This window comes from Aedes albopictus, chromosome 3, assembly GCF_035046485.1.
Source record: "Aedes albopictus strain Foshan chromosome 3, AalbF5, whole genome shotgun sequence".
NCBI lineage: Eukaryota > Metazoa > Arthropoda > Insecta > Diptera > Culicidae > Aedes > Aedes albopictus.
In genome coordinates this window covers 64666425-64768930 of record NC_085138.1, presented here as the reverse complement: position 1 = coordinate 64768930, position 102506 = coordinate 64666425, and the positions used below count along the sequence as shown (strand labels likewise).

General features: G+C 38.3%; 3 protein-coding genes and 1 long non-coding RNA gene across 4 annotated transcripts; 2 read left to right on the top strand and 2 right to left on the bottom strand.

Moving 5' to 3' along the window:
- The first annotated feature begins 9648 nt into the window (after positions 1–9648).
- On the top strand, positions 9649–10644 carry LOC134289545 (uncharacterized). Its single transcript, XR_009998555.1, has 2 exons — positions 9649–9986; positions 10331–10644. It is a non-coding gene; the product is annotated as an uncharacterized LOC134289545 (long non-coding RNA).
- A 7238-nt stretch (positions 10645–17882) lies between these two features.
- On the bottom strand, positions 17883–18893 carry LOC109415665 (NADH-ubiquinone oxidoreductase subunit 8). Its single transcript, XM_019689581.3, has 3 exons — positions 18734–18893; positions 18209–18660; positions 17883–18147 (listed from the first exon to the last, which is right to left on the bottom strand). The coding sequence occupies exons 1-3, from the start codon at positions 18768–18770 to the stop codon at positions 17986–17988; spliced, it is 651 nt and encodes a 216-aa protein (XP_019545126.1). The 5' UTR covers positions 18771–18893; the 3' UTR covers positions 17883–17985.
- Positions 18894–23270: 4377 nt separating this feature from the next.
- LOC109415663 (peroxiredoxin-5, mitochondrial) lies at positions 23271–87523 on the top strand. Its single transcript, XM_019689579.3, has 2 exons — positions 23271–23606; positions 86588–87523. The coding sequence occupies exons 1-2, from the start codon at positions 23487–23489 to the stop codon at positions 87044–87046; spliced, it is 579 nt and encodes a 192-aa protein (XP_019545124.1). The 5' UTR covers positions 23271–23486; the 3' UTR covers positions 87047–87523.
- Positions 87524–87645: 122 nt separating this feature from the next.
- On the bottom strand, positions 87646–88172 carry LOC109415664 (protein PET117 homolog, mitochondrial). Its single transcript, XM_019689580.3, has 2 exons — positions 87984–88172; positions 87646–87917 (listed from the first exon to the last, which is right to left on the bottom strand). The coding sequence occupies exons 1-2, from the start codon at positions 88073–88075 to the stop codon at positions 87746–87748; spliced, it is 264 nt and encodes an 87-aa protein (XP_019545125.1). The 5' UTR covers positions 88076–88172; the 3' UTR covers positions 87646–87745.
- Positions 88173–102506: the final 14334 nt, after the last annotated feature.

Sequence of the window (102506 nt, the reverse complement as noted above, 5' to 3'; positions counted from 1 at the left end):
ATGGAATGGTGCAGATTACCATGTTCCTTTTTTCAGTGTATGCACGGTTGCGCTTCCAACGCTAGGACAATCGCGTGTGGATTGACCTTCCCTTGATTCGATCTCCAAACCAGCGGCTGAAGCTTTTCGGGCATTTCGTCGCTTCGTGATTGCTGACAACAATGAAGCTGGAGCAGAAAACAACCTTTTTACATGGCATATAGCATGAATGCATATTACGGTGTAATTAATAAATAAAATTGTTTCATTAATTCTTATTTAATTCGTTTTTGGTTTTACTCTTCGTAACTTTATGTGTGCAATATGGAATGCAGTTATTTTACTATGGAGAACTATAAATCACTAGTTACACATACAGTATTCGTTTTCGTTCAAATTTACGGTCAAACTGTTCCCCAACCATTTGCTATACAATGAGTTGTCTGAAAAAATGGATAATATATCGACCATATTCTTTACTGTATTGCGAAAAATTTGTTCGGGAAAATGAGCGATTTTTTATGGTAACCTATCTTAACCGCCTATTCCACATACTGTAATTTGGCTGCTTACCATTTGTCAAACAGGCAAATCTGTACGTGGTATGGTTATCTTACTGTTACCTCGGATAGTTTGAGAAATGGTTGATTGACAATTGCTAATAGTCATCAACAGTATGTGAAACGCTAAATTTACAGTTAGTGATTATGCGGGTCGCAAGCTAGGTTTCAGAACCGGTCAGAAAGTGGCCACTTTCCTGAGGGCACCAGGTTTCCGGAACATCCGGAGAAGTGGCCAATGTATTCAGCATCTCTAAAAATATGCTCCAATACTCTTGTTTTGCAAAATCATGAAGTTTGGAATGCCGCAAGCTAGTTTTCGAAGGCGAATTATAGGTTGCACCTCTATCTGATAAGGAGGTTACCCCAGTACCCACGGCCATAAATCCGGAACAACGGAAAAAATCGGAACCATGATACCGGTTCCATAAACTAGAAGAATTTTATGATCAACTGTCAAAATTTCACAAACTTTCGTTGAGAAACGGCTGAGAATCAGATTTTTAAAGTTTTGAAATAGGGTGCAAAATGAGGCACAGGCACATAGGTGTTAATCTCTTTTTAAATTATATTTTATTTCATGGGGATTTAAGGTGAATATATAACGAAGCCACACCTCAAATTTTCAAGAGCACAAATCTGAGGAACCGAGACGGATTGCGCTGAAAAGTTAATCGATTAGTGACCCGCTGGCGGTGACCAATCGATCAACTTTCCAGCGCAAACCAACCCTCGGTTCTTCAGATTTGTGCTTTTGAAAATTCGAAGTGTGGCCTCGTTATATATTCACCTTAACACGATTACGGTTGTGTAATTCTAAATTCAGATCCCGCTATGATCACTTATAGCCGCGTTTAAATCCCTAGTAGGTATACCGTAGGTTATAACGTATAAATGCGGATTTTTCCGGTTAGCAGAGGAAGTGTCATTCCCCCTGCCTAGAACTGAACTCGATTCCACAATCGCACATGGTTATCTTCTTTTCACAATCCAAACCTCCTTCGGATGGGATTAGATGAACATCTAACACATTGTGGAGATAGTCGAGTGACTCCGTAGCTTGAAGGAATAGAAGCGCCCGTCTAGCGAATTGGGAGTCGTGAATTCGAGTCTCACCGGAGTACGTGGATTTCTTTTCATAATTTCAAATCTCAATTTGTTCATCGAGCACATGTTCTGTTGTGCACATGGATGTCAAAGCATTTTCAACAGTGTAATTTCCCACATGGCTTGGTCAGCCAAAGCAAAATTAAGAAATTTACATTTGTAAGGTGCTACGGTCACCTTTACCGTATTCGGTCGGCCGAGGACCGACCCGTCGAGAGTCCGACTGCACACTAATACTTATGACACACATGTGATACAAGAATCACTGTACAATTGCACTTGAAATGAGTGCCATACTGAAAATTCTCTCATTTCAAGTCAGTCTTGTTAGAATTTTCTTGACAGTGCGTACCGTTGTACAGGAATCACACTCGTATCACATGTCTGTCTGGGGTATAATTGCCATACCAATAAGCAGGGTACGAAAAACGGATCACGCCGAAAAACAAACGCTTTGTTCTAAGCGGTGCATGTCGGTAACAAAGCCGCTCCGCAACAAATGCATGTCAGGCGATGAGAGCAATAAAACAAACATCGCTTGCCGTGCGTGTACCGATATTCCGGTTTTTCTGCTGAAATTTTCAACCCACATCATCGAATTCATAAGCATTTGGACGAATTATGACTCTTGCAAACCTCAGAGTCGACTTTCAGTTGTAAAACAATGCGAAAATCACGATGTGAATAGAACGAGACAAATATTCATACCGTTTTTGTTGTGAACAAACTCGGAAGCGATTTTGTCATTATCTGCTAACGAAAAAACAAAGCGTTGTTGCCGTGCCTTCTTTGTTGCCTATTTTTCGCTTGCGGTGCCACATTCTGCGTACACTGCCAATAAGTGATTGGGAGGCAGTGCCCGAAGCTCTCGACAATGGATCATTGAAGCCGACTTTTCCGCTACTCACCGCTTCAAAACAAAAGCGCCACCGTATATGGACGGTAACACAGAGACAGCAGTCGAGTTACGTCAAACACACAAGGCTACGGTGGCGCTATCTGTTCATTTCATAGCGGCCGTTTTAGTTATTTTAGTGATCCATAAAAAATAACTTCCTCTCCCGCTTTGACATACATGTGCACAACAGACAATGTGTTACATGTTCATCTAATCCCATCCGAAGAAGGTTTGGATTGTGAAAAGAAGATACATAACCATGAGCGATTAAGGAATCGAGTTCAGTTCTAGGTTCTAGGCCTACTGGCGACGGAGATAGTCGAGTGACTCCGTAGCTTGAAGGAATAGAAGCGCCCGTCTAGCGAATTGGGAGTCGTGAATTCGAGTCTCACCGGAGTACGTGGATTTCTTTTCATAATTTCAAATCTCAATTTATTCATCGAGCACATGTTCTGTTATGCACATGGATGTCAAATCATTTTCAACAGTGTTCTTTCCCACATGGCTTGGTCAGCCAAAGCAAAATCAAGAAATTTACATTTTTAAATTTACATCCCTAAAAGTGCAATTTTCATTCAGCACACGCAACACTTTGCAGATTGCGCAAAACGGATCACGTTCTGACTGACGAATGGCACTTCTTCGACATCATCGACGTCAGGACCTATCGTGGTGCTAAGATCGACTTCTACCACTACCTGGTGATGGTCAAACAGCGCCCAAAACTTTCCGTCATCAACGACCGCCGAGAGCAGGGAAGCCGAACAGCTACCAGACGAATCAAAGAAAGCGGTTATCTGTCCCATTCACAAGAAAGGCGACCAATTTAAAATGTGAGAACTTCATAGCGATCATCATTCTGAATGCTGCCTACAAAGTACTATCCCAGATCATCTTCCGTCGTCTGTTACCTAAAACGACTGAGTTTATGGGAAATTATCAAGCCGGCTTAATCGACGACCGGTCGACAACGGATCAGAGCTTCACCGTAAAGCAAATCCTCAAGAAATACCGCAAATACCAGGTCCCAACGCATCATCTGTTCATCGATTTCAAAGCGGCATACGACAATGTCGACCGCACAGAGCTATGGGAAATCATGGACTAAAACCACCGACGAACCGACGTGACAGCTAGAACAAATAAATTCAAATTTGTTGTCCGCGACGCCATGATGAAAAATAGCCAAACACTATCGCCACCTCTATAACGGCTCGTGATGATTTGATAGCTCGACACCGAACCCTACTCTTCAACATCGCTCAGCAGGTTCAACAGTCGAGCCGGAGCCGGGGTACGATTTTCTCAAAATCCGGTCAATGCGTGTGCTTTGCGGACGATATGGACTACCGAGATGCCTTCTCCCAAAATTTGAGCTGATTTGGTTGAAAGTTTGTATGGGAATTACTAGGAAAACGATGCTTTTCATTTAGTCGACCATAGCATTTCATGGGCAAAGATTTTCATTTTGGTTGAAAATCGGTAATAAATTTTAATGAGCCGTCCGATTCGAATGCGGTCTTGGGCAAAGTTGTAGCTGATAGAGCAGCCTAGGAGTATCCGGGGTCCTCTAACCCTCTAGAGCACTTGGGGAAATGCTACGGACGAACAAATGAAAAACATGGTTTTCTCATAGTAATTCCCATACAAACTTTGAAGGTCTTGTGCAGTCTGTAACCATTGGTCACAATTACTACTCTTGTTGCCTCCAACACAAGTAAAAACAAAATAACTTTTTCCCTCCGTGTAAACCAATTTGAATTGAGAGTGAGTGGCGTTACTCACAAGTCGAACTGACAGATGAGGCACTCACGTCTCCCTTTCCCAGTAACTCAGTATAAAGGTAATAATAGTCAGAGTGTTAAGCGTTGCGAAGCAAACGCTTGTCACTCCAAAGAAAAGTCACATATAGAGGTCGGTAATGTACATTTATCAAGATGATATTTATCAAGGCAGAAGGTATTAGAAATGTCAACCTCCGGGATTTGCCCGAAGTTTGCCCTTCGTATTTTGACAATTGCTTAAAACTACTCAGCCGAAAGGAAACCCCCTCTTTTCTGTTCGATCCATTGGACGAAGTAGCAGTGAGCGGCGCGTTAAAGTGTAATTTTCCAGGTTGAAACGTTTGAATATTTTATTATAATAGCTTATTAATTCAAATTTGTGTTTTTTTGTAGAAGAAGTTAAAAATTAGTACGGCAAAGTTTTAAAAGTACGGAAGTGAGCTTAAAAAGAAAAAAAATAGTACGGTTGGTGAAAAGCTAGTGAGTCAATTGTAAATAGTTCCTAATTAAAATTTCTATTGTAGTACGTGAAAACTCTTGGACAAATGATATGAGGCTGTAGTCGTAATAAAACACGTCTATATCGATTGACTAACAAATGTGGAATGAAAATTTATTCTAACTATTTATCTGACATAAACTGTTGCTAAGGCGTAGTTATTCGTCGCCTACTCGACTTCTCCTTCACTCCTCCTCGACGAGATGACTCCGGCCAATTCACGAAACTTCGTAAGCTTGGTGTTCAACAGAGGTTTAGTCATCATATCCGCAATCATATGTTCGGTTGCCAAATATTGCGGTTCAATGACGCCATCTTGTTTGAGTTGCCGGATGAAATGGTACTTAGTTTCAATATGTTTTGATCGTCTGTTGATGCTGCAGGAACTTAGTTGCTTGATACAGCTCTGATTATCCTCGTTCACTTTCACTGATAACGTGGTTTTGATTCCGAGGTCGTCAAGTATACGAAGTATCCAATTCAGTTCCTTGCAGCATTCAGCCATAGCTACATATTCCGCTTCAGTACTGCTTAGGGTAACATTGTCCTGTTTCTTGGCGTTCCATCCAATCATTCCTCCTGCATGGCGAAAAAGAAATCCAGATGTTGACTTTCGATCGTGGGCATCGCCGGTCCAATCAGCATCCACAAAAACTTCGAGCTCAGACGAATATCCTGTCCTAGAATCAGCTCATGATTGATGGTTCCTTTTAAATACCGAAGAACCCTTTTTGCTTCAACCCAGTCAGCTTGAGAGGGATTACTAGTCTTGCGTCCTAGGATGGATACAGCAACTGATATGTCTGGTCTTGTGTTAACAGATACATATAGCAATCCACCAATTAGACTTGCGAACTGGTGATTATTCGGCAACGCTTCAGTATTCTCCTCCTTTGGCTGTATGTATCCGGGATCAAGGGGTATTTTCGAGGGTTTGGCATCTTGCAATCCAAATCGTGACAGCAGCTTTTGTATGTACACTTTCTGGCTCAGTGACACACCTTCGTTGGTCCGGGTTACTCGAATTCCAAGAAAATGCCTGATGTCTCCTAAAGACGTTACCTTGAAATGGTTGTTAAGGTTCCTCACGATGGCTTCATACTCCTCCTCCGAATTGCAGGCAACTACCAAGTCGTCAACGTACACGGCAATGTACGACATCGTCCCATCACTGTTGCGTTTCGAATACAGGCACGAATCGTTTTCGGAGGGTTTGAATCCAAGTCTCTGGAGAACTGCATTAAGCTTCTTGTTCCAGATGTGAGCTGCTTGCTTCAATCCATAAATCCCTTTTTGAAGGTGGCATACTAACTTGCTGTCCCCAAAATCACAGCCAGGCGGTGGCCGCATGAAAACCATTTCCTGGAGTTCTCCATTTAGGTAGGCGGTCTTCACGTCTATGTGCTTGATGAGCATGTTCCGTTGGTGAGCCACAGACAATAAAGCTTTGAACGTCACTTGTTTGACGACGGGGGCGAACACCTCATCGTAATCTGTTCCATATTTCTGTGTGAATCCTTGCGCTACCAAACGCGCCTTGTAGCGAATAACGTTTCCTTTTTCGTCTTCCTTCCGTTTAAAAATCCATTTACATCCAATGGTCTTTCGTCCGGCCGGGAGGGGTACCACTTTCCACGTGCCATTTTCCTCGTGGGCTTGTAACTCCTCCTTGATTGCCGCTTTCCACAGGTCTTTCTCTGTACTTTCCATAGCTTCCTTGATCGTGCGTGGTTCTGGAACGTTTGATTTCACCATTCCGATGGCCTCACGATATCGAACCGGCGGGAGTCCTTTAGTGCATCTCTCAGATCGTCTAACAGTCACAGGTGTCTCCGGATCTTCATCGGTTTCACTTCTCGAATCCTCGGTTTGTGTCCCTTGGCTGCAATCCAGAAAATCATCCTCTCCTTCCGAAAACAGCGGCATCTCTTCTTCATCGTATACTTCAACGTTTGGTTCATCTGCTACTTCACGGTGTATCTCCAGATTCCAATCGTACTCCACTAATTCAGTTGGTCTTGAATTTTTCATCAACGGTTTGCTTTCATTAAGAAAACGGACATCCCTGCTGTGGTAAATCTTGTTGGTTGCCAAATCTACCAAACGATACGCCTTTTGGGAATCCGAATATCCGACGAATGTGAGCTTCATTCCCTTCGGTTCTAGCTTGGTCCGCTTCTGGTCAGGAACATGGACGAATGCACTGCAGCCGAAGATATGCATGTGCTTCAAATCTGGCTTCCTCGTATACCAGGCTTCATAGGGGGTCTTCTCGGTAGCACGGGTTGGTAACATATCCTGAACGTAGTTGGCTGTGTTCACCGCTTCTGCCCAGTACTTGTAGTCCATGGATGCATCGATAAGCATACAGCGCGCCATTTCCACAAGGCTTCGGTTCTTCCGTTCCGCAATCCCGTTCTGCTGGGGGCTGTATGCGGCTGTGAACTGCGCTGTGATTCCTTTTTGACGGTAAAAACTTCCCAATTGTCTGGATCTGAATTCTCCATTGTCTGCGCGAATGACTGCAGGCCGCTTTCCAAAACGGGTCTCCGCCATCTGGACGAATTCTTCAATCTTATCCGGAACCTCCGACTTTTTCTCCAGAAAATATACGACACAGAAACGGGTGAAGTCATCAATTATGGTCATAAAGTAGCGGGCTCCTCCTGGAGTAACGGTATTCATTGGCCCGCATACGTCCGTATGGATCAGCTCAAGCATCCTCGTCGATTGTGCTCCAGTTTGCTTGGGGAAAGGTAGACGGATCATCTTACCTTCCATACAGCACTCACAATCGTGGTTCACGTTGCACTTGCGAATCTTGACACCGGTGGCGAGGTCATCCCGTACCATCTTCTGGATCGCTTCTTCATCACGGTGCCCCAGTACCTTGCCCAGTACTCGATGCCAATGGTGAATACAGTTTTCAGTATGCTTCATGACAGCAGCGACAATCGGATTGTGCTTCTTCGTTTCGAGGTGGTACAGTCCTGACTTCCTCACAGCAACAGCAGCGACTCGTCCATTCTTCGATATTTTGCATTCTTCTCCAGTGAACGTGACTTCAGCTCCTTTTTCGGTTAGTTTTCCAACGGACACCAGGTTCGTATCCAAATTCGGGACGTGTAGAACTTCATTGAGGGTGACTTCTTTCTCTTCGTCGTCAACTGCACAGCAAATTGTTCCGGAACAGGCTGTAGTCGTAATAAAACACGTCTATGTATATCGATTGACTAACAAATGTGGAATGAAAATTTATTCTAACTATTTATCTGACATAAACTGTTGCTAAGGCGTAGTTATTCGTCGCCTACTCCTTCAAAAACCTATTGTGTACAGAAACGCTATTGTGTTAAAATCGCTATTGTTAAAACCGAGGTTAAAACCTAAGAAACTAGAAAAAGGTAATTGTTTAAAAAGAACATTATAAAGAGACGTCACAATAGGGAGGCTAATGCCAATATGGCAGGTCCACATCAGGGCCTTTTTCTTTTGGTTTTCCGGAACAAGTTCCGGCTATTTTCGCAGAAAGCTCCAACCCCGGTCGGCCAACCATCAGTGCGCACGATCAGAAGCCCCTCGCTATAGGGGTCGTCCAGCTTGTCAAGATCGGGACAGAGAAGTTTCAAGCCAACCGACGGGAGCATCTGCATTTTCCAAGCCTATTGTTCTCTGGCATTCCGCCATTGTGATTTGGGGCGGTGATCCCCAGTCCGCCATTCCGAGTCGGCCGTTTAGAGCCGGAAATCTTCCAACCGGTGGCAACCGCCATCGCTGCCATCACCGTCAGACCTCCGCAGGTCGATTACGCCAAGAGAGCAGTAGGAGCATCCGCTCGCACTGCTAGGCCCCCGCAAACCACCCAAGTAACCACTAAGCCGTAAAAATTGGCACCAAGTTGGTTCTATATCCACATGAAGAGCAATGTTAACAGAGCTCATTAGAACTACATCCTATAAGAGCACCTTTAACGGTGCGCTTCTATACCCCGCTTGGCAGCCCTCCATCATTGCAGCAAACTTTACCGGTCGCTGCTAGATGCGCTCGCAAAATAGTAGCGCTATGGGTGGGTGACCAAATATAGTAGCGGGACAGTTGCGCTGCTAAAAATTCTATGGAAATATGACAGCCCTCCCAATACGAATCAGGGTGACTAATTTGATTGCTACCGGTGTGGAAAAGGGTGGTTAAGTCAAAATGGTAGCGCTGCGCGGGTTGCTCGAATAGTAGCCGCCGTTAATGTTGCTCTTAGAGCTGCTTGAAAGCCAATTTTGGCGAAATATTCGGCTGATATACGGCCAGCTTCAATCTGCGTACCGAGTCTCTGGTGAAAGAGTTGTCAAAAATGTGTCAAGAAAAAAAAAAAAAAAGTTATTTACTTTCTTTATTTTTTTTTTCTCCGGATGTTTTCCATCGAAGTCTACTTTTCATCGATTTTTACGGCCTGATCCAGATTCGATCTGATGTCCTTGGGGTTGTTAGTCATAAGTATAAGCTATACATTTTCTGTTTCAATTTAATGCTTGAAGTGTCCGACGACAAGCTTCCACCGCCCTATCGATCGTACGAAATTTCCGAGGAGATTTTATTATCTTGCTTCGGTTCAGTTTTGTTTTGCTTGAAATCAGCTTTGATTGATATAAACGTCACCCGTATAAAAACGAACAATTAAGGCTATGGGCACAACAATTGAAAAACAATAGATTTTTATGTTAACATTGCTTTCTATTGTGAATGTATTATACAGTATGTTTTAAAATTTGATTCTTTAAAATGATTACAATTGGTTCACATTAGATTTCATTGTTACATAGTCAAATAATAGATTAACATTTGAATTCATTGTTACTTTTGGATTCAGCGTTCAAACCATTGGTTTACAATAGAATGTATCAGCTACATTGAAATGTACCGTTTTTCAATGGTCTGAACGATTAAAAAAAAACCCTGCTTTTAAGTAATTTCGAAACAGTGTGTATCGATGACAGCCAAGTTTTTTTGTTATCAGTTTGGTCGTCGGCGGTAAAATTTTTCGAAGTGTAGGTTCGTCTGCGGAAAATGTGGAAAATTCACGCTCAACTGCGTGAATTTTCCGCACGGGAGTGATTATAGTGTGCGGTGCAGTGTAAAAGCATACAACAGTAGCAGCATTTCAACAGGTTTGTATATTATTTTGTTTGCACTTTTGCGGGAGGTTGAGTTGGCAGGGCAGGGCTGGTAGCAAATCACACTTTTACAGACAAGTTCACAGGGTTGGTTCGACCTTTTTTTTGTTATATAATGAAATCATCTAAAAGAGTTTTGACCCAGTTTTTTGATATTCATTTTGTTTTCTAAACTAACATTTGAAAAGGGTTTATTTTATTGTACCAATATTTAAAAAAATATAATGGAGAAAACAAGAAAGTGTTGTCTAAATCCCCCTTTCTTTAATAAAATTGCAATTGTTTCATTAACTAATACCCAATGGTATCCAAATAACTATTCTTTCCTATCACTTTAGGAGTCGCAAGGGCATGAAGCCTGTGTAGGAGCAGTTAGCTCACAGCTTGTTCGATCGCATTGCGGTCGAAGGAATGCGCACGATTATGACTGATCGCTGCATGGACGAGAACTAGGAGCGCTGAGAAGAGAACGGGGATGCGGAATGCTGGATCAAGGAACTTTGTGGTTTTATTTTGAAAGCACCGATCGGTTCAGTAGTTTCCGAGTCTATTAGGGTCAGACAGACAGACATACATTAGTAACTCATTTTTATATATAAAGATAGATAGATGGATACCAGGATAGATAGATATTTCAATTTTACCATTCTAATTTGACTGCATTTTTTCCTTTACATCAAACTCGTTCAGTGAAACGTGTTATTTTTGTGTTATTTTTTTTTAAATATTGGTTCGCTCTTCAAACCTGGAACGCATGTATAGTTTATTACACTAGTTTACAAAATAAAACGAAAGTCGTGAACTTCTGTCAACGACCAAAATTTTTGACGCATAATTTAGTGCTGATTTCGAAACCGTGCTTCAAAAAATTTAAAGTAGAACAGTTTTTAAGTTTTAGCTCAATATCAAGTTTTACAACTTTTTAAAATATGGAATTTAATAAAATTCAAATATCTTGCGTTTTGTTGAACCAATTTTAAATCTTTTTCCATAAATTAAAAGCTGAATATAATACCATGCGATCATCTGAATACAGGTTTTGCGTCAGATTGATGAAATTCAAGATATTGGCGAGTTTTGGGGACGATCTCCTTAAATTTTAGCAAAATTTCCAAAAATATATGAAGAAATGTATTTTTTTCAATAAGAAAGAAACAATTTAAAAATTCTTTCTCAACATTTATTTGACATATCATATGTAGGCGAGTTACAGTAAAAAATTCAGTTCAATCGGAGCATTGATTACGGAGAGTGTGATGTGTGAAGTGAGCGACTTTTCTTAAAAATAGAACAAAAATCGATTTCAAATCATCCACCTTGTATGGGAAGTCGAAAAAATTTCCGCTCTACTGTAATTTTTTTCCTTCGCGTTTTCGAACTCAGGGCATGATTCTACACCAAAAACAATCATCAGCTTACCGAGTTCAAAAATGCTGTAAACTAGTGTTATCAAATATGAAGAAATTGCATGCAATCATTCGTAAATAACAAACGACTCACAAATGTACCATTTGAACGCTTCTTTGAATTTGAACGATCTTACATTTGTACCTCATCACCCAATAAATGCAACTACATTAGTGGACTAATAACACTTAGCGCGCTTAGGCACGGTTCCATCATGCCGCTTATAGTGTTGCCACATATAATGCTTAGTCCGTTCAGCGTCGCTTTCTTCGGTTCGCACTCCGCCGGCTACCTTGGAGGGATCCGTTTCGCCTGCCGAGCTACGAGAACCGATGTCAGCTGATTGATCTACAACTACTCCGCTCGAGACGAGATGTAACCAGAGCACTGACCGTAGCTGATACGCTCCAGGGTCGAATCGATTGTGGGGCGATTCTGGAGCAAATCGATTTGAACGTTCAGCCAAGATCGCTTCGAAATAGTATCATGCTGAGACTGCCTCTACGTCGAACGAACTATGGGATACACGGTGCGATCAGCGGCTTGCAGCGGGTATTCAATAGAGTAGCTTCGTTGTTTGATTTCCACTTCTCACGTGAGACTCTACGCCGGAGGTTTTCGTCGTTCTTCGCAGGGCGAAATGACGGACGCTGATTATGCACTTACTTTAGTTTCAACTCCTGACCAAGTTTTGTTTCGTTGAATGTTGTCTCTGTATTATTATTTATTATTAGTTTCTTGACCATGTCATTGTATCATACTTCTTAACCATCATTGGGGCTACACCCAGCCTGTTGATGAAATAAATAAACTAAACTAGTCTGCTAAACCCAGTTATCTGGCTGTGGGGCATGGGAGCCAAAGCTTCAACCATCATTGCATTTAAACATTACTCGATTTACTACATGAGTGATCCAAATATTTGATAATTGTTCGATCTATTTTTTAAATGTAGCTTAAATTATACAAGCTTCTAGTCTAAATACATAATAATAGTTCAGTTTCGCTTCATTCCGGATTTGCTCAAGCAGTTTATATTTTTTGTAAAGTTAAACTTAGAGATTGAAGTTAGAATTGTCTGATTCACAATAGAAAACGATTTCCAAACCATTCGATTTAATGTAAAAATAGTGCAAAACAATATGTTCTGCATCACAATAGACAACAATTCCAAAACAATTGAATCTAACGTGGAGCTAGTAATAAAGTCACTGCTCAAAGCAACACGTTTACTGTACATTTCACTGTTTAGAACAATTTAAAAACATAAGAATCTTCTGTATCACAATAGAAAACAATTTCCACACCATTGAATCAATTGTGGAACCAGTAGTAAAATCACTAGTCAGAACAATGCGTTTACCGTTCGTTTCACTGTTTGAAACAATTCGAAAACATAAGAATCTTCTGTATCACAATAGGAAACAATACCCAAACAATTGAATTCAATGTAAAAACAGTACAAACTGTATGTTCTGCTTCACAATAGAAAACAATTTTAAAACAATTGAATCAAATGTGGAACCATAAATAAAATCACTACCCAAAACAATACGTTTACTGAGCATTTCACTGTTTGAAACAATTCGAAAACATAAGAATCTTCTGTTTCACAATAGAAAACCATCCCCAAACCATTGAATCTAATGTAAAATAACAGTTCAAAACAGACAGTTCTCGGCATATTTAACAGTTCAAAACAATACAATTACATAAAAATCTACGGTATATTTGATTCCACTTATATATATTAACAACATTTCATTTACATTAGAATCTTCTGTTTTGCGAAAAAACTTGTATGGAAAAAAGTCATTTTTTGTATTGTTACGATACTTAACAACCTATACAATTCAATGTGAAATGCTCATTCACATTTGATTCTATTGTTAGAAACATTTGATTCTATTGTTTTTCTATTGTTATTTTAACATTGAATTCTATTGTGAGAGCTGTAGTATCTTACAGGGCCCATATAGCCGAGGCGGTAAACGCACGGGTATTCAGCATGACCATGCTGAGGGTGACGGGTTCGATTCCCGGTCGGTCCAGGATCTTTTCGTAAAGGAAATTTCCTTGACTTCCTTGGGCATAGAGTATCTTCGTGCCTGCCACACGATATACACATGCAAAATGGTCATTGGCAGAGGAAGCTCTCAGTTAATAACTGTGGAAATGCTCATAGAACACTAAGCTGAGAAGCAGGCTTTGTCCCAGTGAGGACGTTACGCCAAGAAGAGGAGAGGAGAGGATCTATTGTGAGAGCATGGTTTTCAATGGTACTGTTACATTAGAATCCTATGTTTTTCTATTGTATTTTTTATCCGGGCATGCACGCCAAGCCTTTTAACAGCACTGTCAGGCTTCTTATTCGGCTGATACACACTAAGATCAGCTCGGTATTTTTCTCATCTTTTTACTGAGTTCTCAACAGCAGATTTAACTCGGTACGCTCGGTTGTTTCTTTTGCGGATATTCTGTAAATGAGTTACCGAGCTCAGATAATAAACTGTCAAAAGTTACTGATACACGGTAAATATCGTTACTGGTGAACGGTAAATACGATTACCGAGTGTACCGAGATAAATCTGCTGTTGAAAACTCAGTAAAAAGATGGAAAAAATACTGAACTCAGTGAAAAAATTACTGAGCTGGAACATCTGAATCTTAGTGTGTAGACACTGGGTTCACAAGCACTATAGCATAGCGTCATATACTAATATACGGCTTATTTCAGTGCTTACTATTTGTAATGCCTGAGAGCATTTGAAAATTTCCTACTGAGCCTATTGACACGAAAAAGCTGCTGTATGACCTTTAGACCGCTTACGCTAGTGCTTAGTGGTTACTTGCTGTAATATCCGGTGGCAACCGTCATCGCTTCCAGCATCGTCAGCTAGGCCTCCTCAGGTCGTCAAGCCAACCCAGCACCGCCATCGTTCCCCTGTGGTTCATCGGTGGCAACCGCTATAGTTCTCCGTGAGAATCCCTCTGGCCCTTTCGCCGGAACAGCAGTGTCGGAGCATCGGCTCACCTGCTAGGCCCACGAAGTTACTCCGAACCACCACCAACCAAGCCAACAACGACACCAACCAAGCCAACAACGTCAACACCAAGCCAACAACGACCACCCCACCCGCCGTCTGCGCCTCCGTCAGGGTAACACCGGCTGGACATGCTGTACTACAGTGACCAGGAACATCATCTGGGCATGAAGCCCCTGGCAAGTACTCCCTATTATCTATTTGTGACGTCAGTTAGGGCCTTTTAGGGACAAATAAACCCAAACATGTTATTAAGTTGAAAGGTGGTCGCTTCTTCTTTATATTGTCGGGCCGCCACCAAACCGGACTTCGCACAATCAAGTCGCGACGCGACCTAACTCGCGACGTTTTTTAATCATGTCAAATGTAGTGCGCATCCTTCCCGTTGTTGTCAGCAACACAGCGCACTAGATGCGAAACAGTTGCGACACTTGTGGACCAAGAAAATGGCAATTTTTGATTGAATGTCGGTCTTGATTCCAACCGGATAGACAATACAAAGGCGCATCCTTGAGCTAATAAGCTATCTTCTTGATTTTCGTATTTATTTCCGTGCTCGAAAAGGAGCAAGCAAACCCAGTGGGGTGACACGGCTGTCAAACTCGGTACATCGCCGCTCCACCCATCATCATTTTTGGTACGGCGCGTTTTGGTACCCACTTTCTGGTCGGTTTACCCTAACTTGATCCTGATTTTCGGGTGTTTGTCTCGTGTGTTGCTAGTGCTTATTTCAGAAATTACACATTTTAAACGAAATGGTTGTTTTTGATGATTGTTTCTCTTTCTTTATCACTTTGCACGATATTATATGTAGCAGCGAAGCAGCGTCGACGTTTCCAGCGCATTTTTTCCATGAATTAAGTAATCAAAACAAAACATTGGACGCCATGTTGAATTGAATGCTGGGTAGATGATTCTGGCCCTTCGTCATCCCCCTGAGCAAACCTCGTCTTCCTTTGAACTGGCTGAAAATCGGGTTTTTCCTGTGCTTTTGAGGTATAAAGTTGAAATACCGGGGTAAGTAGATTTTGAGTGTACATTCCACCCCTGTGACACGTGTTTAGTTTGCACCCCTTAGGGAAGATTCATTTATTACGTCCATCGTTTTTCGGGATTTCTAGACCCCCCCTCCCCCCTCTGTCACGCTATTTTCCTATACCTAATACACGTACTGTCACACTTTCTTAGACCCCCCCTCCCCCCAAAATGTTGGACGTAATTTTTGAACGTTCCCTTATCGCTGATTAGTGAGTTACCATCGTAGACGTTAAAGGGAAAGAGAGATACGTTCTTATTGGAAAAACGACCCCGAGATCTTATTTACGTTACAGTGAGGGTCAAAATGTTTCAATGGCGAGATGGGCCAACCCTGGCCTCAGCCTGTCACACTAGTGACAAACGCAAAGAAAAAAAAAAATGTTTCAAGTCTCAATTTGCAATCAAATCAGCTCAAATTTTTGCAGAAGGCATAGAATCTGGTTATGGATCGATTAAGCGGTGTGGAGCAAAAACGATTTTTTGAACCACGCTAAATCATATACCGTGAGGTCGCCATTCACCGCTCATTTAACGGCATTTTCGTAAAGTATATGACATTAGAAATCGACGTTTGCGAATATTGCACTTTAATTTACGTTAACAACTCAACAATTATGTTGTTATTGTAGAAAAAATATAAAACGATTGTAAAATATGTTTACAACCGAAAAAATAAAAATTCAAATGTGTTATCTCTTGGCTCCTATTACCGCTCATGCATCCATTCACCGCTCATAACGGATCCATTCACCGCTCACTGGATTATTTTTTCATGGAATCACAGAAACTATTCATTTATAAATACAAAATAAGTTTTATTTACCAAAGTATTGATGATTCATGACGTTCAGTTCATCCTGTTTTGTCAAAATGGAATCTTTAACGGGTTTTACCTGTTGGATGTTTTTTCCGCTGTTTGCCCTGAACAGTTCCTTTGTTGTCCTGCAGCGCAGTGTGAGAAATATTTTTTGAGAACGTGATTTCAGGTGCACCCATATAAAAGCTTGGTGAAATAAAAGTTTTTTAATGTGGCAGCATGTTACATTCACTTTTGTTACGATACTTTACTAACATTTGATCATTTTTGTATGATTGAACCAAAATGAGCGGTGAATGGGGCATGAGCGGTGAATGGCGACCTCACGGTACAAACATTTTACAGCAGTTCTTGGGCTCCACGAGCAAAGCCAAAAAGTTGGAACTGCACGTTGTGCTGATTTGAACGGGCAGGCGGTTGCATTAAGGCAGTGGTGTGCATGCTTGGCATTAACCGTTAATGCATTTCTGACGAACACTTGCTTCTATTTTATTCCCACATAGGTCGCTCAAAAGTGCACTTAGGGGATTTACTAAGCAGTGTAAACCGCTGATTACATCTTATCTTGATTAAACGTCAAGGCAATCTTTGATCATTTCTTTCGCTCTTTTATAAAACATTTCAATAATCAGATAATCAGGGCTCATGCCGTTGTTTAATCTGTTTAGTGAATAGTTTTACTATCAATGTTCTCAAATTTTGTACGTAAGATGTACCTTACCTTCCTATTGAGGTGGAAAATTCCAATTTGAACTATAATTTTTCGAGTTGAAAGGCAATGCAACGGTTAACGGATCATTATCGTAACCTTTAACCGCTAATTTAATAATTCTAATGGACGGGCGTAAAATCATTGAAAGGTAGTTGCAGTATTTCGAGGAGGATCTGAATGTAGGCACGGGAGACAACGGGCATTGAAAGAAACGACTACGCCAGTGCAGCACAGGACGAAAATATTCTAACTCCCACGCTGAGAAAAGTTAAGGATTTCCTTCCCACGACTTTGAACGACAATTTCTATGCCAAGAAAGCGTTTCCGAAAAAAGTGCTTGAACAAAAGTAATTGCAAATTGGCTAAATTGTTCGAAATCAACGAAAAAAAAAAATTAGTTGTAAATCAATAGTATTTGGATTGTGTATCAATAGTTCCACTATTGAAACAAGTAGGTAGTTGGGAGTAATTCCGTGTGTCTCGAGCTCGTCGAAAATCGATGGTGCTCTAGAGCAACCATGGGAAGTAGAGGGTAAAGGATATCATTCACCAGCTTAAATCCAACAAAGCAGCTTTTAAGCACTCATCAAGATCTGGGAAACCGAAAAGCTATCGGAGAAATGTAATCTGCTTTCTTTTCTCTCAAACGGTTGGTCAAATTTGGTTATTATTACATTGTGTATATCTACTAAGAGTCGGTTGTGTGACCAGGTTTGAACGAACTTTTGGATGGTGTAGGTGGCCTTACAGATGACGAGGCTGATTCGCGATTTACTATAGTATAGTTCTGTACTGTGTTATAAATATTCTACCTCACTTGTAGGCATTTATATTTATAACAATCAAAAGGATTTGTCATCCACGCCTAACACCAAGCATTAACTGTTTTCGTATATTTTTAGTTTAAATTTTGCTTTCTAAAGTGCTGCACCAAAATAATGTACAAACCATCGGTACCGGCCGACCCTTTTGCGTTCAACGGTACAGATAGTCGGCATTGATGTTCGACGCAATTTCCGATTCCCATTTGTCGCCATTGCACAGCAACTTTTCCTTGTTATACAACAGCTCCTCGTGCGTCTCGGTGGAGAACTCAAAGTTCGGACCTTCCACGATGGCATCAACAGGACAAGCTTCCTGAAAGCGTAAAAATTCATCAATGTTTGATCATTACAAGCTCCACAGACCCCAAAATTACCTGACAGAACCCACAGTAGATACATTTGGTCATATCGATGTCATACCGGGTGGTCCTACGGCTTCCATCGGCCCGCTCTTCTGCCTCGATGGTGATGGCTTGCGCCGGACAGATCGCCTCGCACAGCTTACAGGCAATGCAGCGCTCCTCACCACTGGGGTAGCGGCGCAGGGCATGCTCACCACGGAACCGAGGGCTTAACGGTCCCTTTTCGAACGGGTAATTGATAGTGGCCGGTTCCTTGAAGATATGGGCCAGTGTAACAGCGGCTCCGCGGAACAATTCCGTCCAGAAAATGGTCTGTGCGGCACGGTCCGTAATGTCCGTCATCTCCATGCTCGGGTCCGTGTTGTTTACATAATAGAATTCCTGCGGCTTGATGCTGGTGGCCTTGGCCGCACTGGTGTACGAGCGACTGGCCAACGTTCCGGCCGGACGAACGATGCGGCTGGCTGTGGGGTTATTTACATTTGAAGTTAGATTAAGCTGTTTACAGGCACGATTTCTTTCGATCGAAAAACTTACTCTGTCTGGCCAAGGAGAAGATTTTCACGGCCGACATTATCGGTTCGGATTACGCGACAAAATATAGGAGAAAAACGATTTTTTCCACTGGTCTTGCACGGCCAGGAACTTTTTCTGCACAAAATCCGTATGAGTTTGACAGATGTTTGTTATTACGTAAGCTTGGTAGCCGTCATCAATGATGAACTGAGTTGCCATCCCGTACAATTCATTGGTAGCCGATTGAACGCTAATAAACTTTTACCCATCATTTTATTATCGCCCATCCATACACACTAAGATTCAGATGTTCCAGCTCAGTAATTTTTTCACTGAGTTCAGTATTTTTTCCATCTTTTTGCTGAGTTTTCAACAGCAGATTTATTTCGGTACACTCGGTAATCGTATTTACCGTTCAGCAGTAACGATATTTACCGTGCTTCAGTAACTTTTGACAGTTTGTGAGCTGAGCTCGGTAACTCGTTTACAGAATATCCGCAAAATAAATAACCGAGCGTACCGAGTAAAATCTGCTGTTGCGAACTCAGTAAAAAGATGGGGAAAACACCGAGCTGATCTTAGTGTGTAGACAAAAAGCGCGGAATGAGCCATTTTACGAAGTGACATCCATCCTCTTCTTGATGTAACGTCCTCACTGGGACAAAACCTGCTTCTCAGCTTAGTGTTCAATGAGCACTTCCACAGTTTTTAACTGAGAGCTTCCTCTGCCAATGACCATTTTGCATGTGTATATCGTGTGGCTGGCACGAAGATACAGTAGACGTTCAATAACTGCAACATGTTTACGTTTCACTTAGCGAATAAAATTCGATAACTGCAACGACTGACAGACGTCAAAGAACTGTCAGTTGCTGCAGAATGCAGCCAATGTGCATACGAAAAACATCGCACTGCAACAAAAGTGCATGCGAAAAACATCGCATCGCTGTTGACGTTTCGTTTTGAAGGATAGCGGTGCGATAACTGCAAAATTGTTGCACTTAGCGGACTTGCAGTTAAAAAGCATTGCAGTTAAAGCGTTTGCACCGAGCGAACGTCTACTGTACTCTATGCCCAAGGAAGTCAAGGAAATTTCCTTTACGAAAAGATCCTGGACCGACCGGGAATCGAACCCGTCACCCTCAGCATGGTCATGCTGAATACCCGTACGTTTACCGCCTCGGCTATACGGGCCCTCCATGTGACATCCATGTTGATGATGTTAATGATTTTCACGGGTTAGGATGCTACCTCCTGTCAAAATTCCATTCATAAAATCGGCACGTAAAATGGACTATATTTACGCGCTTATCCGACGAGACAAATCTTCTAGACATTTCTGTCTTGCCTTTTTCCGGACAAATGTGTCACGACATGACAAACTGAGCCGAAATCCAAATTTTCATGAATTTTAGTGCCCGGGAGCCTATTTAAAAATCAATTGAAGTTTGTATAGGAGCGATTTGTCGAATCACCCCTCGTCGCATTTTGTACTGGGCAGAGCTGTCAAGAAGTTTCCCAGCTGTCAAAAGCTGATTTCGAAAAATCTCTTTGAAATTGAGTTTTGGTACCAAAACAAAGTTATAAAAATCTGAAAAAAATCATAATGGCTCAGATAAAGGTGCTCTTTCGTATAAAAACAAATAATCAATACTTTTTTTCAAAATTTAAAAAGCGATGTCACAAACACCATTGCGGTTTAAGAGAAAAATTGATTTTCGCGTGTCAAAAATTCCGATTCTAGACTGCACGAACCGAGGCACGAACAATATGACCAAAAAGTGCATCATCCATACTTGCATCTTGTCACTTTAATTTGAAGAAGACAGGCCAAACATGTCTAAAGGTCCTGCAGAAGAGAGGCTCTCTTTGGTTTCCCTCTCTTTCGTTAATATCTCAGCTGTTTATTTGTATTATGATTGTCTCCTTGCATTGAACGATGGTCAAAACAATCGTCTTTTGATTTGTACTGCAAAAATAGTTGAAAAGTGTACCATTACATTGCAATAATTGAAAGAGAACAAAGAGAGCCTCTCAAATGCAGATAGGACCTATTGAAATGTTTGGCCTGAAGAGGAGTCAATAACTCGCTTATGTTACTTTCGCCCTTTTATTTAAACTCAATCTAACTTTTAACTGCAAGTCCGGTAAGTGCAACAAATTTGCAGTTATCGCACCGCTATCCGTCAAAACCAGGGTCAAAACGGTGCGCCAGGTTAGCCCAAATGAACAATTGAATGAATTTTTTGTTCATTTAACGTCAATTGATGGGTTGTTGACGCCTATCTGACGTTGCAGTTATCGAATTTTGTTCGCTAACTGAAACGTAAACATGTTGCAGTTATCGAACGTCTACTGTAGAATTATTTAGAATCTAATTTAATATCGATTTCAACGGTATCGTTATAATTCCTTTTTTCTATAAATTTAGGACCGGCCCAGCTGTGAAAGCCACACAAAGATATTGCGTTGCATATGAGAATGCCACCGTAGACTAATTGCCACTTTCAAATCTGGACCAACTTTATCGCCATGGGAGCCGTTTTGCAAGATATAGTGGTTTCGCAGCGCGGTGTCACGAACACTAATGCAAATCTACTGGTTGAAAATATGCCCTTTTGATTTTGCTGGGAACAGCTGATCTTTGTTTACTATTTTCAACCAGTAACTCAAGTGGTGTTCGTGTAATGCAGCGTGTACGTACACGCAACACTACTACAAGCAGAAACCACTATTCCTTAATTTCTACTTGTTCTTAAGATATCAATAAATCGTTAATGTGTTTTATTTCCTGGTTTTGTTTTGAGTTTATTTTTTCAGTTGAACAGAAATACAAAAGGGATTCCATGAGGGATTCGTGCAGTGCTGCTTACTCATTTATATAAAAATGGGTAGAAAATACCCTGGTGAGAAACGTCTAAATCAGGGTAACCTTTACCCGGATTATGCAACCATCACCGGTGACCCAGATTTGAGTAAAGGTACCTTTACCCACTTTAGAGTAACTGCAGTTTTGCCAAGGGGCGGATCACTCTTTGAATGTGCATTCGATTTGCATTTAATGTATACAAATGCATTTTTATGTTTTTCCATCGACTTAGCATTGAAATACGCGAATGTCAAAAATTTTGAAGAAAATCGTTGTGATGCATTCTATACTTGTCAATTTGGATATAGAAAACTTGGACCGAAATCGTGAATAAAATTCTATTAAACAAAGGTTGACAAACTTATAACACGGACATTTTTGCAGGATCAGCTCTGATAACGGATGGAACGCGACTGTTGGGCTGATTTGCGCCACGGCACGCCGATGAGGTGTGGTGAGTTTAGCAGCCACCTGAAGCGAGTGGCGATGTGGGTGGAAGCCAGCGGAAGCACTGAGTATGACGAGAGTGTTGAAATAGTAGGTATCGAAACCCTGCTTTCGGAAGTCTTAACAACACTCCCAGGCTGGGACTCACTGAGTTTTAGTCATAAGTGATCAGATGTAAAGAATTCGAGAAATATATTGATTTGATTGTAGAACATGAACGTAAACGGTTTTGTTATTCGCATCCTAAAGAATGGCTCAAAAAACTTATTTTTCGGAATATAACAGAGAGAAAATCGAAGTGAAGATCGGGCGATGGCACTGCTGGAAAGATGACAAGAAGTGTAAAGCTTTAGGGTCGGGGTTGCCACGTTTGGGCCTCCAATGCGTGCAGTTGAGGGCTTGTGGGCGAGGTGTTACGATTTGTGCTGTTGACCGATTAGACTGAAGCACCCGCTAGCTAAGGAACATTTCGCGACGTGCTGCGGTAACCCTCATCAAGCCACCGCCACCGGTAATCCCACTCTCGCTCAAGGTCAGCATAAAGTAGCCGCATCGTCGACCCGTTCGTCCCGCCAGAATTCATCGACCGCCGGACCGTGTCAGGAACCCCCGTGTACAACGACATGCGGAGCTGACGTGAGACGCTATTCCGCCAACGGCTTGCCGGCGACGCTGCCCCTTGACTCTCCGGTAGCCGTTTCGCCAAAGTGCCAGATCAACTCCGGACCACGATTGATCGCCTGTCACCTCCGCCTGGTGCCTCTCGTCTGTTCCACCTGTCCCGCGATACCAGCAGATCTTCGGACAGCGAAAGTAAATTGTATCGCTATTTAAGCTAGACGTAGACAGCATACTTGAAACTCATTTGTTGTTCGAAGCTGACAACTGACAAGAATCAATCATTGTAGCAAGCCATGGGTGGTCAATTTACTTAATTAATAAATGAATGCATTGAAATGCATTTGAATGCAACAAAAAACGTTGATACATCAGATGTTTCAAGAGTGATCCACCCCTTGAGTTTTGCTCGATCTGGGTCGCTTTGACGTAAATCTGGGTAGCTGAGGGTTAGCGTGTAGATTTACCTTGACCTAATGTGTGAAAAAAGATTAACGTGCCGCATTTGTAGGTGTTTGTGGTTTGTTTTGACGTTTTCTTTCGAATCTTTTCGGCCACACTCATACCATTGCATATCCCGTCCGGCGATGATGATCATCGCCTGGCGGATCCCGCCTCAGTCTAGTGCTACCAAGAGAAGGAACAAAATCTCTCCCGCTGTACCGCTGCCACCCATTGATATTATTACCCAAACCCCGGCTCGTTCCATTCATCCCATCCAGTCAGCAGCAAAAACCGGACTGAAACATCGCAGTTTGTTCTTCGCAAGGCTCGCGTGCGTGTGCTTCCTCGTAAAACATCATACCGTGTTTTTTTACTGCCTTTTCCTTCGGTTCCTAAATGCATCCGCTTTTGGTTCAGCAGTTCGCCAACAAGTTCAGTCTACTGAAGCAACTCGGACGATCGACAGCAACAGTTCAACGGTTCTCTTTCCACACCTCGAAAATGGTCCAGATTAAGGTGAGTTCCGACGTAGTCTAATTGTGCGGTCGTACTCTTGTATTATCAGTGATATTTTCAACCATTATATAATCCCATCGGAAGGCGTAACCTTGCTTGTTTTTTACTTTTTTTTGTTACGCTGATAAAAATACCCCTACAAAGCGTAATGACGTTCGAAACGTTTGGTAATATTTTCTACGTTAATTGCGGGGTTGCTTTGATGCCAGCTTTCAATCCCAAAACTTGTCTTGTTTGTAAACCGATTTAAAAGGAACAAACAGAGAGTGAAAAATCGATTGCAAACAGACATTTTTTTTTTCTTTCAAGAAGTTTGCAAAGCGGTCAAGAACGAAACCTCCCATCATCATTGTTCTCTGTGCCGCTATTTATGCATCCATTAATTATTCAAATTTACCTGCCATCGGTTGTTTGGGTTATCCCTAGGGTTACCTTTCGCAAATATGTACGTCTGTGGTTACTTTGTTCGTTTATGTTGCAAGTATCTGTCGAAGAACTCAATGCATTGAGTTTGTGGCTTTTCGTGTTCTGACTTCCTCCTTTTGTTATTTATTAACCGGCCCAGGATTGGGACGATATGTAATTGCCCTACCTGAACATTTGCATTTTATTATCCAAACCTCAAGAGAGCTATTGCTATCATTTAATGATTGTGTCTGTAGTTATATTTCTTAGTAATAAATTTACCAAGCGGACATTCATAAACTACGTAGACTTATACCCCGGACAGACTAGAAATCCTCTACATAGAGATGAGCGGAAGGTTGCTGTTAAACGAGCAGGAAAGAAAATTCGAGCAGGAAAATTTTTTCGAGCAGTCTTGTGGCGCCATCTGTGTGTGAAACAATGAACTGAGGAGCTTTTGGGAGCTTATATATCGAGCAGCACCATTAAAAAACTCCACTCAGAGTACATTATTTTCTACTAAAAAATAATAAATTAGCATTTGATAGTTCCCACTAAACCATTACAAACCTGAACTGTTAAGTTAAACTAAATTATTAATTAAGTGATGTAAATAACTAAGAAGATATACACGAAATTATAACACGAACTAACTTAAAAATTTTAAGGTGTATATTTGGCGGCCCCACAGAACATTTTTTTTCCTACTCAAATCACATTCGCGCGAGGCAATGAAACGCGCACGCCGCTTGTAATCTGAAATTTAAAATGAATTCATTAAAACTGAATATAAAGCTTATTTGTTCTAAGTATCATTTTTGAAGAAGTGTTTCACTACTGAATATGAATTTAAACGAAGCTTTTAGTGTTTCTATCAGTTACAAAGGTGCGAAATCAAAATGTTGCTCTACAAGGCACTCGTAAAGAAGATTTTTTCTACTGAATTTTCAGTTAATTTTGTTACATGAATGTTTAAATAAAGCGTTTAGTGGTTCCATTAGTTGCAATGATTAAAGCTCCAAACTTATAAAGCGATTTGACTATTTTGAGTGAGGCGCACACCTTGCAGCCGTCCAGAACATTTTTTTCCTGCTCAAATCACATTCGCGCGAGGCAATGAAACGCGCACGCCGCATGTAATCTGAAATTTAAAATGAATTCATTAAAACTGAATATAAAGCTTATTTGTTCTAAGTATCATTTTTGAAGAAGTGTTTCACTACTGAATATGAATTTGAACAAGGCTTTTAGTGTTTCTATCAGTTACAAAGGTGCGAAATCAAAATGTTGCTCTACAAGGCACTCGTAAAGAAGATTTTTCTACTGATTTTCAATTAATTTTGTTTAGTGAATGTTTAAATGAAGCGTTTAGTGGTTCCATTAGTTGCAATGATTAAAGCTCCAAACTTATAAAGCGATTTGACTATATTGAGTGAGGCGCACACCTTGCAACCGTCCAGAACATTTTTTTCCTGCTCAAATCACATTCGCGCGAGGCAATGAAACGCGCTCACTGCTTGTAATCTGAAATTTAAAATGAATTCATTAAAACTGAATATAAAGCTTATTTGTTCTAAGTATCATTTTTGAAGAAGTGTTTCACTACTGAATATGAATTTAAACGAGGCTTCTAGTGTTTCTATCAGTTACAAAGGTGCGAAATCAAAATGTTGCTCTACAAGGCACTCGTAAAGAAGATTTTTTCTACTGAATTTTCAGTTAATTTTGTTACATGAATGTTTAAATAAAGCGTTTAATGGTTCCATTAGTTGCAATGATTAAAGCTCCAAACTTATAAAGCGATTTGACTATATTGAGTGAGGCGCACACCTTGCAGCCGTCCAGAACATTTTTTTCCAGCTCAAATTACATTCGCGCGAGGCAATGAAACGCGCACGCCGCTTGTAATCTGAAATTTAAAATGAATTCATTAAAACTGAATATAAAGCTTATTTGTTCTAAGTATCATTTTTGAAGAAGTGTTTCACTACTGAATATGAATTTAAACGAAGCTTTTAGTGTTTCTATCAGTTACAAAGGTGCGAAATCAAAATGTTGCTCTAAGAGGCACTCGTAAAGAAAATTTTTCTGCTGAATTTTCAGTTAATTTTGTTTCATGAAGGTTTAAATACAGCGTTTAGTGGTTCCATTAGTTGCAATGATTAAAGCTCCAAACTTATAAAGCGATTTGACTATTTTGAGTGAGGCGCACACCTTGCAGCCGTCCAGAACATTTTTTTCCTGCTCAAATCACATTCGCGCGAGGCAATAAAACGCGCACGCCGCTTGTAATCTCAAATTTAAAATGAATTCATTAAAACTGAATATACACACTTAATTTTGAGTACCGTGTTCGGTAAATTTTTGACGAAAATAGAACAGCTGAATACAGCAACAATTGATTGTTTACATTTTGCACCCGTTTTTGACAGTGTGTGTGCTGAGCCTCAGTAAAATCGATTACCGAAGCTACCGAAATTGTGCTGCTGTTCTATTTTCGTCAAAAAAGTACCGAACAGGCAATTCAGGAATGAGTGTGTAAAGCTTATTTGTTCTAAGTATCATTTTTGAAGAAGTGTTTCACTACTGAATATGAATTTGAACAAGGCTTTTAGTGTTTCTATCAGTTACAAAGGTGCGAAATCAAAATGTTGCTCTACAAGGCACTCGTAAAGAAGATTTTTCTACTGATTTTCAATTAATTTTGTTTAGTGAATGTTTAAATGAAGCGTTTAGTGGTTCCATTAGTTGCAATGATTAAAGCTCCAAACTTACAAAGTGATTTGACTATTTTGAGTGAGGCGCACACCTTGCAGCCGTCCAGAACATTTTTTTCCTGCTCAAATCACATTCGCGCGAGGCAATGAAACGCGCACGCCGCTTGTAATCTGAAATTTAAAATGAATTCATTAAAACTGAATATAAAGCTTATTTGTTCTAAGTATCATTTTTGAAGAAGTGTTTCACTACTGAATATGAATTTAAACGAAGCTTTTAGTGTTTCTATCAGTAACAAAGGTGCGAAATCAAAATGTTGCTCTACGAGGCACTCGTAAAGAAAATATTTCTACTGATTTTCAAATAATTTTGTTTAGTGAATGTTTAAATGAAGCGTTTAGTGGTTCCATTAGTTGCAATGATTAAAGCTCCAAACTTATAAAGCGATTTGACTATATTGAGTGAGGCGCACACCTTGCAACCGTCCAGAACATTTTTTTCCTGCTCAAATCACATTCGCGCGAGGCAATGAAACGCGCACGCCGCTTGTAATCTGAAATTTAAAATGAATTCATTAAAACTGAATATAAAGCTTATTTGTTCTAAGTATCATTTTTGAAGAAGTGTTTCACTACTGAATATGAATTTAAACGAAGCTTTTAGTGTTTCTATCAGTAACAAAGGTGCGAAATCAAAATGTTGCTCTACGAGGCACTCGTAAAGAAAATATTTCTACTGATTTTCAAATAATTTTGTTTAGTGAATGTTTAAATAAAGCGTTTAATGGTTCCATTAGTTGCAATGATTAAAGCTCCAAACTTATAAAGCGATTTGACTATTTTGAGTGAGGCGCACACCTTGCAGCCGTCCAGAACATTTTTTTCCTGCTCAAATTACATTCGCGCGAGGCAATAAAACGCGCACGCCGCTTGTAATCTGAAATTTAAAATGAATTCATTAAAACTGAATATAAAGCTTATTTGTTCTAAGTATCATTTTTGAAGAAGTGTTTCACTACTGAATATGAATTTAAACGAAGCTTTTAGTGTTTCTATCAGTTACAAAGGTGCGAAATCAAAATGTTGCTCTACAAGGCACTCGTAAAGAAGATTTTTCTACTGATTTTCAATTAATTTTGTTTAGTGAATGTTTAAATGAAGCGTTTAGTGGTTCCATTAGTTGCAATGATTAAAGCTCCAAACTTATAAAGCGATTTGACTATATTGAGTGAGGCGCACACCTTGCAACCGTCCAGAACATTTTTTTCCTGCTCAAATCACATTCGCGCGGGGCAATAAAACGCGCACGCCGCTTGTAATCTCAAATTTAAAATGAATTCATTAAAACTGAATATAAAGCTTATTTGTTCTAAGTATCATTTTTGAAGAAGTGTTTCACTACTGAATATGAATTTAAACGAAGCTTTTAGTGTTTCTATCAGTTACAAAGGTGCGAAATCAAAATGTTGCTCTACGAGGCACTCGTAAAGAAAATATTTCTACTGATTTTCAAATAATTTTGTTTAGTGAATGTTTAAATGAAGCGTTTAGTGGTTCCATTAGTTGCAATGATTAAAGCTCCAAACTTATAAAGCGATTTGACTATTTTGAGTGAGGCGCACACCTTGCAGCCGTCCAGAACATTTTTTTCCTGCTCAAATCACATTCGCGCGAGGCAATGAAACGCGCACGCCGCATGTAATCTGAAATTTAAAATGAATTCATTGAAACTGAATATAAAGCTTATTTGTTCTAAGTATCATTTTTGAAGAAGTGTTTCACTACTGAATATGAATTTGAACAAGGCTTTTAGTGTTTCTATCAGTTACAAAGGTGCGAAATCAAAATGTTGCTCTACAAGGCACTCGTAAAGAAGATTTTTCTACTGATTTTCAATTAATTTTGTTTAGTGAATGTTTAAATGAAGCGTTTAGTGGTTCCATTAGTTGCAATGATTAAAGCTCCAAACTTATAAAGCGATTTGACTATATTGAGTGAGGCGCACACCTTGCAACCGTCCAGAACATTTTTTTCCTGCTCAAATCACATTCGCGCGAGGCAATAAAACGCGCACGCCGCTTGTAATCTCAAATTTAAAATGAATTCATTAAAACTGAATATAAAGCTTATTTGTTCTAAGTATCATTTTTGAAGAAGTGTTTCACTACTGAATATGAATTTAAACGAAGCTTTTAGTGTTTCTATCAGTAACAAAGGTGCGAAATCAAAATGTTGCTCTACGAGGCACTCGTAAAGAAAATATTTCTACTGATTTTCAAATAATTTTGTTTAGTGAATGTTTAAATGAAGCGTTTAGTGGTTCCATTAGTTGCAATGATTAAAGCTTCAAACTTATAAAGCGATTTGACTATATTGAGTGAGGCGCACACCTTGCAACCGTCCAGAACATTTTTTTCCTGCTCAAATCACATTCGCGCGAGGCAATGAAACGCGCACGCCGCTTGTAATCTGAAATTTAAAATGAATTCATTAAAACTGAATATAAAGCTTATTTGTTCTAAGTATCATTTTTGAAGAAGTGTTTCACTACTGAATATGAATTTAAACGAAGCTTTTAGTGTTTCTATCAGTTACAAAGGTGCGAAATCAAAATGTTGCTCTACAAGGCACTCGTAAAGAAGATTTTTTCTACTGAATTTTCAGTTAATTTTGTTACATGAATGTTTAAATAAAGCGTTTAATGGTTCCATTAGTTGCAATGATTAAAGCTCCAAACTTATAAAGCGATTTGACTATTTTGAGTGAGGCGCACACCTTGCAGCCGTCCAGAACATTTTTTTCCTGCTCAAATTACATTCGCGCGAGGCAATAAAACGCGCACGCCGCTTGTAATCTGAAATTTAAAATGAATTCATTAAAACTGAATATAAAGCTTATTTGTTCTAAGTATCATTTTTGAAGAAGTGTTTCACTACTGAATATGAATTTAAACGAAGCTTTTAGTGTTTCTATCAGTTACAAAGGTGCGAAATCAAAATGTTGCTCTAAGAGGCACTCGTAAAGAAAATTTTTCTGCTGAATTTTCAGTTAATTTTGTTTCATGAAGGTTTAAATACAGCGTTTAGTGGTTCTATTAGTTGCAATGATTAAAGCTCCAAACTTATAAAGCGATTTGACTATTTTGAGTGAGGCGCACACATTGCAGCCGTCCAGAACATTTTTTTCCTGCTCAAATCACATTCGCGCGAGGCAATAAAACGCGCACGCCGCTTGTAATCTCAAATTTAAAATGAATTCATTAAAACTGAATATAAAGCTTATTTGTTCTAAGTATCATTTTTGAAGAAGTGTTTCACTACTGAATATGAATTTAAACGAAGCTTTTAGTGTTTCTATCAGTTACAAAGGTGCGAAATCAAAATGTTGCTCTAAGAGGCACTCGTAAAGAAAATTTTTCTGCTGAATTTTCAGTTAATTTTGTTTCATGAAGGTTTAAATACAGCGTTTACTGGTTCTATTAGTTGCAATGATTAAAGCTCCAAACTTATAAAGCGATTTGACTATTTTGAGTGAGGCGCACACATTGCAGCCGTCCAGAACATTTTTTTCCTGCTCAAATCACATTCGCGCGAGGCAATAAAACGCGCACGCCGCTTGTAATCTGAAATTTAAAATGAATTCATTAAAACTGAATATAAAGCTTATTTGTTCTAAGTATCATTTTTGAAGAAGTGTTTCACTACTGAATATGAATTTAAACGAAGCTTTTAGTGTTTCTATCAGTTACAAAGGTGCGAAATCAAAATGTTGCTCTACAAGGCACTCGTAAAGAAGATTTTTCTACTGATTTTCAATTAATTTTGTTACATGAATGTTTAAATAAAGCGTTTAGTGGTTCCATTAGTTGCAATGATTAAAGCTCCAAACTTACAAAGCGATTTGACTATTTTGAGTGAGGCGCACACCTTGCAGCCGTCCAGAACATTTTTTTCCTGCTCAAATCACATTCGCGCGAGGCAATGAAACGCGCACGCCGCTTGTAATCTGAAATTTAAAATGAATTCATTAAAACTGAATATAAAGCTTATTTGTTCTAAGTATCATTTTTGAAGAAGTGTTTCACTACTGAATATGAATTTAAACGAAGCTTTTAGTGTTTCTATCAGTAACAAAGGTGCGAAATCAAAATGTTGCTCTACGAGGCACTCGTAAAGAAAATATTTCTACTGATTTTCAAATAATTTTGTTTAGTGAATGTTTAAATGAAGCGTTTAGTGGTTCCATTAGTTGCAATGATTAAAGCTCCAAACTTATAAAGCGATTTGACTATATTGAGTGAGGCGCACACCTTGCAGCCGTCCAGAACATTTTTTTCCAGCTCAAATTACATTCGCGCGAGGCAATGAAACGCGCACGCCGCTTGTAATCTGAAATTTAAAATGAATTCATTAAAACTGAATATAAAGCTTATTTGTTCTAAGTATCATTTTTGAAGAAGTGTTTCACTACTGAATATGAATTTAAACGAAGCTTTTAGTGTTTCTATCAGTTACAAAGGTGCGAAATCAAAATGTTGCTCTACAAGGCACTCGTAAAGAAGATTTTTTCTACTGAATTTTCAGTTAATTTTGTTACATGAATGTTTAAATAAAGCGTTTAGTGGTTCCATTAGTTGCAATGATTAAAGCTCCAAACTTATAAAGCGATTTGACTATTTTGAGTGAGGCGCACACCTTGCAGCCGTCCAGAACATTTTTTTCCTGCTCAAATCACATTCGCGCGAGGCAATGAAACGCGCACGCCGCATGTAATCTGAAATTTAAAATGAATTCATTAAAACTGAATATAAAGCTTATTTGTTCTAAGTATCATTTTTGAAGAAGTGTTTCACTACTGAATATGAATTTGAACAAGGCTTTTAGTGTTTCTATCAGTTACAAAGGTGCGAAATCAAAATGTTGCTCTACAAGGCACTCGTAAAGAAGATTTTTCTACTGATTTTCAATTAATTTTGTTTAGTGAATGTTTAAATGAAGCGTTTAGTGGTTCCATTAGTTGCAATGATTAAAGCTCCAAACTTATAAAGCGATTTGACTATATTGAGTGAGGCGCACACCTTGCAACCGTCCAGAACATTTTTTTCCTGCTCAAATCACATTCGCGCGAGGCAATGAAACGCGCTCACTGCTTGTAATCTGAAATTTAAAATGAATTCATTAAAACTGAATATAAAGCTTATTTGTTCTAAGTATCATTTTTGAAGAAGTGTTTCACTACTGAATATGAATTTAAACGAGGCTTCTAGTGTTTCTATCAGTTACAAAGGTGCGAAATCAAAATGTTGCTCTACAAGGCACTCGTAAAGAAGATTTTTTCTACTGAATTTTCAGTTAATTTTGTTACATGAATGTTTAAATAAAGCGTTTAATGGTTCCATTAGTTGCAATGATTAAAGCTCCAAACTTATAAAGCGATTTGACTATATTGAGTGAGGCGCACACCTTGCAGCCGTCCAGAACATTTTTTTCCTGCTCAAATCACATTCGCGCGAGGCAATGAAACGCGCACGCCGCATGTAATCTGAAATTTAAAATGAATTCATTAAAACTGAATATAAAGCTTATTTGTTCTAAGTATCATTTTTGAAGAAGTGTTTCACTACTGAATATGAATTTGAACAAGGCTTTTAGTGTTTCTATCAGTTACAAAGGTGCGAAATCAAAATGTTGCTCTACAAGGCACTCGTAAAGAAGATTTTTCTACTGATTTTCAATTAATTTTGTTTAGTGAATGTTTAAATGAAGCGTTTAGTGGTTCCATTAGTTGCAATGATTAAAGCTCCAAACTTATAAAGCGATTTGACTATATTGAGTGAGGCGCACACCTTGCAACCGTCCAGAACATTTTTTTCCTGCTCAAATCACATTCGCGCGAGGCAATGAAACGCGCACGCCGCTTGTAATCTGAAATTTAAAATGAATTCATTAAAACTGAATATAAAGCTTATTTGTTCTAAGTATCATTTTTGAAGAAGTGTTTCACTACTGAATATGAATTTAAACGAGGCTTCTAGTGTTTCTATCAGTTACAAAGGTGCGAAATCAAAATGTTGCTCTACAAGGCACTCGTAAAGAAGATTTTTTCTACTGAATTTTCAGTTAATTTTGTTACATGAATGTTTAAATAAAGCGTTTAATGGTTCCATTAGTTGCAATGATTAAAGCTCCAAACTTATAAAGCGATTTGACTATATTGAGTGAGGCGCACACCTTGCAGCCGTCCAGAACATTTTTTTCCAGCTCAAATTACATTCGCGCGAGGCAATGAAACGCGCACGCCGCTTGTAATCTGAAATTTAAAATGAATTCATTAAAACTGAATATAAAGCTTATTTGTTCTAAGTATCATTTTTGAAGAAGTGTTTCACTACTGAATATGAATTTAAACGAAGCTTTTAGTGTTTCTATCAGTTACAAAGGTGCGAAATCAAAATGTTGCTCTACAAGGCACTCGTAAAGAAGATTTTTTCTACTGAATTTTCAGTTAATTTTGTTACATGAATGTTTAAATAAAGCGTTTAGTGGTTCCATTAGTTGCAATGATTAAAGCTCCAAACTTATAAAGCGATTTGACTATTTTGAGTGAGGCGCACACCTTGCAGCCGTCCAGAACATTTTTTTCCTGCTCAAATCACATTCGCGCGAGGCAATGAAACGCGCACGCCGCATGTAATCTGAAATTTAAAATGAATTCATTAAAACTGAATATAAAGCTTATTTGTTCTAAGTATCATTTTTGAAGAAGTGTTTCACTACTGAATATGAATTTGAACAAGGCTTTTAGTGTTTCTATCAGTTACAAAGGTGCGAAATCAAAATGTTGCTCTACAAGGCACTCGTAAAGAAGATTTTTCTACTGATTTTCAATTAATTTTGTTTAGTGAATGTTTAAATGAAGCGTTTAGTGGTTCCATTAGTTGCAATGATTAAAGCTCCAAACTTATAAAGCGATTTGACTATATTGAGTGAGGCGCACACCTTGCAACCGTCCAGAACATTTTTTTCCTGCTCAAATCACATTCGCGCGAGGCAATGAAACGCGCTCACTGCTTGTAATCTGAAATTTAAAATGAATTCATTAAAACTGAATATAAAGCTTATTTGTTCTAAGTATCATTTTTGAAGAAGTGTTTCACTACTGAATATGAATTTAAACGAGGCTTCTAGTGTTTCTATCAGTTACAAAGGTGCGAAATCAAAATGTTGCTCTACAAGGCACTCGTAAAGAAGATTTTTTCTACTGAATTTTCAGTTAATTTTGTTACATGAATGTTTAAATAAAGCGTTTAATGGTTCCATTAGTTGCAATGATTAAAGCTCCAAACTTATAAAGCGATTTGACTATATTGAGTGAGGCGCACACCTTGCAGCCGTCCAGAACATTTTTTTCCAGCTCAAATTACATTCGCGCGAGGCAATGAAACGCGCACGCCGCTTGTAATCTGAAATTTAAAATGAATTCATTAAAACTGAATATAAAGCTTATTTGTTCTAAGTATCATTTTTGAAGAAGTGTTTCACTACTGAATATGAATTTAAACGAAGCTTTTAGTGTTTCTATCAGTTACAAAGGTGCGAAATCAAAATGTTGCTCTAAGAGGCACTCGTAAAGAAAATTTTTCTGCTGAATTTTCAGTTAATTTTGTTTCATGAAGGTTTAAATACAGCGTTTAGTGGTTCCATTAGTTGCAATGATTAAAGCTCCAAACTTATAAAGCGATTTGACTATTTTGAGTGAGGCGCACACCTTGCAGCCGTCCAGAACATTTTTTTCCTGCTCAAATCACATTCGCGCGAGGCAATAAAACGCGCACGCCGCTTGTAATCTCAAATTTAAAATGAATTCATTAAAACTGAATATAAAGCTTATTTGTTCTAAGTATCATTTTTGAAGAAGTGTTTCACTACTGAATATGAATTTGAACAAGGCTTTTAGTGTTTCTATCAGTTACAAAGGTGCGAAATCAAAATGTTGCTCTACAAGGCACTCGTAAAGAAGATTTTTCTACTGATTTTCAATTAATTTTGTTTAGTGAATGTTTAAATGAAGCGTTTAATGGTTCCATTAGTTGCAATGATTAAAGCTCCAAACTTATAAAGCGATTTGACTATTTTGAGTGAGGCGCACACCTTGCAGCCGTCCAGAACATTTTTTTCCTGCTCAAATTACATTCGCGCGAGGCAATAAAACGCGCACGCCGCTTGTAATCTGAAATTTAAAATGAATTCATTAAAACTGAATATAAAGCTTATTTGTTCTAAGTATCATTTTTGAAGAAGTGTTTCACTACTGAATATGAATTTAAACGAAGCTTTTAGTGTTTCTATCAGTAACAAAGGTGCGAAATCAAAATGTTGCTCTACGAGGCACTCGTAAAGAAAATATTTCTACTGATTTTCAAATAATTTTGTTTAGTGAATGTTTAAATAAAGCGTTTAATGGTTCCATTAGTTGCAATGATTAAAGCTCCAAACTTATAAAGCGATTTGACTATTTTGAGTGAGGCGCACACCTTGCAGCCGTCCAGAACATTTTTTTCCTGCTCAAATTACATTCGCGCGAGGCAATAAAACGCGCACGCCGCTTGTAATCTGAAATTTAAAATGAATTCATTAAAACTGAATATAAAGCTTATTTGTTCTAAGTATCATTTTTGAAGAAGTGTTTCACTACTGAATATGAATTTAAACGAAGCTTTTAGTGTTTCTATCAGTAACAAAGGTGCGAAATCAAAATGTTGCTCTACGAGGCACTCGTAAAGAAAATATTTCTACTGATTTTCAAATAATTTTGTTTAGTGAATGTTTAAATGAAGCGTTTAGTGGTTCCATTAGTTGCAATGATTAAAGCTCCAAACTTATAAAGCGATTTGACTATTTTGAGTGAGGCGCACACCTTGCAGCCGTCCAGAACATTTTTTTCCTGCTCAAATTACATTCGCGCGAGGCAATGAAACGCGCACGCCGCTTGCAATCTGAAATTTAAAATGAATTCATTAAAACTGAATATAAAGCTTATTTGTTCTAAGTATCATTTTTGAAGAAGTGTTTCACTACTGAATATGAATTTAAACGAAGCTTTTAGTGTTTCTATCAGTTACAAAGGTGCGAAATCAAAATGTTGCTCTACAAGGCACTCGTAAAGAAGATTTTTTCTACTGAATTTTCAGTTAATTTTGTTACATGAATGTTTAAATAAAGCGTTTAATGGTTCCATTAGTTGCAATGATTAAAGCTCCAAACTTATAAAGCGATTTGACTATTTTGAGTGAGGCGCACACCTTGCAGCCGTCCAGAACATTTTTTTCCTGCTCAAATTACATTCGCGCGAGGCAATAAAACGCGCACGCCGCTTGTAATCTGAAATTTAAAATGAATTCATTAAAACTGAATATAAAGCTTATTTGTTCTAAGTATCATTTTTGAAGAAGTGTTTCACTACTGAATATGAATTTAAACGAAGCTTTTAGTGTTTCTATCAGTTACAAAGGTGCGAAATCAAAATGTTGCTCTAAGAGGCACTCGTAAAGAAAATTTTTCTGCTGAATTTTCAGTTAATTTTGTTTCATGAAGGTTTAAATACAGCGTTTAGTGGTTCTATTAGTTGCAATGATTAAAGCTCCAAACTTATAAAGCGATTTGACTATTTTGAGTGAGGCGCACACATTGCAGCCGTCCAGAACATTTTTTTCCTGCTCAAATCACATTCGCGCGAGGCAATAAAACGCGCACGCCGCTTGTAATCTCAAATTTAAAATGAATTCATTAAAACTGAATATAAAGCTTATTTGTTCTAAGTATCATTTTTGAAGAAGTGTTTCACTACTGAATATGAATTTAAACGAAGCTTTTAGTGTTTCTATCAGTTACAAAGGTGCGAAATCAAAATGTTGCTCTAAGAGGCACTCGTAAAGAAAATTTTTCTGCTGAATTTTCAGTTAATTTTGTTTCATGAAGGTTTAAATACAGCGTTTAGTGGTTCTATTAGTTGCAATGATTAAAGCTCCAAACTTATAAAGCGATTTGACTATTTTGAGTGAGGCGCACACATTGCAGCCGTCCAGAACATTTTTTTCCTGCTCAAATCACATTCGCGCGAGGCAATAAAACGCGCACGCCGCTTGTAATCTGAAATTTAAAATGAATTCATTAAAACTGAATATAAAGCTTATTTGTTCTAAGTATCATTTTTGAAGAAGTGTTTCACTACTGAATATGAATTTAAACGAAGCTTTTAGTGTTTCTATCAGTTACAAAGGTGCGAAATCAAAATGTTGCTCTACAAGGCACTCGTAAAGAAGATTTTTCTACTGATTTTCAATTAATTTTGTTACATGAATGTTTAAATAAAGCGTTTAGTGGTTCCATTAGTTGCAATGATTAAAGCTCCAAACTTACAAAGCGATTTGACTATTTTGAGTGAGGCGCACACCTTGCAGCCGTCCAGAACATTTTTTTCCTGCTCAAATCACATTCGCGCGAGGCAATGAAACGCGCACGCCGCTTGTAATCTGAAATTTAAAATGAATTCATTAAAACTGAATATAAAGCTTATTTGTTCTAAGTATCATTTTTGAAGAAGTGTTTCACTACTGAATATGAATTTAAACGAAGCTTTTAGTGTTTCTATCAGTAACAAAGGTGCGAAATCAAAATGTTGCTCTACGAGGCACTCGTAAAGAAAATATTTCTACTGATTTTCAAATAATTTTGTTTAGTGAATGTTTAAATGAAGCGTTTAGTGGTTCCATTAGTTGCAATGATTAAAGCTCCAAACTTATAAAGCGATTTGACTATATTGAGTGAGGCGCACACCTTGCAGCCGTCCAGAACATTTTTTTCCAGCTCAAATTACATTCGCGCGAGGCAATGAAACGCGCACGCCGCTTGTAATCTGAAATTTAAAATGAATTCATTAAAACTGAATATAAAGCTTATTTGTTCTAAGTATCATTTTTGAAGAAGTGTTTCACTACTGAATATGAATTTAAACGAAGCTTTTAGTGTTTCTATCAGTTACAAAGGTGCGAAATCAAAATGTTGCTCTACAAGGCACTCGTAAAGAAGATTTTTTCTACTGAATTTTCAGTTAATTTTGTTACATGAATGTTTAAATAAAGCGTTTAGTGGTTCCATTAGTTGCAATGATTAAAGCTCCAAACTTATAAAGCGATTTGACTATTTTGAGTGAGGCGCACACCTTGCAGCCGTCCAGAACATTTTTTTCCTGCTCAAATCACATTCGCGCGAGGCAATGAAACGCGCACGCCGCATGTAATCTGAAATTTAAAATGAATTCATTAAAACTGAATATAAAGCTTATTTGTTCTAAGTATCATTTTTGAAGAAGTGTTTCACTACTGAATATGAATTTGAACAAGGCTTTTAGTGTTTCTATCAGTTACAAAGGTGCGAAATCAAAATGTTGCTCTACAAGGCACTCGTAAAGAAGATTTTTCTACTGATTTTCAATTAATTTTGTTTAGTGAATGTTTAAATGAAGCGTTTAGTGGTTCCATTAGTTGCAATGATTAAAGCTCCAAACTTATAAAGCGATTTGACTATATTGAGTGAGGCGCACACCTTGCAACCGTCCAGAACATTTTTTTCCTGCTCAAATCACATTCGCGCGAGGCAATGAAACGCGCTCACTGCTTGTAATCTGAAATTTAAAATGAATTCATTAAAACTGAATATAAAGCTTATTTGTTCTAAGTATCATTTTTGAAGAAGTGTTTCACTACTGAATATGAATTTAAACGAGGCTTCTAGTGTTTCTATCAGTTACAAAGGTGCGAAATCAAAATGTTGCTCTACAAGGCACTCGTAAAGAAGATTTTTTCTACTGAATTTTCAGTTAATTTTGTTACATGAATGTTTAAATAAAGCGTTTAATGGTTCCATTAGTTGCAATGATTAAAGCTCCAAACTTATAAAGCGATTTGACTATATTGAGTGAGGCGCACACCTTGCAGCCGTCCAGAACATTTTTTTCCTGCTCAAATCACATTCGCGCGAGGCAATGAAACGCGCACGCCGCATGTAATCTGAAATTTAAAATGAATTCATTAAAACTGAATATAAAGCTTATTTGTTCTAAGTATCATTTTTGAAGAAGTGTTTCACTACTGAATATGAATTTGAACAAGGCTTTTAGTGTTTCTATCAGTTACAAAGGTGCGAAATCAAAATGTTGCTCTACAAGGCACTCGTAAAGAAGATTTTTCTACTGATTTTCAATTAATTTTGTTTAGTGAATGTTTAAATGAAGCGTTTAGTGGTTCCATTAGTTGCAATGATTAAAGCTCCAAACTTATAAAGCGATTTGACTATATTGAGTGAGGCGCACACCTTGCAACCGTCCAGAACATTTTTTTCCTGCTCAAATCACATTCGCGCGAGGCAATGAAACGCGCTCACTGCTTGTAATCTGAAATTTAAAATGAATTCATTAAAACTGAATATAAAGCTTATTTGTTCTAAGTATCATTTTTGAAGAAGTGTTTCACTACTGAATATGAATTTAAACGAGGCTTCTAGTGTTTCTATCAGTTACAAAGGTGCGAAATCAAAATGTTGCTCTACAAGGCACTCGTAAAGAAGATTTTTTCTACTGAATTTTCAGTTAATTTTGTTACATGAATGTTTAAATAAAGCGTTTAATGGTTCCATTAGTTGCAATGATTAAAGCTCCAAACTTATAAAGCGATTTGACTATATTGAGTGAGGCGCACACCTTGCAGCCGTCCAGAACATTTTTTTCCAGCTCAAATTACATTCGCGCGAGGCAATGAAACGCGCACGCCGCTTGTAATCTGAAATTTAAAATGAATTCATTAAAACTGAATATAAAGCTTATTTGTTCTAAGTATCATTTTTGAAGAAGTGTTTCACTACTGAATATGAATTTGAACAAGGCTTTTAGTGTTTCTATCAGTTACAAAGGTGCGAAATCAAAATGTTGCTCTACAAGGCACTCGTAAAGAAGATTTTTCTACTGATTTTCAATTAATTTTGTTTAGTGAATGTTTAAATGAAGCGTTTAGTGGTTCCATTAGTTGCAATGATTAAAGCTCCAAACTTACAAAGTGATTTGACTATTTTGAGTGAGGCGCACACCTTGCAGCCGTCCAGAACATTTTTTTCCTGCTCAAATCACATTCGCGCGAGGCAATGAAACGCGCACGCCGCTTGTAATCTGAAATTTAAAATGAATTCATTAAAACTGAATATAAAGCTTATTTGTTCTAAGTATCATTTTTGAAGAAGTGTTTCACTACTGAATATGAATTTAAACGAAGCTTTTAGTGTTTCTATCAGTAACAAAGGTGCGAAATCAAAATGTTGCTCTACGAGGCACTCGTAAAGAAAATATTTCTACTGATTTTCAAATAATTTTGTTTAGTGAATGTTTAAATGAAGCGTTTAGTGGTTCCATTAGTTGCAATGATTAAAGCTCCAAACTTATAAAGCGATTTGACTATATTGAGTGAGGCGCACACCTTGCAACCGTCCAGAACATTTTTTTCCTGCTCAAATCACATTCGCGCGAGGCAATGAAACGCGCACGCCGCTTGTAATCTGAAATTTAAAATGAATTCATTAAAACTGAATATAAAGCTTATTTGTTCTAAGTATCATTTTTGAAGAAGTGTTTCACTACTGAATATGAATTTAAACGAAGCTTTTAGTGTTTCTATCAGTAACAAAGGTGCGAAATCAAAATGTTGCTCTACGAGGCACTCGTAAAGAAAATATTTCTACTGATTTTCAAATAATTTTGTTTAGTGAATGTTTAAATAAAGCGTTTAATGGTTCCATTAGTTGCAATGATTAAAGCTCCAAACTTATAAAGCGATTTGACTATTTTGAGTGAGGCGCACACCTTGCAGCCGTCCAGAACATTTTTTTCCTGCTCAAATTACATTCGCGCGAGGCAATAAAACGCGCACGCCGCTTGTAATCTGAAATTTAAAATGAATTCATTAAAACTGAATATAAAGCTTATTTGTTCTAAGTATCATTTTTGAAGAAGTGTTTCACTACTGAATATGAATTTAAACGAAGCTTTTAGTGTTTCTATCAGTTACAAAGGTGCGAAATCAAAATGTTGCTCTACAAGGCACTCGTAAAGAAGATTTTTCTACTGATTTTCAATTAATTTTGTTTAGTGAATGTTTAAATGAAGCGTTTAGTGGTTCCATTAGTTGCAATGATTAAAGCTCCAAACTTATAAAGCGATTTGACTATATTGAGTGAGGCGCACACCTTGCAACCGTCCAGAACATTTTTTTCCTGCTCAAATCACATTCGCGCGGGGCAATAAAACGCGCACGCCGCTTGTAATCTCAAATTTAAAATGAATTCATTAAAACTGAATATAAAGCTTATTTGTTCTAAGTATCATTTTTGAAGAAGTGTTTCACTACTGAATATGAATTTAAACGAAGCTTTTAGTGTTTCTATCAGTTACAAAGGTGCGAAATCAAAATGTTGCTCTACAAGGCACTCGTAAAGAAGATTTTTCTACTGATTTTCAATTAATTTTGTTTAGTGAATGTTTAAATGAAGCGTTTAGTGGTTCCATTAGTTGCAATGATTAAAGCTCCAAACTTACAAAGCGATTTGACTATTTTGAGTGAGGCGCACACCTTGCAGCCGTCCAGAACATTTTTTTCCTGCTCAAATCACATTCGCGCGAGGCAATGAAACGCGCACGCCGCTTGTAATCTGAAATTTATAATGAATTCATTAAAACTGAATATAAAGCTTATTTGTTCTAAGTATCATTTTTGAAGAAGTGTTTCACTACTGAATATGAATTTAAACGAAGCTTTTAGTGTTTCTATCAGTAACAAAGGTGCGAAATCAAAATGTTGCTCTAAGAGGCACTCGTAAAGAAGATTTTTCTACTGAATTTCAATTAATTTTGTTTAGTGAATGTTTAAATGAAGCGTTTAGTGGTTCCATTAGTTGCAATGATTAAAGCTCCAAACTTATAAAGCGATTTGACTATATTGAGTGAGGCGCACACCTTGCAACCGTCCAGAACATTTTTTTCCTGCTCAAATCACATTCGCGCGAGGCAATAAAACGCGCACGCCGCTTGTAATCTCAAATTTAAAATGAATTCATTAAAACTGAATATAAAGCTTATTTGTTCTAAGTATCATTTTTGAAGAAGTGTTTCACTACTGAATATGAATTTAAACGAAGCTTTTAGTGTTTCTATCAGTAACAAAGGTGCGAAATCAAAATGTTGCTCTACGAGGCACTCGTAAAGAAAATATTTCTACTGATTTTCAAATAATTTTGTTTAGTGAATGTTTAAATGAAGCGTTTAGTGGTTCCATTAGTTGCAATGATTAAAGCTCCAAACTTATAAAGCGATTTGACTATTTTGAGTGAGGCGCACACCTTGCAGCCGTCCAGAACATTTTTTTCCTGCTCAAATCACATTCGCGCGAGGCAATGAAACGCGCACGCCGCATGTAATCTGAAATTTAAAATGAATTCATTGAAACTGAATATAAAGCTTATTTGTTCTAAGTATCATTTTTGAAGAAGTGTTTCACTACTGAATATGAATTTGAACAAGGCTTTTAGTGTTTCTATCAGTTACAAAGGTGCGAAATCAAAATGTTGCTCTACAAGGCACTCGTAAAGAAGATTTTTCTACTGATTTTCAATTAATTTTGTTTAGTGAATGTTTAAATGAAGCGTTTAGTGGTTCCATTAGTTGCAATGATTAAAGCTCCAAACTTATAAAGCGATTTGACTATATTGAGTGAGGCGCACACCTTGCAACCGTCCAGAACATTTTTTTCCTGCTCAAATCACATTCGCGCGAGGCAATAAAACGCGCACGCCGCTTGTAATCTCAAATTTAAAATGAATTCATTAAAACTGAATATAAAGCTTATTTGTTCTAAGTATCATTTTTGAAGAAGTGTTTCACTACTGAATATGAATTTAAACGAAGCTTTTAGTGTTTCTATCAGTAACAAAGGTGCGAAATCAAAATGTTGCTCTACGAGGCACTCGTAAAGAAAATATTTCTACTGATTTTCAAATAATTTTGTTTAGTGAATGTTTAAATGAAGCGTTTAGTGGTTCCATTAGTTGCAATGATTAAAGCTTCAAACTTATAAAGCGATTTGACTATATTGAGTGAGGCGCACACCTTGCAACCGTCCAGAACATTTTTTTCCTGCTCAAATCACATTCGCGCGAGGCAATGAAACGCGCACGCCGCTTGTAATCTGAAATTTAAAATGAATTCATTAAAACTGAATATAAAGCTTATTTGTTCTAAGTATCATTTTTGAAGAAGTGTTTCACTACTGAATATGAATTTAAACGAAGCTTTTAGTGTTTCTATCAGTAACAAAGGTGCGAAATCAAAATGTTGCTCTACGAGGCACTCGTAAAGAAAATATTTCTACTGATTTTCAAATAATTTTGTTTAGTGAATGTTTAAATGAAGCGTTTAGTGGTTCCATTAGTTGCAATGATTAAAGCTCCAAACTTATAAAGCGATTTGACTATTTTGAGTGAGGCGCACACCTTGCAGCCGTCCAGAACATTTTTTTCCTGCTCAAATTACATTCGCGCGAGGCAATGAAACGCGCACGCCGCTTGCAATCTGAAATTTAAAATGAATTCATTAAAACTGAATATAAAGCTTATTTGTTCTAAGTATCATTTTTGAAGAAGTGTTTCACTACTGAATATGAATTTAAACGAAGCTTTTAGTGTTTCTATCAGTTACAAAGGTGCGAAATCAAAATGTTGCTCTACAAGGCACTCGTAAAGAAGATTTTTTCTACTGAATTTTCAGTTAATTTTGTTACATGAATGTTTAAATAAAGCGTTTAATGGTTCCATTAGTTGCAATGATTAAAGCTCCAAACTTATAAAGCGATTTGACTATTTTGAGTGAGGCGCACACCTTGCAGCCGTCCAGAACATTTTTTTCCTGCTCAAATTACATTCGCGCGAGGCAATAAAACGCGCACGCCGCTTGTAATCTGAAATTTAAAATGAATTCATTAAAACTGAATATAAAGCTTATTTGTTCTAAGTATCATTTTTGAAGAAGTGTTTCACTACTGAATATGAATTTAAACGAAGCTTTTAGTGTTTCTATCAGTTACAAAGGTGCGAAATCAAAATGTTGCTCTACAAGGCACTCGTAAAGAAGATTTTTCTACTGATTTTCAATTAATTTTGTTACATGAATGTTTAAATAAAGCGTTTAGTGGTTCCATTAGTTGCAATGATTAAAGCTCCAAACTTACAAAGCGATTTGACTATTTTGAGTGAGGCGCACACCTTGCAGCCGTCCAGAACATTTTTTTCCTGCTCAAATCACATTCGCGCGAGGCAATGAAACGCGCACGCCGCTTGTAATCTGAAATTTAAAATGAATTCATTAAAACTGAATATAAAGCTTATTTGTTCTAAGTATCATTTTTGAAGAAGTGTTTCACTACTGAATATGAATTTAAACGAAGCTTTTAGTGTTTCTATCAGTAACAAAGGTGCGAAATCAAAATGTTGCTCTACGAGGCACTCGTAAAGAAAATATTTCTACTGATTTTCAAATAATTTTGTTTAGTGAATGTTTAAATGAAGCGTTTAGTGGTTCCATTAGTTGCAATGATTAAAGCTTCAAACTTATAAAGCGATTTGACTATATTGAGTGAGGCGCACACCTTGCAACCGTCCAGAACATTTTTTTCCTGCTCAAATCACATTCGCGCGGGGCAATAAAACGCGCACGCCGCTTGTAATCTCAAATTTAAAATGAATTCATTAAAACTGAATATAAAGCTTATTTGTTCTAAGTATCATTTTTGAAGAAGTGTTTCACTACTGAATATGAATTTAAACGAAGCTTTTAGTGTTTCTATCAGTTACAAAGGTGCGAAATCAAAATGTTGCTCTACAAGGCACTCGTAAAGAAGATTTTTCTACTGATTTTCAATTAATTTTGTTACATGAATGTTTAAATAAAGCGTTTAGTGGTTCCATTAGTTGCAATGATTAAAGCTCCAAACTTACAAAGCGATTTGACTATTTTGAGTGAGGCGCACACCTTGCAGCCGTCCAGAACATTTTTTTCCTGCTCAAATCACATTCGCGCGAGGCAATGAAACGCGCACGCCGCTTGTAATCTGAAATTTAAAATGAATTCATTAAAACTGAATATAAAGCTTATTTGTTCTAAGTATCATTTTTGAAGAAGTGTTTCACTACTGAATATGAATTTAAACGAAGCTTTTAGTGTTTCTATCAGTTACAAAGGTGCGAAATCAAAATGTTGCTCTACAAGGCACTCGTAAAGAAGATTTTTCTACTGATTTTCAATTAATTTTGTTACATGAATGTTTAAATAAAGCGTTTAGTGGTTCCATTAGTTGCAATGATTAAAGCTCCAAACTTACAAAGCGATTTGACTATTTTGAGTGAGGCGCACACCTTGCAGCCGTCCAGAACATTTTTTTCCTGCTCAAATCACATTCGCGCGAGGCAATGAAACGCGCACGCCGCTTGTAATCTGAAATTTAAAATGAATTCATTAAAACTGAATATAAAGCTTATTTGTTCTAAGTATCATTTTTGAAGAAGTGTTTCACTACTGAATATGAATTTAAACGAAGCTTTTAGTGTTTCTATCAGTTACAAAGGTGCGAAATCAAAATGTTGCTCTAAGAGGCACTCGTAAAGAAAAATTTTCTGCTGAATTTTCAGTTAATTTTGTTTCATGAAGGTTTAAATACAGCGTTTAGTGGTTCCATTAGTTGCAATGATTAAAGCTCCAAACTTATAAAGCGATTTGACTATTTTGAGTGAGGCGCACACATTGCAGCCGTCCAGAACATTTTTTTCCTGCTCAAATCACATTCGCGCGAGGCAATAAAACGCGCACGCCGCTTGTAATCTGAAATTTAAAATGAATTCATTAAAACTGAATATAAAGCTTATTTGTTCTAAGTATCATTTTTGAAGAAGTGTTTCACTACTGAATATGAATTTAAACGAAGCTTTTAGTGTTTCTATCAGTTACAAAGGTGCGAAATCAAAATGTTGCTCTACAAGGCACTCGTAAAGAAGATTTTTCTACTGATTTTCAATTAATTTTGTTACATGAATGTTTAAATAAAGCGTTTAGTGGTTCCATTAGTTGCAATGATTAAAGCTCCAAACTTACAAAGCGATTTGACTATTTTGAGTGAGGCGCACACCTTGCAACCGTCCAGAACATTTTTTTCCTGCTCAAATCACATTCGCGCGAGGCAATGAAACGCGCTCACTGCTTGTAATCTGAAATTTAAAATGAATTCATTAAAACTGAATATAAAGCTTATTTGTTCTAAGTATCATTTTTGAAGAAGTGTTTCACTACTGAATATGAATTTAAACGAGGCTTCTAGTGTTTCTATCAGTTACAAAGGTGCGAAATCAAAATGTTGCTCTACAAGGCACTCGTAAAGAAGATTTTTTCTACTGAATTTTCAGTTAATTTTGTTACATGAATGTTTAAATAAAGCGTTTAATGGTTCCATTAGTTGCAATGATTAAAGCTCCAAACTTATAAAGCGATTTGACTATATTGAGTGAGGCGCACACCTTGCAGCCGTCCAGAACATTTTTTTCCAGCTCAAATTACATTCGCGCGAGGCAATGAAACGCGCACGCCGCTTGTAATCTGAAATTTAAAATGAATTCATTAAAACTGAATATAAAGCTTATTTGTTCTAAGTATCATTTTTGAAGAAGTGTTTCACTACTGAATATGAATTTAAACGAGGCTTCTAGTGTTTCTATCAGTTACAAAGGTGCGAAATCAAAATGTTGCTCTAAGAGGCACTCGTAAAGAAAATTTTTCTGCTGAATTTTCAGTTAATTTTGTTTCATGAAGGTTTAAATACAGCGTTTAGTGGTTCCATTAGTTGCAATGATTAAAGCACCAAACTTATAAAGCGATTTGACTATTTTGAGTGAGGCGCACACCTTGCAGCCGTCCAGAACATTTTTTTCCTGCTCAAATCACATTCGCGCGAGGCAATGAAACGCGCACGCCGCTTGTAATCTGAAATTTAAAATGAATTCATTAAAACTGAATATAAAGCTTATTTGTTCTAAGTATCATTTTTGAAGAAGTGTTTCACTACTGAATATGAATTTAAACGAAGCTTTTAGTGTTTCTATCAGTAACAAAGGTGCGAAATCAAAATGTTGCTCTACGAGGCACTCGTAAAGAAAATATTTCTACTGATTTTCAAATAATTTTGTTTAGTGAATGTTTAAATGAAGCGTTTAGTGGTTCCATTAGTTGCAATGATTAAAGCTCCAAACTTATAAAGCGATTTGACTATATTGAGTGAGGCGCACACCTTGCAACCGTCCAGAACATTTTTTTCCTGCTCAAATCACATTCGCGCGAGGCAATAAAACGCGCACGCCGCTTGTAATCTGAAATTTAAAATGAATTCATTAAAACTGAATATAAAGCTTATTTGTTCTAAGTATCATTTTTGAAGAAGTGTTTCACTACTGAATATGAATTTAAACGAGGCTTCTAGTGTTTCTATCAGTTACAAAGGTGCGAAATCAAAATGTTGCTCTACAAGGCACTCGTAAAGAAGATTTTTTCTACTGAATTTTCAGTTAATTTTGTTACATGAATGTTTAAATAAAGCGTTTAATGGTTCCATTAGTTGCAATGATTAAAGCTCCAAACTTATAAAGCGATTTGACTATATTGAGTGAGGCGCACACCTTGCAACAGTCCAGAACATTTTTTTCCTGCTCAAATCACATTCGCGCGAGGCAATAAAACGCGCACGCCGCTTGTAATCTGAAATTTAAAATGAATTCATTAAAACTGAATATAAAGCTTATTTGTTCTAAGTATCATTTTTGAAGAAGTGTTTCACTACTGAATATGAATTTAAACGAAGCTTTTAGTGTTTCTATCAGTTACAAAGGTGCGAAATCAAAATGTTGCTCTACAAGGCACTCGTAAAGAAGATTTTTTCTACTGAATTTTCAGTTAATTTTGTTACATGAATGTTTAAATAAAGCGTTTAGTGGTTCCATTAGTTGCAATGATTAAAGCTCCAAACTTATAAAGCGATTTGACTATTTTGAGTGAGGCGCACACCTTGCAGCCGTCCAGAACATTTTTTTCCTGCTCAAATCACATTCGCGCGAGGCAATGAAACGCGCACGCCGCATGTAATCTGAAATTTAAAATGAATTCATTAAAACTGAATATAAAGCTTATTTGTTCTAAGTATCATTTTTGAAGAAGTGTTTCACTACTGAATATGAATTTGAACAAGGCTTTTAGTGTTTCTATCAGTTACAAAGGTGCGAAATCAAAATGTTGCTCTACAAGGCACTCGTAAAGAAGATTTTTCTACTGATTTTCAATTAATTTTGTTTAGTGAATGTTTAAATGAAGCGTTTAGTGGTTCCATTAGTTGCAATGATTAAAGCTCCAAACTTACAAAGCGATTTGACTATTTTGAGTGAGGCGCACACCTTGCAGCCGTCCAGAACATTTTTTTCCTGCTCAAATCACATTCGCGCGAGGCAATGAAACGCGCTCACTGCTTGTAATCTGAAATTTAAAATGAATTCATTAAAACTGAATATAAAGCTTATTTGTTCTAAGTATCATTTTTGAAGAAGTGTTTCACTACTGAATATGAATTTAAACGAGGCTTCTAGTGTTTCTATCAGTTACAAAGGTGCGAAATCAAAATGTTGCTCTAAGAGGCACTCGTAAAGAAAATTTTTCTGCTGAATTTTCAGTTAATTTTGTTACATGAATGTTTAAATAAAGCGTTTAATGGTTCCATTAGTTGCAATGATTAAAGCTCCAAACTTATAAAGCGATTTGACTATTTTGAGTGAGGCGCACACCTTGCAGCCGTCCAGAACATTTTTTTCCTGCTCAAATCACATTCGCGCGAGGCAATGAAACGCGCACGCCGCTTGTAATCTGAAATTTAAAATGAATTCATTAAAACTGAATATAAAGCTTATTTGTTCTAAGTATCATTTTTGAAGAAGTGTTTCACTACTGAATATGAATTTAAACGAAGCTTTTAGTGTTTCTATCAGTTACAAAGGTGCGAAATCAAAATGTTGCTCTACAAGGCACTCGTAAAGAAGATTTTTCTACTGATTTTCAATTAATTTTGTTTAGTGAATGTTTAAATGAAGCGTTTAGTGGTTCCATTAGTTGCAATGATTAAAGCTCCAAACTTATAAAGCGATTTGACTATTTTGAGTGAGGCGCACACATTGCAGCCGTCCAGAACATTTTTTTCCTGCTCAAATCACATTCGCGCGAGGCAATAAAACGCGCACGCCGCTTGTAATCTCAAATTTAAAATGAATTCATTAAAACTGAATATAAAGCTTATTTGTTCTAAGTATCATTTTTGAAGAAGTGTTTCACTACTGAATATGAATTTAAACGAAGCTTTTAGTGTTTCTATCAGTTACAAAGGTGCGAAATCAAAATGTTGCTCTACAAGGCACTCGTAAAGAAGATTTTTCTACTGATTTTCAATTAATTTTGTTACATGAATGTTTAAATAAAGCGTTTAGTGGTTCCATTAGTTGCAATGATTAAAGCTCCAAACTTACAAAGCGATTTGACTATTTTGAGTGAGGCGCACACATTGCAGCCGTCCAGAACATTTTTTTCCTGCTCAAATCACATTCGCGCGAGGCAATAAAACGCGCACGCCGCTTGTAATCTGAAATTTAAAATGAATTCATTAAAACTGAATATAAAGCTTATTTGTTCTAAGTATCATTTTTGAAGAAGTGTTTCACTACTGAATATGAATTTAAACGAAGCTTTTAGTGTTTCTATCAGTTACAAAGGTGCGAAATCAAAATGTTGCTCTAAGAGGCACTCGTAAAGAAAATTTTTCTGCTGAATTTTCAGTTAATTTTGTTTCATGAAGGTTTAAATACAGCGTTTAGTGGTTCTATTAGTTGCAATGATTAAAGCTCCAAACTTATAAAGCGATTTGACTATTTTGAGTGAGGCGCACACATTGCAGCCGTCCAGAACATTTTTTTCCTGCTCAAATCACATTCGCGCGAGGCAATGAAACGCGCTCACTGCTTGTAATCTGAAATTTAAAATGAATTCATTAAAACTGAATATAAAGCTTATTTGTTCTAAGTATCATTTTTGAAGAAGTGTTTCACTACTGAATATGAATTTAAACGAGGCTTCTAGTGTTTCTATCAGTTACAAAGGTGCGAAATCAAAATGTTGCTCTAAGAGGCACTCGTAAAGAAAATTTTTCTGCTGAATTTTCAGTTAATTTTGTTTCATGAAGGTTTAAATACAGCGTTTAATGGTTCCATTAGTTGCAATGATTAAAGCTCCAAACTTATAAAGCGATTTGACTATTTTGAGTGAGGCGCACACATTGCACTAAGGGCCAGAATCGCAATCTAGCGGAACTAAATTATTTAATCCAAAACGAAGCATTTCCGACATATGGTGTCTTCGACAAAGTTGTTTGACATAAGCAGGGGCATCTATTTCTCAGAACGTAGTAGTTCGCAACTCGCCCGCAAAGGTGGCGCCATCATCTTACTTCTTTGTTTTACGTCCTAGAGACTTGGCGTCTTCGGCAAAGTTGTTTATTTTGGCAAAATAAACAACTCTTTCTCAGACGTCAAAATTCCACAGCCTACTGTTTTCGAGTTATTTAAAAAATAAAATCTAATCAATGAAAAAACAGTTTTTTAAGCTAATTTTGACATTTTTACCAGAAACCATGTGAGTTTAAATTTTTTCCTAATGCATGTGTGTCAAGCCAATCACATTGTACGGGAATATGTTGAATATTATCATTAAAAATTCAAAATAAAAATACAGATTCGAAAAAACAGAGTGAATTTCAAGCTTTAATATCTCACAAAGCGCAAAAAATCGCAACATCAAATTTTCAGCAAATACGAAGCAATACTAGGTGAACATACTGCCAAAAATTTGGAGAGGTATTTTTTGGTGTTTTTGAGATAATAGCCTTTAAGTATCAGTATAAATATAAGTAATTCCAGCATGTAACTTTTTACTGTTACACATTAGAGAGTTTATGTCTTCGAAAAAGTTGTTCATTTTGACTAAATAAACAACTCTTTCTTAGACGTCAAAACTCCACGGCCTACTGTTTTCGAATTATTGCATATAAACTAGATTATATTGATAAAAAATGACAATAAAACACATTTTGATAGTTTGACAATAAAAAATAGTTCATAGTATTGCATCAAAATGTGTTTTATTGTCATTTTTTATCAATAACATCTAGTTTATATACAATAATTCGAAAACAGTAGGCAGTGGAATTCTGACGTCTAGGAAAGAGTTGTTTATTTAGTCAAAATGAACAACTTTTTCGAAGACATAAACTCTTCAATGTGTAACAGTAAAAAGTTACAAGCTGGCATTACTTATATTTATACTGTTACTTAAAAGCTATTATCTCAAAAACACCAAAAAATACCTCTCCAAATTTTTGGCAGTATGTTCACCTAGTATTGCTTCGTATTTGCTGAAAATTTGATGTTGCGATTTTTTGCGCTTTGTGAGTTATTAAGGGTTAAAATTCACACTGTTTTTTTCGAATCTGTATTTTTATTTTAAATTTTTAATGATAATATTCAACATATTCCCGTACAATGTGATTGGCTTGACACATATACATTAGGAAAAAAATTAAACTCACATGGTTTCTGGTAAAAATATCAAAATTAGCTTAAAAACGGGTTCTTTATTGATTAGTTTTTATTTTTTAAATAACTTGAAAACAGTAGGCTATGGAATTTTGACATCTGAGAAAGAGTTGTTTATTTTGCCAATATAAACAACTTTGCCGAAGACGCCAAGTCTCTAGGACGTAAAACAAAGAAGTTAGATAGTGGCGCCACCTATGCGGACGAGTTGCGAACTACTACGTTCTTAGCAATAGATGCCCCTGCTAATGTCAAACAACTTTGTCGAAGACACTATGTGTCAGAAATGCTTCGTTTAGGAGTAATTAATTTAGTTCCGCTAGATTGCGATTCTGGCCCTTAGTGCATTGGTCTTAATGAATATAGAAACTACTAACAATATAACTAACTACACCACGATATACACAACACAATTTGAAATTAACAATTAACAATTGTATCATTTTAACGTCTCTGCGACAACAACGCGTGATACGGGCACCATACGACAAGGCCAAACTCCAAAATAGAGCGAACAAGTGAACAAAACAGTGAACGTAAGCATGTTGGATCATGAAAATAACTGGAAATTTTGAGCGTAAACCCAAGCTGTTTGTTGGCTCTGGTGATAATTTCGGTATAGTGGGCTTTGAACGTGAGTGCACTGTCTAAAGTAACGCATAGGTCTCGAACTTGTTCAACTCGTTGCAGCAGTACTCCATCCAGTTGGTAGTTGAATATCACCGGTCTGAACTTCCGATGAAAGGAAATGACGAAACATTTCTCTACGCTCAGTATTAGAAAGTTCCGAGTGCACCATGCTTGAAAATCGCTAATTTGATTTTGGAGTTCCAAACACTCGACAAACGATTTGATCACCATGAAGATTTTAACGTCGTTGGCATAAAATACGCGGCATCCCGGTGGCAGAAGTTCAGCAATTTCGTTGATAAAAATAACGAAGAGCAAAGGACCGAGATTGCTCCCCTGAGGAACTCCAGAAGTATTGCTGAATATCTCCGATTTTTCTGAGCCAATTTTTACACACACCGTCCGTTCCGTAAGGTAGGATCTGAACCAGCAGACCAACGGAGTCGACATTCCAATTCTTTCGAACCTTTTAAGTAGGATGTCATGGTCAACCCGATCAAACGCAGCCTTCAGATCGGTGTAAACAGCATCTATTTGATATCCGGAGTCCATGCTTTTGAGACAACTTGAAACAAAGTTCACCAAGTTAGTAGAGACTGAACTAATTTGCATCTTGAATTTTGAAACGATGTTGAAATTTTGGATAATTTGGTGTTTTATTAGAAAAATAATCTAATCGTTATAATTTTCTTCCGTGTTCAGAATTTTAAGTTGCGTCAACGGTTTTTCATAGCTTCATAAGTCATGAATGGTCAAAATTTCATTGCATTCGGTTCCTTGAATCCGGAGATATAACAGCTCAAAGTTGGCTATCGGATAATTTTACATTTTCCAAGAATCTTTATAACTTCGTGGAGAATGGCCCGATCTTTCCCAAATTTGGACCACTGATTGATACACAACTAGTTGATGAACTTACAGTAAAAATTTAAGAATGCACTTTTCGAAAAGTTACAGCTAGTTGAACATTTTGTGAAAAGTGAAAATTTTGCCTGTCCCGATTATTTTGTCTATCCCCTGTATATATATATGTTATATATATAAAGTCAAAGCTTTTCAAAGCTCATTAAAGTCATGAATGCTCAAAATTTTATTGCATTCGGTTCACAGAGGTATAACAGTTCAAAGTTGGCTATCGGATAATTATAACTTTTACTAGAATATTTCTAACTTCATGTAGAATACCCCGATCTTTCCAAAATTTGGACCATAGATAAACAGTAAACCAGTTGACAAACTTACAGTACGAATTTGAGAGTTTTTGAAGCACTTTTCGAAAAGTTATAGCTAGTTGACCACTTTGAAGCACTTTTCGAAAATTTATGGCTAGTTGGCCATTTCTTGTCAAGTGAAAATTTTGCTAGTCGCGATCATTTTGTCTTCTTCTTCTTCTTTCTGGCTCTACGTCCCCACAGAGACTTGGCTTGCCTTACTTTAACTTAGTGTTCTTTGAGCATTTCCACAGTTATTAATTGAAGGGCTTCCTTTACCCGCCATTGCATGAAATTGTATATTGTGAGGTAAGTACAATGATACACTATGCCCAGGGAGTCGAGAAAATTTTCCCGACCGGAACGGGAATCGAATTCGCCGTCTCCGGATTGGCGATCCATAGCCTAAACCACTAGGCTAAATTAACTGAAAATTCAGCAGAAACATCTGCTTCACAAACACCTCGTAGAGCAACATTTCGATTTCGCACCGTTGCAACTGATAGAACCACTAAAAGCTTCGTTTAAATTCATATTCAGTAGTGAAACACTTCTTCAAAAATGATACTTAGAACAAATAAGCTTTATATTCAGTTTTAATGAATTCATTTTAAATTTCAGATTACAAGCGGCGTGCGCGTTTTATTGCCTCGCGCGAATGTGATTTGAGCAGGAAAAAAATGTTCTGGACGGCTGCAATGTGTGCGCCTCACTCAAAATAGTCAAATCGCTTTATAAGTTTGGAGCTTTAATCATTGCAACTAATGGAACCATTAAACGCTGTATTTAAACCTTCATAAAACAAAATTAACTGAAAATTCAGCAGAAAAAATTTCTTTACGAGTGCCTCTTAGAGCAACATTTTGATTTCGCACCTTTGTAACTGATAGAAACACTAGAAGCCTCGTTTAAATTCATATTCAGTAGTGAAACACTTCTTCAAAAATGATACTTAGAACAAATAAGCTTTATATTCAGTTTTAATGAATTCATTTTAAATTTCAGATTACAAGCGGCGTGCGCGTTTTATTGCCTCGCGCGAATGTGATTTGAGCAGGAAAAAAATGTTCTGGACGGCTGCAATCACTAAGGGCCAGAATCGCAATCTAGCGGAACTAAATTAATTACTCCTAAACGAAGCATTTCTGACACATAGTGTCTTCGACAAAGTTGTTTGACATTAGCAGGGGCATCTATTGCTAAGAACGTAGTAGTTCGCAACTCGTCCGCATAGGTGGCGCCACTATCTAACTTCTTTGTTTTACGTCCTAGAGACTTGGCGTCTTCGGCAAAGTTGTTTATATTGGCAAAATAAACAACTCTTTCTCAGATGTCAAAATTCCATAGCCTACTGTTTTCAAGTTATTTAAAAAATAAAAACTAATCAATAAAGAACCCGTTTTTAAGCTAATTTTGATATTTTTACCAGAAACCATGTGAGTTTAATTTTTTTCCTAATGTATATGTGTCAAGCCAATCACATTGTACGGGAATATGTTGAATATTATCATTAAAAATTTAAAATAAAAATACAGATTCGAAAAAAACAGTGTGAATTTTAACCCTTAATAACTCACAAAGCGCAAAAAATCGCAACATCAAATTTTCAGCAAATACGAAGCAATACTAGGTGAACATACTGCCAAAAATTTGGAGAGGTATTTTTTGGTGTTTTTGAGATAATAGCTTTTAAGTAACAGTATAAATATAAGTAATGCCAGCTTGTAACTTTTTACTGTTACACATTGAAGAGTTTATGTCTTCGAAAAAGTTGTTCATTTTGACTAAATAAACAACTCTTTCCTAGACGTCAGAATTCCACTGCCTACTGTTTTCGAATTATTGTATATAAACTAGATGTTATTGATAAAAAATGACAATAAAACACATTTTGATGCAATACTATGAACTATTTTTTATTGTCAAACTATCAAAATGTGTTTTATTGTCATTTTTTATCAATATAATCTAGTTTATATGCAATAATTCGAAAACAGTAGGCCGTGGAGTTTTGACGTCTAAGAAAGAGTTGTTTATTTAGTCAAAATGAACAACTTTTTCGAAGACATAAACTCTCTAATGTGTAACAGTAAAAAGTTACATGCTGGAATTACTTATATTTATACTGATACTTAAAGGCTATTATCTCAAAAACACCAAAAAATACCTCTCCAAATTTTTGGCAGTATGTTCACCTAGTATTGCTTCGTATTTGCTGAAAATTTGATGTTGCGATTTTTTGCGCTTTGTGAGATATTAAAGCTTGAAATTCACTCTGTTTTTTCGAATCTGTATTTTTATTTTGAATTTTTAATGATAATATTCAACATATTCCCGTACAATGTGATTGGCTTGACACACATGCATTAGGAAAAAATTTAAACTCACATGGTTTCTGGTAAAAATGTCAAAATTAGCTTAAAAAACTGTTTTTTCATTGATTAGATTTTATTTTTTAAATAACTCGAAAACAGTAGGCTGTGGAATTTTGACGTCTGAGAAAGAGTTGTTTATTTTGCCAAAATAAACAACTTTGCCGAAGACGCCAAGTCTCTAGGACGTAAAACAAAGAAGTAAGATGATGGCGCCACCTTTGCGGGCGAGTTGCGAACTACTACGTTCTGAGAAATAGATGCCCCTGCTTATGTCAAACAACTTTGTCGAAGACACCATATGTCGGAAATGCTTCGTTTTGGATTAAATAATTTAGTTCCGCTAGATTGCGATTCTGGCCCTTAGTGCAATGTAGCGTCAGATGAGTTAATAAATAAATAAATAAATAAATTATAGTTCATTTAATTTCCCTCTAATTAACTTATATATAAAGGTGTTTTGAAGGAAAGTAACAACATAGCCGCCAATAAATTGAAAAAGTAATGGAATGCATATTAAAAATAGACCAATTTGCTAAAAATCGTGAAAAAAATAAAATCGCTTATAACTTTTTATCTTGTTAAAAATATCAAGTTAAGTCAAATGTTTTCCAGAGTTCATTATATAAGTCATGAATGGTGCAATATCGGATAATTTTACCTTTTACAAGAATCTTTATAACATCGTGGAAAATTGGCCGAACTTTTCCAAATTTCGACCACTAGTACACAACTAGTTGATGAACTTACAGTAAAAATTTTAGAATATTCTATGCACTTTTCGAAAAGTTACAGGTAGTTGAACATTTTTTGAAAAGTGAAAATTTTGCCTGTCCCGATCATTTTGTCTATCCCCTGTATGTATATATAAAGCTTTGACAAATTTGAGAATTTTTGATGCATTTTTCGAAAAGTTACAGCAAGTTAACCATTTTTTGAAAAGAGAACATTTTGCCTGTCTCGATCATTTTATCTATCCTCTGTATGTTCAAACAATGCTTTTAGTGGACTATTAATTCAATGATAATTTAATAGCGGTTGCATTATTAATGTAATGGTATTCAAATAAATGTCTTACGAGGCATTCTTGAGAACGTTTATGCTTAATCAAAGAATATGCTTATCGAACCTTATAAAGTGATCCTCTTGGTCGCAATAACTAAGTGTAATGAGTTGGATTAATAATAATGTTATTCTATGAGTTATTGGTCGAGAAGTTTTTTATGCTACATTTTCTATTGTTTACCAAATATGCTTAAACGAAGCTTTTGGTATTTTTTTTATTCCTGTTCGGGTCTGTCACTGCGACCAGTTTTTAGATCTATTGTGACATTACCCGTATCTTTAGTGTAGTGCATGTCGCATTACTCAATTGCATTAAAGGGCAATTAGGTATCGATTTCGATACAGTTTTTGTTTTGCTTTCTTAGAAATTACTTTCTTATAGAAAACAAAACAAGAGCTCTGATAATTGGCCAAGCATCGGAAACCTAGCATCACCCTTGTTTACCGTTAAATTCTCCCCAGTAAGAAGACCCGGGTTTTAACAGCAATACCAGCAATACCATTCCAATAATAGAACATGTGTTCAGTAATAAGCATTCTAGTATGTTCCTTGTGTACTAGCACTTTCCAGTCTTCGAAGAGTTAGTACATACATGGATCCCTAACCCAATTTGATTTCCTTTGCATTGAGTTTAGCCTCAGATGGTGAGGTTTTTAACTACATGCAAAGTAAAGTTGGTAAACTTAGTTTCATTCTAAGACTGGAAGTTATCACAACACCAGTAGCAAGGACTAAATACTATAATGCCTTTAATTATCAGAACACATATTCCAAAATTGAAAAATAGGACGACACTAGATTTCGGTTTGGTAGATCTTTCACAGCATTGCAACCCTAAAAGGCGATCTACCCACGCTACAGGCTCCGTTAAAGATCGAGCATATTTTAAACCCCCTCAACCATTCATCCCTCAGCACGGGTCGCCTGACACCTTGGATTGGGGTGACCTGTTTGGTGGACTTTTACCCCCGGAACAGGTGGTCCGTCGTGCTATTCTAAGCCGGCAGCTACACGGGCAGCTTTTGGTCTTAACATTAAGGGGCTGTCCATTAATTACGTAAGGCAATTTTTTCGATTTTTCGACACCCCCACCCCCCTTTGTAAGATTTTTTGTATGAAACTCTGAATATTTTTGTATGGCGCGTAAGATTTTCCAAACCCCCCCTCCCCCCATAAACCCTTACGTAATTAATGGACAGCCCCTAGTCGCATTCTTTCAGAACTAAGTGTCAAACATGTGAATTTAAGCACAAAGTATTCTTTGAGAAACGGCATCTTCTAAGCAAATAACGCATGTAAAAGTAATCAGTGTATGATCTGCATCTGAACAACTTTGAGGCAAATATATTATAAACATGCTACAAGCGCACTTATCTTTCCAGAGCGAGGGATATTGCATGATGTGTCACTTCTACAGCATGAGTGAAACGGAATTTTTTTTATTCACACGCATCCCGAAAGGTCATTCGATTCCATCCTTTTGGAAAAGAAAACCATAAATAGGCGAATGAAAATTTTCCATTTGATCACGTCTATTTGTTTTGGAGCACTCTCCGCTAAATGTTGGCGCCAACTTTCCATGCGCAAGCACGTGCTCGCGCATGCATAGAAGGAGCAAATATGAATGATACAATGAAAGCGGAAAATTCGCATAGCTACAGACATAATCATTGCTTTTGCATCCTTTGACTGAGGTGGTTCGCAGTTTTTTGAAGTTCCTTTCCAGTGAGTGCGTGAGTGTAGTGCAATTAAATATTCCTGTTGTGGCAATAGTTCGAAAGACTGCAGTGCTTTTCCAGTGAGGTCGTGAAGCGCAAATACAGGTAAGATGTATTTTTACGGTCCATTTACAATTGACCCCACCACTGGGTACGTTTATCCGGTGTATCCCGGTTGGATGACCGGAATGTATTTCTTTCCATTTGTACCAACTTTCTTCCCACATCAATATTACTCAGATTCGTTTCCGATGCAGTTCAACGGCCCTACACCAACAAGTCCTATCATTCCTACTGAATTCAGTCCTTCCGTTAACTCTTCGATCTCTCCGTCATCCTCGACAGGCATTTTTGTATCACAAAGTTTAGCAAGGCTTGATACAACTACTAAGTCTCCTTATGATATGAGCATTGAACACCCTCCGCATGCAGCAAATGTTGAATATCGTGTTGAAGATGATAACAACGGTGCTTTTAACGGAAATTGTGAAAACAACCTTTTTCCTAAAATTCCGTGTTCAATGGAAAATACAATGGCCATGGATCACCTCTTCGACATGAATGTTGGAACTTTTGCAGCTAAGGGTAAAGTTGGAAATGTTGAAAACGAAGTTGTTTCTTCGATTTTGGAACCAAGCAACATTGAAATTACAGATTTTCCAAAAGTCGATACTCAACCTCCTTTCGATGTTAATACAATCGACTCTAAAATTGATAATCTATTTGACATGAATGTTGAAATTCCTGCGACTAAGGCCAAAGTTTACAATTCAGTGAACGATTGTACGAGAATAATTTCAAACGGAAATGTTGAAAACAAAGTTGTTACAGATATTTCAAAAGTCGATACACAAACTATTTTCGACAAGAAAGTTGTAATTCCTGCGGTTAGGGCCAAAGTTTACAATTCAGGGGACGATTGTACGAGAAAAGTTTCTAACGGAAGTGTTGAAAACAAAGTTGTTACTTCGATCTCGTCTTCAATGGAACCGCGAAACATAAAAACTGCCATTTTTCCAAAAGTCGATACTCAACCTCTTTTTGGCGAGAAGGTTAAAGTTCCTGTGGTTGATGCCAAAAATAAATACCCCGTTGATTGCGCGATGACATCAAAATCGCAAATATCTGTTGTACCGAAATTATTTACATCAGAAAAATTCCCGTCTTTGATGCTAAGCGATGAGGACATTTCATCATTGAACGATAAAGAAATGCTTACAAGCGGTATGTTAGAAATTTGTCTGCATACTGCTTTTTCGGCGAATAAAAACGTTAAAATTTTATCTATATACGAGTCAAAATCTTTTATGTATACTCCAGGTGCTGTAAATAACGGAGATTTAGTAGACGACGCACTTAATCACGATGTTGTGATCATACCAATGCACGAAGATTTACATTTTTTTCTCATTGTTTTAGACTTGAAAAGTAATTTGGTATATTTGATGAACTCAGGCAGTTCAAAAAGTGTAAATCGTGATAATATATTAGATTTGTTTATTAACTCAATGAAAAAGTACTCGCTGCAAAGTGATAATGCAAGAATGGCGGTTAAGAAGCGTTGGAGTTTGAGTTCTTTGAAAAGTGATCGCCAGTGCGACACTTTCAATTGTGGCATTTTTGTCATTCATAATGCTACATTTATCGTCAATAGCATTGAATATGGAATCAATTACCTAGAAAAGGTTGATCCATTGTGTTGTAGCAAAAAACGTATAGAATTGAAAAAGATGATTGATTTCAATTTCCGTGAATACAGTCACGCAGATGCACCTACGGAAGAACAGAATAAAATCATCGATAATTCTGAAACCTTATCGGCCATACCCTATTTTTCGTCATGTGATTTCGACCAGCCAATGTCACAGGAACATACAATTGATGAAAACAGTAAAAACAGCATTGCTATGAAGTTTGCAGATAGAAATAATAGACAGTTAAATTTTAAAATGTCAGAGTTTTGGTACTCAGGCATATCCTTTAGTTGGACTCGCGAACAGCTTGAGGAATATTTAAACCCTATAAATAAAAAATTATTCCAATATAATGAGGGACATTTCAATAGAAGACAGCTTAAAACTATGAGTGAGAAAATCAAATATGAAAGTCATCATGATAATTTGCGATGTCCTAACAAAACATGTACTGTATATTTTAAAGGAAAAGATGATTATGTCCCCAAGAAAAAGAGTGAAAGGACCATTAAAATATATGCACTTTGCTCTCATCCAACTTGTAAACGATTCATTTATAGTAGCACCTTCCATAAAACAGGAACCGAACCTATAATTTTTAAAGTTTATCATGATATGGACATAATTTATCATCCAGAACCTCTGGCAAATCAAATAAGAGGAAAGACGCGAGCAACAGTTAAAGACCAGTTACTTCGTACGAGGCCTCGCCAGTTTATAAGAGAAGCGGACAACGAAATTTTGAATTCTGCCAAAGAATTTGCAGTTAATAAAAATTTGAGAAATTGTGTGTCGCATAGTTCTGTTCGACAAATTGCTACGGAAGCTCGATGTGAGCTCAGAGGCAGTAAAGATTGTTGGGACTCGTTAGTTGAATTTTCCAAGCAAAAGGATACCTATATTTTCCAGCTGGACAGGAAACCGTTTAATGTTATTTTAATGAAAAAAACTCATGTATTGTTAATGCGAAAAATAGCAAAACGTGACAATGCAGCGTTAGATATATACATTGATGCAACTGGAACAAAGTGGAAAAAGGTTTTTTCGGGATCTGATATATACTACTATAGTATGATTATGAGATATAAAAATGTTCAATCAGATAGTACAACAACCATTTTTCCGATTGCTGTCTTCTTTACCAATGACCATCATTTGGATAACCTCTCTAATAACTTTTACCGCATAATTAGATATATGCGTGTAAATTGTAACATTAAAAATCTTAATCATGTTATAAGAACTATAACCACAGATTTTTCATTTGCTCTCATCGGAAGCCTTATAGAGGCGTGTAATGGTATGTCAATTTCGCAATATTTACAGCAAAGTGCTAATTGGCTAATGTTGAAAAACAAGGACAAGAATTTCAATTGTGAAAAAGTAATATTGAGATTGTGTACGTCACATGTCACCAAATGTATGTTCAAAGATATTGATGAACTATTTCCAGAAAAAGCCGTTGAAAACAGAAGAATTTGCAAAATAGCCATTTGCAAAGCATTTAACTGCAAGAGTTTGGACGAGATAAATACACTATTTGTGTATCTATGGAAATACCTCATCACAAAATCACCTCTCTCAAAGATGCAGTCTTATGAAAAGTTAAAAGAATATACGGGGCACCTTGATGATATGGAAAATCAAATAAAGGATACTAAAGATAGTGAGAAAACTGAAGTAGACAGATTTTTCAGTAGCAGATTGATTACCAAACGAGATACAATATATAGCTCTAGTCCGTACTATAGAAAGTGCAAGCAAGATTATGAGGAATTAATTACATCAGAATATAAAAACAAAGATGAACAAAATGAATTTTATGCTGGCGCTCTACACAAATTCATTCAAACGTTTCTACAAAAATATGTAACTTACTTACCATTCTGGACTCCTTTGTTAACATACAAAGAATATCCGGATATCACTAATATGAAAATCAAACAGCAGCTCAATCGCGCGAACAACGGTCCTATTGAAGGGTATCATCATGTTCTTAAGAAAAATATTGAAGAATGTCCTGCTGTGGGATCAGGTAAAATAAGAATTGATGATCACATAATTCATATTTACATTCCTGATGTCGAACATAAAATTAATAAGTATGAGAATGCTATTCCAAATTCAAGAAACACGCGAACCACAGCCAGTAAACGTGTAAAATGTACTCCTTTGGCGAATTCAACACCCCTACATGCAAAAACTATTAAACATAGCAAATCTAAATTAAAAACAAATAAAAGTGCACAAAATTCTATGAATAGCTCCAATACATCTTTGACAAACACAATAATCATGAAAGATATGCTTGTAGATCAACTACCAAGGGCAAAAGAAAAATTTAGGAAGGACAACTCAAAATTTTCTTGCGTGAAAGGAAAGCATAAATTAACATTTTTTGATCAAAAGCTGGAACCAGCCAACAAAATTGGTAAAATAGCAAAGTATCAAAATGATGATTTGGAAGGCATATATGAATTAAATGTAACAGCGTCACAAGAAAACGTGTTGCTAAAGGTATCCGAAAAAAAAATGCCAACGTTTGTCGACTATTGTTGAAGAAGAAAATGAAGAAGAAGTAGAAAAAACAGAAGATGCTGAAGAATATTTTGAGGGATTTTCAGATACACAATTATTTAAAGGGTTTGATACATTTTTCCCAAATATGATAGTTAAAAGCATTAATTATTATTTAGATAACACTAAGGAACATTGCAATAATTTAAGCGTGGCTTCTTGTCAACCCTTGTCGCTAAGACTATCAGATTTTAGAACACTGTGGTCAAACAGCTGGCAGAGTTGGGTTTCAAACTTTTTAATAGAATATTGTTTGCATATGCTACTAATTTCAAATAATATTTGTGGATCTTACTTGGATTGTGATCAAGGTATGAATCTGTTTGGCTTAGGTCGTACACGACTCTCAATTTTCTCGTGGACGTCCATCCGAAAACGATTGTTGGGGGAATTCGCTGTAGTAATTATTCCTATATTGTCTAGTAATCACTTTTCAGTAGCAATTATTGATAAAAGCAAACGTTTGTTTACTTATATGGATTCCAAGAAAATCAATTCACCTAAATCAATGTTCGAAATACTAAACACTCAAATATCGAAATATGAGCAAAAATATCAAAATTCATCTGATGAAAACGGGTTGATTCTTCAAAAACTGATCAGAAATTTAAAAACACAAAGTGTATCTTGTAATATTCAAGAAGACGAGGTACATTGCGGAATTCACTTATTATCCAACGTGGAAAACTATTTGAAAGAGAGGGAAATATTAATGAATATGTTCAACCCTGTCAGTTATAGACAATATTTGATGAACGTTATACTAGAATCATCTGATAACATTCAAAACATGTGCCCATCATGCGGAATAGTTGATAACTCATCATGGTCCGATGAGCTATCCATTTTTATGAGTGAAGATAAAACACATAGTTTACAATTAAAGTGGATACGCTGTGACTATTGTCGGCGTTGGTGGCATTATAAATGCACAAAACTTCCAAGATCAATTTATTTGTCAAATATCAAGTTGATTCCATTTTATTGTTTAATGTGTTCAATGTTTCATGAAAAATGATGGCATGTGTTTATGTTGTACTTGTTTTTACATAAAGGAAATACCATTTTTAAAATATAATACTTATTTTTTCAACTTAACTGAGTTTATTTGATTATACAGAGAGTTTAATTATTATTTTTTCTATAACAGGAATATAATATTGTTATCATATTTTATAATAATCAATCAACGGCCCGATAGCCGTCAGCTTGATTTTTAAACCCACTATTTGTCCTATCCTGCAAGAACTTCACGAGATTATCGTGATATAACATTTTTGGTTGAATTAACATTGTTTCTCTCTTCACAGGTCTGCGTACAGAAAAGGCATCAAGGGAGGGGTTTTACGTGATTCCGGAAAAAGGCGGAGAGGTGCCAAGTATATGGAATTTCGATAATGGAAATAAGTGAACCTCCAAAACCCCTCCCTTGGGCACGGGATTGCTTCCCCATCATAAAGGTAAGTTTCCTGTTTCCAAGTAAAACACTTAAGTGAAATACATAATTTTTCAGCAAGTATATTTGTCAACTGATCTAGTATGGAGCGAAACGTCAGTTTTTCTTTCGGAATAACAGAATAAGCTATTTCTCCGCGCGGAAAAGTGACAGGATCATTTGATTTCCTCAGGAAGCGATACCGGCGTTACACTTTTTGCTTGACTTGCCATCTGCTCAAATAATGTTGAAGCTGAATCATTACAACAATGACTTTTTAATATTTATTTCTCTTTCAAATAGTTTTCCACGTTGGATAATAACTGAATTTTACAATGTACCTTGTCTCCTTGAATATTACAAGACACACTTTGTGTTTTTTAATTTTTGATCAGTTTTTGAAGAATCATCTGTTTTCATCAGGTGAATTTTGATATTTTCGCTCATAATTCGATATTTGAGTGTTTAGTATTTCGAACATCGATTTAGGTGAATTTATTTTCTTGGAATCCATATAAGTAAATAAATTTTTGCTTTTATCAATAATTGCTACTGAAAAGTGATTACTAGACAATATTACTACAGCGAATTCACCAAACAATCGTTTTCGGATTGACGTACACGAGAAAATTGAAAGGCGTGTACGACCTAAGCCAAGCAGATTCATACCTTGATCAAATCCAAGTAAGATCCACAAATATTGTTTGAAATTAGTAGCATTTGCAAACAATATTCTATTAAAAAGTTTGAAACTCAACTCTGCCAGCTGTTTGATCACACTGTTCTGAAATCTGATAGTCTTAGCGACACGGTTTAGATTATTGCAATGTTCCTTAGTATTATCTTAATAATAATTTATGCTTTCAACTATCATATTTGGGAAAAATGTATCAAACCCTTTAAATAATTGTGTATCTGAAAATTCATCAAAATATTCTTCAGCATCTTCTGTTTTTTCTGCTTCTTCTTCATTTTCTTCTCAACAATAGTCGAAAAACGTTGGCATTTTTTTCGGATGCCTTTAGCAACACGTTTTCTTATGACGCTGTTACATTTAATTCATATATGCCTTCCAAATCATCATTTTGATACATTGCTATTTTACCAATTTTGTTGGCTGGTTCCAGTTTTTGATCAAAAAATGTTAATTTATGCTTTCCTTTCACGCAAGAAAATTTTGAGTTATCCTTCCTAAATTTTTCTTTTGCCCTTGGTAGTTGATCTACAAGCAGATCTTTCATGATAATTGTGTTTGTCAAAGATGTATTGGAGCTATTCATAGAATTTTGTGCACTTTTATTTGTTTTTAATTTAGATTTTCCATGTTTAATAGTTTTTGCATGCAGAGGTGTTGAATTCGCCAAAGGAGTACATTTTACACGTTTACTGGCTGTGGTTCGCGTGTTTCTTGAATTTGGAATAGCATTCTCATACTTATAAATTTTATGTTCGACATCAGAAATGTAAATATGAATTATGTGATCATCAATTCTTATTTTACCTGATCCCACAGCAGGACATTCTTCAATATTTTTCTTAAGAACATGATGATACCCTTCAATAGGACCATCGTTCGCGCGATTGAGCTGTTGTTTGATTTTCATATTAGTAATATCTGGATATTTTTTGTATGTTAACAAAGCAGTCCAGAATTGTAAGTAAGTTACATATTTTTGTAGAAACGTTTGAATGAATTTATGTAGAGCGCCAGCACAAAATTCATTTTGTTCATCTTTGTTTTTATATTCTGATGTAATTGATTCCTCATAATCTTGCTGGCACTTTCTATAGTACGGACTAGAGCTGTATATTGTTTCTCGTTTGGTAATCAATCTGCTACTAAAAAATCTGTCTACTTCAGTTTTTTCACTATCCTGAATATCCTTTATTTGATTTTCCATATAATCAAGGTGCCCCATATATTCTTTTAACTTTTCATAAGACTGCATCTTTGAGAGAGGTGATTTTGTGATGAGATATTTCCATTTATCCACAAATAGTGTATTTATCTCGTCCAAACTCTTGCAGTTAAATGCTTTGCAAATGGCTATTTTGCAAATTCTTCTGTTTTCATCGGCTTTTTCTGGAAATAGTTCATTAATTTATATATCATCTGACTGAGCATTCGACATTTTTTTGTTTCCAACTTTACCACAGCACAATGTCTCACCCCATTAGGTTCCACTTTGTGCGTACAGTATAATAAGATAAGAAACGCAATTCTTCAGCTTCAAAACTACTAGAGCAGGTCGTAGATATTAAGTAAAGAAAACAGTGTAATAGTGGTAACGCTTCCCGTGCAAATCAAATGGAGCTACCATTTTTCCGCGCGGAAAAATAGAGTGGTCTGGTGTTCCGTAAGGAAAATTGACATTTCGCCCCTAACTAGATCTCTTGTCAAAATCATATGCGGAAAAAGGAGGAATTTTATAGGAGCACTCTACTTGGGACAGGAAGCTAAGCATCAAAAGTTACGATAAGTAACGCTGGTTTCATTATGTATCTATCGAAATTACTTGAGCCGTAACACACGATGCACCTATTCAAAGCCGTCACTCAACTTACCGAATAATATTTCGTTAAAGTATTCTACCAAAAATGTGACAGTTCTCTTAAACTGAATCAGTTGTCCATACTACCTTCAGAAGAAGCAATTTCATTGATATGCTCAACTTGGCAATAGTGAAGTCCTACAACAATGTCAAAGTAATAATTTTAGATTAAAAAAGGACCAAAGAGATGATGAATTATTAAACACGTTCTCTAGACCTTTGATATGGTACGACTTTCAAACCTAAATATACTTTAATCATAATTAAAAAAAACTCGTATTAAATTAAAGCTTATCAATTACGGTGTCTTATTTAGTTGAGTTTAGTTGGTAATCGTTTTCCTAGAATCTACATGCTACAAACTTTATAGAGTTTCCAACGCTTAAATTCATGTTACTCAATGTATGTGTTCGGACGAGCCCATGTATCTTTTATTTCAAAAGATGAGTGGCTTAAAAGGGAAAATAGTAGAAAAGATAATTAAATTAGCATTGAAAGCGTTCAAATGCTATGGACCAATGTGGATTAGGATGTTCAGGTTACCCTTGACAAGAAAACACAGAGTTTTTTTTAAGGAAATTTGTGGACTCGTGGTAACCACATGGCGTCGTCAGTCGTGTTTGGTCTCACAGAGTGTGGGTTCGATTCCCTCTCCAGCCGAAGAAAACTTTACGTCGAACGGAAAATTCTTCACTGGACCACTGGGTGTTAGGTGTGCTGTTCGAATACTCTGTAGTCAGTTGGGGAAGTAACTTGCCCTAACCACGTCCATGGGAAGCAACAATTCCCAGTATTTTTTCATAAACATAAAGGAGAGAGAAATAGAGTAGCATTAATACTGTAAATTTCTGGACCAATGTGGATTAGGATGTTCAGGTTACCCTTGACAAAAAGACACAGATTTTTTTTATGGAAATTTGTGGACTCGTGGTAACCACATGGCGTAGTTAGTCGTGTTCGGTCCCACGGAGTGTGGGTTCGATTCCCTCTTCAGTCGGAGAAAACTTTTCGTCGAACGGAAAATTCTTCACTGGACCACTGGGTGTTATGTGTGCTGTCCGAATACTCTGTAGTCAGTTGGGGAAGTAACTTGCCCTAACCACGTCCTTGAAAAGCAACAATTTCTACTTTTTACCCTTCTAACACCCACTTTTTTGTTAAGAGGAAAAAAAACTTGTAACTGATAGCTAGCAGATATGAGTCATCATTGGTTTGTTCTAACACATTTAACTTGACTAAGTTTACTAAATTAATACTATAATGAACTCAACAAATGTAGCATTCTTTGGAAAACTATTATTGATGACACTGGAAAAATATATTTTAAAATTAAATCAACTATTTCATTTAACTGTAATGATTATTTTCAAAGATTCTTAACGAAATGTATTCATGATTTCTGTATATTAGGTCAATCGTATTGCCATTTTATGGATCGTGTCAAATAAGTCGATCATCTATTTGGTTCTCATGTGTGTTTCTTCGAAAAGTATGTGTATTCATTTGTTTACAACTGTAGAATAACCTTGCAGCAAGACACTGCACTGTGCAAACGAGAGCAACTCTGAGAATTTCGGAGTTACATTTTTTATCGATGATAGATGAAATTTATTGAAAAACATTCCTAAAACTGCAATTTTCATTCAGTACACGCTACACTTTGCAGTTTGAAATTGGTGCCAGATCACACTTTGGTATAAATGGGAGAAAATCTGAGCAACTGTGAGAAATTCTGAACAACACTTCACATTTTCTCTTGTTATATCTATCTTGCCTCTAGGAAATAACACTTGCATGCACATCCCTGCCATTTCCACCGTAGAACTGTGAAGCGACTCGTGAAAAGGCCGATAATATTATCACATATTATCAATCCAAGTGTACTACACAGTGCATCGCTTCTAAAGTTAGGTTCGATGTACAGATTTGAAGAAACCCCCTATTTTCTAAAATCTTAACCTCCGAATTTCAATTGGATTGATAATATTATAGATTCATACCACTACAAAGGCAATCGCTATTTTGATATCCACTTTGTCAAATTTTGTTAGGTCAAAAACATGGCACGGTAAAGGCTGGGTAATGCGTAATTCAGATACCCTCGAGGTCACTAGCCTCTTCCCAGCAACTCCTATCCCTACCTCCCCGTGGTACCGGCCGGAAACTGCGAGTAACCTTAGAGACGATCGGGTAACCAATCCCGGTGGGAACTTTGGTCGTAGGCTGACAGGGAAGGGGGGGTTTGCTTCTGCAAACCTGAGCATCTGTTCTCCAGGAAGAGCGGCTCACAGCAGCGTTTGTTAATTAGGGGTAGGCGGGGCATAATGAGCAGCCTAAGCATTTTTCCACCAAATCCAGTAAATTAAATGCAACCAATGTGAAATTTTAACGTTCAATCCTCATTTGAACCTTACTGACAAAAGCTAATCGTTGAAATTCCGAATAAAGTTATAAATGTTGTAGAATTTTATGTTTTAAAAAACGTATAAAATCGCGAGTTGCGTTTTGGGGGTGGGGCATAATGAGCACCCTAGGTGGGGCAGGATGATCAATATCAGCTTTGTACACAATCAAATGCTAATTGACTATTCTTGTCAATGATAAAGCATACCGGCAACAATCAATGAGAATTTGAAGGGATTACGGGGTTTAATTTGTAGGGAACTGTGGGTTTTCAATGAGTCTTCTATTGAGGAATTTTTAAACGGTGATAATTTACAGACACAGAAATTTTCAAGTTAATAAATTCAAAGTTACAAACAAAACCTTACTTGATGCATATAGTAGAGTAGAGTAGACAAAACCAAAATTAAAATTTGTTTGTTGAAGATGTTTACCATTTTCATTATTTTATCACTAGTTGCTCATTCTGCCCCACCCAACTACCTACTCTTTGAAGCATATTTTTTCAACTAAATAATTATATAAATAGTTGAAAAGTGTTACAAATACATTTCATTGGCTTAGGGAATATCAAGAAAATCGATAGATGCCCACTAAGTTGTGATTTCGATACCCAAAACCTTATTTTAGGTCACCTGATTCGTATAATATTTTCCCAGTACATGACCACTTTACGCATTTTGATAATTTTTTCAAGGTAAACGGATTTTTTGACTAATGTTTTGTCATCAACTCATTGGATTTTAGATAATAAGGCTACAATCGAGCAATTTGTTTTGTTAATTTGAAGTTTTACAGTGAAAATACAAGGTGCTCATTATGCCCCACCTGCTCATTATGCCCCGCCTACCCCTATGTTATGGGTGGTTGATTGATGTCCGATTACCAGAGATGACTTTGTGCTCAACTGTACACCATTGTCCTACGGGAAATAGGGAATTTTTGTCAGGTCCAGCGAGCCAGCCGAAGAATTGCAACCGAAAATTAGCACGGCGTCAGTATCGCTATGTCACCCACCAAGTCAAAGCTTTCATTTGGTGCTAGGAAGAAAATGTTCTGTCGGGGGGAGGGGTTGCTATAGAACTTTTTACCCGTGATTTCTAGAACAAATTTCCTCAGTCAATTTCGAACCGATTGATATGAAATTTTGTACATGACCAGATACTATGCGTATCTTACCGTATTCCAAAAATTAAGTCAATTGGCTGAAAATTGGCTGAGCTACAGCAGCAAGTGCCCAAAATAGGTGCTCCTGCCCAAATAGTCCCAGAACCTATTAGCGTCCAAAACTGTGCAAAATTTGGAAGCGATTGGTTGCGTCCTCGCATTCCGCATTGCGAATTAAATTTGTATGGAAGTTAGAATGGGAAAACGTACTTTTTGCATTTTACTCATAAGTTGATTTTTTTGTCTAATACCATGTAACTAATGACGTTAAAGTATAGCCTACGATATGCCGAAAAACTTTGCCGAAGACCGCAAAGTTATCCCACGCTTGTGAAAGAAGTTATTCGCTTGGTGACTTAGACCAAAAGTTAAGATTTTATATTGATGGTATTCCTTCACATGTTAAATGTTAGCACCACCGGGCAATCTATACGTTATAACTTTTTTCACAAGTGTCGGATCACTTTGCGGTCTTTGGCAAAGTTTTTCGGCATATCTTTGGCTATACTTCAACGTCATTAGTTAGATCGTTTTGGACAAAAAGAATCAATTATTGAGAAAAATGTTTAAAAGCACCTTTTCCCATACTAAATATCATACAAATTTCAATCGCAATGCGGAATACGGGGAAGCAATCAATAGCTCCAAAATTTTGCACAGTTGTTTTGGACGCTAAAAGGAATCAAAAAAGCTTTGTTCCAAAAAGTCGACTTTGTTGACCCAGTCTAATACATATTCTCCTTTAATTTAAATTTAACCCTTGAGTAATCGCGTTGCTGTATTTTGTAAAAAAAAACGTTGTAAAAAGCTCACTTTATGTACTCAGCAGTCGCGTGGTGCTGACGGTGGTGGCTAACCGCGCGACTAACGGAAGGTTAAGGGTGAAGTTGAAGTAAAGCCTCTGCACCGGCAGTAAATCACAAAACAATATATGGAATAGACTGTCCCAAAAAAATCGATTTTCAAAAAGTCAAGGTCCCTTAATTGAAAGATATGCATATTTGAAACATTTTTGTAGAACATTTCGATTTTCTAAAAAATCATTTAGAGGTTCCGCTCAAGGTTCCGCTAGGGCGATTTTTCAAAAATGGCCTTTTTTTATGAAAAGTCTAAAAAAAACATTTTTTCGTATTTTTTTTTGAATTTCATATTTTTTTTTTAATATTTTTGTATTTTTCTGTGGACCTCTAGACATTCTTGAAGGGGATAATTAAGAATTTTGCAAAACTTTGTGTATTTGGAATATTGTAAGGCCTTTGTGACACTCCAATGTTCGTATATTAAAAAAGAGTTAAAAAACAGCTTTCCTTGTTGGATGGTCAAGGTAGTTTAAACATGGTTTTTTTATTCTGGGCTGGTTGGCAGTAGATTCATGAAGAGCTTTTATCTGAATAACTACAAATATGACGGGTATCGTAGTTACTGGTAGCAACGCATTTAGTTCGATATTACGTCGTGGAATTCCCGACTATTGTGCCCCTTTTTTCTGAAATAGGAACGACCATTCCATGCAGAGATTATATAATATTGATAAAATCAATAAAAAACCATAGTTACGTCTAAAACTCATGACGGTTAGGAATCATAAGATCTCGTATTTCCCCAAAAACCTATTATTGTCTATTATTTTCTAAGTTTTTTTTTTAAATCAGTCTTGACTTAACTTAGTTATTTTTTAATGATTTCATCACTATTATGTTACCTCTGCATGAAATGGTTTTTACTACTTCAGAAAAGGGGTGTAATAGTCGAGAATTCCACGACATAATATCGAAATTTATGCGTTGCTATCAGTAACCACGATACCCGTCATTGTTGTAGTTAGTCAGATAAAAGCTCTTCATGGATCTACTGCCAATCACCCCAGATTAAAAGACCCATGTGTAAACTAGCTAGACCATCCAACAAGGAAAAGCTGCTCAGGGGGCGCAGTAGTCGGGAATTCCACGACGTAATTTCGAATTAAATGCGTTGCTACCAGTAACCACAATACCCGTCATATTTGTTGTTATTCAGAAAGCTCTTCATGAATCTACTGCCAACCAGCCCAGAATTAAATATCTTTATTTAAACTAGCTTGATCATCCAACAAAGAAAAGCTGCTCCTTTAACTTTTTTTTTAATATACGAACATTGGAGTGTCACAAAGACCTTACAATATTCCAAATATACAAAGTTTTGCAAAAAATTTCCAAATTTTCCATTTACTAAAATCCTAATCAATCAGTTTCTAGACAAGATATTTTAAATCTTTTTTTTAGAGAAATGACGCATACAAATAGTACTATCAGATAGAACTTTCAAAATTGAAAATAAAAAATCGTGCATGTAATTTTTTTCTCAAATTTAGATGAAACATTTCCAAAAAAATAGTTTTTATCAACATAAAAACGGTTCTGCCGTCAATATAAATACAATATTTAAGAATTCTATTCAAAAATGCCTAGAGGTTTATAGAAAAATACAAAAATATTGAAAAAAATCAGAAGTTGAAAAAATATTACGAAAAAAATGATTTTTTGAGACTTTTTATGAAAAAAGGCCATTTTTCAAAAATCGCCCTAGCGGAACCTCTAAATGATTTTTTAGAAAATCGGAATGTTCTACAAAAATGCTTCAAATATGCATATCTTTCAATTAAGGGTTGAGCACCTTTTTCGAACATCGATTTTTTTGGGACAGTCTAATATGGAAGCTTTCTTTGTATATTTTTTTCCCAATCTTCAATGAACATTGTAACCTGCCGTTAATAGTTAGGTCAATAGAGAGCATTAAACGAAATTCTAAATTGCAAGATTATAATTTGCATTCACCATGTTGCGATGTTGTCTTCATAGCACTCCCATTTGTTATGATTGCAATTGTGACACTTGGATTATTTGGATTACTTTTGGATAAAAGTACAACCTAAAAATCCTACATATGTACACTGTTTTATGATCGCATGCCTGTGTATTGAGATAATTGCCTTCTGCTCACTGAAGTATGCCTGAGATTATGTGACATAAAAATACTTAGTAAAACAACCCGTAACCCGTAACGTGAGTAGATCACCTTGAAATGGTGCGTTACGGTGTAAGATCTACCATTTCAAGTTTTGATCTTGCTATTTTCCAGCCTGGTTTATTTAAATGCAGGAACATTCCAGGATCAAGATTTGGTGTACTTTTTTACACTATTTATTTATTTACTTTTTTATTCTATTTATTTTCACTGCTAATATACCGTTGGTTTCAGAAGGATGGAGGTATTTTTAAACTATATATAAATAACAATTTACAAAAATATAACAGTGGAGAACGTATCACAATTTAATACTTTTTTCTATTTCAGATTTACAAGCAGGCAATCAGCGATCAAAACGGCGAAGTATCTCTTTCTTTAGAAAGGTCAAGATTACCGTACGATACAGTGACAAGTAGACCACGTTTTCCGCGTCGATTTATTCGTGCCGAGTTCCATAATTTCGATTTCTTTTTCAAACATTCACGATAATGTATTTCTGTTCATCACACCTTCAACTTATATTACGCGTTGCGAACATTCGCGGATAATAAATATGTACAACGGTTTTGTTATCCGCAATCTTATTAACACGGGAACGCGAAAAAAAAAAGTAATACAAGAACATAGATGAAACTCAAAAGCAACGATTCTAGTTGTTTAGTTGTCCAGTTTTCTCGTAAAGCTACGGCGCGGGTTTCGGATTTTCAGCATTGGCAGTAACACTAAACGGAATTGCATACAGTTTATTTTCTGACTGAGAAATGATAAGCTTAAAACGTGCGTTATTACGAGTTGATCCGACATAAGCGTGGTTTAAAAAATATTCATGCCCGGTATATAATTAAATTTAATACACAAACATACAATAAAATTATTGTATTCTTCCGACAGCCGGCTGGCGGAAGACTAAACCATATCAAGGGTTGCATAGCTCACATCACTTACCAATGTGAATCCAGATCTATGTAACTTTCTATCCCTTCCCTTCCCACTAACAAACGTCCTCCTGTGACAACCGTGGTGGGGATGCGGAGGTACACACGGTCTCTAGTAGCAACGGATGTCACACCAACATTCTTTCCCTTCCCCGATGACCGTAAGGACGTGGCCGGCGCCGGTACTGACAATATAAAGTTTTGAACCTCCAACATTGCACATTGAGGATGGAAAGCTACACCCAGGCCCCATCCATTTGGTTCCCTGTGCAATGTTGACTGTTCTGGTCAGTAACGGAGTAGCAACTACGAACTGTAATTGTAAAAAAATGCAATGAAGCCGTACAACAACACATTTACAGCTTTAATAATTCAACATCGGCAATCGCAAACGAAATACTTCAAAGCATTGAAAAAAAACCTTTCTTATAAGAATATGTTTCTCTAGGAAGAGGTAGAGCAGAAGAAACCTGTTCTCACTCTTTATACCAAAGTAGGGTAATTCGCCAATTATTGAACGGTTAGTACTGGCATTTTGGTTTTCGTTTGTTTTTCCGTGCATAATTTCAAATATCCAGTGAACGTCTAGATCTACTTATTTCTTATAGGTACTGCCCATTGAATTTGTATTCCCTTAAATTCCATTTTCTAAGAGAAAATAAAACATTTGTATGGGAGGTCTGTAACCCAAATGTTGAACGCTTGCTCAAGCTAGCTCATCCTAATGGGTAGTACGCTGATCGCAAGAAATTTCTTGGCCTATCTCGATGCGTGGAAAATTCAGGCAAGGAATCGCTCAAGAAATAATAAAGCGTCACTTTATTCCGGATCCTAGTACGGAGCTGAAACGAAACGTCAAATCAAATGGGGCTTGCTGTGTTAAATTTCTTGACCATTCCGGTCACGGAAGAATAATGCACTGAACGAAAATTGCTTGAGCGATTTCGTTTGAAGTGCATACCTCCCATAATGTTGGACGGTTCTCGCTAATTGTTGAAACGCTTGAAGCCTTGTTCGTAATTGATGGCGTGTAACCCGACATAAACCTATCATTCACCTGTTTTTATTTTGGGCACCAAACCCAACGTAGACCAAACAGTTATCCGATGTGGTCCAACATTTGATAAAATTTGACGTGACATTTTTTTACTCTGGCGGATTTTTTCAGGGTTTTTCGTGTTTTGTGCTCAGCTAGTCCCAGTTAGTGACAATTAGTGGATTGAAATCGTTTTAAACAGGACTAGATGCAAAAATGGCTGAAAAGATTTGATTAGAAGCGAAAGTTACAGAAGAAAAGTACGACTGAAATACTCCTGGAAACCCATGGAATCCACTCAACCCCCAAGAACACTCATGAAACGACCCTGAAATCCCTTAAAAACCCGTGAGTTGCTCCTGAACCTCCTGAAACGCCTTGAAATGCTCCTGGGACCCCCTTAACACCCTGAATTTGATTTGGTAAAACGATTTTTTTTTTGCATGAGTCGTTAATTTAGATGTTAATTGACCAATTAACCTTTTGATTGATTAAAACAAAATATTTTTTTACGTAATGGCTTGCAGTCAAAAAAGCCCAAAATCGCATATTTTGCCCTATAAATCAAGGTATAGCTCAAAATTGTGACGTGTTAGAGCAAATCTGAGCCCGGATTCGGATTCAGCGGCCCAAAATCTGTCAGAGACACATAAGTTTGCTTTTGAGACAGACCAAAAGTTAATTTTTGTTACGCTGTGTAATGATAGTTTGATTAGAATTTTTTTTTAAATTAAATTACCGTGGGGTGCCCTAATTTCGCGCTGGTCCAAATTTCGCTCACTGATAATATTTAGAGATCATAATAACAGAACAAGTTGTTGAATTGTCCAAATTTCACTTTAGATACTGAAGCTAAAGTGAAATTTGGGCAATTGTACAATTAGTTTCATGTTTATGATCTCTAAATATTATCAGTGAGCGAAATTTGGACCCGCGCGAAATAAGGACACCCCACGGTACAATGAAAATGTGATTTTAAACAATTTTAAACTATTAAGGACATCCTTCCAGTTCTTGTAACTATGGTGTGCCTTTGATATTTGTGGTCGATTTGCCCGCAGCAATTTCTTAACATGAACCTTAAGAATTGTGCTGTTTTCTTGTCATCAGCGATACAAAATTTTCAATCAATATTTTTGACGTGAAATATGTATATTTTTTTTAATTTAATTGGACCAATATCGTGACACACATGTATATGCATCTACATCATACGTTTACGTTGAGCGAAAATTACTTAAGTAAGATTTATAATAAAATTTTCAGAAACTGTTCAACATTTGGGTAGTGTTCAACAATTAGCGAAATACCAGTTCCCCATCAGTTTATTCATCAATGTTTTGGTTAATTTACCTATAAAACGATTTTATCTACCCCGATCCCTCAAAAAAGATTATCTGAAACGACTCAATCACTAAAATATGAAATGGGATTTCACAAAACATAACCTCACTTTAGGAGGCCAATTAAGTGCTGCAAATCTCCTTCCCACTATTAATTCGTCGGTTGATTTTAACCCTTCAGCACGCGCGTTATCAAGCAACCAAAACTGCACCGCGCTCGCGCTGAATACGACGATTGAGATTTTTTGGTAGTGTTGTACTTTTTACAACAGCGCGCGTGCTGAAAGGTTAATTCAAGCATAACTTTAACTTTAACGTAACTCGAGAATGTAAACAAATCCGGGTTAACTGCTGCATGCATGATTCATAAAGCAAATTGAAGAATCCACATCACTGTTTGATGATTTATTGCTTAATTTGTTTAACTAAGCATATTAATCGAAACGACGTATCTAACTATTTTGATGTTTAGAACTTTACTGATAGATACACCGTTTTGATATATGAGAAAACCAAACGACGTATCTAGCCAAAATCAAAAGTAACAGCTGGCACCATACAAAAGCGACGTATCTGGCATGACGTATCTCGAACCAACCCGGTGTATGTGTATTTTTGTCAAAATTCATTGTGAAAATGATATGGAATGAGTAGGTTTTGTTTCTTACCTAGTGCGTGCTATATCCCTGGTGATGTTAAGCACGAAACAACTTATGAAAAGTATTTTTATAAAAAACTATTTTAGTGAAATGGTCGTCAACATTGACCATGAATTTACTCAGATCAGTGAAAAAGTTAGATACGTCGATTTGAAAAATTATGCTTGAATTGCTTTATTAAAGAAAATATGGCCAACATAGTCAAAATTCGAAAAAGCGACTATGACATTAATACATTACTAATCAAAATCAACCGAGAAACGTGGAAAAGAAAGTCCAAACAACATTTTGAAGACAGCTACAGCTGGTTGTAAAAGGTTCCAAAACCTGTCACAAATCCTATAATACTTTTATTAGGTAACCTTCTCAAATCCAACCGACATGAAACTATTGCTTGGGAATAGACTCTACTGAGCTCCGGCGGTTCCTCCGTGTTTATCGAGGCATGTCTGATGCTTATGATCAGCCATACTCCATCTGCAGCCGCTGGTTCGTGATGAACCGTTGAAGTGTTAAAAAAAGGTTATGTGTTTCACTAAAGAACACTACATTACAATAATCAAAATGAAACTCCTTCACTTTAATACCGTCAACCCCTGCGAACTTGGCCAGAGGTTAATAAGGTAAATTAATTTAAAAAAATATGATCGTACCATCTAATGAAGGGTTTCAAAACGTTAGTCGGTAGTTCCAAATTTGCTTGGAAAAATAATATAAAAAAAAACTATCGTTTCTCTGTTTTCGATCATTAATTATTGTAAACGATAACCTTTTGTTGCTGGTTGCCACTTCACATGAGGTCAAGGATTTTATGGAGGTAATATTTGATTACGGTTTCTAATGTTGCGGTATCCCATTGAAATCATATGGGATACCGCAACATTAGGAACAATAGGAAGACAGCAGCCGAAATATTAAGGATTTTTTTTAAATAGGTTTTTGGCAAATCTTAAAGCACACAAAAATGCCTTTTGGTAACATTTCAGTCGAAAAAGTGCTCAATTGCCATTATGTACCGCAACATTAGGAACAATTACCCTACTGAAGTGACCGGTGGAATACAAGTAGCCGGTAAATCCACAACATCGCTCCTGCTGACTCACCGAGCTTATTGTTGACAACCTCCCCTATAATCTTCCGGGCACGCTGTTGTAAACGTTGTAAACGTGCTATCCTCGGTACTCCGGGCTCTGGTCATGATTGTCCGATATCAAGCTTCACACATCAATGGATTTATATGCCTCGTTTGCGTACGCTAGCCGGTTACATTTTGCGGTTCAAATCCACACGTCCAGTAGGATTTTCATTTTCATGAGTTTGGCGGGCACTTTCTCTAGAAAGCAAAGCATAAATATTCGCAATATATTTAAGTAACATTTTTGTATAAAAAACTTACCCGGACATCACCAACATCGCCATGCAAATGCAACCTTCAATCACAAACTGAATTTTAGGAATTTTATGTTTTTTTTTAATTAGCGGGAAAAAAGCTCAACCTGTGAAGTTAGCGGGAAAAAAGCTCAAAACTGTGAACCCAGCAGGAAAAAAGCTCAAAAATGTGAAGTCAGCAGGAAAAAAAATATTTCCTGCTCGAAGTTCGTGCCATGAGGTATAGGCGGCGCTTTAGGGGAGCTTTTTTCCTGCTCGAATTTTCCTGCTCATTTAGCAGAGGTGAGCGGAAGTTACATACGTCGATTCGGCAACGCTGTTTGTTTTGTTTACAACAGCTGCCAACACTTGCTACAAAGCTAGATGTTCAAACTTTGTGCGTGACTTCGTTGTGGTTCAAGTTGTTTTGTTTACATTTTCTAATTATGGAAGATTTTTTTTTCAAAATTTTGTTGAAATAGCGGAGCAATCGAAGAAATCTGAAATTCATTGCAAAAGTGTTACGCTAATCGTATCGGCAGAAGTGAATCAAGAAGCAGCAATGGAAGTTTTTTCGACAAGTTCAGCAACAAAAGTGTCGTCATAAGCATGAGCTTTTGAAAGCAGAATTAATAAATTTTTATCTTTTTACTAAACAAACATATGCCACCAATATCTCGATATTAAAAATAAATAATTTAAATTTATTTAGTTCCGATTGCAATACCGTTCAAACGACGCCTTCCTACGAACGATAAGCACGTTCATTTGGCTCACACTTTGACAGTTCTCTCTGCACGATTGGCTCACAATGGCCGCCTCCGCAGATCTCTATAATGTAGGATTACTAGGACAGACATGTGATACGAGTGTGATTCCTGTACAACGGTACGCAGTGTCAAGAAAATTCTAACAAGACTGACTTGAACTGAGGGATTTTTCAGAAGTGCACTCATTTCAAGCGCAATTGTACAGTGATTCTTGTATCACATGTGTGTTATAAGTATTAGATGACGGGGATCTGACCAAAGTGTACCATCCATAGAAATTTTTATTTTTTAAAGAGGGTAGAGATGGAGAGTTTAAGATTACCAAATTTTAGGCTACCTATGTGGTTTATGAACGGCGCTTAACCCTTTTCTTCCCACGACTTTGTTATAACTATTTCTAAGCCAAGAAAGCGTTTCCAAAAAAAGTGCTTGAATAAAAATTAATGAAAACTGGCCAAATTTTTCAAAATCAACGAAAAAGATTTTACAAAAATCAATAGTTTTTTGATTGTTTATCAATAGTTGCACTATTGAAACAAGTATTTGGCAGTTGGGTTGGGTTGGGTGGCTAATTAGATTACAATTATGTTCTAAATAAAAACTAATGCATCATATTCATCTAATTCCGTTTGGCTCGAGTTCGTCGAAAATCAATGGTGCTCTAGAGAAACCATAGGAAGTAGAGGGCTAAGATAAGTAAGTTTGTCCATTTTGCTATAATCACAGAAAATTACGATGCGAAGTGTAAGCATTAGCACTCGTATGATCATGATGACATCATTTTGAAACTTCAGTATGTATGTACAGTAGACGTTCGATAACTGCAACATGTTTACGTTTCACTTACCGTAATTAAAGTTTTATCGATCATCTACAAAGTTGTTTCTTAGGACATCAACTGTTTTTTTTTTCAATTCTAAATAAAATTGAGTCAAATTGATCTCGTCAAACCAGCGTGTGTTGAATGGGAGACTGAAGGTTACCATTTTCCCGCATATTTAAAATGCAAATCCCCATACAAACATTCCACTCATTTGCGCCAGTTCAGTTTATAACCGATTGAGCTGAAACTTCCATAGTTCATTTTCTCATAGATCTTCTCATGCAAAGGCATGATTCTACAGGGTGCTCCGTGATTTTTGGCAACTTTATCTTCTCACCATACAAATGTGGACCGGTCTAATCCAGCATACGCATCGGTTTGAAAATGCAACTCAGTGTTCACTGCGAGTAAGCAACCTATGAGTTACATTTCCCCATCATTTCGTTTGATGGACCTTCAGATTTGTGATCGGCAATGTGAATAAAGTGTTAAAAGTTGGACATTTTGAAAGCATAAAGCATTAACACATTTTTTTTTAAGAAAATTGTATACTTTCAGGCGTTTTCGTGCTAAATCCACACGGCTACCGACGCTTGAGAATACCATGTTGCTAAACATAATATAAAAATCCAAGCTGTGAAACGATTCTACGTCAGAGCGACCTTATGAAATTCATTCGAATCATTATAAATTGTTTAAAGGTCGTTTCATGCCTATCGTATTATGGTAATCCTAAGATTATTTGGCTGAGCGTACTTCTCAGCGTTCTATAAGTACCTACTTTCACAGTTATTAACTGAGAGCTTCCTCTGCCAATGGCCATTGCAGCCCACACCCCCCCCATGCAAATATGTCAATCACAAACAAAGTTAAAGCTTGAAAGAAAAAACAAGTTTCTGTATTGTGACAACAAAAGGTTCATCACTTACTTTTTAACCATTCAGTAGTTGATCCAGCCGCTATGTTTTGTACTTACAACACGCTGCTGAAAAGTCTGTTACACACAACACCAGCGTGATGTTTGCGGTGGTGGCTGAAAGCCGGAAAGTTAATAGTCAATGCCATTATTATCTTATCTGACTGGAAAATATTGAATTTATTTATGGGTTCGGTATTGACTACTTTAGTTATGAAGTGGGCCACTTGTGAAATATGAATTGAATTTTATAACTGCAAACTATTATTTTGAGTCAACAATAATAAACCAATCCAGGCATATGATTCGAAATAAGTAGATCATGAAATATTTTACTCACACATAATTTTTGTTGAAAAAGGCTTTCGATGTGCTAATATGTAAATACCCTTTAATTATGAAAGAAACAACATTTTATTCAGTAATATAATCAATCATCAATGCAAATTCAGTAAGGAACATAAGTTTCCGGAACGCCAAAGCTCAATTCTTGCCACTTCATACCGTTCCGCTAAAGATTCAAAAATTCAAAACAACAAATAGGGAGCTTCATTCTCCGATCACTTACCACGTCCCTTCTTGCCCTTCTTTTTGCGCCGCGCTTTGCCCTCACCAGTCTTGGTACTCTCTTGCTCCTCTTCCGCGGACTTCTCGGCCTCCTTCTCCTTTGGTGACTCTTTCTTGACCTGTGGATCAGCCTTCGTAGATGTCGCTTTCGTTGCCCTCTCGACCCGTTTTGGTTGCTGCGGTTGGTTCGGTTTGACTGCCTTCGCTTCATTTAGTTTCATGGTTTCATAAATCGCTCGCAGGATCAAAATTTCGCGGTCTTTCTTCTCGAGCTCCGCTTCCATGTTGGTAACCTTTATGTTGAGATAGTTGATGATGATGTCTTTATCATTGGCCTTCTTTGTTTCGTACTCTTGTTTGGCCTCGTAATAGGACACATCTTTTCCAATTCGGATTTGATGGATTTTCCTTTCTCTCTCGTATTTAGGACATTTCCGACTTGAAATGGGATGATCTGCGGAATTACATTTTTTGCAAAATGTTTTTTCGCAGCACACGTTACCCTTCATGGATTCGTGCGAACCGGAACAAATTCCGCATATCGGTGCTTCCTGCGGGCAATCTGGCTTGATGTGTCGAAACTCCCAACACTTGAAGCACTGCTGAAGATCCGTGTAATAAGGGAATGTTTTAAATTTCAGTATTCCAAACTTAACCGTTTTGTACGTTTCAACTGTTGGAGAGTATGTCAGCACCACCATCTCAGTGTCCTTCTTGTGACCACCTTCGATCGTCTTTTTGATCCTCCGGACCTCGATCACGCCCTGTGGAGCCAATTCCCGTTGTATTTCCTCGTCTGGCATGTCGCAACATCCGACCACATTGACAACCCGCCGGATTACGTTGCGATGCGGATGCATGGCGATCGAAACCGAAGTGCCATCGTTTAGCTCTTTTAGAGCGAGCAGCTTCTCGGCATCTTCTGGCTTTTTGACAATGATGCACAAACTTTTTCTCTCGCTTTCCAGCACAAAATCCTCTGTAATGTGTTTGAACGATTCGGCGATGACTTTTATTTGCTCGAGCGTTCTTTTGCGATCATCCAGTTTCATTTGTAAAAACACTTCACGAGGGTCGGCTGGTTTTGGATCTGAACAGTTCGGATTGTCCTCCATAATCGCTGCCATCGTTGGTCGGTTTTGCTAAACTAGGAAAAATGCAAATTAGACTAAACTGTGTAGCAAATTAAAATAAAAAGGGCTTTTTGCAGATAAGAAGGAATTTCTCGGCCTATTTTGAATCACCCAAAAACCGTTTTACTTCGATCGCAGTTGCGAAGAAATGACAATTCAAATAGCAGTCACTAGAAAGTTTCTGCAAGCCATCGGTCAAGAAATTCCTGGAGCGATTTCTTTTAAACACGAAACTGGGCTAAGGAAACAGGATTTTAGCATTTTAAGGGGAGGAATATCCCATTTTGCTATGAATTAGGGGCTGTTCAGTATTCATAAACCACGTGGCAATAGCAGAACCCCCCTCTCCACTCGTAGACTTTTGTCCATACAAAAATTTAGAAATTTGTATAGAGCGTAGACTTTGGTCAGACCCTACCTCCTCCCAAAAATATGGTAAAATATGAAACGAGGCGAGACAGGGGTGTCCAAATTCTACTCAAAATGCTGTCATTTATGGTGGTGGTGGTTGACTTTGATTTGATATCTCAACCGAAAAAAATGAATTTTTGGTATTCTCTGAGTGGACCTTCCAATGGAACCTTTTAGGAGCAAAAGAAAAGAAGTTCTCCCGGTGGAAGTTGCATCGGATGAGTTGATTTGAGCACTTATCTTTTGGATGTGCTGTTAGGGGGTCCATAACAGACTCCGGCTCCCTAATTGCCGATCATAGTTAAACCCTGAGATTCAACCGCGTTCAGTACGTTAATCAAATTTTCACGTTACATTTGTTTAAAATGTAAACAAATCGATTTTGATACCATTCCATAGCATCCCCCAACCACAGACAAACAGACGTAACACTCTTCAAAACGGCTTGGCACATGCATTTAACGATCAATTCAAATTCCATTTGATTTGCGCGATCGTTCCACCAGATGCGCTAGTGTTCGATCGCTTTGAAGTTTGTCAGTGTAAACGTTGCTGAATAATGCAAACGAAAACTACAGGCAATTTGCGTAGTAGTGTGCGTGTCAGCAAAACGTCAAATCGAAATCCATCATGGCCGACAGTTTTGCGCGCGGTTCTACCAACAGGTGGCAGTGTGCTCATGAAAATGACAACGGACAAATTTTTTTGATGAATTTCCTCTAAGAGTTACGTCTGTTTGTCTGTGCCCCAACAGTAACCTACTGTGCAAAGATCACCCGCATAATCGCAAACCTTATCAGAATAAACCCCATCTTCAAAACGGCCAATCACTGCTTTTTTCCCAATCATTCATAAGCCCGTGCTCCAAATGGACCAGTAACGGTAAAATTTTGTTTACATTGGTAGGCCTTCTCGTTTAAAGGACCAACAACCAAAAATTTTCCGAACGGCTCCCGGCCCGAGCGCCGAGAGAATTCTCTCTCTCAAAATGGGCCGAGCCTTGATTCGATGTCAACAACAGACTCACTCGGGTGGCAAACCCACGCTAAGACAATTTTAGAAAGACTCACAATAAGGCCTACACCGGGTGAAACTTTCTAAATTAGCTTAACATGTTCATCTATAATTTTTCATACTTTTTTGATAATTTTTAATGCAATCTTGATTATTGATGCACAGATACATACATTCAATCTTGTGTCATTAGAACGGAAAGCAAGTTGAGAAATTCTCAAACTGTGAAATACGATTAGGAAATGTTATTATTATTGCTATATATTTGACACTTTTACCACTTAAGTGGCATTCGTGCCTGGATTAGGAAATGTGATGGAAAATGTTTGCATCGATTTTTCTCAATGTTTACGTTCTAGGGATAGGCCATTTTCAAATGAATCGCGAGAAATGTGGGGATTTAACTCTATGGGAAATCGCACCCAAATTCTCTATAGATTAATATATGTATAATAATCAGCTGTATTTAGTTATTGGTACCTACTATATCTTACCGCTAAAAACCGTAACTTCTAGCTATGGTTAGTAAAATCCGCCAATCCACCGGGTATCGACACAACAAACAACCTTTGTTTATGCACTTCGGTTTTCCGGCACAACAAAACAGCTTGCGAACGCGCGAGACACACGACAGTCGGAAAGTGCGATGAAAAAAGCGTGCGAGAAAAAAAACATCGCGTCGCAACGCCGAACACATAGAGTCGTTTACAATGCTGAAATAAGAACATTAGGAGTATGCGGTATAAAGTGAGCGCTATTTATTCGTTACAATTTAAATTGGGTTCTTTAGGGGTATCCAGATTATTGCATAATCGGATCTCCGTCCAAAAATTAGTCGAAATATAAAATTTCATCATTTTTGATGCCCGGGAACTATTATTAAGATGCTTTTAAAGTTTGTATGGGGAACATTTTTTGTTGAGGGCGAACTGTCACTTTATCGATTGAACTGTCATTCTATGGTCTATTCATATGGTTTAGGAGAAAAATCGATTCTCGCGTGTGGGGAAACTTCGGGTTTCACCCGCGACAACAATGAGGACTCGTTGAATAAATGTACGACTCGTGTTGCAAAAAAAAAATCATGTTTATACCACTCGTTGCATAAACAGCTATTCTTTTATATTGTCGGGCCGCCACCAAACCGGACTTCGCACAATCAAGTCGCGACGCGACCCAACTCGCGACGTTTTTAAATCATGTCAAAGGTAGTGCGCATCCTTCCCGTTGTTGTCAGCAACACAGCGCACTAGATGCGAAACAGTTGCGACACTTGTGGACCAAGAAAATGGCAATTTTTGATTGAATGTCGGTCTTGATTCCAACCGGATAGACAATAATTAACTGAGAACTTCTTTTACCTAGAGTGACTGGAAGGGAGAGTGGCGTCATGTTCCAATTTTGACAGTCGTTTGGAACGGGAATTTGTATGGAGTTGACAGATGATCGCTGTTCCAATTTTGACATTGACGCCACTCTCCCTTCCAGTCACTCTACTGTTACCAATTGACCATTTCTGCATATGAACACGTGACAGGCACGTCAATTATGAGCATATCTTGTTTTTACTGATGTGGAATCGATCCCATACACGCTCAACATGGTCATGTTGAAAACTCGCGCGTGTACTTTTACCCCGTCAACATTACATTGTCATTGCAACTGGCAATACAGTGGTTTTTCGGTTTTATCACGATCAAAAAAAAAAATTACCGTGATATAAACGAAACCGTGAATTTGGTGAAACGAGAAAAAAATGTATTTTTTTTATTCAAAATTGTTCAGCTGCAAAATGTATGAGTCGTAGTTCACATTTTTTAACAGCTTTGGTGGACTGGGCAATGCTGTATTGGTTTTATGTTGATTTTGGAATGTTCTAGAACAAGTGTGATAAAAACGAAACGAAAACCGTGATAAAATTGAATAGAAAACCGTGAATTTGGGCGAGTAGTGATTAAAACGACTAGTGATAAAACCGAAACGCCACTGTACAGTTCTCTAAATCTTGGGTGCATTGCTTAACCAAGTCCTAATAATGACCTACAACACACCTTCAGCTTTCTAGTCGCATCATTTTTTTCATTCACGGAAAAATCCTTCATTTTACAACCACGTGGTCAATTACTACTACGTTTATCATTACAACAAGTGGAAAGTAATAAAATATGCATTCGTCTGTCCCTGTTCTTTCATTTATACGTAGGTAATAATCAAATCAATTCATTTTTTCCTTTTCTTACACAGGAAGGCGACAAGATTCCGTCGATCGATTTGTTCGAGGACTCCCCCGCAAACAAGGTCAACATGGCTGACCTTTGCGCCGGCAAGAAGGTTGTCCTGTTCGCCGTTCCCGGAGCTTTCACCCCGGGCTGCTCCAAGACGCATCTGCCGGGCTACGTCGATCGGGCCGATGCCATCAAGTCGTCCGGAGTGCAGGAAATCGTGTGCGTCTCGGTAAACGATCCGTTCGTTATGTCCGCCTGGGGCAAGCAGCACAACACCGGCGGCAAGGTACGCATGCTGGCCGACCCGGCTGCCGTTTTCACCAAGCAGCTCGAACTGGGTGCCGATCTGCCCCCGTTGGGTGGACTGCGCTCCAAGCGGTACTCGATGGTTCTGGAGGACGGCGTCATCAAGTCGCTGAACGTGGAACCGGACGGCACCGGCTTGTCCTGCTCGTTGGCTGACAAAATCAAAGTCTAAATGGTTTGGCGATGGATCACATACTAGTTACACAAGCTACTGAATCGAATTTATCGGCCAAATGCGATTAAATGTGTCATACCAATGCACCGCGTTAGAGCACAACCCGTTGATGAAAAAAAAAGAAAAGATATCTGCATGTGATCCAGCACATTCTGCTGCACCAACAAAAATGTTGAATCTAGCGTCTCGATCGAGGCAACCTCTCCTTATAAACCTAAGTGGATCAATTACTAAGAATTAAAACTACCTTTCTAAAACATTGGCGAGTGGAACGTTTAAGAAAGATCATGCTTGTACAATTATAATGTAATCAAAAGTTCTCTTCGAGATATGCAAACTTGTGCTTAAAGTTTTGCTATTAAAAAAAAAAACACAACTAAAATTACCTAAACTAGAATATCTGAGAACTAAATTCGTTAAGCGTTACTTTTGTAGACCCCGATTTGGATACAATAAATATTTGCTACAGTTAAATGGAAAGAAATATCTATACCTAATAGAGATGAAAGAAAACTTTTATTCTCCTCAAGGCTTTCTGGATATCAGGACAAATTGTGGCCTTCTTTCATGAGAACAACTACTTAAACCATGATGAATTAGTGATATGTTTCATGCTTCCAAAGACGATTGTATTGCGACTAGTAAAATGATAAAGTAAGAAGGAGGTAACCACTGTAGTGAACGTTCCTTGAGCGACTACGATTTTTGTTCTATTGCTTGCGCCGATGCCATATGCTGCTCTCTTAGCTCCAGGTCCTGCTTCAGCTGCTTGGTCAGTTCAATCTGCTGCTGAAGGTTGTACATGTTCTCGATCTTGCGTTGCTGTTGCCGTTGGATGTCCCTTATAACTCCTTCATGCAGTTTGGCTCTGTGCAAAAGTTATCCATTATGTTGTTTATGCAATCATGTTTTCCTACATTACCGCATAGCTTACCTGTCGGAGGTCTGCTTGTAGTGCACGTATCCTATAATGCCACCGGTACAGATACATGCTCCGATGAATACGATTTTGGAAGTTGTGGACATTGTAATGTAACGCAAATTTAAAAATCTAGAATCAAAAGATCCGGCGAGTTTCGCGTCTTGATAAGTTGAGAGAACCACCCGCCCGCTACACCTCCTGGATCAGCTGTCAACGGTAGCCAAAACAGAAGCGCAAAAAACATCGAAAAGGCACGACCCACTTTTGGTCGAATACAAAAGACTTGTTCTTTTATTCGAGCAGTTCTAGATTGAGTTTATATAAGGGCTAAAGAAACATGATCAACTCTCTTCTTCAAATTTTACTAAAATTTTTAAAGACAGACTTGTTAAGGTGCTCATAACCACTTTTGACAGTTAAATTTTGGCAAGTTGGCTCTATTTGTCCCTATTCGTTTTTCGAGAGTGACAAATGTTTTTGTTTGTCCAGTACACCTTGGTCAAAATTTAAATGTCAAAAGTGGTCAAATATTTTACGTTGGTCAAAGAGTGTCATACTATCTTTAGAATCCCAAAATGGCCATCATAATGGCCGACTTTGGCACCTACTCACGATTTCGAGTGCACAAATCTCTTTGTAAACCGAGTCGTAAACAAAATCAGCGCACCTGAGCTTCTTATTTTAAGCTTATTAAATTGAGCAAGAACAGAATAATGTTGTTTGAAGCTTGCAGGCCCGGATTAAGGATTGTGGGGGCCCGCGGCCCGAGCGGATGTGGAGGCCCTTCTGAGAGGTGACCAAAAAAGTTTTTCCTTATTTTCGAACAGTACTTGAGCAATATGAAAAATAAAGCTAATGTTAGCAACCAAAAAAGGTTTTTGTGGAAGCCCTTAAAATGTGGGGGCCCGGGGCCCGGGCCCCCCCGGCCCCCCTTAGATCCGGCCCTGGAAGCTTGCTTCTAGAGATTTGTGCGTCTGAAGTTCTGATGCAGTGTTGGAGCGGGATGTAAAGAAGTTTGTCCTTAAATTATGGATAACTGACACTGAGGAAGATTACAAGTGGTAGTCTAAATACGCGTATCTGTCAAAGGATATGCAAAATAGGGCGGAATTAAAAGGTACGAAACTGATTACACTCATTCGAATAGGGTATTCTGCTTAGAGGGTTCGAAAAGTCGGTACAAGATCATTCTAATCATTATGAATTATTTAAAGGCCATTCCTTAAGTTGGGCCTCATGATAATCTTATGTTTATTTGGCTGAGTGTATGGTTGCACTTTTGTGGCCATCAAATGCTAGGTTGCGATGCAATCTTGTGTCCAAGCAAAAATAAATACAATCGAACTAACATCATGAGAGTTTACGTGCGAATCAAACGGTGCGCTTATATTTTTGAGGTTCTTTTGTTAACTGTATCTCAGGACATGCCTTGAACCTTCGGAAACATTGTTTCAATCGAGGTTTCAATTCCCATTCGTTGTCTTTTTTTTTCTATCACAGGAAGAACATTAGGCAATCCATGACGACTTTTCGCGATGGAGGTGACAGCCAAAAGTGTATACACAGTGTGAGTACAACTTAACAAAGTTTCGTCAAGTGTCGTTGGCGCTTAACAAATTCCTTTGTGTTCAACTGTCACCCCGATCATCGGATGTCAAAACTACATGGTAAACAAAAAAATCAGCTGATCGCATCTGTTCTGGCATCACGGCGCCGCATCACGTTTGATTGTATTGATAGTGTGAAAATGCGTATGATGTTATGACAGTTGAGCAAACAGTTTGGTAGAATCGCAACGTGGAAATAAGTGGGGTTGAATTTGCCACTATTAATTGAGGTAATAATTTAATTTTAATTGATATCTAATGAATTATATAAATAATTATACGACTCTAATAGCTTTGCACATCGAGTCGACAAAACCGCCTTTAAGGACAGAGTTTGTGAGCGAGAATTTAGCGGAGAAGACTATGTAAGATAACCTGTTTTGTATCATGTAACATAAATAATAAATGAATTGGATTTTTTCAGCTTTGAGCTGCTGCTACAAAAACGCACTGCTGCGAAGTCTATAATACAGTCCGAACATTCTCAAAGATAGCCACTCATTATGTCCGATAAAGGTGAGCGCTATGATTGTCGATCGTGTGACCGACCAAACTCAGCTGATATCGGGATGGTTGCTTGTGATGAATGTTCCACCTGGCACCATTACTCATGTGTCGGCGTGTCTCCGGGAGTTGAAACACGCCCATGGCGTTGCAACAAGTGTGCTATTGCATCTACATTAGCATCGACGTCTAAAGAACAACGCCGGCGAGATGGACCCGATTCGTTGACACCTCCTAACCCTCCTAAGGAGGTCGCAAACCGTGACTCTCGTAGCGTTCATAATCAGGTGGATGGTAACAAATCGTTGGATGGAAGAACTAATGCATCCGGTACTTCCAGTGTTCGTTCCCGAGCACGTCTAGCCCTACTGCGATTAGAAAACGAGCGTCTATTGGAACAGTCCAGGTTGGAAGAAGAACGTTTACGACTCGAGGATGAACGAATCCAGAGGGAGAAGGAGAGGGCGCTTCGTGCAAAGGAAATTGCGGCTATGGAAAAGTACTTGCAGGAAAAGCTCGAATTGGAAGAAATCATAAATGACGATAGTAGTTCCAAGGCAAGTAGCTCTAATGCTAGCGGTGGCACTAAAGCCAAACAAACCAAGGCTTGGCTGATAGACCAACACATGCAGTCTGATTCCAACATGAACAGCAGATGCGTTGAGCCACCAATAGGCAGCTTCCCACCCGGATCGTTTGCACCTGTACCCGAGGTACCGGAAGCTAGAGCCCTAATGATCGACCAGTCGGTCCACGGGGTGGGGCCTAGTGCAAATCAGCTGGCTGCGAGACAGATATGGCCCAGAAAGCTTCCTACGTTCTCCGGAGATCCAAGTGAGTGGCCCATATTCTATAGCAGTTTTGAAACTGCTAACATGGCCTGCGGGTTTTCGAATGTCGAAAATATCATCCGATTGCAAGAGTGTTTGCGAGGACCAGCAAGGGAAGCCGTCGTTACCAAATTGATGTTTCCGCAGAGTGTGCCGATGATCATAGAAACATTAAAGCGCTTATACGGAAGACCTGAGCTTTTAATCAAGACTTTGCTTGCGAAAGTTCGAAGTGTAGAAGCTCCTAAACCAGAAAGACTCGATACGTTGATGAACTTTGGAATGGCTGTGCAGCAGTTGTGCGATAGTCTGGAAGCAGCGAACCTAAAGGCACACCTTTCTAACCCAGCGCTACTCGACGAGCTAGTGGATAAACTTCCTGCAGCGATCAAACTAGACTGGGTTAGACACAAGCGAGCATTTCCAGATCCAACGTTAAAGGAGTTTGGAGGCTTCATGACAGCACTTGTTGAAGACGCCAGCGAAGTTACAACATTGTTGCAACCGAGAACGGATGTCAATAAGCAGGAAAAGGGGAAATCACGCGAACGAGGTCATCTGAACACCCACATTTTCAATGAGCTTGATTCACAGGATGGCATCGACAGGAAGCCTTGCCCAATATGCGAGCGTACTGACCACCGTGTTAGAAATTGCGAAAAGTTTCGACAGATGGATGTCCAATCACGAATTGCAGCCGCCGAAAGATGGAAGCTCTGCGAGGTGTGTTTATTTGACCATGGACGTTGGAAGTGTAGATCCAGATTTCATTGCACTGTTGGTAGTTGCCGCTCAAGACATCATCCGCTGTTACATCGCCCGATATCACCTGCTGAAGTCCAAGCAGACTGCCATACCCATGGTAAAGTAGGAAAATCAGTACTTTTCAGAGTTGTGCCGGTCACGTTATACAACGGGGATAGGTACGTCGATACGTATGCCTTCCTCGATGAAGGCTCCTCTTTCACCCTGATAGAATCCAGCGTTTCGCGTAGTCTTGGACTGGAAGGAAAATTGGAACCATTAGAAATGAGATGGACGTCAAATGTGGTTCGAAATGAAAAGGACTCTCGGCTAGTGGACGTTGAAATTGCTGGTCGAGGAAAGCAGGAGCGACACCTACTCAAAGAAGCCCATACGATCAATGGTTTGAATCTCCCTAGACAAAGCTTATCATTTGAGGATTTGAGCAAATGCTTCCATCATCTGCAAAACGTCCCAGTATCGTCCTATGCAAATGCAGTTCCAAAACTACTGATTGGTTTGCAAAATTTGGAGTTATTGGCACCTATAGAAAGCAAGATCGGTCAACCTGGCGACCCGATCGCGGTGCGTAGCGTCTTGGGTTGGGCTATCTACGGCCCGGGTGGAAAAGTAATGCAGAATCACTTGAACCATCACAATTGCAAATGCCCTGCTGATGACGAATTGAACGAAATGGTTCGGCAACGGTTTGTTCTTGAGGATGTAGGAGTGTCACCGACGCTATTGCCCGAACCTGCTGAAGAAAGAAGAGCTAGAAGGATGTTGGAAATGACGACCAGACGAGTGGGTGACCGATTTGAAACAGGTCTTTTGTGGAAGACCGACGAAATCAAGTTTCCTGATAGTCGAGCCATGGCCTTGCAAAGGATGAAGTGCTTGGAAACCAAATTAGCGAAAGACCCCGAATTGAAGGCCAATGTACAACAACAAATTCAACAGTATGTCCAAAAATCGTATGCACATAAAGCAACGGAGAAAGAACTTGCGGAAGCGGATCCAAACCGAGTCTGGTACCTCCCATTGAACGTCGTGCATCATCCTCGGAAGCCGAATAAAAAGCGACTAGTGTGGGACGCAGCCGCTCGAGTAGATGGTGTGTCTTTAAATTCCCAACTCTTGAAAGGTCCGGATCTGCTCGTATCACTTCCCTCTGTAATCTGCAAATTTCGAGAACGGCGCATTGGCTTTGGAGGCGATATTCGGGAAATGTTCCACCAAATCCGCATTAGGACGGTGGACAAACACTCCCAAAGATTCTTCTTCCGCTTCAACCTCAATCAACCACCAGACGTTTACGTGATGGACGTTGCGACGTTTGGAGCGACGTGTTCGCCTTGCTCTGCTCAGCACGTTCTGAAGGTCAACGCTGAAGAGCACGTGAACCTTTTTCCTGAAGCTGCGAAGGCAATTGTGGACAAGACCTATATGGACGATTATTACGATAGTGCAGATACCACAGACGAAGCAGTAGCTCGTGCGTTACAAGTGAGGGACATTCATAAAAACGGGGGATTCGAAATGAGGAATTGGTCGAGTAATAGTCCCGAAGTGTTGCTGAAATTAGGACAAACCGTTGAACCCCCAGGACCTTCGTTTGTCTGTGATAAAAGCGACGGATGGGAAAGGGTGCTGGGAATGATGTGGGACCCTGTTAAAGACGTCTTTGTGTTCTCTACCGATCTCCGAGGGGAACTGGCTGCTTACATTGCTGGAGATAAAAGACCAACAAAACGAATGGCTCTGCGGTGCATTATGAGTCTCTTCGATCCATTGGGACTCCTTGCACCGTACTTGGTGCACGGAAGGATGCTGCTTCAAGACGTCTGGCGTTCAGGTGTATCATGGGATGAAGAGGTGCAAGATGAAGAATTCGCAAAATGGAGACGCTGGACTGAACTTCTGAAGGGGATCGGCCAACTGGAGATTCCGCGTCACTACTTTAGCCGTGCAAGACAGGATGCCTGTAGAACTTTACAACTACACGTATTTACCGATGCTAGCGAAGCGGGGTACGGCTGTGCTGCATATTTCCGGATACTCGATGGCAGCAATGTAACATGTACTCTGGTGATGGCAAGAAGTAAAGTGGCTCCGCTGAAGCACCAATCTATCCCGAGAATGGAGTTACAAGCTGCACTTTTGGGAGCACGCCTTGTGCAGAATGTTTGCGAAAATCATACAATTCAAGTCAATGATCGGTTCGTGTGGACGGATTCAACTACGGTACTTTCATGGATTCGATCGGATCATAGAAGATACATGCAGTATGTGGCTCATCGTGTAGGAGAGATCCAGTCGTTGACCGAGCCTAAGAATTGGAGATGGGTTCCCACAAAGGACAACGTAGCGGATGCCTTAACAAAGTGGGGTAAAGACACCGAACCAACTTCGCATGGCAGGTGGTTCAATGGTCCATTGTTTCTTAACCAACCCGAGGTCGATTGGCCACCGCAGAAAGCAATTCCGTTAAACACCGGGGAAGAACTTCGGGCCCGTTATGCACTTATCCACGTACCAGTACCTGAACCGTTCATAGATGTCGAACGAATTTCTAAATGGAAGATTCTTGTTCGTACAATGGCCCAAGTTCTTCGATTTGTTTCCAATTGTCGTCTGCGAGTTGAGGGCAAACCAGCGGAAACGGTAGAAGCGACATCCTTACAACAACGATACCTGAAATGTCTAACACCAACGGTTAGAGTTCCGCTGCAGCAGAGCGAATACTTAAAAGCGGAACAGTTACTTTGGCGTATAGCACAGGCCGAATGTTTTCCGGATGAGGTGAAGATCTTGACTCATAACCGAGATTTGCCGCTACAGCAATGGAAGAAAATCGACAGAGCGAGTAAAATATACAAATCTTCTCCATTCATCGACGAATTTGGAGTAATGAGAGTTGACGGTAGGACGACTAATGCGAAATATCTACCGTTTGATTGTCGTTTCCCCGTGATATTACCAAAGGACCATCTCATAACGACTCGTCTGGTGGAACATTACCATCGCATCTGTGGGCATACGAATAAGGAAGCCGTTGTAAACGAAATTCGTCAGCGGTTCGATATTTCTCATCTACGCGCTGTGGTGGACCGAGTAGCCCAGGACTGCATGTGGTGCAAGATTAAATCGAGCAAGCCACATTTCCCGCGGATGGCGCCCCTACCCGAACAACGTCTTACTGCATATGTTCGTCCATTCAGCTATGTCGGAATAGATTACATGGGTCCGTTGGAAGTGACCGTTGGGCGACACAAAGAGAAGCGATATGTCGCGGTATTCACCTGTCTAGTTGTCCGCGCTATCCATCTAGAAATCGCCTTTGATCTATCCACGGACTCCTGCATAATGGCAATCAAACGCTTTGTTCGAAAGCGAGGGTCGCCGCTCGAAATATTCTCCGATAACGGGACCAATTTCGTTGGCGCAAGTCGTCAGCTAAAAGAGCAAATCCAACGAATCAATGAATCATGTGCAGAAACTTTTACCGATGCTCATACGAAATGGTCGTTCAACCCCCCGTCGGCGCCACACATGGGGGGTGTGTGGGAACGGATGGTGCGCAGCGTTAAGGACGGAATGAAGGCAATTGACGATGGACGTAAACTCACCGATGAAGTCTTGCTGACAGTTTTAGCAGAAGTTGAAGGATTCGTAAATGCCCGTCCATTAACTTACATGCCTGTAGATAGAGAAAATCTGGAGGCGATAACGCCCAATCATTTTTTGATTGGAGGATCATCACCAAGTCATGAACCGCTAAGGATGTCGACGGATCTCGGCGCTATGTTGCGAAGCAGCTACCTACGGAGTCAGTACATAGCCGATAAAGTATGGAGCAGATGGCTAAAAGAGTATCTACCTACAATCAACAAACGCTCTAAATGGATCGATGATGTTCGAGCAGTTCAAGTAGGGGACCTGGTGTATGTTGTCGAAGGCGACAGAAGGACTTGGACCCGCGGAAGGATTGAGGAGCTCATAACCGCGAAAGATGGACGGGTCCGGCAAGTGATCGTACGTACCGCATCTGGGCTATTAAGACGGCCAGTGGTGAAGTTGGCGCTTATGGAGATAGGAAAGACTCGTGAACCCGAGGAAGAGCAAGATGATCTTCACTTGGATCCACGGGGTGGGGGATGTTCTGGCATCACGGCGCCGCATCACGTTTGATTGTATTGATAGTGTGAAAATGCGTATGATGTTATGACAGTTGAGCAAACAGTTTGGTAGAATCGCAACGTGGAAATAAGTGGGGTTGAATTTGCCACTATTAATTGAGGTAATAATTTAATTTTAATTGATATCTAATGAATTATATAAATAATTATACGACTCTAATAGCTTTGCACATCGAGTCGACAAAACCGCCTTTAAGGACAGAGTTTGTGAGCGAGAATTTAGCGGAGAAGACTATGTAAGATAACCTGTTTTGTATCATGTAACATAAATAATAAATGAATTGGATTTTTTCAGCTTTGAGCTGCTGCTACAAAAACGCACTGCTGCGAAGTCTATAATACAGTCCGAACAGCATCTGTCTCATGGATTGCCTTATTGAGGTTGATCTCCTATGTAAAACTCAATAAGGCTATCTGACATTTAATCATTTTTTTCTTTTTGGCTGCCTGAAAGAATGGGTTTATTTTCATACGGTAGCGTTTCCCTGCAAAAACAGTAAACAAAAATTGTGATGCGACGCGGGTCAGACGTCAAACTCGTTTTGACATCGATTTTGACATTGACAGTGCTTTTTGGTTGGGTTTTGCCCCAGAACCAGTGAACATTCAACCACAGATAAACACCTTGAACGATTTTCATGGAAGTCCATCGCCCAGTTTACACTACCATCACCTGGTGGAAAAGTTACACGAATCACTGTGTTGTGCAATATCGTCAACAGAAGGCGCTAGTGTGAAACGTCAAACGCATAGAAAAACGATGCGCGCGCCTCTAGTTGTGAAAGCCACAACAATGAAAATTTAAAATGATCGTTAAAAGCGTGGTCGATGGAAATTTCGCAAATGTTACGTCTGTTTGTCTGTGATTCAACCATCGAGACAACCCATCTAACGAGCTCTCAACGAACGAAAAGGCACTGTAAAACAGTGTCAGCTCTGTAGTAGTTATAGCAGCCGTTAAATGGAAAATTTTATTTAGTAATAAATCTCGACCCTCCTAAAGATAATGAATAACCTAGAGAGTAACTTTCAATTCCGAAATTAAAAAAAAAAAAAATTTAATTAAACTTAAGCGTGTAGACAACGAGAGACTCAGACTGCAATAAATTCTGACTCGGGGAGGTGACTGCCGAAACTGATGGCAACTATGAAAAGTCAATCTTCGGAACCGTTTTAGTCTGCTCAATAATATGCAGCTTATTGAACGGGAGAAGAGAAAGAGAAAATAGAGCACCCGAAGATGCTCTGGTTGGTGGGTAAAAGAGAAGAGCCTAGGTGAAAGGAAAGGGAAGGAAAGAGAGAGAATATGGGTATGCGGTTCGGGGAAACATATGTGTTCGTGAGATGGCGTTTGGATGTTAGGAGGGGAATGTTAACGAACGAATCATACGAGGGCATTGGACTTCGTTTTGAAACGAGACGGCATTCTGTTGGTTATTTTCGGCGCGATAGGACGTACTTGCGGACGATGGCGTCTAAAAGGAAATCGGGCCGGGAACAAGGCCGGGAATTGTCCGCCGAAAGGCACGACAATGGTGCAGCTGGTAATACGGAGGACGAACCTACCCGGTAAGTTTTATTCAACGCAAATCCTACTTTATTTTTGAGATAATTGGTTTCAAATCGAGGATAAATTATCAAAAAAAAGGTGGTTCATATTAACAAAATGGCTACAGAGTGCTACTGGAACTAAAAGAACACGTGGTCTAATAAGAGGGTGGTTGCATGTATGCGGTTAGAAGCGGAAGAAGTCAAAAGATACGAAAGTGTGCCAAATGCGGAAGAGTGAAAAAAAAAGTCACAAGTGAATGCAAACGAAAAAAAAAATGTCGTTAGAAGCTATAAAGATACGAAAAAAAAAAAGAAATCGGTCTTGAAAAAAAGGATGGAAGAAAAAAAATAGAGGAACGGAGAATAGACAAAATACCAAAAAAATGAGCGGTATTCCAAAAAAAAAAAAAAAATGGCGCGAAGAAACAAAAAAAAATACCAAAAAAAAGAGCGGTATTAAAAATAAAAAAAATGGAAGCAAAAAAAAAATAATGAAAAAATAATGGAGGAACAAAAAAAAATAATAATAAAAAAAATGAGCGGTGTTCAAAAAAAAACGAATGAACTTTGATAAAGTGCTTCGTGATTTCATATTCAAATCATATTAATAAACAATCGAAAAAAATAGATAATAACGACCATAATTTTGTTCATGTGCGGATGTTTCAGAAAATCGAAAAAGAAAAACACGAAATTGGAAACGGCACTCAAGGAGTTGGCAGCGGCAAAGGCGAGTAACGCGGTACTGAGTGAGGAGTGGAATAAAGCTCAGGAAACGATCAGATCACTTCAAACAACCTTGAATGCACCCCGGAGTGAGTCTAGCGACGCAAACAGCGATGAATTTATCAGGGAGGTAGGGCCATCTAGTACGTACCGCCTCGGAATGCAAAGGGAGACTAGTACGGAGCTTTCCCGCTTCATGTCTTCCGTCAACCAGATGTCGCTTTCCTCGGTCACCGTACCCGAATGTAAACCATCGGCGGGAAGTGAAGAGATCGGACGTCAGGATTTCGAGGCTTGGAAGGACCTATTGGTAGATACCATGAAGCTTGCCGGGGTTGTGGACGAGCCCACGCAGTTCATCATTTTTAAAGTGAAGGCCGGACCAAAACTCCTGGAGATTTTTAAGAACACGAAATCGTCTGTTGAAGCTCCCGATCCAAGTCTACAGCCATTTGCAAATGCAATGTTCCGTTTGAAGGCTTACTTCACATCGGGATCAGATGTCATGCTTCAAAGACGGAAGCTAGCATTGATGGAACAGAGATCGGACGAAAATGATCTTTCGTTTGTCTTACGAGTGGGGGCAACGGCAAGACTGTGCGAGTTTGCCGAAGACAAAGAATTCGAGGAAGTGGTAGGAGCAGTGGCAGAACACGCACAGAACAGAGAGGTGCGCACCGCAGCTCTGAAACTGCTGAGCAGGAAAGGCACACTTACCGACCTAGTCAACGAGGTCCGCGAAATAGAAGCGATCCGGCTAAATGAGGAATATTTCAACAAGAAACATGGCGGTCTGAATCAGGCTACGATAGCGCGTGTAACGGACGGAGATAATCGCCAGCGATTCAGCGGAAGGCAGACAAGTTACGGGCGCGGCAGGTATGGTATGCAGCAGCCTCACCGAGGTGGAGCCGCACCGGCTCGGGGCCAAGCGAATTGGAGAGGATCAAGCAGTTCGATTCCCGAGCGATGCTTCAGATGTAACAGTCTGTTCCACAAACCGATGGACTGTTTCGCAGTGGATAAGGTATGTCGGAACTGTGGCGTAACAGGACACTTACAAAGGGCGTGTCGAACTTTCGTACGAGGACGGCCGATGCAACTCCCAGGAGAACGAGATCGAAAAGTATCGGAGATTGCCGCAGTGAGCACGAAGGATGAGACCAACACAGAGGATCAGTTGGTTCAGAACACCGTAAGTGATATGTCTTAATCATTCATACGATATTTTGAAGTAATGTAGAGAAAAATATGGTCACTTCTTGCCAACACCACTGAATTGAATTTTATAAGCAGGAGGAATTTAAAATAAATAACTTTAAAAGAAATGATTAATATTCGTTCTGACAATATTTCAAAAAAAAAAAAAAAAACAGAAAAAAAGTCATTCGAAGATGTTAACCAAGCTGCGATTGTTTGTTCCGACAGGTAATGACATCCCAAGAGCAGGGCAACGTACCTCCCCAAATCGCTCAGATATCTAACATGCGAGATGACGGAGTAATAAGGGCCCTAGTGGCGGGATACCCTTGTGACTTCCTCATAGATTCGGGGGCTCAAGTCAACACGTTGACTGAGCACTCATTTAACAAGTTGATCGAGAACGAAGCATGTAAGAAAGGTTTGCATAACATCCAATACGGAGCAGACCGAACACTGAAAGCCTACGCAGTACCTGGAAATATTCCAGTAATAGGGACCTTCGAAGCTTTTATGTTCGTATCGGAGGACCGACCAGTGCTCCTGGAAAAATTCTATATCGTCCAGGAATTGCAGTCGTTACTAGGTAGGCCTACCGCAACACGCTACTGCGTACTATTACTCGGTCTTCAGGTTCCTGTCGCTTCGGATACATCTCGAAATTGTCAGGGTCTAGGTTTCGACATCGCATCCGTAAGTTGTGAGAAAGCTTTTCCGAAGTTCAACATTCCTCCGGTTGTTATTCGATACGATAAGACCAAACCTCCGTGTCGGAATATATTCTTCAACATTCCGATCGCTGTAAAACCACGCGTGGAAGAAAGGTTGCAGCAGTTAATGGCTGCTGACATCATCCAAAGGGTAACAGATGAAATGGACCCTTCGTTTTGCTCCTCCATGCTGGTTATCCCAAAGGGCAAAGACGATTTCCGTTTGGTTATTGACCTACGAGGTCCTAATCAATACATTCTTCGCACTCCCTTTGCAATGCCAACCCTCGAAAAAATTTTGGCGGAATTGAAAGGAGCCAAATGGTTCTCGACCATTGATTTAAGCAATGCCTTTTTTCATATCGAGCTCCACGAAGACAGCCGACACTTAACCAACTTCATGACGGAGTTTGGGATGTTCCGCTGCGTCCGATTACCGTTCGGCCTCTGTAATGCTCCGGACATTTTTCAAGAAGTGCTCCAACAGAAAATCTTGAATGGCTGTGAAGGTGTCAAGAATTATCTCGACGATGTCTTGATATTCGGGGCGACCAAAGAAGAACACGACCGTAACTTGGCTGCAGTGCTGGAACGTTTCGAAGAACATGGAGTTGAGATCAACCAGTCCAAGTGCGTTATTCGTAGCCAAAGCCTTCCCTTTTTGGGGTTCGTTTTAACCCCGGAAGGTTGGCAAATTGAAGAAGAGAAGCTGACGGCTATCAGGGATTTCCGCCGACCAGTAAACTGTTCGGAGGTGAAAAGTTTCCTTGGGCTTATCACCTTTGTAGATCGCTTTCTGGTACACCGAGCCACGGAAACAGTACACCTTCGGAGCTTGGCCAACGCTGAGAAATTCTATTGGACCGACAAAGAGGAAGCAGAATTTACCAGGCTTCAGCAGGAGACATTGGATAGGATCAAGACCCTTGGATACTTCAGTACCACAGACAGAACAGAAGTTTTCGTTGATGCCTCACCGGTCGGTTTAGGGGCGGTTCTGGTCCAGTTCAGCAACGATAATATTCCCAGAATCATATCGTGCGCATCCAAAAGCCTTACACCGACCGAGCAAAAATACCCGCAAACGCATAGGGAAGCTTTGGCGGTGGTATGGGGAGTAGAGAGGTTCTCGTTCTACCTCACGGGGCGACAATTTACGGTACGGTCGGATGCAACGGCAAACGAATTCATTTACAACTGCCAACATAGAATTGGAAAGCGAGCAGTCTCAAGGGCCGAAGCATGGGCTCTCAGGCTGCAATCGTACGATTTTACAATCAAAAGGGTTTCTAGTGAGGATAACGTCGCCGATGCCCTATCACGTTTGATCCAATACTCCCAGAAGGCGGAACCGTTCGAGGTCGAAAACGAACAACATCTTCTATACGCTTTGGATGGGGGCATGAATATCACCTTGGATGAAATCGAAAAGCAATCGGAGACGGATGAAGAAATGCAAAACTTATGCTTGGCCTTGAGGTTCGACGAGTGGCCCCATAGCTTGCGACGATACGAATGCCAGAAAAAAGATCTATCCCATCTCGGTTCTCTGATCTTCAAGGATAACACCATAATCCTCCCCAAGTCACTACGCATCAAAGCCCTGAACTCAGCGCATGGAGGTCACGTCGGGGAAGTCGCCATGAAGAGGATTATGCGGGAGTTCTTCTGGTGGCCCGGGATGGCAAAGGACACAGAGAACTTCGTCAAAAACTGTGAGACTTGTGCGTTGCTAGCTAGGAAGAACCCACCTATTCCGTTGTCGTCACGGGAGTTGCCGGAGGGCCCGTGGGAGATACTCCAAATAGATTTTCTGGCGGCAACGGGCTTCGGCTCGGAGAAGTTCCTGGTAGTTGTGGATACCTACTCACGTTTCCTGTACGTCATTGAAATGCATCATTTGAATGCAGAAAGCACCAATGCCGCTCTGTGTGATATATTTAAGCTCTGGGGTTGTCCATTGATAATGCAAAGCGACAATGGGCCGCCATTCCAGGCTTCGAGCTTCTGCAGTTTCTGGGAGGAAAAAGGAGTCAGAGTGAGGAAATCTATCCCTTTAAGCCCGCAGTCCAATGGTCTAGTAGAGCGGCAGAATCAAGGGATTCTGAAGGCGCTCGCGGCTTCTCGGATCGATGGAACCAATTGGAGGAGTGCTCTTCAGCGATTCGTGCATCACCATAATACTCTGGTGCCACACGCGAGACTTAAATCTACACCATTCGAACTTATGGTGGGATGGAAGTTTCGAGGTAACTTCCCAAGTCTCTGGAAGGAGACCGAAAGGGAAGTGGATCGTATTGATCTTAGGGAAAGGGACTCGGAAGCTAAGCTCATTAGCAAAAAGGATGCGGACAGAACTAGAGGAGCAAAGGAGTCGGAAATCAAAATTGGGGATGTAGTCCTTCTGCATCAACAACGTAAGTCGAAAACTGACCAATCGTTCTCAGCAGAACGTTATACCGTC

Coding starts and splice junctions, on each gene's coding strand:
- LOC109415664 (XM_019689580.3), bottom strand. CDS start 88,075: ATGTCCACAACTTCCAAAATCGTATTCATCGGAGCATGTATCTGTACC. Junction 87,918..87,983: donor TACAAGCAGACCTCCGACAG/GTAAGCTATGCG, acceptor ACTTTTGCACAG/AGCCAAACTGCATGAAGGAG.
- LOC109415665 (XM_019689581.3), bottom strand. CDS start 18,770: ATGTCGGCCGTGAAAATCTTCTCCTTGGCCAGACAGA. Junction 18,661..18,733: donor CTTCTCCTTGGCCAGACAGA/GTAAGTTTTTCG, acceptor ATAACCCCACAG/CCAGCCGCATCGTTCGTCCG. Junction 18,148..18,208: donor TCTACTGTGGGTTCTGTCAG/GTAATTTTGGGG, acceptor TTACGCTTTCAG/GAAGCTTGTCCTGTTGATGC.
- LOC109415663 (XM_019689579.3), top strand. CDS start 23,487: ATGCATCCGCTTTTGGTTCAGCAGTTCGCCAACAAGTTCAGTCTACTG. Junction 23,607..86,587: donor CGAAAATGGTCCAGATTAAG/GTGAGTTCCGAC, acceptor TTTCTTACACAG/GAAGGCGACAAGATTCCGTC.